The 144,179-nt window shown below is 41.7% G+C and overlaps 1 protein-coding gene and 1 pseudogene across 1 annotated transcript; one reads left to right on the plus strand and one right to left on the minus strand.

Moving 5' to 3' along the window:
• Nucleotides 1-29,043: 29,043 nt before the first annotated feature.
• LOC136155012 (U4 spliceosomal RNA) lies at nucleotides 29,044-29,223 on the minus strand (annotated as a pseudogene).
• Nucleotides 29,224-33,482: 4,259 nt separating this feature from the next.
• PTCHD1 (patched domain containing 1) lies at nucleotides 33,483-84,399 on the plus strand. Its single transcript, XM_065916560.1, has 3 exons — nucleotides 33,483-33,833; nucleotides 70,637-71,297; nucleotides 82,745-84,399. Exons 1-3 carry the CDS (start codon nucleotides 33,483-33,485, stop codon nucleotides 84,397-84,399), a joined length of 2,667 nt encoding a protein of 888 aa, XP_065772632.1.
• Nucleotides 84,400-144,179: the final 59,780 nt, after the last annotated feature.

A 144,179-nucleotide genomic window follows, 5' to 3' on the forward strand; every position in this document is an offset into this window, starting at 1 on the left:
ATACACTCATCACAATCCTACAGATCCATTTCTTTAAATCTTTTGTTTCTCTTATCATTTTCATTATGCCCCATTCTCTCATGCAATAGTCTTAAGTTTCCAGGTTTCCAGCTTCTGGTTTGAAATCCACAGCCTGTAAATGTTTTAACTAAAGCAGAACTATAGAAAAATATACTAAATGGATATAGATGAGAAGACTGTCTTTGGGTAGTGTGATGGCTTTCTGATATGTGTTCATCTGGGCTTTCTAAGTTTTTGACATGGAGCATATAATTCATTTTGCAATTAGAGAAAAAGTAAAAAATTAACAAACATAAAGTTTTAGCCACTTAGCTTTTGATACCTAATTATATATAAATATGGGTTTTGGTTCATAGTGCTTTTAGGAGTCTGTTGTCCTCAACTTTATATTGAAACGGTGATACAGCAAAATGCACTATATCAAGTGGAATTCTTCCCCTCTAAAGAAGACTGTTTAGAAATGAACATCTTTTTGAGGCACCTGTTCCCTTTCAACGGGGATGACAGATAAAGTTTGATTGAGAGAAATGCCAATTGTGTTATGAGGCAGATGGATTAACTTTCTAATGTTTCTTTCGTGACAGTAAATCTCCAGTTTTACTCCTATGCTTAGCAAAATATTTTTAGAAATATCGTTTGTTCAATACAGATGATGTATTTTACTACTTCTTAGAGCAAATCATTGATCCCTATCACCATGGCATTAGGTAGGCCTCACAAATCACCCAAGCATCTGCCCTCAGCCTCAAATAAATCACTGACAGAGCAGTAAAGAAAAAGGAAATGTCAGTCAGAACTAGGTCCGAGTCAAGAGGAAAAGATTTTACACTATCTCTATTTATGACATTTCCTTTCTCTTAAAGACTTTGCTTATTCTAATTTTTTTTTTTTTTGCAATTTCCTATTGAAGACCTCCATCATGAAGTGTATTTTAGCCTAGGACAAATTTTCCTAGCAGGTATTTCTTGAAAAATTCTATGTTGAATATCATCCAAGGTGACTTTGAAATTAAGAGGTCAAGCAATGATAAAATGTATAAAATTTACCCACACACACATATATATACCTACACACCTCTCAGCATGTAATGATTCAATTTTAAAGTTCCTATTTTGAAAAACTATCAATTCTCCAACCTAAAAATTCTCATCTACTTTGTTTTACATTCATTTTATTATCAAGGAGAAGAGATCCAGCTGAAGTTGCAATCTTTCTCACCCCACACCAGTACCTTGCTGTTGAGACTTCCTCACTGAGCTGGCGGCCCCCTTGGAGGATACCAACAAGAAAGTTTATGTTCTAGCCATCTTCCGTGGTACCCACTCAGGCACAGGGAAAGGCCCACACTCTTGTCATGCCAGAGGGTGGGAATGCTGGCTGCACTTGACACTCTGCCTCTCAGTTCTGACTTTTCACCCTTGCCATTACCCTGTGCCAGAAACAGCAGCCCAGCACATCATGCACCCTGCCAGCGGGGTGGCTCGGCAATCTCGGTACAGCAGATAATCTTATAGTCAGATTCGATGGAAGCTCTGCGACCTTCAGTCTTGTAGAAGGAATAGATAAATTAAATCCCCCACAGGAAGAGGAGGGGAGGGGATGGCTGTCACTCCGTGAATCTCTAATCCTCCCCCACAAGATGGCTTCACATTCTATAGTCGCACTGTACTTGATGGAGGGGGAGGCAAGCACATGGGGAGGAATGGTGGTACCCGTTATGCTGAAATGGTACCTCTCAGCAGGCAGACTCAGGAGGGATGTGCCTGAGCCTACAGATTGGCAATTCTCTGAACTTGAAACGCAGGGGACTTGGTGACTTTTGTTCTCAGATGTGAGTTCTAGTCAAAATTTCATGGAAAGCCTACTTTGCACTTCACACCATGACTCTAAAAGGATTTCTTTGTCAACTGAAGCTTTGACATTTTGGAGCATTTTAACTTGATTTCTGGCTGCCTAATCGGTGGGGTATCTCTGAAGAAAAGATAACATTCCCTTATCAAAAACATTAACTATTCTGGACATATCATTTCTACCATCCCATCCAGGAAAATCACAGCAAAAAGCAAAATTTAGAGCATCTTTATTCTTGAAGTCTTATCTGGAATAAATGTAGAAATGGCTATGTATATTCCATGTGCTTAGCATGTGCTTATAAAATGATATGAAAGAATAGTATTGAAACATGTATATTACCATATGTAAAATAGATGACCAGTGGAAGTTTGAGGCATGAAGCAGGGCACTCAAAGCTGGTACTCTGGGACAACCCAGAGGGATGGAGTGGGGAGGGAGGTGAGAGGGGTGTTCAGGATGGGGGGACACCTGTACACTCATAGCTGATTCATGTTGATGGTGAAAACCACCACAATACTGTAAAGTAATTAGCCCACAATTAAAACTTCTGGGCATACACACCGAGGAAACCAGATCTGAAAGAGACACGTGCACCCCCAATGTTCATCACAGCACTCTTTATAGTAGCCAGGACATGAAAGTAAATAAATTTTTAAAAAACAAATGAGTCTCATTTTATAGGTAAAGAAAATGCTTAAGGAAATTTATTTGTTTAAGTTTACACAGCAAGTAAATGTAGTAATCTGTTTTAAAACTTAAAAAGAAAGAAAAATGTCATTGAATTGAGCTAAATTATTTTGAAGAAATGAGGCTTTTAATTGCTCTATATAATTTTACTATCACCTCTCCCCCACCCTCCACCGCCAGTCCTTTGGGAAGATACTTGCTTTAAAAATGTGTTAATACTTTGCTCCAAAACAGGGTCTAGGAAACCCCAAGTGGGGTCCAAAATCTGAGGTTCTAGTCAGAATTTCTTTGGGAAATGCCCATTTTATAGAATAACATGGAATGGGACAGATAAATACACCCCTCCCACATACACACACAATATATTGGGTTGTCCAAAAAGTTCATATGTATTTTTCCATATAATGTTACAGAAAAATCTGAATGAATTTTTTGGTCAACCTAATACATGCATTTATATATTAACAATAGTTCTCTGAGTAGTAGAATTCTGTTATTTTAAGTTTTCTTTATAGCATTTCAAATCTTATGGATTTATACAATTAATATATATTAATAATGAGATTAATGTTGGTAACATTTATTAAATTATTTTATCTGTCCATCACTGTAATGTACTTCTTTACATATATCTTGTTTAAACCTCAAAACAGAACAAAAAGTAGAAAAAAAGATTCATCTTACTTTACTGATGGGAAAGCTACAACTTGGAGGTTTTTCACTGCATGCCTGAAAAGATGGAACAACTAAGAGGGGGCAAAGTCTGTGTATGAATCCATGACTATCTGAATCTACACATGCGTTCCTGCCACTACACCATGTGATTTAACTGATGTGGGAGAACCTTCACTGGACCACACATCAGAAGTGCCTCACTGTGATCAACATGTCCATGCTGATTTTCACGAGTTGGGTTGTAAAATGTTGCCCTCCATCTGAAGACAGAGCAGCAGATAGGCAGAAGGGGTGTTTCCCCTAGCAAGCATATAAAGCAATGTGGAGTGAAGGGAGAGATGAATTCAGTACACACTCAAGACTATACAAACACATTATGAATGGGAGGCCAACAATTCAAGAAAACCTCACCAACCCAGAGGTCCAGCTTGCAGCAGCTTCAACCAGTTGTAACCAAGGGGACCCCAAAATTAAAGGACATTTGTGTTTCACCGATACCTCAAAGAGCTATGAAGGCAATAATTTTAGAAATATGTACAGATACTACCGGTCTCCTCCAGATAAGCATATGTGTGAAAACAATGGACTGGATACAGAACACACAGAGAGCTAAAGAAAGTCTACCAGTGGCAAGGAATAAGAGATTAGCAGAGGCAGAACAAGCAGGAGTATCCAAGCAGAGCAGATGGATGAAGGTGGACATTTGGTAGAGGGACCATCTGAGTCCTCCAAGCTTCAGTAGCCCCTAAAGATACTGTAATATTAGGTAAGAAAGGACACTGGAGGTTATTGGCAGTCACCTTAGGACACTGCCCCACCCCCACTTATTTGACAATGGAGTTGATAAAGTGACAAAACTACTGCTGCTAAAAATTATAATCTAAGATCATTAGAAAGAAGTAAGGATCATGTCAAAATACTATGTATAAAAAGGCTATGTGAGACTTCCCTGGTGGTCCAGTGGCTAAGACTCCCCACTCCCAATGCAGGGGGCCCAGGTTTGATCCCTGGTCAGGAAACTGGATCCTGAGTGCTGCAACAAAGACTCAATAAAGCCAAACAAAAAAGTTTTTTAAAAAAATTTTGTAAAGAAGGCTACAAAAAGCAAAAATAGATGTAATGCCATTTACCCATTCAGTTCAGTTCAGTTCAGTCACTCAGTTATGTCCGACTCTTTGCGACCCCATGAACCACAGCACGCCAGGCCTCCCTGTCTATCACCAACTCCCAGAGCCTATCCAAATTCATGTCCATTGAGTCAGTGATGCCATCCAACCATCTCATCCTCTGTCGTCCCCTTCTCCTTCTGCCTTCAATCTTTCCGAGCATCAGGGTCTTTTCAAGTGAGTCAGCTCTTCGCATCAGGTGGTCAAAGTATTGGAGTTTCAGCTTCAGCATCAGTCCTTTTAATGAACACCCAGGACTGAGCTCCTTTAGGATGGACTGGTTGGATCTCCTTGCAGTCCAAGGGACTCTCAAGAGTCTTCTCCAACACCACAGTTCAAAAGTGTCAATTCTTCTGCGCTCAGCTCTCTTTATAGTCCAACTCTCACATCCATACATGACCACTGGAAAAACCATAGCCTTGACTAGACGGACCTTTGCTGGCAAAGTGATGTCTCTGCTTTTTAATATGCTGTCTAGGTTGGTCATAACTTTCCTTCCAAGGAGTAAGCGTCTTTTAATTTCATGGCTGCAATCACCATCTGCAGTGATTTTGGAACCCCAAAAAAATAAAGTCAGCCACTGTTTCCCCATCTATTTGCCATGAGGTGATGGGACCAGATGCCATGATCTTAGTTTTCTGAATGTTGAGCTTTAAGCCAAATTTTTCACTCTCCTCTTTCACCTTCATCAAGAGGCTCTTTAGTTCTTTTTCTATTTTCAAAAAATGTTCTTTTGTGAAATATCTTATTATCTGATGAGGTCAGATATATTTGTCATTATGATAAAACCTAGTAATAATATTAGTGGAGGACATTCAGTTTTTCTTGGTTTACCATCTCTTCTCATCTTCATACCCTCCCTATGAAATTGTAAAGATAAGTATTTGGTACAATTATCCTAACTTTACAGATTTGTCTCAGTGAAGCCATTTAAGGTTGGCAAAGCCACTATTAAAACCTGGAACTTCCTGATTCACAGTCCTGGGTACTTTCTTCCATGTTTCATTGCCTGCAAGCTTCTGAGGAGATGTGCTAGAAAAAATAAGTACCTAAGAACAGGTGGCTATGTAATATCATTTATATACTTATTTTTTCAACAAATCAATTAGCCATTGCTACAAAAATACTAGAAAAAAACACCCCAAACTAAGTGGCTTTAAACCACAGTCATTATACTGCCACAAATTTATGTGCTGGTTTAGGGACTGATAATTTAGGATGGGTTCTGCTGGGCAGTTCTGCTGGTCTCGGGTATGGACTAACTGACCTAGCCAGGGCTCGGCTGTGGTAGTGGTTGATACAGTTCTCCTCCATAAGTCTCTCATCCTCCTTTTGGGGCTGGAGAGCAACCCCAGACACGCATCTCTCGTGGCAACAGTAGAGGTACAGGAAGATAAGCCTCATTTCCAAGTTCTTCCCAAGTTTTTGGTCTGCCCTCCAAGCCTTCGACCCACAAATATTCCATTGACCAAAGCAAGTCATATAACCAAAGTCAAAGCCAAGAGGCAGGAAAAAAGTATTCTTTCTCTTTAATGGGATACACTGTAAAGTCAGATGGAAAAGGATATGGCTATGGGAGGGAAGAACTGAGCCCATGAATGTCATAGGAAAGTTTACCGTCAACCTGCTATAGTCCAGGCACTGAGCTAGGCACCGAGGAAACAGTGCTGATCATGATGGGAAGCTGGCCTCCTGAAGCTTGCAGTCAAAAATTCACGATTAAACATCCACCCACAGACTTCACTGCAGTCGGCTACAACTATAATCAAAATTTAACAGGGCAGATAAATCTGTTACCCTTGTCATATCTTACACTTCTAGGAGGATTAAGTGCTTTGAGAGATTATCCATTATCCTGAAATCTTTTCACCATTGCTCCCCTTCTACTGTCATGCATATATTACATGATATATTCGTTCAAGAAAATCATTGAATTGATTTAGAGAACCAATGGAATAGCCTTTCTATGCTCTTCTAGCTATGGGTCTGTATGAGAATCTGTAGGTAGGATGAAAAACTCTCAGTTTAAGAAGCTGAAAGGAGACTTCCCTGGTGGTCCAGTGGCCAAGACTCTGCATTCCCAATGGGTCTGGGTTCAGTCCCTGGTCAGGGAACTAGACCCCACATGCTGCAACTAAGAAAGATCCTGCATGCCACAATGAAGATAAAAGATCCTGCATGCTGCAATTAAGACTTTGTGTAGCCAAATAAATAAATACTTAAAAAAAAAAGAAGTTGAAGACCTGCATTCCTGGGCTTCATCCCTTACAAGCATCGTATTCATCACCAAGTTGTGACTTAATTCCAAAACATTTACTGACAGCCATCTATGTATCAGGCTCAGTGATCAGGGTTGTTCCACTTAATGATTCATCTAATCCTCAAGATAATGCTGTGAGTAAAACTAGTAGAAAATGCTCCCTATATTCAACGAATGGTTATTAAAGCACCAATTATATGCCAGGCACCAGCCTGCCACATGAGAAACACATATTTCTGGCCTTCAGAGAGACAGACCTGTAAACAATACAATTAAAATATAACAAGGTAAGAGCCTTTACAGGAGACAATACACTTTAAAACATTATGCAAATATACTGTATTATAATTAAGCATAGCTGTAGGTCTCAAAGACCGAATCCCGTCTTCAGAAGTGCCTGATTTATAAACAGGGAAATCTGTGGTACTGAGATGATTTAAAGTGAATGGAGGAATATCCTGACCCCATGTGCCACCACTGTTTCCATCTTCCTGAGAAAATCCAATTAAAGGGGGGAAAAAAGCATGATATTTGCCAGCCCAGCAGAAAAGTAACTCTTTGCAGATTCAAAAGAATACTGAATATGTGCCCAGGACAGGAGTAAACACTTCAAAAATCATATAGATAGAGGGAACTCAGGGCATAAACGTAAATACTGAGAGTGTGGGGTGATCTTATTTAGGCATTGGTTCCAACTGCCTTGATATGAAATCAATGTCCATGAGTTCCAGACACAAAAAGAGTTTATCAGCTCCAGTACTTCACAAAAACTTGTTTAAATAGATAATTAACCTAAATATGTATCCGTCTCCCTATAAACTTTTTCTCTACTTCCTTCCTTCCTTCCCCAAATATTTCCTAAAGTGGAAGTGCAAGTAGCTCAGTTGTGTCTGACTCTTTGCAGTCCATGGAATTCTCCAGGCCATAATACTGGAGAGGGTAGCCTTTCCCTTCTCCAAGGGATCTTCCCAACCCAGGGATCGAAACCCAGGTCTCCTGCATTGCAGCTGGATTCTTTACCAGCTTAGCTACCAGGGAAGTCCATTTCCTAAAGTAAAGCATGCTAATTTCTGGAAGGTACATGATGACATCAGCCACTGAGTTGGCTTATCTTACCAAAAACTTTCACTGACAAATAGAAAATATTTTTAATAAAACACGTACCCTCAGACATAAAAGGAGTTATTTATCACAAATTTAAAAGCCCCATAAAGCCCAATCACTGATGACTAGAGATGTTATTGTACTTAGAATATCAGGACTTCAATCTTAGTACTGCTTTCATTAAATGCTTTTGCCAAAGTTATGAAACCTTTGTAATTCCATGAAAAATGGGTGTCTCTAACAATATCATATATAATTAAGTATATATTGCTGTGCAGTTGGAAAATTCCATTGTCACCTGCATCAGCCTCAAAGACCAATTTGCATACACAGATCAAAGGGAACCTTGCAGCTTGTGGTTCATTTAAAAGTGAACCAGGACAATTTTAAGACCTTATTAAATCCCTCAAATTAATCAGAATAAGAATGTCTTGACTTGTAAACAGCAAAGTGCTTTATGAGGGATTATAAAGGAGATGCACTCATGCATTGTTTGAGTTGAACTTTTCTGATGTGTTCATTTTCATTCCTGGTCTCTCTCAAGCCTCAGTATTCTTGAATCTTGTTTCACATTCATGATATATTTAAAGTCAAATCAAATTTGTATTATTCTATTCAATTAAACATCCAAAGCTTGGGCTGGTCCTCCAGCAGTGCAGGAGTGGAAAAAATATTGTTGACATAAAGTAGAAACCGAAGCGCCTCACATCTTCATGTTGTACAACATCCTTCCACGGGGACCAAGCAAGGGACAGGCCAGGCTGGGGAGTTCTTCACGGCCAGGATAGAGGGAGGGAATGGAAAGCAGAGACCAGGGCCAAGGACAAGGGCCCATTTCTACGGATGATAGAGGGACACTGGGACTGTCCCCTACCTATTGTCTCAGCTCTAAGATCACCTTTCTGTGAACCTGGAGCTCTGAAAACCACAGTTTCCCAGCTCCCTTGCTAGCTGGCTTCCTGTCCAGTTCTGCCAGTGGGAGACTGACAGGGCAAGAGCTTCTGGAGAAATATACAATGTGGGAGGAGGAGAAAGGGGACTTCCTGCTTCTTCCCCAGTGTCTATCAGCATCACTCCAACGGCAGCCTCACTCTGCACCTTCAGAGGTGGCAGGAACAGCTGGAGGATCAGTCGTCTGTGCTTCGTCACCCCCTGGACCATGATACTCTAGGCTATCAGAGCACCCAGCGGACCATCCCCTGCTTGGCCAAGTACCAGAAGCAGCAGGGTACCTGCTCCACAGAGGTCCAGGCACCAGTCCCGACCTGCTCCTTTTCCATGCCCCTGGCTCTAAGCCACCCCTTCCCCCTCTTAACCTCCCACCCGGGAACTGCTCCTGAAGCTGCTCATCTTAAGCCTTCCTAGGCTTCTTCTTTTGCTCAGTAGCCTTCCAACCCCCACGTAACCAATTCCTGTATTAAATCCCTTCCAGTTAAATTCCTAGTGAAGTTTCTCTTTTCTTGCTGCTGCTGCTGCTGCTGCTAAGTCACTTCAGTCGTGTCTGACTCTGTGCGACCCCATAGATGGCAGCCCACCAGGCTCCGCCGTCCCTGGGATTCTCCAGGCAAGAACACTGGAGTGGGTTGCCATTTCCTTCTCCAATGCATGCATGCATGCTAAGTCACTTCAGTCGTGTCCAACTCTGTACGACCCCATGGACAGCAGCCCACCAGGCTCCCCTGTCCACAGGATTCTCTAGGCAAGAACACTGGAGTGGGTTGCCATTTCCTTCTCTATCTCTTTTCTTGACTAGATCCTAATTGATATTCTCACCAAGGCAGCAACTGTCAATGAAGAAAGAAAGTGGATTTTTCCATCGCTGGCGAGGGATTGGGGAAAGGATCGATACGTTATTTTTAGAAGTTGTAGAGGTGATTCTGATAATATCACCATTCCCCACCATTATTCTTGCTGCCTTTCTTCCTCTTTTAACTGTAATGTGATTTCTGAGCCATCTTACAAGGGCATACTGTGTACATCTAAAGGTAGTTGCAGTGGAAGAGATCTGTGGGAGTCTTCATGGAGTTTCTTTATCTATTAACCCCATCAGTAAATCCACCTACCACACAGGTGCCAACAGTGGTGATTTGTAATGATGCTAGACCATGTACCACCATACCTCTATCACGATTCCTTTCAAAGGCTGCCCTTCCTAGCCAGTCATGGGAGGGGCACACAAGTCACCAACCTTCACAAGAATTAGAGGTCACATGTGTAATTGTGCCTATGCTCCAGCCCGAGGGCACAGTCAACCCTACAGAAGAGTCAAGTAAACAGAACCTCAGCCCAGGGCCTAGAAAAAGGTTCCCAGTCCTTGACATTGAACAACTTCACCAGTGACGGCACTTTCAAAACCAGACTAAACATCTTCCAGAAATAAAGTCAAGCTAAAAGAAATAATTTTGAAAACTGGAAACTCTTTAGCATTGGCTTTTACACATGAATGCTATAATTATGTTCTTATATCTGTAGGGTATCTTTATTTCTCTAGTGTTTTGGTTGCATTGTATTTTGATTAAATATTAACCAACAAATACTTCAAGAAATGGAGGAGGAGGATTCCCTAAATAAATAACTTTGGTCTCAAAAAGATCACTTCTAGAAATTAACACAATGAATCAAGGTGCTTGCTTTAAAACTGAGTTCAGGCAGATGTTGACTGCAGCATTCAGCTTCCCTTTCTGAGCATCACTGAGCCCCCCATGCCCAAAGCTAATATGACCTCAAGAAAATGAAACCAGTCTTTGGCTGAGTGATTTAGAAGCAGTGGGGGGAGTTGGGAATAACTGCTAATGGTTTTCAGTCAAACCCAAAGCAAAATACAAGCCAGCCAAAGTAAATATTTTTTTCTTATGCTGTCAGCTGCCATTTGTGTGGCAGGATAAGGCCTTACCCTGATAAATAATTTTTTGAGTTAACAGCCCCTGCTTCAGTTTACCTCTCATTGGGGGAAAAACACAGGAAATCATTGGAAGGAAACAGGATAATATGGGTGTTTCACAACAGTTCTACTATATTTAGCAAACTCTTAGACTAGCTGCTAGCTTAGCTTAAATTTTGGTCTTTACCCCCACCTAACCTCCACCACACAGGACACACAGCTCCTTCACACATCAATATTTTCTCCATTATTTACTAGTATTCTTCTCAACACTTCATTATATGCCTCTTAAGTAGGGCCGATATCATAAACCCTTGTGTACATTCAGTGTAACAGCTCTTAAACTTGTGTCAAACAGCATAAAAAATATTTTTGATAAGTCTATCAGTTTAAATCCACTCATCTTTTCCCTATTCATTGCAGGCAAGTTGTAGGTAAAATATGTCAAGATAAGGATGCACATTTTTCTGGCAACTGTTTCATAATGTCTTTGGTATTTCTTAAATTTGCTCCCTGCCCCCAAATCCTGCAAGTTTATCTAAATGGCAAAATATACCAGTTTGCAGTCAGAGTACACTGCTTCTTAAGGTATCTACTTGTTTGTAGTTGCTGAAGATGTGCCTATGCCCTGAACATTTACTGCATATGATATATCCCTTATATCTGCCTTCCCTTATAGCTCAGTTGGTAAAGAATCCGCCTGCAATGCAGGAGACCCCAGTTTGATTCCTAGGTCGGAAAGATCTGCTGGAAAAGGGATAGGCTACCCACTCCAGTATTCTTGGGCTTCCCTGGTGGCTCAGCTGGTAAAGAATCCACTTGCAATGCAGGAGACCCCGTTTTGATCCCTGGGTTGGGAAGATCCCCTGGAGAAGGGAAAGGCTACCCACTCCAGTATTCTAGCCTGCACAATTGCATAGACTGTATAGTACATGGGGTCACAAAGAGTTGGACACGACTGAGCGACTTGCCCTTTTACTTCATATCTGCCTGAATTATCATCAACTGGAACCTATGAGCCTCCAACAAAACATTACGTTCTTTTTGCCACTCCTAGCAATGTGGCATAGCAGATATGGCAGAAGCTGGTTGGCACCCTGCCCACATCCTCTTGCCATCCATTATTCTTTGCTTTCAAGGCAAACCCCTGCTGCCCGCTGCCTGAAAGGCCCCTCAAACCAGGAAGCAGGCTCTGTCCATGCGTGAGGAAGGCCTGAAGGTCCAGGAGTTAACACCGCCCTCAGGGGCTGTCGACCAATGAAGGATGAGAGTGGACAGATTCACACCCCAGCTTCCTTGTCTCTCTAGTGGAATGACTCTGAGGCATGTTGCACACAATCTTGCAGAACTGACAGTCAGTCACCTACAACAGTAAGGCTCTTATGAGCTCATCTCTTTATTGACTTCCTTCCCTTCCCTGTCTCATTTTGCCCCTTTTCTATCAGTGCTTTCTGGGATGGCTCCCAAATAAGCTACTTGTATCCATATCTTGTCTTGAGGTCTGCTTATGAGGGACCCCATGTTAAAACCACTCAGCAGATGTTTTCAGTGATATGTATGGGTCTTTCTTCCCCCACAAACTTGAAAAATCAAAGGTCTCATATTTGGAAATGGAGGAATAAAAATGACTTTAGAGCTTTTTTTCTAAATACAATCAATACTCATTCCCCCATAGGAGGTATGGACAGACACCAAAATCATACTGTATAATACCCTCAGTATCATAGTGAAGCCTTTGATAATGAAACACCTTGACTAAATCAGGGCCTGGGCCAGTAGAATTGAGCCAAGACACTGGTAATACTGGTGGACAAATGGTTCCGCCTCCTCGGCCCATGGATCAATTTACAGCCAGGAATTAACACATAAGCAGAGGAGTCTCTTGGAAAGAACAATGTAAGATTCCAACCCATTAGGTGTGGGTTTCAGCGTTATTAAAGCCACTTTAGGACCCTGACCATGACCAGATAACAGAAAAGTGTAATGAGGCCATGAGGATGGCTGAGAGTGACAACTTGACTGGATTTAGCAGCAAGGACTCACGATTGAAGTTGATGGTCCTTTAGAGTCCTCTCAGAGGCTGGCACTGAAATTTAACTCCACCCATAGTCTGCTTGAGTCTAACCCTGGGAAAGACACATTCACCATCGCATCTACTCTTGTGCTTGGCAAGGCATTGCAGATTCAAACGCAAGCAAAAGAGACATGTCCCCACCTTTGTAGAGTTTATAGTAAAGAGCAGAAGACAGATATTCAGTGAGCAGGAAAACAGGCAGACACCTATAGAAAGTGTATTTTAACAATATCAGAAATTAGAATTTCAGGGTGAAGGGAGCAGGCTGGAGGAAATAGCATATGTCAAGGTCCTGAGGCAGCAGAGAAGGTGAGACTTTCAAGGAACAGAAAGAATGTCAATGCAGCTAAGGTGAGGGAGAGACAGGGTGGAGGGAGAGAGAGAGGGAGGGAGAGAGAGGAACAGAAAGGGAATTTGGTGAAGGACAGGGAAGCCTGGCATGCTGCAGTTCATGGGATCACAAAGAGTCAGACACGACTTAATGACTGAACAACCAATTTAACTAGGGATCTCAAACCTAGCTGCTCATTATAAATAATGATTCTTTCACATCCTCCAATCAATCAAATCAAAATGCTTAGGAGGTAGAATGTGAGTCTGAGTGTGTTTTAAAGCTCCCCAGTTGCTTTTATGTGTGGACAGCTTGAAGAACCAGGCCAACATTTCAATGTGACTTAGTTTATTACTGAACAGTCAGCCAGTCTGTTCCCAGCCCAAATGGGTTACAAGAGAGTTAGACTGAACTTGAAGTCAGGATGGATTTGCAGAAAGCCTGCTTTGAGATGGGCATTTTTCATACACTGTGCTATTCAGTATCAAAAACTTTCACACACAAAAAAATTTAAGGGAATTCCCTGACAGTGCAGTGGTTAGAACTGCACTCTTTCACCACCAGGACCTGAGTTAAATCCCAGGTCAGGGAACTAAAATCCTGTAAGCTGTACAGTGTGGTCAAAAAAAAAAAAAAAAAAAACTTTTTTCAAATTCAATGAGATAACTCTTTTCATCCCATTTCCTAGATGAAAAAGAACTGATACTCAGAGAAGCAAGTTGCACAGGTCACACAACATGTAAATGGGGGGGAGGGCTGTAGGATTCAAGCTCTAGCCCCTTCATGTTCCAAACCCTACCATCTGTCTACTACCCCTACCTGCTTTCCAAGGCAGAGGTGGATGGTTGCAACCCTTGAGAAGCCAAAAAGGAGTCTGAGGAAGGGGTGGCATTGAGAAGGGTCACAGAGGGAAGAAGCAGAGGACAAAAGACAGACTTTCCATAAGTCACTCTTTTTCCCAAAGGACTACAGACAGTGAAAAGTGGGAGAAGGTTTGAAGAAGACAGAAGGCTCCTACCCTGTTTTGGGGAATGTAAATTGGTAACAGCCAGGAGAAAGGACACTATGGACTTCATTAAAATACTTTTAAATTGGGCTACCCCGGGACCTGGCAGTCCTCTCTGCAGTCTCTGCTCTCTCAGAAACTTCTCCCTGGGCTACTGAGGAGTCATCCCTGAAGCCACACTTTCTCTCACACCCTCAACTAACTCATCAGTTCAGTCCTACTGGCTACACTTTAAAAAGAGCTCCAGGAATCCAGCCATTTCTCACTCTCCACACCGCTGCAACCCTGGACACAGTGGGCATGACTAGGAGCCCCTGTGAGCTATGGTCAGAAAGAGAAAGGAAAGCAGAGTGTGCTGATCAAGCAGGTGGCTTCCCTTCAAACCCTCCAGGGACTTCCTATTTCCACCAGACCACAATCCTGACTCCTCACCGGGATCTGGGGGCCCTCCAAGCTTTGGGCCTGCCTATGTCATTTCTGGATCCACCTCCTGCAGGGCCCCCTGGCCCTCGCCCCAGCCTCCCACCTGTCCCGCAAGGATTGCTGCCCCTTGCAGCAGCCCTACATGCCATTTCTTCCCTCTGAGAGGCTGTTACCCAGACCTCTGCAGGGCTGCCTGCTTCTCCCTGTCTAGCTCTTCAGAGAAGCCTTGTCTGGGCCACCGGAGCAAAGAAGGACTCCATCCCCACCTTGCTGCTCACGGGCCAGGAGTTCAACAACCACTGGCTCACTGGCGGCCATGCTTTCAAAAGTGTAACTAACTGCGTCCAGGGCCAGAAGGATTGCAACTCTTTCTGGTCAGAAATTCCATTCATCACACTCTGTTTGACAAGCTCATCAGCCTTGAACTCATCGCCTGGTCTCCTTCTCTATTTGCAAAATGAGAATAATGGTGAACGTGAGTCTTGAGGCGACCTTCCAACTGAGGATTCAACATGTGTCAGCAATTAGATTCCCGGTGCTGTGTTCCAGAAAGAGGGACAACCCACAGCCAATCTTTATCTCCTACTTCCCTTTGTGGCTGATGTTGGCTTTTTGTTTGCATTTAGCACATTCAGGGAGGAGGCGAATAAACTTTCCATTGGCTCACACTGTGTGAACACACAGCACATTCAGTCGTGGCCGGAAGGCTGGGTGCAAACCGTCCCCAGAAACCCTCACGGGCTTGGACCAGACTCTAAATCCATTAATCTCCTGCAAGATAACCAAGTCCACTGCCAATAAAGAATTAACAACACCATTTCCTGGACTTGGCGTTATCTAAGAGTCCACACAGACCCAGAAAATGGAGTGCGGCTTCTACTCCAGGCCGTTCACGAAAGGATGGATAGTGTCTGAAGCAGTAACAAAGCTGGCCCCATTTTGAGTGTCTGGGCTCCTGCTTACTCTCCCTTATGGCAACATCAACCTGCTTTTCTCCTCTTTGTGGTCAGAAGTTCTAAACCTGTGGGCCCCAGTGAGGTGTGTGGGTAGATTTCAGGGGGTCCATGATTTGAATGGGAACATTTTGATCTTTTTGCTTTCAGCCTCTTAACTGTCATGTTACATTTCGGTTGTAGAAGAGCTCGAAATACTGTGAACGTTCATCACTACTTCAAAATTTACAGCAGTTATTAGACCTAACACTAGATCTTGTTATTTCCTACATTAATAAAGAAGCACATGTATTACTCTAGCAAAAATCTGGGGTTATTTTTAGTATTTTGATAGCAGTATTTCAATATAATTGATTTCCTTTGTTATCCTATATATTTCATGTATTCAAAAATATTTTCTGAGAGGAAGGTTACAAGCTTCACCAGTCTTCCAAAGCCTAGCTCCCACCTTAGATCTTATATTAAAGTAGCCAAATCCTTGCACTGATCCTTAGAGAAGTTTTTACCTGAGGCAACTCTGCAATGTAGATAAGTTTGTCTTCCTTGTCTCCACAATACGCCCTACTCTGTCCTGTGTCACTGTCGCTAGCAGTGTTTCTTAGCTTCTGTAGGCTGTGCCACCTTTTCATAAACATTCATGCCCACCTTTAATGCCCTCTGAAGTGCAGGACAAATTAAACACTGTGCTTAGAAACCACTCAGTGGGGCAAAGTGCTGCTTTGTTTTAAATCATCACATGTCTACTTCACCAGAGATCCAGGTTTCCCAATCGCAACAACTGTCTAAGCGGATACTCTTGTGAGCGGACACACACTAAGTAGTCACCCTCATCCTTGGCTACCCTCTCCAAGGTATCTACCTCACTAAGCTCCCTTCCCCTACCAGAATCGTAGGCTCAGACAGGTTGACTTCTCCCACTCGGGGCCCAGGACATTATGGACAGGATCTCATTGGTGTGATGTGGGCAACTCCTCTTTTCCTTTTGTTTTGAGATGATAAGGGTAGGGTTTCTGGAAATGTTTACTAAGACACTAAAGGGAAGAGCAGGACCCATGTAGAAAATGCAGAAGTTCAGAAACTTGTCTTCAAAGAACAGATTTCTTATCCCAGGGTGACTGCAGTCTGGCTTCACACTGACTGGCCTGGCATCGACCATTGGGCACTCAAGCCCCTGTTATTTTCCTCCCTTCTATCTGGCTGGGATGTGAGACTTGGCAACTCTGAACCCTACTCAGAGGGAGCTCATGGTTGGCACAGCTACCAGGACTGGCAGGAGTCAGGCCCTGCCAATGTCAGCTTCCTGACTTGTCGCCAGGTGTGGGCAGAGTGAGAAAAGAAGGGGGCCAATGACACAATAGAAAAGAAAGCCAGCATTTGAGGGGCAGGGCGGGGATCTGGATTCAGGGGAGCAGTATAGAAGCAACAATGGTGGAGAGGAGCCACCCACAACGAGTCAAGAAATGAGCAGTGTGGGGCCCAGCAAAGTGTCCTTCTCTTTGGTTCCCCCTTGAGGCTACTACTGGTACTACACCTAGTCCTGCACCCCAGCCAGGGCACAGAAAACCCTGCACAGGCCTGCAGGCATGTGCTTGCACATACACACACACAAACCCTAGTTCCTGCTTGGTCTTCCCAACACATATTTCCTATATCCTCCATTTCCTGACAGACTTAAAACCCTAACTGCTTTCCCAACCTCTCTTGATTTTAGGAATAGTCATGTGCTACAGGTCTGACCATTCAGACATAAGAGGAAATTTGCTGGGGTGCTTCTGGAGAAAACATTACTTTCTTTATTAAAGGAACAGACATAACTTTGCCCCTTTTTTCTGTCCAAAATGCATATCTCATATCCAGAACTGGGATAGTCGTGTTTCAACCATAAGGCAACAAATATGAAGGGAAGGCCAGGAGAAGGGCAGAGATGCCATCGCTAATGTTCTTAAACCACTGAACCAACGCCCAGCAGCTGCCTCCAGATTTTGGATTATGCAGACAAAATCAGTCCTTTTGTGTGAAAGCCACTTTTAGTTGGGTTTTGTAACTTGTAAACAAAAGCATTCCTAACTCATAAGGCAGAATAGCCTCCTACTTCCAATATCTACCCATCAACTCAAAGTAACAGCCCTGTATTCAATTCTGCAACTCATCTGCTATAAGGCCTACTCCTCCCTGGCAAGCCCTGAGACTACCCAAATACTTATGCCACAGATGAGAACCCTTGGATAACACTAACTGGGTTCAGATTCAAGGTCAAATCCTTCTCTTCTGGTTAACCATATCTAGCTCCTACTTAAGCTAGATCTCGGGCTTGTCTTATCACCCAATGCCCTATGCATAGCTGCAGACAGGTGAGGCATATGTGGTTCTTGACATCAACTTTCATTTAAACCCCACTCCTTCATGAAGTCCTTCCTCATCACCCCAGCATGAGTAGCCTCCCCATCTTTGAATACCACTTACACTCGCACCACTCATTTTGTGCTGAATAGTTATAACACTGTTACACATTGTTCTTCACTATCTTCCACATCCAGGAAGCCTCCCTAACCCTCTCAGTCTGAGTCACCTCTAATACCAACTCTTGCAATGCCCTATGCATTCCTTTACTAAAGTCCTCACCAGGCTTTTGTCACCTTCTGTCACCTTCTCTACATCCTCCAGTACACTATGATCTTCTTTAGATAGGGATGGTATCTTACTCACAACATTTATTAGTTCTCCAGTTGGACATAGGACATATTAGGTGCTTAATAAATTGATGCTGAATAAATGAAGAATCTCATCTCCCCACCAAGATAGCAAGTTCACTGAATCTGGATTTTTGCCTCCTTCCATCCCCCTAGTAATACACATGGTAGACTTATAACAGATATTTGGTCACAAATTTGTATAGAGAGATAACCATGTTTTACTTCAATAACTTCTACTTGACAACCAAGGAACATGATTTCATTTGTGTAAGCACATATATAAACAAGTAATTATGAACATGTATCTACACAAATATACACAAGAGGTGTATAGCTAAGAGGTGTTTAATGAAAGCTTGGCCTGACAACTTTTTTCTACCAAATTGGTTTGACTCAACCCTCCATATGGTCCTCTATCATGTATACATTGCCTCTATTATTTTCTTACTAAAAACTTTGCAACAAAAAAAATCACCAATTAAAAGGAGCTGTTTTGTCTGTAAATGTGGTTGGTTATTGTTCTATTACCATATTGACTGGATTGACAGGTGGGTTTTGGCATCATAAGGCATAGCCCAGACTCTTTTATGAGTACCAGGAGACCAAGCCAGAGGATCTCAGATGAAGAGGTTCTCAAAAGAAGCAGAGCAAGAAAAAAGAGTTTATCATAGGCAAGAGCAAACTCTGGGAAATGGTGAGGGACAGGGAAGCCTGGTGTGCTGTAGTCCAGGGGTCATAAAGAGTCAGACACAACTGGACTACTGAACGACAACAAGAGCAAGTTGCCCTCTAAGGCCAGTTTTACATTGAAACAAATATCCTGTGACGTTACTTAAAAAAAGTCTACCAGAGCGCTGCTAATGATGTTCTCAGGAAAGAAATAACCTTACAAAGCATAATCCAACACTCACATCAAGGGCTTTCCACTTGATGGTTCTAACCTAGACATTTAAGATATTTAAAAGGATGACCTCCAACTCCTTTCTTCCAGATGGGAAATGGTAGCCAAGTGATTCTCCCAAATCCAAACAGAAAGCCACCCAAGGGTGAGGATGGGGTAGACGATGGCCATGGTGCTACATGAGGAATGGGGACATTAGCAGGTAAACAGGCAACTAAGGCACATGTTGTCAAATAAAGTAGAAGGGAAGACTCAGAAAGCATATTTGTTAAAGATATGAAAAATTCACAGGGGGAATACCTCTTGTGGGAGAGATAATTTTATAAAAATGAAAAAAGAAAATATCCATGAGTCATCTGACACAAAGCTTCAAGTTGGACTGGAAAATATATAAAATACACAAAGTAGGAATTTTCTCGTGTTATAATTTTCAAGTCAAGGGGAGACCTAAAGTTCTTCCAAAAAACATGGGAGAGTCACCAAAGATTTTCTTGGACTCCAAATATTACAGTAACTTTTAGTCCCAGTTCTCTCATATGTGGAGAGGAGGCATCAAGAGGGCATGAAATGCAAAATGAGTATTTTATGTCCTTAGTGTCTAGTTGACAGCAGATTTCTACTTTGCCCTGATCTTCACCCCGAACCATCCTATCAAAGAGCTCATAGAGACATCTGGGCTTCTGTGGAGATGGTATTAATCTCTATACCCTAACAGTAATCTATACCACATGTGATAGGCCCACCAGTCCACCTCCCTCCATATATTAAAGGCCTAACCCTCAGTACCTTATTTGGGAGTAGGGTCATGGCAGATGTCATTAGTTAAGATAAAGGCATACAGAGTAGAACAGGCCTCAGATTCAACATAACTGCTGTCCTTATAAAAAGGGTGGAATCTAGAGACACACACAGCCAGCGGGTGCCAAAGATCGCCCTCAGGGGCGCCAAAGGTCACCCTCACACAGCCAGAAGGAAAAGAGCAGGGAACAGATTCTGCTGCACAGCTCTCAAAAGGAACCAAACCCTGCCCGAGATGCCTTGACCTCAGACTGGCAGCCTCCAGAACTCTGAGATAGTAAATCTCTGTTGTCACCAGGGGTCCCCACCTCTGGGATCTAATGCCTGATGAGCTGAGATGGAGCTGATGTAATAATAATAGAAATAATGTGCACAATCAATGTAATGCGCTTGAATCATCCTGAAACCATGGTCCCTCTCCCTGGTCTGTGGAAAAATCGTCTTTCATGAAACTGCTCCCTGCTGCCAAAATAGTTGGGGACCATGGGTTTAAGCCATGCAGTTTTGGGTGTTTTGTTACAGCGACCCCAGGAATTTAACACAACAGATTCATCACTGCGGGCTCCAATGGGTGAGTTCCCAAGGGTCAGCTCCTCCACATACTATCTTAACCACCACTAAAGAACTAACACCACCACAGTTTTCAGTTATCTTTAAATTGCCTTCTGCCTCTGGTTCCTTCTTATATATTTACTTCCTTGCCATGGTTAGAAAAATCTGTGTTTACTAATTTTTAAGATGGGACTGATGCAAAGCCATCTGTTAAACGAGAAAAATTTCTGTATATATGAGATAATCAACAAATATGGTTCCAATTAATGATTTTTAAATTACCATTTAAATATTGACTTGGACTGTGCCCATAGGATATCAAAATAACTGATTTGCATGTGAATATTTCACTCAAACAACTAGCTGTTTTGTCTGTATAAAGCGGTTATAATGTGGTTGGTTGTTATTCTATTACCATATTGACTGGATTGACTGGTGGGTTTTGGCATCATAAAGCATAGCCCAGATTCTTTTATGAGTACCTGGAGACCAAGCCAGAGATATAAAAAGGTATTTCTTTCCTTTAAACTCCCAAGGACTATTAATAATGAAATATTACAGTGGAGGGAATTTTCACCAAGAAAGCATCACTTAATAACATGAGTTAATAGTCCTTCCTGTGGGATTCTGTCATCACCTTATTTCACCTTTATTGTTCTATAGGGGAGTTCATTACCATGACTTAAGTAATACAACTGCTTTATGGAAACCAAAGTGTTATCACTTCAGGTGAGGCAAATTAAACAGAATGCCCACCGGGATGATAATAAACAGGGAGGTGCAGAAGTAGAGGAAGGGTCATGAACACATATGTTCTTATTATTCTCTTTTTCCCACTCCTTAATTTTCCTCACCACCCACGGGCAAGATTGATGGGGACTGGATGGATAAATGTAGGGTAGAACTGGAAGGAGTAAAGTGGGGTAAGCAGTTTCAACTGGAGAAAGGGTAAGAAGTGAACTTGACAAGTCTCCAAGTAGGTTCAAACCAGACCCACTATGGTACCTCAGGCACTAACGCCTCTGGCTACCTTCAGAGCTATAAAGGATAGTTGGCACATTAGGTCTTTATAATCTTCCCACAGCTGTCTCTGAGTTTTTCATGTTCTTTTGTTCTCCCCCTCCTTTCTTTTCCCTTCTGATTGTAAAATGAGAGAGCAAAGATAGTGGCCCCAAAGGCCCAAACTGCCATCTTTGCTGTTCCATGACTTAAAGGGATGCCCTCAGATTGGAGATTTTGTGGAGGTTTGGGCATCCCTGGCAAGACGTGGCCCTCACAATCTGAAATTCAAAATCCCCAAACAATGAGCTTCCACATGTATCTAAGTAATACAGTAGTCCAATCTAGTGTATTTTCTAGACAATCTCATTATTTGAATTTTTCTTATATCATGGGGATTTTCACGTAACATTTTGAGATGTAAAAAAAAAACCTCTTTCACCAAAAAGGGAGAATTTAAAAGACAGACAAATCCAGAAGGAAACTGCAAAGGTTTTATGAAACTATCTAATAATGGTCTTCCGTCGTGGCTCAAACGGTAAAGCGTCTGCCTACAGCGCGGGAAACCTTGTTTCGATCCCTGGGTCAGGAAGATTCCCTGGAGAAGAAAATGGCAACCCATTCCAGTACTCTTGCCTGGAAAATACCATGGACAGAGGATCCTGGTAGGCTATAGTCCATAGGGGCACAAAGAGTCGGACATGACTGAGCGACTTCACTCACACTCACTCACCATCTAATAATAAGTAGGGAAAAAACTAGCATAAATAATGATTAAAACAAACAAGCAAAGAAACAAAAAAATCACTGCTGGTGCTAATGTAAAATGGTTCAAGCCCTTTGGAAAACAGTTCAGTAGTCCCTCAAAGTGTTAAGCATGGAGTTACTACATGACCCAGCTATTACATTTCTATATGTAACCAAAAGAAGAAGGAACACACATCCATACAAAAACTTGTACACAAATGTTGACAGCAGCATAACTCATAATAGAATTAAAAATATTTCATTAAAATGATCTAATATTTACATTGCCCCCATAAAGACATCAGTGAAAGAATGAAGGTCTAATACTATAAAATGTTGGTGTCTATTCTCTTCAATGTGATTGCTAATTGTATAAATTAAAGTACCCACCTGTTGCCTGCATGTGCGTTTCCTAACAAAAATATAAGTTTCCATCAAGGAATGGGGCCTTATATTTAGGTTACGGTCTTTGGTCATCTTCAGGGATGGGTTCTAAAAGGTTATCAGAGGGGAAATCCTCAGGGGTGCACTACAAAGAAGAAGAGAACTGAGATGAACCAAAGAGGGAGTTTTCTGGGAAATTTCACTCATGAAAGCCATACATTTCACTTTCCTCTCCATCCCCAGCGCCTCCTCCTTATTTTATCTCCTTTTCTTTCTCCCCATGATGAAGTTGTCTCATTTAAGCAAACTGACCTTAGGATATAATTCAATCCACATGAATCACCATATTATGGATTTGACCTAATTGACTTTAGCCTCCACACTGTTGTCTCCTCCAGGTTACTGACCTCCCTTGTCCAACACTTACGTCCAAACCATTAACATTCAATCCCTACTTGGTATAGCTTAGAGTTTAGCACAGTCCATTTTTCCCTTCTTCCTTTACCCTGGCAAGAAGCTCTGTTCTCCAATAGAATTTGGCAAAATAAACTAAAAGTTCTAAGGTTGGATATAGTTTAGACTAGCCCTTTGGAATGAAACTGTCTTCAAAACTCATGATGCAGTGACTTAGCTCCATTCTGCAATCACATCAGTCCTATCAATTCTATCTCCCTAAAAAGGTATCAGTCCTTCTCTTGCTCTCCATCCCACTGACCTCCACCTTGCTTCGGGCATTAATCTCTTCTTGCCCTAATTATTATCATGACCTCCAATCTTGCTGTCCCTTTTTCCACCTTCCACGTGGCCACTGGTATAACTTCATAAAGCATAAACCTGGCCATAAACTCTCCTGTTTAAAGCCCTGAAATGACTCCCCAAGACCTTCAGAATCAACACAAAGCTCTTCATCTAGGCTTATAAGTCCTTTTTTAACCCAGCTCCTCTCTACTGTTGCAAACTACTGCCCATCCATCTTGAACTATCTGTAGTTCCCACAACAGGCTATGCTTCAAGGTGAAGGAGATATAAAAACTTTCTTAGACCAAAAAATGACAATTCACTGCCTGCAGAAGCTAAACTCTCTATGGCCATCCTTATCATTTCAAATGTTATTCTCTCTTCAGGAAATATTCTCTCCCTCCATGGTAGGTTGGCCAATTCCTCTTTTTTTCCAAACAGATTTACTAAAGTATAATTTACATACCACAAAATTCACTAGGCTTGACTAACTGCTAACCTTTGAGATTCCATTTGGATGTCATCTCCTGTTTTCAGATGGGTTCCCTCAAAGATAGATCCTAAACCAAGTTGTGGGGGTGGGTGGTTTATTTTGGATGGAATTTTCAGAAAACAGAGTGAGGGAGTGGAAAAGGGAGATAGAGAAGAGAGAAAAGTCAGTAAAGGGTGTGTTCACAATTGTGAAAAGGGTGTGTTCTTACTGTGGGCAACTAAGGGAGGGGGTCAATTCACTGCAGTGTCTTTGAGAGCCTGTGTGAAACACCTCTCTGAGTTGTCCTACAGAGCCAGACACTGGGGTATTTTTTTTCCTGTCCCTGATTAATTGAGGTTCACTCCTAGAGGTGTTGGCTCTCTGGCACTTCCAGTGTGCCTGCCGTGGTCAGAGAATATCTCAGCCAGAGAGAGGAAGCCATCAGCATATATAGGAACTACCTAGAGTGAACTTCTAGAGCATGCCAAGAGGGTAAGGATGGAGCAGCAGGTAGCAGCTCCACACACACTCCTAGCAGCCTTTCCGAATCCTATCTCTACTTTTCAGATTGGGTTAGAGGAACCTCCTCACTGCTCCCATAGCACCAATATCCTTGCCACACTACACAATTTTCTTGTTTCACTAGTTGGCCTCTGGCCACTGTAATGTAGACACCTCAAAACCAAGGTCTTTACACGTCTTCATTCTCCACATTTAGCAAGATACCTTGGACTTATCAAGCTCAATAATGGGTATGATTGTTTCAAAGCACTTCATATTCATTATCAGGTTTTATACCCCAAAATCTCCCTGCCCTAGAGACATCATCATCATCTTTATTATTCTGATTTTTATGGACAGAAATCTGAAATCCAGTGATGAGACAGAGCTAGATGGAAGACCATATTTGCCGATGGTTAGGCCAGTAGCCAAACAACTTCAGTTTCTGCTGAAGGTGGACCACAGGAGGTAATGGCATTCACCGGAGGCTAAATCTTTCAACTCATGGTAGAAGAGGCTTTTCACATCTAGAATAATCCCCTTTACAATATTCAGAAGATGCCTGAAGGTGGAAGCAAAGCAGCCCTAGAAATGCCAAGTCGTGTGCTTTGTCTGAAAAAGGATTCTTTGATTTTTTTTTTTCTTCTCTCATTTACACTCTCCTAGGAGCTGCCTCCTGATGTAACTTTTCTACAATTCTAATATTTGTGAATATGTAAATCAGATTTTACTATTAATTAATTCACCAGCATCATGTCATTCACTAGAAGGAAGTGATCAGCCATGGGGAACAGAATGCCTTGTAGCTCTGTATTTTTAAAAGTCAAAGCAAGAAGTACACAGCTCTAATAACAGAAGGGATGAAGTGCTTTGTTCTTAGGTTATGCTCTGGAGTCCAATTTTTAAAGGGATTAAGTATATAAACATCAAAGAAAGACTCCCCTGAAGCTAAGAACTGTATCAGGAAATCCCCTGCTTTCTTATGTCCCCTATGCCGATACATAAGACAATGCATCTGGTGATTATAATGGTCTCTGTTCACTTTATACAGCAAAGCAAAGGAAGAGAATTAAAGACTCTTTCCCTTTGCAGTCTAATGACTAGTGGTGAACCACTAAAAAATGAAAGAATTTCAACAGGCATAAGATCAAAGTCTATTTGGTTGCTTTTCTGCTATGTATTTTGGAAACCACTTGACAGTTTTCCATTTTAATATTTTGAGGGATTTTTCTTGGTAGAATCCAGACAAGGACTGCAGAAGTTTTGCCATCTGCAAAAAGAGTGGGTTGGATTAGATCAGCAAACACTTTGGGTTCCATAACAATATTTTTGCTGGTTCACAGAACTCCTCTAAGGAGTACCAACATCAGAAATGAATACAAACACTGAAAAACTGATTAATGGATCGGCTGCTGATATTGCCACTTTACAACACTATTAAATGAATGGCAAATACAGAAATAGCATCAAATTATTTATAATATTCAAGGCACATTATACTATCTGGTTACAATGTTTCTGACTGACAGTATAATATCAAGTCAAGGTATTTTAGAAAAGGAATTAAGTGATTTTCTGCTTAAAAGAATGATTCAACAGAAAAACATGGATTTTTACATCAGGTAGGCCTGGGTTCTATTTATACTTCCATTACAGTACAATACTGCACAAGACAGTTAATTCTCCTTAATCCTCAATTTCCTCCCTTAAAAATGGGTTTGACAATACTTAATAGCTCACAGAGCGATTTTTGCAAATTACTTAGGCTAAGATAGGGGAAAGTGCCTAGGGTTAAACTTTGCACATAAAACACATGAAAATGTTCTTTTCCCCATTTTCTATCATTCCTGTGAGTTTTCAGAATAATCACTCCTAAACTTCAAAAGATTGTATTTTAGAATTAGTTCTAATGTTTTCCTTTGAATGTTACCCCTGATACAAACATATCACAAATGAATAAAATTATTAGGCACAATTTTAAATATGGTCATATTGAATTTAGCAGTCTGTTTAAATTTATTTCCATTTTAATTAACCTGGTTTAGAAAAAAGTTATCAACCCCCTGATTATGTTAGTTCAAAGAAACTCTTCAGCTCTATAATTTCCTTAAAACCAATATAGAAGTGATGGAGGCTGGAAAAGGGAAGAATAACTCGGTTTGAATGGATCTGTCCATGGTGCTGGAAGAGAATAAAGTACATAAACTCTCCTCATTTAGATACAGTGGAAGGAAAGCTAGTTTAACTTAAAGAAAAACCTGAGTTGCACTTAGATTTCAACAAAGTGGCATTACTCAGGAATTCCCAGAATGAGAAGTGGCCATCTTCTTTGACCAAGCTCAAAACTTTAGGACCATTCCAAGGGAAGAGAGAAGGGGACATCTATCAGCCTAGCCCAGCAATCAAAAGCCTATCAAAAACTGACATAATATTTACATCTCATTAACATGTAGATATCTATAACACTAGACAACAAAGAAGCTCAAAACAGCAAGATGTTAACTCTGGGCTAAAAGTATTCTAAGACTGGAGACCAACCAGATATCATCTATGTCTTTTTGGTTGTGACCTCTCCTCTAAACATTTCCCTTACTCTGGTTCCTATTTTAACACTCAGTATATTTATTCAACCCATTTGACTAAAAATTTCATGACAGCAGGGAATCCCTTGCTCAGTTTCTCCTAGTTGTTGACCACAGTAGAAACTTTCTCACTGAAATAATTCAAATAAAATTGTTCATTGAGTTAAATTAATCAATGTTGTTTTGGCAGTCAGAAAAAGCTTATTGGACATACAAGCTAGGATTTTAAGAGAACCCTGAAGGACAGAAGAATTTTGAAAGATAGAGAAAAATGTTAAGGCCATGCTTTCAGCTTTTTAGGAGGAAAAAAAGCAAAGCAAAGATCTGGAAGCTACCGATGACATAGTGAGCCCAGACACCCAAATAGTGTCTTCTTTCTTCCTGAATCAGTGCATGAAATATCATTTATTCCCTTAGCCATGACTCCTATGTTTATTCAAGAAAATAATTTTGCATGACTTTTTTTTTTACATCATGATTGATCATTTTTCTAAAAGATTCATGATGATACTGAGAGCCTACTGAGTTGGCAGGATATCCTGAAAGACTCAGATATCCAATCAGTACACTTTTGAGAGGGGATCATTTACACACAGCAGTGTACCTCTTTATCTTAAGCAGCCTATTAGGACATGCCACACACATGTTCTCTCTTCAACTGCAAGTTTAAACTCTCTTTAGAAGTTCCCCTTTGTGTAAACTTTCTGTGAATACAGTGTTGCTTTACATAAAATTGTTTTTTGGTCAAAACAGGGCTGAGTGCCAGTAGATATTTTATACAGGCATACACACACACACACACACACACACACACACACACACACACACAAGCTGATGTTTGCCAGGGGACCTTCCCCATTCTGAAAAAAAAAAAAGTTACACTTTTTCCTTCCCTGCATGTGTTCCCATTCTCCAGAAATCTTACCTGGATGGCATCTTTTAGGATGGCAGAAGCACCCACCACTTAGAAATCTATCAGGGTTATTGAGATTAGGATAGCATAAAGTGATGATAAACACACTATGCTAAGAACCACCCTAAACTGCAGCCACCCAAATATCCTTTGCATGACCCTGCTATGCACAATGACTTCATGGTTGACAGAGATCAGTTTAGGTTTAAGGTATATATTAAAACATGAAAATATTTTGTTGTTTCTCGGGCAGAAAATGGTGGTGTGATTATTGAAAGCTAGTGCTTGACATACTTGTTTCTAACCTTTTCAAACCAAAAAAGCTTTTGTTTTGGGTCCACATTCCCTCCACACCATGATCGATCCCTCTAGCATCTCTGAGCAATAGTGAGCCAAGAGACTGATTCCAAATGTAACAGATGACAGAACTTCCCCCACCTTGCCCTCCAAGCGGGAATTCTTCACTTATTTCACCAAGGAATTTAGCTTCCCAGGTTCATGGTAAAGAATCCACCTGCAAAGCAGGAGACTCGGGTTCAATCTCTGGGTCAAGAAGATTCCCTGAAGAAGGAAATGGCAACCCACTCCAGTATTCTTGCCTGGGAAATCCCATGGACAGAGAAGCCTGGCAGGCTACAGTCCATGGGGTCACAAAGAGTCAGACACAACATGGTGTTTCCAGTAGTCATGTATGGATGTGAGAGTTGGACGACAAAGAAAGCTGAGCACCAAAAAATTGATGCTTTCAAACTGTGATGTTGAAGAACACTCTTGAAAGTCACTTGGACTGCAAGGAGATCAAACCAGTCAATCCTAAAGGAAATAAATCCTGAATATTCATTGGAAAGACTGATGCTGAAGTTGAAGCTCCGATACTCTGGCTACCTGATGTGAAGAGCCAACTTATTAGAAAAGACTCTGATGCTGGGAAAGATTGAAGACAGGAGGAGAAGGGGACAACAGCGGACGAGATGGTTGGACGGCATCACCGACTCAATGGATATGAGTTTGAGCAAGCTCCAGGAGATGATGAAGGACAGGGAAGCCTGGCGTGCTGCAGTCCATGGGGTTGCAAAGAATCAAACACGACTGAGTGACCAAACAACAAACATTGCATATGCCTTGCCGAAGCCCTCTTGCCAAAGACCACCAGGACCATGCCAGTAATTGCACAAGTTGGTTTTATTTTTCTTTGCAGCCATGGAGAACTTGCACCATGGAGAACTGAAGGGCATCTCAAGAAGTAGTTGTTAGAAAGGACTTATTCGAGGATTTGAGCTCATGTTAAAGATTTGAGATAAAGTTTAAGGCTGTGGGGCTTGTTCTGGTTTCAGTGCTCTTGGAAAATTGCATAGTTTTATCACTGGGTATCTTACCGAATCTTTATCTGGAGGGACAGAAGACTAGAGCAAGGCTAAAGCTATAATGTGTTTTTTTTTTTTTCCAATTAGCAATAATCGCGCCTCGGATAAACCTCATTGGCTACGATACTGCCACTGCGCAAAGCTTATAATGTGTTTTTCAACATGCCACAGTAGTCTCTCATATTAGCCAGGGTAGAAATATGTTTGATCATTTTTGTGGCCTGGATAAAGTTCCTGTTTTGTCCATGTTCAGTCATGATTATGGAGTGTTTCTAATTTTGCCTAGATCCATCACAGTTACAAAATGACCTTATCTTCCATTAGTGTTTGGGGGAATGGATATTGTTCCACAGAACACCAAAGCTTAGCTGTGAGTACCAGGACAGGTCCTAGTAACCCCAAGTCCCAGCAGGTTATACCACGCCAACTTGTGGATGGCAGGGACTGATTTTTTTTCCCCACACACATATATTCAGTCAGAAAAGACTAGAATGTAACAAATATCATTTACTGTTTGTGATACTCCAGCACAGGGTTAAGTGCCCTACATCTTTAACCTATTTAATCTTCACAGCGACTCTATGGAGTAAGTACAACCAATATTCCCATTTTCCAGAAGTGAAAAGTGTGGCATAAAGAGGTTAAGTTACTACCCAACATAAGCAATAGAGTAAGAATTCAACTTAGTGGCTATAGACCAACAGCCTTAACCTCTACCTAGGGGCTAATTGTCTATGTGTACAATAAATTATGAGAAGAGATTACTTTTCAAAGACGATGGGAGTACAGGGATACAGGTGCCTTTTTCTCTTCTCTTTCTTGTCCTTATTTTCTAAATTATCTACAATTAACATGTATTCATTTTCAATCAGAAAAAGGAATAATTTACGAATGTACTTATGGAAGTTCTGTACCCAAGCCAAAGTTGCCGCCCTAATGCAAACCCAAGTCTTGGGTACTGTCAAAGCTCCCCCGAATGTCTGAATCAAAAGAGAAGACATCAAATGGGGAGGAGGCAACGCCCTCTCTGCACACGCGCTTTCTCTCTCTCTTACTCCAACTCAATTACTCCAACTCAATTTAGATCATATTAACTGGATTTCCCGCATTAAAAAGTGCCAGAAGACCCATTCTGGGGCCATTCCGTGTCTCTGAATTAAAGCCGGGAGGGTGGAAGTCCCCCACCATGCCCCATATACAGAAGAACAATTAGGAATTGAATTGGGAGGAGTAGAACCAAAAACCTTGGTCTCCAAGGAAAGACCCTTTCCTGGTGGGAGAACAACACTCCCACTCGCCAGAGCTCTGCTGAGTTTGTCCCGCTCTAGGAGGCAGCCCAGGCACTGCGGCCCGCGCGAGGGCTTACGTGAAAGGGCCGAAAATTCTAGGGAGGGCAGTGAACCGAGGTTAGGCGGGAACCATTGGGAGGGACAAAGACTTCAGAATGAAAAGAGCTTTGCGGAAATGTTAAAGGCTCCCGATCAGACCTGTCGGCTGCTTTCCCTTCTCTCACTGCGCTGGCGGCAGAGCACACGAAACATCTTTGTTTGCTCCCCGGGCAGAGACCGACTTTAAGCCTCCTGAGAGGTGCCCACCCACCAGCTGCCGCTGGCTCGGCCGCAGAGAACTGGGCTCGCAGTCCTTCCCGCTGCCATCGCACCCCCAGCCCCCCACTCCCCCGGCCCTTTCCTTCTTTCCGTCTGCCCCGGCCGAGAGCCACGAGAGGCAGCCTCCCTGCCATTTAGCACCTCGACTGCGCAGTGGTGGGTGGTTTCCCAAAACGTGTGCCCTCGCAGCCGCTCGCGCTCGAGTCGCCGCTTGCAGGGGCACAAGTCAACGAGGCTTTTCCCTCCGCGATCATCGTGAATCAGCAAAGCGCTGCAGAGCCGCGGCGTCTCCGCGAGCAGAAATTAAGGCGATGGGGGAAGGGCGCAAGTGGAGTGTTGCAGGGGAATTTCTAGCCCCTCCCGGGAATGGCAGTTCGGGGTTGGGTGGGGGGCGATGTCAGCTGGAAGCTGCCAGAGGGAACCTTTGGAAATTGAGAGCGGCGAACCGGAGGGAGCCTTTGGAAACAGAGAGCGGTGTGGGGAAGAGTGAGGCTAAGCTGAGAAAGTGGACGGGAGTCTGGCTAGGCAGGCGGACCCCGGGAGCGCAGGCTGAGCTGAGCCGGTGCGCCCCCGGGGTAGGGAGCCCGGCCGCTGCAGGTGTTGCTGAGGGAATATAGGATAGAGGGTCTGGAGTGGGGGAAGGGAGGAGAGGAACCAAAAAAAAAGAGGATTTCCCGGCCCACGACTTCCTGTTTCAAACGTGCAAGTTCCCAAGTTCAGTTGGAGAAGTGGAGGGCCGCTAGGCATTGGGGAATCTGCGATGGGAACGTTAGGGAAATACCTCCCTCAGTCGCGTTCTCCCATCCGTTCCCCTGTCCCTCTCTTCTTTCTCCTCTCTCTCTCTCTCTCTCTCTCTCTCTCTCTCTCTCTCTCTCTACGGCTTCTTCCTCTTCCTCGTCCTCCTCTCCCTATCCCGTCTTCCTTCAGCTTTGATTAATATGCATGTCCATGCTCAGGAGTGCGGGCCACACTCCAGGGACCGCGCCTCCTGTCACCGCCGCCTCTCGCTAGACCCTTGGCACCAAGAGGCCAAGCGGGAAAGACTGGAGGCGTGGGATGCGAAGACCGAGCGCTCGGAGCGCGAAGCCCGGGGACCCCTCTCTGCGCCCCGGTCCCCACCCCCCTAGCTGGACAGAGCGCCTCAGTGGCCCCGACTCCGAGATTCCGCTCGGTCTGCGTGGCAATGGATGGATCCCGCGGCTTGGAGCGCGCAACAAACCGCGCTAAATTGTACCTGTGCGTGGCCGTTCCCGCCGCCGCCGCAGGTCTATCCCGGGCCCGAAGCCGGCGCCCGCCTTCTCGGGGAATTCTCTGGAGGGGGTGTGCGAGGGGAACCACCGTGGCCGCCTGCTAGCTCACGCCTGGCGCGCACAAGCACACGCCCAACTTTGCCGAGCTGTCGGCGCCCCCCCCCCGCCGGGTTCCCCCGCGCCCCCTGCGGCTCGGCACTCTCGGAGACCACAGCTCTCCAGGTCTGAGCTAAGGTGTCCCCCACTCCCACACTCCCGCGTTGGAGGAGGAGAGGGCAGGGTGGAGGAGAGAAGGGGAGTAACGCTACCGGCTCCCTGACCAGCTGTTCACAAACACTCTACGCCCGCAGGGGCGCCCGCTCCAGCCCCGCCAGGTCCCCCAGACCCGCCAGTGACGACAGAGAGAGGAGGAGGAGGCAGTGCGGAGAGGCGGGAGTCCGGCAGCACCGGAGCCCTGGCGACCGGCGGCTCCACAGACTGAGCCCTGTTGTCAGCCACTTTTATTACTGGGGTCGGGGTGGGGAGGTTGAGGGGCGCACCGCAGAACTGTCTAACCCACTCTGGAGAGACCCTCATGGAGAACGAGGAGACTCTCTACAGGCGCCTTCGGAGTGGACGTGTCCCAGACGCACCAGCGGACTCTGGTCCCGCGGAAGCTGCAGTGTTGGGGATATTTTAAATGGCTCTTACTTGAGAGGAGGCGTGATTTCCACGTTCGAGCGTCTTCGCTCCCCACCCCCCTCTCCGCACCAGCCAGTGCGCGCCACCACCTGAGCCTGGCGAGAGCCAGGGCGCACGCAGTCTTCGGCCTCCTCCTTTCCATCTCGGGGGGGGATTCGGCTCTGAGCCCGTCCGCCCGACGCCCCCCGGGACAACTCTTTACTTTTTGTTTGGAAAATCGGGGCCATTTCTTTATTCGTCTCCGGGTCTCCCCGGAGGAGGACAGGGGAGGGGAGGGCGCGCGCGGCGGGCCGGGCCAGGGGAGGGGAGTGCTGGGAGGGGAGGGGACTGGGTGTAGCCTGGAATTCTCCGTCCTCGTGTTCCTAGGCTGGCGCGCAGAGTCTCCCCGCGATAGCGCCACCGCCGCTCCCCGCGCCACCCCGTCGTTGGCCTCGGGGGTCGGGTGAGTGGGGTCATGACGCGCCGCGGGGGCCGCCCCGGGCCCCTCCCGCGCTGAGCCGGGACGCTGCCCCGCCGCGCGGAGCCCCTCGGGCGGGGAGGCGGCGGGGGGTGGGGAGGGCGCACGGGGTAGGGCGGGGTGGGGGCGGCGCGGAGGCCGCCAAGCTGGGGGGCTCTCCGGGCGGGCGCGGCCGCGGGCAGGAGGGCGTGTCTCCGGCCCGAGGGGACCCTCCCGAGGCGCGGCGCGGGACTCCCCGATGGTGGTGCCGCGGCTCCGGGAGAGCACCGGGTCTCGCCTCCGTCGCCGCCGCCGCCGCCGCCGCCGCCGCCGCCGCGGGCGCCACCACCGCCGCCGCCGCCGCCGCCGCCGCCCGAGCCCGCGCCGAGCGTGCGCCTCGCCCTCCTCCCGCGCCCGCTCTGCTCTAGGATGCTGCGGCAGGTCCTACACAGGGGCTTGAGGACGTCTTTCTCCCGGCTCGGCCACTTCATAGCCAGTCACCCTGTCTTCTTCGCCTCGGCGCCGGTGCTCATCTCCATCCTGCTCGGCGCCAGCTTCAGCCGCTACCAGGTCGAGGAGAGCGTGGAGCACCTGCTGGCGCCCCAGCACAGCCTCGCCAAGATCGAGCGCAACCTCGTCAACAGCCTCTTCCCGGTCAACCGCTCCAAGCACCGGCTGTACTCGGACCTGCAGACCCCTGGGCGCTACGGCCGGGTCATCGTCACCTCCTTCCAGAAAGCCAACATGCTGGACCAGCATCACACCGACCTGATCTTAAAGGTGAGAGGGGGGCGGGCGCGGGCAGCCTCTGCCGGCGCCGCTGCCGCGGTGGGGCTGGCTGTGCGCAGGGGTCCGGGCTGAGAGCGCCGCCTCTCCCATCCCAGGCGACTGCCGCAGGGGCTCTGCTGCACCGCGCGCCCCTCGAAGGCCGCCCGGAGCCTCCCAGCCTCCCGGACGGGTAGTGTCCGGGCCCGGCCCGGCCCTGGCCGCCGTCGCCGCCACCCCGGCAGTCGCTGCAACAGTTGGGGCGGCGGCGGCCACCGTGCTGTGATCGGTGCGCTTGTTTTGGATGCAGTGGTCTTGGGGGCGGGGAGGCTGTGGGTAACTGGGCCAGAAGGAGCCCAACTAGAGAAGACATTCTAGAAAGTCCTGCTACTTGCAAACAAAATACTCTCTGGGAGGGGGGCGGGGGGGCGGATTTAGAGAGCCTGCTCCCCTGTCCTCGTTTCTTCTTCCTTGCTCCAGTCAGGGAGTGGAGTGTTTTGGAAAAGGCTGCTCCGAGGGGCTGTGAGTGGGCCGAGGAATGTGAAGCGGGATGGTAAAGAAGAAGTGTGCTCCCTGAAAGCAGGGGCTGCCCTCTTCCCCTCTTCCCCGGCGAGGTGGCCATCTCTGTCTTCCCAAGTGGGAAATGATGTTTGTAATTCGTAGTCGGTTCATATTTCACAGTAGCTCTCCTCCTTCAAGATGCAAAAAGTTCTCTGGGAAAGGGGAGGAGGGGGTTCACTGATCCATTTGTAAGTGGGTGCGTTTGGGGATGAGGGTGAGGGTCAGAGCAAGAGAGTGAGGACAGAAGCCAGGCTGCGTGGCCATGACAAGAGCACAGTAAACCCAGCAGCTGCTTAAAGGGTGACGCTGGGAGAAACAGGTTGTGCCTCAGTCCTAGGTGAGAATTTGGTGTAAAAAGTGAGGTCAATGGTGATAACTTTCAGGAAGTTCCCAAGAAAAGCCGAAGAGTGAGGACTAGAGATGGAAAAGTGAAGACCTTAGGAAAGAAAAGTCAAGATTGGTTAGAATGTTCCATCCCAGTCTTGGTGGGGATTCTGGGTCTTGTTTACTGAAGGTCCTCCTCTGGGGAGGGCACACAGGAACCAGTCCCGGCTGGAGCCCTGGCTTGGAAGGGTGGAAGGTGCTGGTCTTGTGTGGGTCCAGATCTAGGATTGGAGGCTGGGTAGATTTCTAATCTACCTCTCCCACCGGGAGTCAGCCAGTGAGCCCAGGGAACTCTTTCCTTCTCTTTCCCTCTGCAGGTAACCCCCTAGAGACAAGCTCTTTTTCCTCTATAATTTTCCACCATCTATTTGTTGACATCAATCAGTAATTAGTAATGAGGGGAATCTGAGTAGAAACTCAATGGAATTAGGACCTTCCCACATTGGGTGGCTCGTGATATTTTTAACGACACACATCATCACAGAACCTTAGTAACATCAATCCTGAGTTGTTTGCTTTTCTGATGATTACACTCCCAACATCAAAGTGTTCCCCCCCCCCCCCCCCCGCCTCATGCTTCAGTTAATGTATTTTGACACACACATAAATACTGCTACAAATGCTTTTCCCAGAAAATATGTAATAATTTCACCATAGGCTTAAGGAAACTATACTTTAGCCAGTCCTGACAGTTAGAAAACTGCTCCATTTTTTGATAGATGATCTATTTAAATGATATTTCTCTTTGTTTTTATTTTTAGAGGTGATGGTTCCACTGGCTTTTTACTTCCCCTAACAATCCGTCATGCAACTGTGACGGGCAGTCACCAGTTACGTTCACTCTCAAGGTTAATGAGACATCAACAGGCACGTCAGATCTCTTTTCAACTGGATTGTTTCTCTCGGATTTGATTTTGATCTGTTCAGGACAGAAAACCATATTAGAAGGGAAAGTTGGGAGTGGAGAGACAGGGAGGCTGGCTTTGCTTCATACTTAAAGGGCAACTTTAAAGGACTGCGGTCTTGTTAGTGAATTGTTTTAAGAAATGGGGTGTTTTTTCATGCTCTAGGTTTCTGGGGAAGATCAATCCAAGTAGAATAGTGGTGAGAACTCATTTCTAGCTGATGGCTCTCTGGTGAAAATGAATTCACAGAGCTTATGAAAACCCAGACTCGGGGAACTGAGGGAATTGCCTTCAATTTTATATATCCATTGTTTTCTTCTTATATCCAACCTCTCTATGTGGTAGGTGTGGAGCCGGGGGCCAGAAAAATGGACCCTTGGTAGTCATGGTAATGTAAAGTGTAGGAACAAGCACTGACTTTCTCGCTTTCTTTTTCTATAAGAGACATGAAAGATTAGTCCTTTACAAAAGGTGTTAGGAGTGAGAGGCACTGTTTTCTACCCTTCCTGGTGTTACTCTGATGCTTTGTTGCTGGCATCAAGGAGACCTGACACTTAACATTGTACACAACACCAGCTGGCCCCTGCCTGTTTTATCTCATCACAGTGGAAGTAAAGTGGACAATGCAGAACCAGGCTTTGAGGCTTTCTCAGGCCCCATGACAAAACTGAAGAAGTAGCTCCCAGGGTTGTGTCATTTACTCCTCCAAAAATTTTTTTCACATCCAAAAATTTTATAGAAGTTTGACTGGGGACAAATAGTACAACCTCTGAGGACATGCTCGTATGGGTGGTGAGGCAAAGACCAGATTTGCCAGCGTAACATTCCCCAAGAGACAGCTATCTTGCTCTGGGGGTGTACCTATGCAATGAAAGGTGAGCCTGCTTGGAATGTTAGTCCAGCTACTTTCTGATCTAAAACAGACTGAGGAAGGGATGATGACAAAAAGTAAACACCCAGTTTGATGTTTTTTACAATATTGAGTTGGCCCAAAAGTTAATTTGGGTTTTCAGTATGCTGCTACAGGAAAATCCAAGTGAGCTTTTTGGCCAACCCAATATAATTGGGAGCATCACAGAAAAAGAAAATAATCCACATTTGCAAACTCAGCTTATCTGCCTTGGAGGAGCTTTCTTAAATTCGTGCAAGTGACATGACTGCCATACACTGACCTCTGCAGTGTATAATCTGACCACAAACTACAAGAAGAGGGATTCTCCCTAGCAGTGGTTTCATCTGAAGGCTACAAAGCAGAGATATAATTTGGGGTAAAAGTAGGTGGGGCCTGATGATGCTGCTAAGAGGCCAGCCATTAATTTCTGAACCCTTTTAAATATATGTTGATCTTCAAAAGTCTTCATTTTTGCTAGAAGATTAAATTTAGCTCATTATGATATCTTAACAGAAAATCCAGAATGTTCATCTCACAGCAAATTTCAGAGTAGTGCCTCACGGGCTTATATGGACATGCTTCTTTCTGATCACCTGAAGTGAAGTGTGAGCAAGTCCTAGTTGATAACTGATCTGGCTGTGACTACGACAGTACTTGATTTCTTCCAGGATCATCTGTGTAAAGAACCAGTTCAGCTTACTCCTTCTAATAATGATATCACCTTTATAACAGCTTAGTTATAAGCCTGTAATACATTTAAATACAGCAAACACCGAAGGGTAGGCAGACAGGAAAAATGGTGTGCTTCCATTTTACAGTTGAGAAAACTGCTCCTTAGAAATTAACCAACTTACCTATAGGAAAAAAAAAAAAAAAACAAACAAGAACAGAACCAGGACTGTGACCCAGGGTTTTGACTCCCAGCCCACTGCTCTTCTCACTATCATATAATAAATTCCTTGAGTGATTTGAAATGTACGTTTCTGGTATCCAAATATATTCGATCAAAATCTCATCCCCATCTAACAGCGACAGTAGAATCATAAGGACATTCTCTTGACTGACGCTGCCCCGTGTCAATGGAAATCCACTAATAGAAAGTCCACATGCCCAAAGTAATACATTTATCATTAGCAATATACAAAGGGAGAATATTTTAGGGGAAAAATCTCTGGACGATTGAACATAGCAATTTCCTGTTTGAGTGCTGTTCACGGGCCAGGTCGGGGTGCCAGGGCTCACTAACAGTCCCCAGCACATGGCGGACCTTCAGTAACTGTCTAAGGGATCTGCCCCCATCTGCTCAGATGCTTACGTGATGGGCAAAGAAAATGCCACCAGAACTACTCTGAAAGGTATTTTCAAAGTGACATTTTTATGTTTACAACTTGACAGGCAGCTTCTAAGGCTTCTCTTCTTCCAAGATACCATCCTTCCTTTCTCTTTTTCCAAGATCACCTCTGTAGTCATATCAAAACCCATCTCAGTTTTGAGATTGAGTAGGGGCATCTCCCTCACATCTTGTCCTCTTCTTCAGAAGAACCTCACAGGCTGTTTGACTCCAAACCAAGGGGAGGTCACGTACTCACTCTGCAGACATTCTTTCTTTTACTGGGGAATCTCATTTTGTTCAACTATCGAGTGTCTATTTTATGTAAACTTTTTATGTTTAAATATACTAAGGAGGAAAAAAAGTTGCAAAATGAGATTAATAGAATTTAACTTGGAACTATTTAACTCAAGCTTTCCACGAAGGGCAGCACAACTGCTAGCTCAGTGTCACAGAGACCTGGTAGCTGAATCAAGATCCCAGTTTTTCTAAATACTGTCTCAGCACTTTCAATCATTACAGGAAGTGCCATCATTTCTTTCTCTCCAGTCTAAGGATCGGCAAATGCCAGCCTTTTTTTGAGCTAAAGCATTTTTACATTTTTAAAAAATTGTAACAAAACAAAAACAAAGAATAATATGAGACGGAGATGGCCCATGCCTCTCAAAGCCTGAAATATTGACTCATGATATTTACATAAAGAAGTTCCTCTACTGTATTCCAAACCTTCTATACTGTATTCCAAACCTCCCTGACTGGAACAATTTCAGAAGTTAATGCTGTTAAATCATCTCTAAGGCTGTAGTTCTGAACCGGGGGGACTGTGCCCTGCAGGGGACATTTAGCAATGGTTGGAGACATTTTAGCTCACATCTGGGGGTGACTTGCTCCCAGCGTTTAGTGGGTGGAGGTCATGGATGCTGTTAAACATCCTCTGAGTGTAGAATAGCCCCCTGCCACTTCCCACAGCAAAGAATCATTTAGTCCCAAGTCCTGCCTGAAAGGGTTCATTTGTATATTTCTTTTGTTCTGTCAGGATTTTTTCATCTGCATTGATTATGTAAAATGAAAAAATGCCAAAGAGAAGTTCACATCCAAAAATTTTATAGAAGTTTGACTGGGGACAAATAGTACAACCTCTGAGGACATGCTCGTATGGGTGGTGAGGCAAAGACCAGATTTGCCAGCGTAACATTCCCCAAGAGACAGCTATCTTGCTCTCATACAGCTCTGTCCTTTATGGTCCAAATCCCACTCCAGAGGAACCCAGGAAACTGAGTACAGTGTAACTGCCTGAATGGTAAAGCTGGCCTTGAGACTGGTCAGAGTGTCTATTACTGGCAGGCCTGGCCCCCAGTCCTGGCCGTCACCCACTAGGCCCGGCTTCTCCTGATGGTACGTAAGCTCCCACTGTGAGCAGTGACCTGCCGAGGAGGCAGAAGGCAGCACTTTATTGCCTGGCCTAGCTGCTTTGCTTTGCCAAATATGAAGTGACAAAGGAAGGGCTTGTATCAAGAGGACAGAGATGGAAGACCCTTGGGTTTGGAAGGCACCTTAAAGGTCACCTCCACTGACGCTGGAATGTGCTCTTGGAATCTCAGGGTGCTTTGTCTGGTGACAGATACTTCGATGCTTTGGGTAGCCCAAGTCCCTTCAATGAGTGACCCAAGTGGCAGGTACTCTTAGAGGAGACTGAGGCCAGGCCTGAAAGAGTGGCGTATGTATGTGTCTGCTGCACCAGGATCAAAGTAAGGGGAAGGTGAGATCTCGTTTCATTCTCCTTGCATTTCATAGAAGGTGCATCCGAAAAGTCCAAGTTCAGTATTGTTCTAGGGTTGTCTGACTTCTAAGCACATGTCATGTGTGTGAATCGCATCCTCCAGTGCCCATGCTATTTGTCTCATTTAGATTTGAGGTTACCATCTTTTACTCTCCTGTTGTAGATAAGCACTGGGGACAAACTTTGGGTAAATTGCTAATTTAAACTGGAATTTAAATATAAAGCTGTCATGTGAGAGGAAGCCCACCTTTTTAATGGCTCAGAGTATCTTGACAGATGCCACATTAGAGTAAGAGAAAGAAGCTTTTTTCTTTTTTTTTTTTTTTTAACGAACACAAAGACTGAAACTCTCAGGATTCACCAGACTTACAACCCTACTACAGCAGCTGAGCATTTAGCTGGTAACTTCCTGTGATAATAACTAAGAGAAGGAAAAGAAAGCTAACAGAAGTTACTTGCTTCCTGCCTGAGAGGTTGCAGCTTCCCTGGCACACGAGCTCGGGGATCTAATCAGCTGTGACTCTGTGGTATACGCCATCTGGTACCTGACTTTGGGGCTCAGTGTGAGCCCCAAGTGATACCTGAGATAGACTTGAAGCGGACCTTTGAAGTCACCTGCTTGCTAGCACATCACAGCAAGCAGGCCTGTCTGCAGCCCTGCCTGTGCTGCCGCCACATGCCCGGAAGGCCACAGAACTTCCGAGGAATCCTGCCAGACTGATTTAATGACCAGCAGGGGAGGTGAGTAATCTCTAACCTTTAAAAGACAAAAAAAAAAAAAAAAGGAAATCAACACCAGTTGTTATTTCATATGGGAAGCCCTGAATAATATGTCACACCTTCGACTCCAGAAGTCACATTTTGAACAAAAGAAAGGCAGTGAGGGAGCAGGGAAGCTATTTTTATCTTCGTGCTCTCTAAGAAGTCCTCCTGAGAATATTGTTTTGGGTGTTTTGAAAGATCCTCTTTGTTAGGTCTTTACTTTAGGTTTACCTTGTGGGCTTCAGATACGGTCAAGGTGAGGCCTGGAGTGCCACCTTGGGATGTGATATCCCAAAACACTGGCAAAGAAGCGAGGACATGAAGTAGAGAGTAGCAGGAAGCCAGTCAAGGGAGTGTTCTCAAACAAGCATCCACTGTGAGCACCCGGCGCCCAGCCTCACTGGGGAACTCTGGGAGATGCTGGATAACTTCTGTCTAACTTATCTCAGCTGTGGGTAAAGGACCTGGCTGTTCACCTGCCCCCCATCCCCTGCCACGTCTCCAGCTGCCATTAGTTGATCTGGGACATGAAATAGTCTCTAGCAATCCCAGATGCCACATGTGTCCCTGTAATCAGAATTGTTTTTGTGGTTGCTCTTTTATGAAAGGCACAGGCAGAGAGCTGCAGGCGTTCCCGGTGAGTGGCCTTGACCTGTAGAGGTGAGTGAGAGGAGAGAATGTGGGTGGGACTCTGAGAGCATCTCCACCCATCTAGAGACAGACAGCTAGGGGTGTAGGGCCTGCACGGCTAAGGGGTGGTGTTCCTCACTTCTAGGCAAGAATCATCCAGCATAGCTGTTCAGTTATTCCTGAATTTTGATAGGTAACTGCCATTTTCAGTTTTGCCACTGGATGGTGATAAAGAGGATTCCAGGCTGGACCTGGACACCACCTGGATGTGTGGTTTTATAAGGCAGGCCCCCACGCTTGAGTGGCCGGTGTCCAGCCCCTCTTCCCCTCCCACAGCCCCCTTCTTCACACACATACCTGCCTTGTTTTCTCCCCTAGAAATGCATTCACTCCTTATCATGAGGTCAGACTTACATGCCTTCTATTTTATGAGGCCTTCCCAAATTCAGGGCTCCCTCCCTCCCCCCCTTAAATTCATCTGTCTTTCAGTTGTATCCACATTCTTTAATGCTTAATTAGACAGTATTTTATAATTTGCTTCCCTGATAACTCAGTTAGTGAAGAATCTGTCTGCAATGCAGGAGACCCTGGTTCAATTCCTGGGTGGGGAAGATCCCCTGGAGAAGGAACAGGCTACCCACTCAAGTATTCTTGGGCTTCCTTTGTGGCTCAGCTGGTAAAGAATCTGCCTGCAATGTGGGAGACCTGGGTTTGATCCCTGGGTTGGGAAGATCCCCTGGAGAAGGGAAAGGCTACCCACTCCAGTATTCTGGCCTGGAGAATTCCATGGACTGTATAGTCCATAGGGTTGCAAAGAGCCAGACATGACTGAGTGACTTTCAGTTTGTTTAATATAATTTGCTGTAATGTCATGTGGTACTTTCTCTTAAGCAACATCATAAAGCTCTTTAAGGGTAGCACCATGTCTTATACACCCAAATCTCTCCTAGAAACCAGTATAACATGGAGTGTGCAGCAGGTGCTTAATAAATTGTTGCTGCTTGACGGCTCATAGGGTATAGAATGTGCTATGCCTGCCCTATTCATTTATTTTGCTCAAATATAATTTTGCCAGATAGCATGACCATGTGATTTTTTCAGATCTGTCTTTATTTCTCATCCTTGATAAATTTTGGTTTCAAACTTGATGATAAGCAATAAGCATCCATTCTGCCTCAGGATCTGCTGACACTTACTTTATATGAGGAGAAACTCATATAAAGAAAAACCAAGTTCAAACCTTGAACACCTCTTTTGGTTCAAGTAGCTTGGCAAGGTGTAAACTTGACCTTGGTCTCCAGGGGTCCATTCCCATTTGGGAGGGCAGAGCACTCTGCAGTTCCCAGCAAACCCTCTCAAAGTCAGCTCTCCACTACACACATCCTTACTTGCATAAAGTGAAGTCTCAAAAACTACTGGCCAAACCCATACTCAAATGTAAACATGAAACACATTTTTTAAAAAAAAATCAAGGACAAGTAGTTTTCATAGCTGTTAGCATCAGAGTTCAAGAGATCACTGTTGTGATATCATTCAGCCTTTCATTTTTCAAGAGGGAGCCCAGGGTAACAGAAAGACTTGTTCTTAGAGATAAACTTAAAAAATGATGCTGGTACAAAATCAGTGTATCTCTGGTGAATTTAACAGACACACTTGTTGTTCAGTTGCTAAGGCATGTCTGACTCTTTGCAACACCACGGACTGTAGCACACCAGACTTCCCTGTCCTTCACTATCTCCCAGAGTTTGCTCAAATCAGATCCACTGAGTCAGTGATACTATCCAACCATCTCACTAGAACTGTTCATTTCTCAGCATTCAAGGTGAGATTCCTTTGCCCATTCTTCCATGGGCTCCACAAATTTGTCAAATATCATGGCTTTGTCAGTTTCTTATAACTGTCTCAATAAAAATGCATCTCTACTAAACAACAAGCATAAATGCTCAAAAAATTTTTCTTCAGATGCTCAGTACCTCAACTTTTCGAGTTCTGCATTGTTGTCTCCTGTTTTTATTCTAGTTTTGATACAGCATGTAGGCAAATGGTCATATTGAGTAAAGACTGGCTGCTCTTAGATGCTTTATGCCCACACATCACCTGGGCATCTCGTGAAAATACAGATTCTGATTCAGCCTGGGGTAGGAGCTGCAGTCCGGCATTTCTGACAAGTTCTCTGATGATGCTGCGGGTCAGTGGAGCACAACATTGAGGAGCAGGGCTCAGATCTGGCTGTTGTGAACACAGCACTGGAGCTGGAAAGCCAAGCTCAAATCCCATTTCTCCTAAGGACTGTGACTTTGCGGAAGTAGTCTAACCTCCCCGAGAAGCAGGTTCACAGCATCCTGCACACCCACTCAAGGTGAAGGGTGCAGCGCGATAACGCATGTGAAGCCACTGCATAACCATTTCCTTCTGTAAGTGTGTTACCATCGTTCGTATTTGCTTTGAAAATGGCTGTTATTTCTGCATGTATGCCAGCTCTTTCAGAGCCATTATTATTGCCTGTTGAGTAAATACACATAGGCATTTTTTTTCTTTTGATCCAAGAGGCAATAATGGGTGCTCAATCTACATTCTCAATACTCAGATTGGCAATTTGTTGGTCTTTAATGACTCCATCTGAGTCATCACATATGATTGGATCCATCGTATGCTGAGTATACAGCTCCTAAGTTCATCGGTGGGCAGAGCCTGTCAGTGGAGATGGGCAGATTGCATCTCAGCTCATCGAGGTGATTTCTCAGGGCTCAGAACCTCTTCTTCATACTTGCCAGGGCTTTGCACAAAAAGGCAGCATTCACTTCCTGTCTGGAAATATCTTTGGAATGAAAAGCTCTAGGAGGCTGAGGGGTCCTGTGTCAAGGTTCTCTTCACTATTTTTCACAGGCCGCATGCTAGAAAGGGATTCTCCTGAAACATAGATGAGTCAGTAACTCTCCCCTCTCACTTAATTTACATGACTACAGTGCTTCCCTGGAAAATCTTGCTCACATAAGTAGATCTGCAAGCACTTCAAAGGGAGGAGTGTGTTATAGAGTGGCCAGAGACCAGGAGAGCCAGGCAAAGTGATAATTGTGAAGACCTGTGAAATGGAAAATTTTGCTGACTACGGGTTTTGGCCATTTAGGTCAGTGCATTTCCCCATCTTCCCTTTTCCACAATTTCTTTTCAAAGGGTTAGGAAAGAAATCTACAATTATTTAGGATCAAAATCAAATCCACCAAAGAGAATGTCTCAGCCTTCCTGATTCTCTACACCTAAACTCTTCAAATGAAACTAACCTCAGGTTAAGGGAAAATGAGCAGTTCTTCTCAAATTTGAATATGCTTTCAGATTCCCTGGGAATTTTATTAATGTTCATATTCTGATTCAATAGGTCTGAGACAATAGGCCTGAGCTTCTGCATTTTGAACATGTTCCCAGCACTGCTGCTGCTGCTGGTCTGAGAGCCATGCTGACTAGATAGATCAGTGAATTGGTGGACTTGAAGAGTCTTTGTGTATCCTGACTAACTAGTACCATTTAACTGCCTCCATACTCTGAAGCAGTGGTTCCCCACCTTGAGTGGATATCCCACGGAGGGCTTGTCCAAACAGAGATTTCAGAGCTCACCCCAGAGTTTCCAATTCTTTGGGTCTGGGTTGGGGCCTGAGAGTATGCATTTCAAACAGGTTCCCAAGGTGATGCTATACCTGCTGGTCCAAGGACCACAATTTGAGAACCACTGCTATAAAGCATCCTAGTAATTAGCCGCCAGGACTAAACCTAAAAATGCCATTTCTCTCTCAGTTGAAACCTGGACAACAGATACAGCAGGGTGAAAGAGTTATTTGTTCAGCTGTTAATTCTGGGTGATGTTGTCATAGCTATTATGCAAAGGATACTATTTAAGCCTGAATCTTGAAGTTGGCAGTTTAACGCATGCGTAATGAACAGAGGGATCTGCCCCTGCTGTCTGTCTCCAGGAGCTGGAGTTTAGGAGAAAAGGACTGAGTAGAAGAAAAGATGCTCAGAGATGAGGGGGAGAGAGAGCCCCCACTCCACACATATACAGTGTGGATGGTGTTGCTACCATCACTGTATGATTCCCAAAGCTTCCTTCCTTCCAGAAGCTTCCCACACAGGGCCACCTGCCATTTGCTGTTGCAGAAACATAATTTACATCAGACCAAAAGGCATAGCAGGTACAAATAGGAGCTACATGTTGTGTTTCTTTTTTTTCTCACAATAGAGATTTTTTTTCATTTATTTTTATTAGTTGGAGGCTAATTACTTTACAATATGGACCCAGCTCTCTGGTTGCCAGAGGTGAAGGGTCCATGGGGAGGGCTCTGGAAGCTACTGTTCAGTTTCGACTACTGACTGATGTCAGGTGCAGTTAAAGAGAGGTGAAGTCGAGCTGGAGCAGAGGTTAGTGAGTACTGATTTTGGAACAGTGGAATTAGCATTGTTTCAGAGCCCTGAAGTTCTATGTTTGACACTACGAACCATCAAAGTGTCCGTGATAAAGTCATTTATCCTCCCTGGGGTCTTAATTTCCTCACCCATAAAACTAGATCGGCAATATCATCATCAAGGTGTTGGAAGAGAGAAGGAGAGACAATGTGTGTAAACAAACTCTGTAAAGTGCAGCATGCCTAAAGCCACACAAATCTCCCAGTAACTGCACTGAATGCACATGTGTTTGTCTGGGGCAAGAATACAAGCTCCTGGGGATTCCCAGGGGAGACGACTAACCACCTTAGTCACTCAGCTGACACATTTCACATCACCATCTCCTTTTATAAAAAGTGCCTGTACCATCAGTGACTGCCTTTTACTAACCAGAAGCTTTGTTGACATGGCCTCATGCGCCCAGATGATGTAATATTACATTAGTCTGTGTTTTTACTTTGAATTACCCAAGGAGAATTTTAAAATAGCATATCTGGTCATCTATCATCTACACTTCTAAAGCCTTAGACCTACACTGTCCGATTCAGAAGCCACTAGCCACATGGAGCTGATTTAAATTTAAATTAGCTAAAATGAGAAATTCATTTCCTCACTTGCACTAGCCACTTTTCAAATGCTCAATAGCCCCATGTTTCTGTAATAGAACAGGTAATATTTTCATCATCAGAAAAGTTCTACTCGACAGTGCTGCTTTTCACCAATGAAAAACTGATACATCACATAGTCTAACAAACAAGCAGAGGAATCCAGCAGACTTCTAAAGCATCATTAAAAAATAACTACCCCACATTGCCCCCACGAAATAGAGAAACAGACAAGTAAAGCACGGCTGCTTGTGTTGGATGACCTTGAAATAGTATTTCAGTTAGTAGCAGAGTAAGCTGAAGCTTTCAGTTTCAACATGTAAAGAGCTTGGAAGTTGCCATCCCCATCCTTACAAAAGGAAAACTCTAGACAAACTGAAAATAAATGATTTTTCTTGAGCACATCAGAGAACTGAGGTCACAGGGCAAACTGACATCCCAAAATTCGCAGATGCAGTCACTTCCATAGAGATAAAGAAACAATCTGCCTACCTGGAACAGATGTCACAAACACTTAAATGGTAATTTTGACAAAGTGCATGAACCTTAGGGTGGAGTAACAGGAGAGTGGGTTGCAGTCTCTGAGGGATAAGTGAGCTTACACTTTCTTAAACTTCCCCTCCAGAAACCCCACCAGATACCAAAATAAAAGATCTGGCAAGAAGTGGAAGAGAAGTCATCCTCCTGAAATTCACCCAGTCTTCTCCATAACAAAGGGCTACACTCTAGGGAAGAGGACTTTGCCAGAGCACAATTCTAAAACCTTATCCTAAGTTTCTCCTTCCCACAGAAGCCCCCCGTAGCTTTTCTGTCTCAGATAAGTTGGAGATGGGGAGTTCACAGGTGTCAGGAATTTAAGGAAATAGATTAGGATGCTGCAGCCAGGAAAAGGAGTAGAAGGCAGGGGAAGAAAGCTATACCACTGGAGAAATATCTGTGAAGGCCATAGCTCCAGGGCAAGGCCCACTTAAAGACCAAGATTTCTTCAAAAGATTACAAAGCATTTCCCTTCCCAACACCTATCACCACAGCAAAAGGGCTCCAGTATCATAACAGTGAGTTACAGGTGAAGAGCTGCAAGCCACAGATTCTCTCTGAGGAGGAGTCCTTAGGGAAGCCAGAGTTAAGAGGAGAGACAAAAAGAATAACAATAGAGAAATTTGAAGCTCCTGGCACCCGGAGCCACAAGAAACATTAAATACATCCAACCTCCTCGATTAACATAAGTCTTTACTATAAAATTCTATTTACCTCAGTTCCCACTAACAGATACAACATGTCCAGCTTTGGGAAAAAAATTACAAGGCATGCAAAAAAGAAAAAATATAGTCTGAAGAGACAAAGGAGGCAACAGAACTATACTCAGATATAATACAGATGTTAGCATTATCAGACAAGAAATTTAACTATGATTAATATATCATGAACTTTAACGGAAAAAGGAGACAGCATCAAGAACAGATAGATGCTGTAAGCAGAGAGATGGAAACTCTCCAGATGAATCAAAAGGAAATGCTAGAAATCAAAACTGTAACAAAAATGAAGAACGGCTTTGATTGGCTATCATCAGTACACTCAATAAGCCCCAAAAAGAATCATTCTATTTTAATCATATATTAAAACCAAACAAGGCAAAAAAGTAAAGGGGAAAAAATAATGAACAAATGCAACAAATAGAGAATAGTTACAACTATGGTAGATATTAATCCAAACATATCAATAATTATTTTAAACATGAATGGTATAAATATACCAATTAAAAGGCAGTGATTATCAGAGTGGATCAAGAGAAAACAAGACCCAATTCAGTGCCGTCTACAAGGAACCTACTTTAAAGATTCAGGTAAAAAATGAAGGGATAGAGAAAATTGTATGTATCTTGCTAACACTAATCAAAAGAAAGCTAGAGTAGCTGTATTAATTTCAGGTACAGCTGACTTCAGAACAAGGAAAATGGTCAGGAATAAAGAGGGGCATTACATAATGATAAAGAGATTAATTCTCCAAGAAGACATAACAATCCTAAACATATATACACTTAACAAACAGTATTAAAATACATGAGGCAAGAACTAAAAGGAGAAATAGACAAACTCACTGTTATAACTAGAGACTTCAACATTCCTTTGTTAGTAACTGAGAGAGCAAGCAGGCAGAAAATCAGTAAGGAAATGGATGACTGTGACAGAAGGACGGACCAGGATATCTAATACTCTGGGGAGAGTCATGACCCAAATTTTATAAGGATAGTTCTTACAGAAGTATAGAGGTTAAGTTGGAGAGGCAAGATGTTAGAGAGCGGGCAATCTGCTCCTCCACCCATGAGACTTAATGTAAGTTTGTAAGTAAAAGGCTTTGAGTAGAATAGCTACGGAAGGAGAAAAATGGGGCTAGATTAGGCCACCATTTTCCAAAATGTGTTTAGTAAAAATTTTCTGTGATACTGCAAAAAAAAAAAACAAAACATTGGGTTCTGTGACCAAATAACTTTGGGAGACAATGCATGTAGTAGCCTATATCAGATGGCCATATTGAATGCGCATTAGCATATCAAAAGCTTTTAAAAGTTCCTTTGTAAAGAAATCTATTTAACTCTACCCAGTTCAGCATTTCTGAAATTTGTTTTGATCGTGGATACTTTTTGCTTTTTGGGTGACCCTTATTAATGTCCCAAGGAACTAATGTGCTTCTGAATATAGACTGAAAATACCATCCCCAAAATAGGGAGATGGAATCAATAGGATTTGACATTCACTGGATCTGTGTATTGTTGTTGTTGTTCAGTCACTAAGTCGTGTCCAACTCTTTGCAACCCCATAGACTGTAGCATGCCAGGCTTCCCTGTCCTGCACTATCTCCTAGAGTCTGCTCAAATTCATGTCCATTGAGTTAATGATGCCATCCAACCATCTCATCCTCTGTCACCCCCTTCTCCTGCCCTCCATCTTTCCCAGCATCAGGGTATATAAACAAAGGGGAAAGGATAATGTCGGCTTAGAAGTTTCACACCTGGCTAAGGAAAAAGAGGAGAAGGATGTTAACCATAACAGGAAACAGAAGAAAAAATTTGCAGGAAAAGATTCAGCTGTTGGATATATGTCAGTTGAAATATTGCCATAATATGTATTTGCAAATCTTTAGAAGGCAGCTGGAAGTTCAGATTTGGAGTTTGGAAGAGAGGGGAAGTATTGATGTGAACTGGGGATTGGTCAGCATAAAAGATAACAAGTCAAACTGAGATGGAACTCACTGCCCAAGAAGAGTTTATGAAGGTGACAAGATCAGAAGTGCTAGAGATAGAATCTTGAGTAATGTTAAATTTACAAGGTATATTTTCAGTTAGGTAGATACTGGAAAGCCAGGTTGAGAGGTAGAAGGAGAGGATAAAGTTGTACCATGGAATTCATCATAGGAGAGAGGGAGGGTTTTGGTCAAACCACACATATTGAGCACCCTTTGTCTGCCAGGTACATAGTCAAGGATATAGCAGTGAGAAAACCAAGCCCATCACTTAATGGGGCCTACTGGATTCACATGAAAACTTCAAAATGCTTAACCACTTTAAGTATGTTGAAAATACTATTTAGACTCTGCATGATTGACTTAACTGTGTATATATGCTGAGAGTTTAGGAAAATGAGGACTGAAAAATTGTCATTGGATTTACCTGCTTTGAAGTCATCGTGGACTTTGGTTGAGTGCTGGGACAGAGTCCAGAATCGAGTGGTTTGAGAAGCGAGTGGGAGGTGAGGAAATGAAGTTAGCGAGCATGAATCACTCTTTCAAGAGCAGTAAGAGACAGCAAGTGTAAAGAGCTTCTTAAAGGAGAGCTATGGCAAGAGTTGGAAGGGGAGTGGGGTCAATGAGGCTTTTTTAATATGGGAAAAGATAAGCACATTTCAAAGCTCATGGGAAAGAACTAGTAGGAAAAGCTTGAGGACACAAAAGAAGAAGGGATGAACAATACTAGGAAGAAGGAAAGGAAAGCCAGAACCCAATGGAAGCAATTGCTCTTAGAGGGAGGGTCATGGCCTTGATTTTCACATGACGGGAGGAGAGAAACGGATGGGTTTGGGTATTTTTAGAGATACAGTGGCAGCCAGTTGTGGATAATTTCCGTTTGATGGCTTGGGATTTTTCTCTACAAGATACTCAAGGTCAGCAGCTGAAAGTCTTGTCAACTGCTGAAGAAAGTGAGCCTCTGCCATAATAACTATGGGCTTGGAGGCCAGTTGACAAGGGAATGAAGAGACCAAGTGGTAAACTGGAGGCAGTCTCTCTGGAATTTGGGTATGAAAGTAAAGGGACGATCTCTTCCTCCCTTTTTCTTGAGATGGGCAAAAGTATTGGATTGGCAAAAAAATTTGTTCAGGTTTCTCTGTAACATCTCATGGAAAAACTCACACGAAATTTTTGGGCAGGCCAATATAAAGAAGAAATTAAAAGTGCAAGTTGTAGGCAAGTTGAGAGAGCTCGCACTGATGGTGGTGTTAGTTGCTTAGTCGTGTCAGACTCTGTGACCCCATGGACTGTATCCTTCCAGGCTCCTCTGTCCATGGGATTTCCCAGGCAACAATACTGGAGTGGGTAGCCATTCCCTTCTCCAGGGGATCTTCCTGACCCAGGGATCAAACCTGCCTCTCCTGCATTGCAGGCAGCTTCTTTACTGATTGAGCCATCAGGTAGGTTAGAATTCACACTGAGTACATTTAAATTTCAGAAGAATATGAATCGTATAAAAGCAAGGATTTCTTAACTCCAAGAGTTGTCTTGCATTTGAATGGCTCATCAGAGGAGACTGAAATGACCTTGAATGGTTCAAACAGAGATTGGGATGGTGTGATCTCCAAGGGTGATACAGTCTTAGAATTCCATCACGTATCTCAGTGGTTTTCAGCACTGACTACATAGTAGAATCCTGGAGGAATTCAGACATACCATGCCTAGGTCTCACACCCAGGGATTCTCATTCCACTGGTCTGAAAACAGGGTGGCCTGCACACTAATGGCAACAGCAGCAGCATCTGGGACTTTGTTAGGTCTGCCGATGCCACTAAGGCTCCACCCAACCTACAAGACCTGAATCTGTGTTGTCACAAGACCCCAGCTGAGTTGTGTACATACTAAACTCTGAGAAACGCTGGATTGAAGCATGGTATAGAGTAGGGCTAGTCATGGGTCCTTTTTAAATTCCCCTAGGAATTTCTAACGTGCAACCAGACTTGAGCACCACTGCTACATACAAAATGAGATTCTTTTGCCACTGTCTTAATTAAGCTCACATGATAAAATGGCATAGTATTATACACACACACACACACACACACACACACACAGAGTGTATGTAAAAACTGGTGAAATCCAAACATCTGTAGTTGAGTTAACAGGCTTGTACCAAATCTGTTTCATGCTTTTTATCGTGTACTCTGGTTATGTAAAATGTTTTCATTAGGAGGAAGCTGAGTGATGGATACATAGGAACTCTGAACTGTAGCTACAACTTCTTGTGAGTCTTAAATGACTTTAAAATAAAAAGTTAAAAAGAAAGCATTTTAAGCTAAGAGAAAGCCTGCCTAGGATAAGAAGCAGCTGTTCTCCATCATCATCTAAGAAATAAACAGGCTCCATCATTCACTCGGAGCGGAGCCATTGGAGGATTTAAAGCGGAGGGATGACAGGTTGGGATTTGTGTTCTAGAAAAATAAATCTGGTGGCAGTTTGGAGGATTGACTAAAAGCAAAAAAGATGAGTTAGGAACCTGTTTCTGTCATTCAGATAGATGATAAGGGCTAGAACCAAATCAGGAGCAATGGAAATAGAGCACGAGAGGATGGACTGGAGAGACCGGGAGGGAAGATCAACAGGATTTGATGAATGGTTCCAGGACTGTCAACCTTGGCTGCGTGTACCCGCCCCTGGGAAGCTTTTTCAGATAGAGATACCCGAGCCTTTGCCAAGGGGTGCTGATGGAAAGGTGTGAGGGGAGCCCAGGCATGTGAGTTTGTGGACTCCACAGGTGGTTCAGATGGGCAGGGCTGAGAGCAGCTGGCTCTGACTGAGGAGGCGGGAAGTGCAGGGTAAACCTCACAGGTTTTCAATCCAGTCGTGCTGGAACCAACAGAGGATGAGGAGGAGGCAGCAGAGAGACAGCCAGGATAAATTAGGGAGGTAGTCCGTCCTCTCCCGTTTGTTTTGAGTAAAATTTGTAAAACTCTTGAGTTAAAATGTGTAAAGCCATTATCTTTGCAACCTAGCTGTCTTCCCATGGCTTATCTAAGCATATGCTTTTAAATGAAAATAAAACCTTAGTTCAGTCGTTTCTGCCATCCAAACATAACTTCGGCTTATTTAAAAACGACAACAGCAGAAATTAACATAGTGTTGTACATCAATTATACTTCAGTTAAAAAGAAAAACCAACGACAACAGCAACATTCTGTTAACCCCCAATTCTGAAGGATTTATACAAACAAATCTTCAGGAAGGTAGGCTCAATGCTTTGAGAACAAGGTGAGAGGCCTTGTCTTGACTGCCTGTGGCCTGTCTACATATTCTGGAATGCCCCTCCCCACCTTTCTCCCAGATCTTTGCAGGCACTGCTCCCATTTTCTTTTGAACGAGTCTCTCCTTTGGGGTTGGTGCGGCTGTTTTTTGGAATTCACCCAAACACTCACTCCTCCTCCACCCCAATCTCCTGGGCCAACAGGGCAGCAGGTGCATTGAAGCCTCTGTAGTCAGCACTCACTGCTAATAAACCCCGGATTCCAGGGACGGGCTTCGAGGGGCACTCACTATGCCCTCAGAGCTTTGAGTTAGAAGCAGCCAATGGCTAATGGTTTGTCTTTTTCAGGGTGACCCCCCAAAGCCACCAGTCCCCACCTCACATAAACAATCTGGGGTTTCCCCACTGAGAGTCCCTTGCTCCCTGCTGGGAGCTCTCTGTCTTCATAAACTTGTGTGCAAAACACCATGAATATGTTTCCATCTCAAAACAGTCTGGGTTTTTTTTTTTTTTTTTTTTTTGGATTTCTACTTTCCCCATTAAGATATTTCTGCCCCTTTTTTTAACTTAAAAAGTTACAAAACTCACTACTATCCAAAGTTCAATATTATTCGATAATAATCCAGAAGCACCTCGTAACATATAAGACACACTGTGGAGTATAATAGTTATTTAAATGGTTACTGTAAGATAGAAAACACTAAGGTGGCATTTACAGGGCTACTACTGTGTTTATGTCTCAGCTTTCTACTAGCTATGTTATTTACAAGGTAACAGAGTAATGCCTAAGTTTATGCATTTTTTAAATGAACCCAAACTTAGTTTGAGATCTGAAGTCTATTTTATATTGATTCTGATGCAGCCACTTCAGCTTGAAAAAAGAGAGAAGAAATGATAGACTGAGAATTTAAAATCTCTTTATTCCTAATTCCAACATCCTATTCTTTCTAGAACTGCCTTTATTAATAACTGCCTGGGTATTCCCTTGAGAGCCGGGCTGGAAAGGCATTACAGTGTTGTTTTGTTTTGTGTTTAAACTGTCACAGCATCTTTACTTTTAGACATAAAAGTACCTATACTCATTCTAACAGTCATCATCTCTCCCCACATGTTCTGGTTCCTCTTGCTGTGTGTATGCCTTTCTGTTTGTTTTCTTTTTTCCCCCCGACTATTTGAGAACTAGGTAGTTCTGCTTGATCACTTCTCAATATTTAACTAGGTTTCAGGCCATGCAAATGGAAGCTGTTTAATGCATGCTAGTGATGCCAAGGCGATTGGACACAGTGTGTTGATTTGTCTGAAACATTTCTCTCTTGAGTACTGTGAGCCTGCACTGTGTGGGTCATGGGGCTGCAACAAAGAATAAAACTCAAAGAGCAGAAACAAGACAGATGTGACCACATACAGGGGGACCAGAGAGGACCTCCTCTGCATTTCCAGGGCAGGCTTCCTGGAGGAGATGATGCAGGAGCTGAGTCCATCACTCCTCTGAGAAGGGAGGACTGGGGACCACGACCAGGCTGCTTGCTCACTCTGCAGCCCTTTCCGAATCAGCCTCACTTGCTTATTTATTATTCCTGCTCTGCAGCAACTTCTCTCCCTAAAGAGAGTATTGCTCTAAAAAGTGCCCTGCAGATGCTTCCCACCTCACATCAACTAAAGCACTGTAGAATATTGTGTTTAGTAAACCTTCCCATCGTGCCTCCCACAAAAGGAGAAATGCTACTTCTCACGAAGAAGCAAACCCTACATCAGGAGACAGTGGTAGCTCTATGACAGGAGCACTGCTAGACAGCCCGGAAGAACATGGGATTTCTAGGCATTAAAACCATCACATGCCTCATGAAAAGAAGCTCACATGTTAAGATGCCAGATTCACATTCTGATTGAGATGTGTTGGACTCTTAGAGGTTCCAACACTAAGAACCTGTGATATGTCTCTCTGCCAGGCACTCTGTCTTCATTGTCCCATTCAGAAATCAACAGCTCTCTAGATAGGAATCCCATTTTGATGATGTGGAAACTGAGGCTCAAGAAGGAGATATGCTCAACAGTGTCAGGTGGTCACCAATTTGGCTGGGTATGAACACATGTCTGTGTGACCCCAGTGTCAGGCTCTTTTTAGCATGCCAGGCTGTCCCTGGAGCATTTCTTTGTGGCTTTCTTTACAGCCAGCCCCACCTGTCTTGAACTTAGATATTCTCTTACAAATCAATAAACATGCAACAACCCAATAACCAAAGGGACAAACAGCTTGAAGGGACACTTTGGGAAAGAGTATAGCCACATGGCTAGTGAGCATATGCAGAGGTGCTCAGCTTCAGACATCATGGAAATGCACCTTAAACCAAAGTGAGATACCACTACACATACCCACCAGAATGATACAACTTTTAAAGACTGGGAATCCAAGTGTTGCTGAGGATATAGGGCAACTGGAACCTGTATACATTGATGGTGGGAATGTAAAATTGTACAGTCACTTTGGAAGACTTCAACTAAATATATGCCTACTTTCCCATTCTGAACTTCCACTCCTGGGTCTCTATACCCAGTGGTATGCTGAGGCTGGCTCCTAAAAGCTAACTGGGCACTTCTCTTCCTACATCCTACATCCCCCTGACATTGGCCATGGTGGGGGTTGTTTACTAGCAGTACAAGTCAGAGCTATTTTTGTTAGAGAACTTACTTTTGCACATTTACTAACACGCCATTGTGTGTACCTGAGAGAAATGAGTGCAGATGTCCACAAAAGGACTTTACAAGAATGGCCATTACAGTTGTATTGATAACAACCCTAAAGGTCCACTAACGAGAGAATGAAACAAATGCATTGTTTCATGCAATAAAATACTCTGCAGTAAAAATTAAACTGTAAGCTATAGATAAACACAATATGGATGAATCTTAGGCCACCGTCTGAATCAGAGAAGGCAGACACAAAAGAGTACAGTTGACCTTTGAACAACACGGGGATTAGGGACACCAACCCTCGGCATGATTGAAAATCCATATATAACTTTACAGTTTGACCTCCCAAAGTCGTGGTTCTGCATCCACAGATTCGACCAACCACAGGTCATGCAGTACTATAGAATGTATTGATATTTCCTGAGAAAAACCTGAATGTATGTGGATCCATGAAGTTCAAACCTATGTTATTCAGGGGTCAGCTGTACATAATGCCTGATTCCATTTATTGGAAACTCAAGAATAAACAAAGGTAATCAATGTTGATAGAAGTCAGAATAACTTTCCTCCAGGGGTTTGTGCAGGTACTGACCAGAAGGGGCACAAGGGGGCCTTCTGGGTTCTATGGATGTTCAGTGTCTTGATCCAAGCAATGTTTATATAGGTAGGCACATATAAAACCATTGAGCTGTACACTTATGATTTGTGCCCATCCCTGTATACAGGTTACGCCTCAATAATGAACAGTGAACACACATACACATTTTATTCAGTGACCCTGTTAATTAAGGCAGACGTGACCACCATCCCAGCAGTACAGAGTGTTCCCCAGTGGTGAGGAGCAACATGAAGGAAAGCTGTCTGAATCTTGGCAGACCAATCAGCTCAGTTTTACTGACATCCAACATGCCGCCATCATGGAGGCTTTCAACACCTGTCCTGGCAGCGTTGCCGATGCATGAAGAATTTGCCTCCACCAGCACATCCTCCCCAGGCACATCACTGCCTGGGAAGGAATCCAGTGAACACATCAGCTGTCTCTCCCACACACCTACCTCTGTGAGAGCAGAAATCCAGAAATGTAAAGATAGGGACTCTCATCCAAATTGGGCAATATTCCAGCACTTGCTGTCAACAGAGAACACTGAAGTCCAAGACCTTACCTGCTAAGATGTTCTAGAAGGATGCAAAGAGGCTGTTAACTGTGTCTCTGAGTGGTCTTTTTTTTTCAAATAAAGAAATGCCTGCTTCCTTTATCATCAGCAAGAAGAAAGATGGGAGAGCATGTCATCTCATAGCTCTCCATTCCTGGCAGGATGCAGGCCTCGTCCTTTCTTGAGGAGTTATGGTGCATTCTTGTCATCAATATACCCTGGACTCAACCTTTATGAAAAGAGTGAACTATGCCCCAGACAAGGGAGAAGTGCTGTTGGCAGCATCTAGACATTTACATTTATGAACACAGCAGAGCCCCTTGAGAAATGTTTGCTGCATACCTACTACACACAAGTTGGCAACATCAAAGAAATGTTTCCACCATCAAAAGACAATATGAAGAGAAGTTCGAAAGATCATACATTTACTCCCTAAGGGTTGAGTTTTGACATAACCAATTCTTGAATACACAAGAAACTGGGGGGGATGGGTGGTTTTAGAATGGTGCGGTGTTTTGAGGATATTAGAAAACATTAATTCCAGAGGCTTTGAGCATTATTAGGATTGCTCTGTCTTCTTGAAGGATTTTGTTTTGTTTTTGGCAGTGCAGTGTGGCATCTGGGACTCCCTCCCCCCAACCAGGGATCAAACCCATGCCCCCTACATTGGAAGTGTAGAATTTTAACCACTCGACCACCAGGGAAGTCACTTTGAGCATTATTAGACATCTTGGTTTGGGGTCCCCCAGAAGCAGACCTTAAAATAAATCAAGTTGTTTTTGTTGTTGTTCTTGTTCAGTCACTCAGTCGTGTCCAGCTCTTTGCGACCCCATGGGACTGTAGCACACCAGGCTTCCCTGTCCTTCACTATCTCCCGGAGTTTGCTCAATCTCATGTCCATTGAGTTGGTGATGCTATCTAACCATCTCATCCTCTGTCATCCCCTTCTCCTCCTGCCTTCAATCTTTCCCAGAATCAGAGTCTTTTCCAGTGAGTCAGCTCTTCACATTAGGTGTTCAAAGTACTGGAAATCAAGTAATCAAGTAAATGTAGTTTATTTGGGAGTTACAGCACAACCAGAAGGGATGCAGGGTAGTGAGACAAAGGGGAAGGAGATTCAAAGGGCATGTGATCCAGCAGATCATGGCAGGTTCTTTACCACTGAGCCACCTGGGAGAGGTGCCCTTCCCTTAATATCCAGTATTTCCCACATCCTAGAACTCCATGCAGATTTTGTTATTGCCTCACTGCTTGTCTTTATCTCCCATAGGGTGGATGTTCTATGAGGGGAAAGCCAAATCTATCTGGTGTCAGCAAGGTTCATACAGGTGGTTGTTGTTATTTAGTTATTCAGTCATGTCTGACTCTTTTCAACCCCATGGACTGTAGCTCACCAGGCTCCTCTGTCCATGGGGATTCTCCAGGCAAGAATACTGGAGTAGGTTGCCATATCTTTCTCCAAGGGATCTTCACAAACCAGGGATTGAACCCATGTCTCTTGTGTCTCCTGCATTGGCAGGCATGGATGAAGCCATAGCTATCTTTTTCGCATAACTTGATGTAAGATTTACTAACAGTGACTAAAACATATGCATTAAATGGTTGAATGGGAAGATCCTTCATCATCTGGCCCATCTCCTCTCCATATTTGTATTTCACTGCATCCCCCACCATGGCTACACACAAACACACACACACACCGTAACATGTTAGACTCCCTGTACCCCTGTTACATCCTTTGGCTACTCCTATCACAGAATTGTAACACTTCATTCTGCTAACCAATTCTGAGAATCTGTCTAAAGTCCCTCCACTAGACTCTAAGTTTATTGAGGGTAAAACTACATCATAGTATTCTTTACTTCCCCAGGGCTTATATTAATGTCCAGCATAGTGTAGAGACTTAGTACCTGTTGAGTAGATGGCCCGTTGCTCTAATTGGTGATCAAATGTCTAAGACTTTCTCTCTATGACCTCTAACTCCCAACAAAGCAAAAATTCTCTGGCCTCCCACCTGCCACCTACCTGAGACTCATCACAGACTTCACATCTGGGAGCCTTTTAGAAACTTTATCAGCCACGTCTGTGAGCCACTGTTGGCATATTACATCAAGATAGAATAACCCAGAGTGACACCTTTGGACATAAAAGCAACCTCTGCTCCTGGCTGGATGAAGCCACATGTCACTGAGACAACCAAGGGGACGTACTCTGAATTCCAGCAAGGCCAGTGTGCTCAGGGCAGGTGGATGGAATGTTCTAAGGGTGCTACGGATGCACTCTGCCTCTGCAATAGTGAAAAGAACTGGGCTACATGAGAGCTGAATCTTGTAAAACATCAGAGCCTTGACGTGGATGGAAGGAAGTCGCAATGCTGGGAATGGAGGTGTGGTAGGAAGTAGTTAAGAGACAGAAGGAGCTTCTCCAGATTCCCAAAGGCCTGTCTGATGAAAAGATAGCATCGCATGCAATAGTCTAGGTTCCATCAGCAGTGATGGGTCTGCAAACCAAAGGACTGCCATCTCAGTACTTCCCATGTGGTTCAGTGGTTAAGAATCTGCCTTCCAATGCAGGGAAAATGAGTTCAATCCCTCGTCAGGGAACTAAAATCCCACATGCCACAGGGCAACTCTACCTGCATGCTACACCTACTGAACCCATGCACTCTAGAGCCTGTGCTCTGCAACAAGAAAAGCCACTGCAATGAGAAGCCAGATGCTTCAACAAAAAGCTCATGCACCACAATGAAGACCCAACACAGCCAAAACAAAAAAACAAAGGACTGCCGTTTTACAGCCACTGTGAGGCATAAATGGATCAAGTAACATCAATGCTCACATCCTCTGAGACTGCACAGGTAGGGAATACATTCTGCTTTGCTTATGATGATCCCACTCTGTGCCTGGTGTTCCTGTGAAATTACTGCCCCTCTCTTGCACTCTCAAAAGTGTTCCAGTTTGCATGATAAATTATATGGTCACCCTACCCATGGACAGTATTAACAGCAGGGCCAGAATCTTCAAACAGACATGACACTGGATATAGGTACATGGGAGTTTTTTATATTAGTCTCTAAACTTTTCTGTGTTTTAAAAAAACTTTTCCCTCTCCAAAAAAAGAAACCCAACAAACAAAAACACTAGAAAAACTTCAAACTACTCTATAATTAAGCATAACACATAATTATTTCAGAACCCAATCTCCTACCTAAATTGTTTCTCTGCGTTTATATTTTGTAGATTATAGTCTAACCATATCCATTTGTCTAATGAGGTCAGCCATTTGTCTGCAGTGTGTAAGTGACAGGATTAAATTCAATGTCATCTGTTTACTTAAGATGGAAATGATATGCATGTAGCACAGTAGCCTTTGGGTACAAATGAAATATCATTCAATGTCACCAGAGAAAATATAAATCAGCAAGAAGGAACAAACATTGAAGGCTCAGGTGGCATGGCTTTGCTGGGCTTCCTCTATGTGCCAGGGAGATGGGATGGAGCGAAACAAAAGTCCCTGCCCTCACAGAGCATTTATATTCTGATGTTAAACTGCCTTTGGGGAGGGATGATACCCAAATCCTGTAGGAACCCCCAGCTGCAACCTGATGTTTTGCAGTAAAGTCCCAAATTGCCAGCTCTTTCCACAAATATGTTCTGTAATATATTTTTTTCTTTTTCCCTGTGTGTGGGGGGGGGGGGGAGTAGGGGTGGGGTGACACAGAAAACATACAGGATGCAAAGGATGCTATCTGGACTGATGAGATGCTTGTTTCATCATACATCTGTGGTGCTCATCTCCAGCTCGGAGCAATGTGCCTGTAACTGGTACCGAGAATGCGGCTTCCCTCTGAGGTCTCTGTCACAGATACCTGGCATTCGCTGGGCCTCACTGGTCAGTACGTGTTGGGGTCCTGCTGCTCAGTCACGTTTGACCCCTTGACTTTGTTACATCATCACCACTTTTAATTCAGAGCTGCTGCTAACCATGTCCTCCTGTGGCTTGACTGTGCTTAGGCCTAATACCACCAAACAGGTTTATCAATATTCAGATGGTCAAAGCAGAGAGAAGAGGGGTAAAGTCTTGACACTGTCAAAAGAACTCCCAGGAGGGGACAATCTTCTGAGCCCAGGATTTCAGTCTGGGCTAATCCTCTTACTAAATGTGTACATGTGTGCTCAATCATGTCCAACTCTTTGCGACTCCATGGATTGTAGCCCGCCAATCCATGGGTCCTCTGTCCATGGCATTTTCCAGGCAACAATATTGGAGTGGGTTGCCATTCCCTTCACCAGAGGATCTTCCTGATCCTGTGTCTCCTGCACTGGCAGACAGATTCTTTACCACTGAGCCACCTAGGAAGCCTTACTAAACATGTGACTGTGGGCAAGTTACAGAAGTTCCTTGAGGCTCAGTTTCCTCCCCTGTAAATGCAGTATAACCATGACCTCTCACAAAGCCCAACCCTTTGCAGGCAATTAACACCTTTTAGTTTCCTTCTTTTGCCCACCCGCCATAGTTCCCAGCCTAGTAGGTTGCTCATGGTAATCTAATTGGGAGCTAACATGGAAAAGGTGGAGTGGTTTTAGGCTGGGAGCTTATCTGGAATTAGGGAGTGCTAACTTATAAACATGTACCATCCAGCTCTTCTGTTCAGACATTTGTACTGATGCATGCTATTAACCCTGTTTACTCTTTAGTCTCTCAGGACAGATGTGAGCAAAATATCTGTCACCTGTACATTTCATTGAATATATTGGGTTGGCCAAAAAGTTCCTTTGGTTTTAAGTAAAAATGAAAGACTTTTTTCGTGCTCACCACGAACTTCATTGAACAGTATATTCAGTAACTGAATGAACGTTTTGGCCAACTTTTCAAGAACTGAGGAAGTTCTATGGGTTAAAGAAAAATATTAATGGGGACAAGTCAAACCAGAGGATAGAAAAGGGGTTTTTCGCTGGTTCATTTTCATTTTTGCTAACAAACCTCTACTAGGTACCACTTGTGGGTCAGAGACCATATTGAGTAGTTTATATTCAGTTTCTCACTTATCTTCTAGCAACCATAAGGAGATGGGTCCTATGACTGACCCCATTTTACTGATGAGGAAGCTGAGGCACAGAAAGAGCTACTAACAGCTTAGTGTTCAGGATCCCGCATCTACTAAGACACGGCTGGCAGCTGCACCCACACTAGGCCACCAGCATTCACATCTCCCAGAAAGGTCAACGCCCTGGCAAGCTGAATCACAGAAACTGTCATGGCATCAACCATTTGCTCTGTAGGACCTCTTTGCAGATCCCAAAAAGGAAGGCAGCAGCTGAAACACCTCTGTGACTTTTAAGGTCAGTAGCTTTGTAAGGTCAGCAGATTGGGAGACAGAGAAAAAAACATTTCAGGGAGAAAAACTGCTATCAAGTAGCACACTCTTTTATGAACTAAATCAAGTACTCACTCTGGTCCACCATTCAGGAGTGCCATCACCATATCATAAGGTAGAACTTCTTCCTTGCTCAGCGCCCCTTAGAAACAGTGAATCCTTTGAAGGAGAAAAACAATTGTCAAAGATCTCATCTGATGGAGACACTTGTTCATCATTTTGTAGATTTAATGTTATTAATTATCTGCAGTTTCAAATATTTCAAGGGTGTGGGTTATATGGCATTTTTTTTCTTAAGATAAATAAAAGCATGCATTGCAGTTGCATGTAGGGACTCATGGCCACAGTATCTGCAAACCTTACTTCTCCTCATGGAAAAGGGAATGAGTTGATATTCTAGCCCTGCCCCACAGGGAGCTCTTGTTCTGACAGGACTTTTGGAAAGGAGGATGGGCTAGAACGGGGAAAAAACAGACCCTCACTGAAGGTTACTTAGGTGAGCCACATAAAATTGCCAACACTGACCCACTCTTTTACCTATAGAAGTGGCAACTTCATATGGTTTAACCCAATATTGAATGCTAGATCAGACACCTTTTATATGTTATCACATTTGACCTTCACAATGATCCTATGAGATCAGGTTTATCCCCCCTTTACAGATAATGAAACTGAATTAAATGCCTGAAGTAGCTGTCTTAGTTTGGGTTACCCCTAAAGTTGTCACAGAGTCAAGAAATTGATGCAAGTAGTATCTTGGAAGACAACTTTGTGAAGCTCTGGTCAGAGAATGATCACGTAAGACAGGGAAGGGAAGAGGTGAGTTATGGGGACACTGTCCAGCTGGTGGCTCTGTGGGCAACTGGAGCCCAATCCCACTGGGAAACTCCAGGAGCCAATGAGGAACATATGCCACAGAGTCAACCCACCTTGGGGACAAGGAAGCTGGGCTATTTATACACAACCTGTTTTTAGTCATCAATCCAGGCCTCTTGGGATTGGGACAGTATATTAATACCTCGTTATTTCCACATCAGGCTGGAAAGAGGGCTGGTGTGTACTGAAGTGGTAAGGAGACAGGGCAGCTATCTGTGTTTGCTATGGTCTCATAGCTAGAACAAGAGAGGGTTTGAACTGGTGGTTTTCCGACCTCATGTCCTTCCCACTAAAGCACAAGATGTCAAATCACAGGAAATATCACAAGCTCCAGGAAAACTGGGAATCGATTTTAGGGTTGTATCTGGACAGCTAGAAGGCACTCACCACTCCATGCTTCCCTGCTGAAGAATAACTATATGTGTGTGGCCCTCCAGAGTTTACAAATGCATGCAGATCTATCACCTCATGGACCCTCCTCATGCCCGTGAGACAGACTAAAATCTACTCACTCACAAGATTATTATAGTCACGTGAGTCACATGTATAGTATATAAATATTAGGTATACATTCCAGGAACTATCTTAGGTAATAGAGAGGTAGAAGTGGACCAAAGAGATAAACACTCCAGCATGGTAAAACACGGATTCTAGTGGGGCCAGCAGAAAAAAGAAACAAAGAGGTGCATCATGGAATGCCATATCATAACAGGTATCATGAAAAACTTAAGCCAAGATGGTGATGGCCAGGGACACTGTTTTTTTAAATTCAGGCTGAGGTCAGAGAAGATGATTAAATTTGAGGAGGGAAGTGAAAGAAAGATGTTCCAGGCAGAGTCATGACAAAGACCATACATATAACTAGGGCAGCATGAGATACGAATCCAGAGAAATCACCCAGGGCAATGTCTCATCTTGCTGGCTACAGTCGGGACTTGGATTTTTGCTCTCAGCATGATGAGGAATCACTGGAGAATTGAGGGCAGTGAAGTGGCATGGTATATATTTTCAAAACTTCATTTTTTATTTATCTCTAACTCATGTGGCCAACAAGACCCAGAACCGGGACCCAAATGGAATTCTTCTGACACCCAATCCAGTGGTTTTACCACTTAGGTTCACAGTTGTTGTCCATACCTAGACATTCTTGGTGTTCTTTTTGTTTTCCTGTCCCTTGCATAGTTATTTGTGATCTCCTGACCAAATCCTAAAACTTTTGTTGCCGGTTCCCCAGGCATTTGGCTCCTGGGGACTTCTCTTTGCCTCTTAGCCAATCAGCTTTAACATTCTCCCATTTCTGAGAGCGTCCTGTTCTCTTAGAGTTACCTAGCAAAACTCATGACCCACAAACTTGCTCAAGCAGAGTTTAAGCTTGACCATGAAAGTCAAGTGAGAACAGCAGGATTCAAAAATAACCACTCTAATCAGAAAGTTTAACTTTACAGATTTCTAGGAGTCTTCCTATCAAGGAATTTTTTTTAATAGTCAAGAACAAATCAAATTTCCTCCCAGACTATGGGGAAAAAAGAGAGTATTGAACCTGTGGTTCATCGCATTCTTTCTCATCCAGAGCAACGTGGAGTCAGGCAAAAGTTGCAATGAGATATTGCAGTTGTCTTTTCCTTCGTCATGACTATATTTTGTTTTGAAAATCTCAAATTTATTTGCTTCAGATCCAGAGCTACAGTGTCTTTCCAGTCAGAGCTGCAAAGACAAAACAACCTGTTCAGGGAATTATAATGTGGGGCTTTTAAAAGTGCCAGCACCCACAGTACAGTGTTTAGCCCCTGGTAAAACAAGGAGAAAAACAGAAACATTCCACTCTCTCAGACCTGCACTGGCTCTGCAGTACTGACAAAGGTGACCATTTGTCTCCTGTCACTGGAGCAGGTCAGCATGTAACAGCGGGCACGCATGGGTAGAGGAAGCGTGTGGATAGACAGTCATTTGTTTAGCTATATCCACAGCTTAAATTCGGCATCCTCTGAACATGTTATGTTTCAAAGGCAGAATGATATTTCTGTTCACTTATTAAGGGATGACTAACTTGCTTTTGGCTGCACTACAAATGAATCACAGTAACAATCCCCAACTTGCGACTGATGTTCTGATGTAATGCATTTCTATTAAAAGAAGAGGAAAGAGAGTGGGTGAGAGTGAGATCATGCAGCTACAGAACAGAACACCGAGGGAACTAGCGTAATTGATGAACTGCAGCGACCAGACCCATCCACTTCAAGGTGTTTTCTTGTGTCCTGGGGGAGAACACCTTGCCAGTCTGTTCCTACCCCCTTAACAAGGGCAGAATATCAACCCTGATCAAGGCATGGAATCTGGAGGGGTTCAGTGAATAAAACGCTTCACTTGAGGGTGAAATCCTGATATTCCTTGAAAGCATTCTGAAGCAATTTTGATCTCTTGTCACTTCGAGAGAAATATTTGGGGGCAAATAATGTAGGTTAGGTTAGACAAGCAAACCAACAATTTCCCCTTTTCAACTGTTTTCCCGTGAGCAGCTTATTTGGGAGTAGCAAAAGGAGGGAGCGGCAAGGTGAGATAGGGAAAGGAAGGCAGCCCATAAAGATGGTGTCATCAGACTGATACCCCTGGGGACCTGCACCCTCCTCACCACCTCAGTGCAGCTGAGCTTTCTGGGGGACAGCTGAGGATGTTAATTGCCCTGCCTGGCAGGATGGCCTTCCACCTTTATCTGTCCCCCCTTTTCTTTTCTTTTTTCTTTTTTTAAGAATATTACCTTTATTTTTCTTTTTTTTTAATGTTTTTTTTTAATTTTTTTCATTAGTTGGAGGCTAATTACTTCACAACATTCCAGTGGGTTTTGTCATACATTGATATGAATCAGCCATAGAGTTACACGTATTCCCCATCCCAATCCCCCCCCACCTCCCTCTCCACCCGATTCCTCTGTGTCCCCCCTTTTCAACATGAAAGAAATACAAAAAAAAAGCTGGAAGAAGAGCTCTTCTGAACCCACAGGTATTTTTCCTATGTTAATTACCACTCAGGAGCAGACACTTCCTCCCGGATCCCTCTGTACTCTCCTCGACAAGGTGCCCCTGCTGTCTTCTGAGGAAGATCTGCCTGTGCCAAGGAGAGGCAGAGAGGAAATGAGACTCTGGCCTGTCGTGCCCAGCAGCCCACACTGGCTTTGTCCCAGGCTCTGGCAGAAGGGGATTATAAGAGTCAGTGCCTCCCCAGCACGGGAAATCACTCAAAGGAGGGAATCTTTTTTTTTTTCTCCAGTAAACCTATTTTTCCCTACCATGTGGTTTTCTTTCTGGGTTTCATCTACTATCAGATCTGTCATTGACCTAAAAAGTACTTCAGTGTGTTGAAAAAGCATACTTCAAGCAGCTGTAATAAATCTCAAATTGATATTTATGGAGTTAACTTTCTCTTGCTGAGGATCTGATTGTATACTTTGTGGATGTCACTCATCTTAGAATTATGTCATGTTAGAACCAAACGGTCTGTCTGCAGAGATTAGTGGGACCAACCTCCTTTTTTTACTGAAAAATCTGAGATATGAAGTAGAGTGACATTCCTAGGGTCTCTGACATTCCTATCTCAGCAGCAAAAGCCAGATTTCAACTCAAAACTTTTTACTGAATTCCATTATGCCCCGCGGTCTCTCTGCTTGGTAAGTCTGTTTTAAAAGCTTTCTTTGGCAACTGAAGAGACTGGATGGAGAATAAGCAAAGTCAGTAAGTTCAAACCCATCCTTCATTACTTGTTCACATCACCACGTTCCGTTGCTGCCTAAACATAAAGTTGGCTCTTTGGATTATTTCTGGTCTCTCTCAATGGACCCCATAAACCCAGGTGCAGCTGCCCTGCAGCTCAGTCACATCAAGGCTGGTCATGTGAACCAAGTGGGCAGACAATTCTTCATTCTTCCCCACGTCCTCTTCATCCTCACTAAAGTTTTAAAGCTGTCCTGGTCTAGATTCTCTAGGCCTCAATTGCTCCAGTTATAAGATGGAAATAATGATTTAACCATTTCCATAGAGTCCTGTATTGAATAAAATTTGAAAACTGTATAGAGAGTACTAAGCAGACTAGTTACTATTACTATCATCATTCTTAACCTGAAGGGTAATGAGAGCAAAGAATATAACAATTTAAACAGAGCCTTAGAATGAATCTCAATTTAACATTCAGTCTGGCCTCTTTGAGGGGCTTCCCAGGTGGCTCAGTGCTAAAGAATCCGCCTGCCAATGCAGTATATATGGGTTGATCCCTGGGTCGGGAAGATCCCCTGAAGAAGAAAATGGCAAACCACTCCACTATTCTTCCCTGGGAAATCCCATGGACAGAGGAGCCCAGTGGGTTACATACAGTTCATAGGATCACAAGAGTCAGATGCAGCTGAGCACACACATGTACAAACACTGGCCTCTTTGGCAGCAAATACAATAAACATATTGTGATCAAGACTGACACTGGATTATGCTTTGCTAGAGTGCTCGGCATTGTCTATTGTTAGGATCATTCCTTTGTTTTGGACATCAGATCTTTTATGTGATTTTCCATATGTAAGTGTGAGCACCCTAAATTCAGGGAATTTATCCTATTATTGACAACACAGTAGATTTGATGAGTACTTACTGAACATGTGTTGAGTGAATAATCTAAAAATCTATACAGAGTTATAGAAACATTGATTCTATGTTGAGCCACATGACAGATCTAGACTATATTAAGGGTCAGGACTATTACTTCATGTTGTTTCCCTCTCCTTTTCTTTTCCAAGGGTCTGTAACTAATAATAAGCTTGCAGCAATTGAGACTGTCCATTCTGTAGACTGAGGTGTGTTGGTAACCATTTCACTATTATGCTTTGATGTTTTCCTATCTTTCTTTCCCCCTCCTGCCCGTAAGAGCAAAAATTTATTTAAAGGCTAAGATGAAGTCACTGAAAACTAACTTGTCATCATTTTCATCTTGCTTTTCTTTTCCAGTACAGAAATTTAAAGTAAGTATAGACCAACGATGACAACACATAGCTGTGATCTCTGGTTTTCATTTTCCCCTATGAATGGACTAAGATCATCTACTAATATGTCTGCTGTCCTGAGTGGGGCTCCTTTAGGAAAGTAAATCTGGGCATTCTAAAACACTATACAGGAAGAAGTCCAAGTAGCATGTGCAGTGTGTCTGCCCATGGCTCCCGGAAGAGCCACACACACTCCAGAAGTCCCAGGAGAGAATCTCCACTCTCCTTTCCCAAGCCTCTCACTATCCACTCCCCTCTTACCCCCAGAAGAATCACGCAGACTCCCCCTGCCAGGTGGGTGGCTTCAGCCAACACCCCCTCTCTGGCTGCTTTGTCACCCAGCATCTCCCTGCCACTGAGAAGCGAGAATGACACATGTTCTACCCACCCGCCCTTCAGAAATTCAAAGCAGGTGAATCCCACAGCAGCTCTGGTACTTAGACTTAAGACACCTCCCCTCTCTGACTTCACTGAGGTTCTCGCTTTTCAAGCCTCCCTCCGATGTGCTGGTGGTACAGGGGTTAACAGTGTGTCTGCTTTCTTTGGTCTGTGGTCCCAGGGGTCCCAGCAGTAGATCTGCAGAGCTGCCAGATCACTAAATGCTTTACAACTCCCCACCCAGCGTGGCATGGTCGCCTCAGAGAACGGATGGAAAATATCCCCTTGCTATAATTGGGTTCAGCCCTGTGGCTTAACACCATCTTATTTGGCAATCTTTTTCTCTTGACATATTTAGTAATCACTCCAAGGGAGATTTATTAGACCGTTCATGGGAACAAACAATGCACTAAATATTACACATATGCATGCTTTCAATACCACTCCTTTTCTAGCCTATTCTGAATCTTTCCCCCAAAGTCTTTCTTTTAACTCTCTCTTGTCACTGAATTCCTCTTGGTTCTTCCCTCCTCCACAGTAATCTTTCATATTTGGGAATTTTCTTTTTTAGTTAGGAGTTCTTTTAATCAAAACTCACTGGACCAAGCTTACAACACACTCTTGGTGTGTCTAAACACACTCTCAGTGTTTAAAACCATTCAAGTTATTCTGCTCCTCATTAGTCCCAAAGCATCAAAACAAAAATTTAGCATATGGTTAGAGTTTTGTGAAAACAGTCTCCTAGGTATCTCTGGGACATCAACTCTGCATGTGTGTGTGAGTGTGTGTGTATAGGAAAGGACTCAGAATATTTCAGCCAAATGTAATACAGTGAAGTGTTTCCTGAACCTTAGGGTTGTGGCCTATGTGTGAGGGAGGTGTGAGGTGTGAGGTGTGAGGCCTATGTGAGATGTGAGGGAGGAGGCACTGAGAATTAGGATAAACAACTCATGCTCTGCACCAACTAAAGGACTTTGACAGCTGGTGCCCCTCAGACATTTTCTAAAAACATAATCAATATCCCATTCACCCTGGCACAGGCATACACAGCAAAATGTCTAAGCAAATAAACCAGCTACAGCAGATTTCAGAGCAAATTTATCGGGGTCATGGAGACACTCAGAAGGTTATGAATCACAATGGTGCAGCAACAATATGGCAACTCTGGGTGTGAGGCTTTCATTCCCTTTCTGTGGGGAGTGTTCTCCACTCACCAGGTGTGGGACAATGGCCAGCTCTGCTCAGGAGAGTGCTCCGAGCTGGGCACGGTCCTAGGTGTGCTCACGTAGTTCACATGGCCACCACTGGCCTCATTTTGGAAACTGGCCTCATTTCACAGGGAGAAGGCCTTACTTTCTCACCTTAGACCACAGAATACACATATTCCTATATATCTGAACTTGATGGAGCACTTGTAATTTCTTAGGGGGTGGGATGGTGAAAGCCCAAAATCAGGATTTATCCAGCTGCTGGCATTGCCAACCTGGAGGTGTCTGGCGAGGAGCTAAGAGGACAAGTTCTGGAGCCAGACTGCCTGGGACAGCCCAGCTCTGTGTGACTTTGGGCAGGTGACTTGGCTTCTCTGTGCCTCAGTTTCCTCATTTGTAACACGAGACGGGTACTTGTACCTACTTCAGTGTTTCTTGTAAGGATTAAATGACATAATCTGTATGAAGGGCATGGAACTGTGCCTGGTATGTAGTAGGTGATATTACATGAGTGTCGGTATTCCCACGGGCACTTGGATCACAGGCATACAGAATCAGGGCATGGCAAATATGACTTAGGACAAGCTTCACAGAATAAATCCTGCTGCACTTCCTTAGCACGACTGCCCTGTACCCCAGCCAAGATCTGCAGCTACAGTCCCCTTCCTGTAGAAGCAGGACTATGAGGATCCTCAAGGTGAACTGCTTGTCTTGTATGCCTCAGAGTGATTGCACTGAATGGGGAAATCACTTCACTGCCCTCCAAATCAGTCACAAAGGATGGGCCTACATAGGACCTCTGTGCTTGGACTTGTGCTTTAGTTCACTTTTGCCATTACATTTTCAAGGAGGAGACTGAATGGTGGACCTGTTAAGATTCTCAGATAGTTACAGACCCACTGAATCACACATAAAGAACACAACATGGAGAAATAATGCTGGTGCTTCTCCAACTTTAGCTGTATCAGCCTCCCTTGGAGGGCTTGTGAAAACCCACATTCCTAGGCCCCACCCCCAGAGAGTGTGACTTACCAGGTCTGAGATGGGACCTGAGAATTTGAATTTCTGACAAGTCCCCAGGTGGTGCTGTTGCTGCTGGTCCAGGGACCACGCTAGGAGGCCCTCGAGTCAGATGGATGTCTTACATCCTTACTGTTCACTTCTGATGTAAGGTCCTCACATTCCATTTGAACTCTTTAGCTTGGAGATGGCATGAGTGACTCCCTTTCCCTTCCCCTACAAAAAAATAGAGACCTTTGGGTCCACAGAGCTGTCAGTTGGGAATGTCTTACTTTTGGTCATCAAAACTGACTTTCATTTTTTTCCCCATAGTTGCATGCTGCTGTGACCAGGATCCAGGTTCCAAGGCCTGGATTTAATTACACATTTGCTCACATCTGTATCCTGAATAACGATAAGACTTGCATTGTGGACGACATTGTGCATGTCCTAGAGGAGCTAAAGAATGCTCGGGCGACCAACCGGACCAATTTTGCCATCACGTACCCGATCACTCACTTAAAAGATGGGAGGGCAGTTTATAACGGGCACCAGCTGGGAGGCGTCACTGTGCACAGCAAGGATCGCGTGAAATCTGCAGAGGCCGTCCAGCTCACCTACTACCTGCAGTCCATCAACAGTCTCAACGACATGGTGGCGGAGAGGTGGGAGTCCAGCTTCTGTGACACCGTCCGACTGTTCCAGAAATCTAACAGCAAAGTCAAAATGTACCCTTACACATCCTCCTCGCTGAGGGAAGACTTCCAGAAGACCAGCCGTGTATCAGAACGTTACCTGGTCACCAGCCTGATCCTGGTGGTCACCATGGCCATCCTCTGCTGCTCCATGCAGGACTGCGTCCGCAGCAAACCCTGGTTGGGCCTGCTTGGGCTGGTGACCATAAGCCTCGCCACCCTCACCGCGGCTGGGATCATCAATCTGACTGGTGGGAAATACAATTCCACCTTCCTGGGAGTCCCTTTCATCATGCTAGGTAATTACTGTCCTTTTTTTTCCTTCTATTTCCTCCTTCTTATGGTGGTGACAGGGTTCCTGAAAGGCCAGGAGCAGTTGTCTAACAACTTTGTTTCATTTATAGCATCTTCCTTTAGTCCAGAAGCCCTGGGACCAATTCTGTAAGGTGGTGCTGGGTCTCAAGAAGCAACCTTTTATTGTTGATGTGCCGGAAACCCAAAGCCCTGGCTTCCAGCCCTGGCCCTCCATGAAGTAGCTGTAGATATTAATTTAAATTCAGCAGATGTTAATCTCTGTGCACCAGTGTTTTAGGTCGGGCTTCCCCAGGAGCAGACCCTGAGACAAGGATCTGGATACAAATAGTTTATTGGGGAGGTTAGCCCGGGAGACCCCAACCTGGAAGCAGGGACATGAGACGGGGAAGGAAGATGATCTGGGGTATGTTAATCAGCAGGTTACCACTGTGGACATCTGTGGTTCAGTCCCACCGGGGACCTTGGAGAGACCTCAGAGGTGTCCTTGAGGAGTGAGGAGTCTGAAAGCTGCAGTATGGACCCAGAAACCCTATATATGATTCATTGAGGGTTCTTCCCTGGGTCATTAATTCCCCAGCACTTCCCGGGGAAGACTGATCACATTCCTGAAGCTGGAGAAATCTCTCAGGTTACCAATATTTGGAGTAAGAAGGCTTCTTTGAGCTCAAGAATGAGGACTGGGAGGGCCACGAGTGGGGCACCAACAGTGTCCACCAGCCCTTGGTTTCCCTACCCGATGCGCAGGGTGGATGCGAACATCACACAGAAGGATATGGTCAGTGGACAAGAACTCTGAAGGCAACAAGCGAGACATAAATAGGAAGGTAACTTTTTCTTGTCTTTGCTATGAACTCAGGAGAATATTTTTAAATGAATCCCATTATGTAGTCTCTTGGGGGCTGCAGAAATTTCCTCATGGAGATTCTGGTATACGTAAAGCCATAGTGCTCATAATATGTCAGTTGCTCTGTTCATCTGATATTGATGATGGCAGAGGTCCAGCAAGCCTGATATCGAGTTTCTCATGGGCCAAGGATCCAAACACTTAGCTTCTCCCTCTTCTTTGGCAACTTCTCATCAGTTCCTTTAGCAAAATTAAAATGTCATTTGGAATCAGATACTGACATGAAAAATGAAGTGGCATTTCTCACTGGCTGAGAAATAACCCTGATTGAGTTCATTAGTATGCCTGATACCCTGTTTAGGGGTAGTAGGGAAAAAAGGAATTTACTCAGGCCATCTTAGCTGCATGATGGTTAAATGATAATACGCAGGGGCTGGTGGGGCCACAGAATTATGTGCTGCCCTCCATGCTCTGCTCTGGTAGCTTAGCTGGTAAAAAATTCGCCTGCAATGCAGGAGACCTTGGTTCAATCCCTGGGTCGGGAAGATCTGCTGGAGAAGGGATAGGCTACCCACTGCAGTATTCTTGGGCTTCCCTGGTGGCTCAGCCAGTAAAGAATCAACCTGCAATGCGGGAAACCTGGGTTTGATCCCTGGGTTGGGAAGATTCCCTCGATGAAGGGAATGGCTACCCATTCCAATATTCTGACCTGGAGAATTCCATGGATGGAAAAGCCTGGCAGGCTACAGTTCATGGGGTCACAAAGAGTTGGACATAACTGAGCGACTTTCACTTTCACTTTTACTCCATGCTCTGCAGGAACTGAGACCCAAGCAATAAACACATACTAGTAGCTTTTGTGGAAAAGTGGGGCACTGTGCGGAGACTGAGAGAGCTGTGAATTTACCAGATCAGTTTACTCATCTTTGCCAAACACAGCAGAGGAGGAGGCTGCTATACTTCCTCCTGAATTCAGTCTGCTAAGATGGCAGCATAACTTGCCTCTCTAAAATAACCTCAAGATGATGTGGGTCGATGGTGGAATACAGGGCGGTTCCTTGCAGCCTGAGTAAGGAGTGGCTGTGAGGAGCTTCCACAGAGGGTTGAGTCAAGATTTAAATTAAGATGTTTTGCTCATGATTAGTCACATGCTTGGGGTGTTTTTTTTTTAGCTTTTCATTTTAAAAATACAGTGTTTTTTGCTGTGATTGTTTCTGTGGAAGGAAGATAAACAGGGATAAGGGTTCACAGGAAACTGAAGGGAGATAGGTTCTTAAGTGAGGAAAAAAGATGTTACGGCTAGGAAAAGAAGTATCATCCCTGGTTTTTGACACTCTTAAGTAGTTATCGTGAGCTCAAAGAAGGGTACAATATTTAAAACTTCCTAAAAACTAATTGCATTCAGTAAAACCACAAAATTTAGAGCTTCTTAAAATTAATTTTTAAGCAAAACACACAACAGTAACATTCAAAACTTCTTCCCATTAATTTCACTAAAAATCAATTTCATTGTAAGTAAAAATGAAACTAAATATTCAAAACGTCTTGAATTTTATTAAGTAAAAGAAATCACAGTATTTCAAATCTCTTAAAATTGATTTTTGTACTTTTTAAAGAAGTTTTAAATATTGTAAGCAAAACTCAATGCGAAAAGGAATACACCAGACAGTACTGGTATGGAGAGGGATGGAAGAGATGGAAAGACGCTGTTAGCCAGGGAGCATCTTTAAAAGACAAATTCAGGAAGAGTAGTACCACAACTCCACCAAGACATAGTATCAGTGAATTTTACATGAATTCAACTCAGAAAAACCTATCATCTGTAGCAAAAGAAACCAAGCGCTGCAGTGCCCAAAAAACCCTGTTTGTAATTTGTGAGGAATGTCACATGCATTGATTTGATGGCAGTTTTCCCTGCTGACAGTCAGTAGACAACCTTTCTGTACATTTTCAGTTCAAAGAGATCTCAAATTACTTAGTCACAACATGAAAGGAAGCGACGTGTTTTAGTAGTTGAGGCCTATTTGCAATAAATACTTTGCACCATGTAATGGGTGCTTAATACACTCGTAAAGCCAGCAGCACCTGGCTTTAGGATGGCTACCCTTCTGTATTTCTCAGATAAACTCATCGTTCTCAGATTTGATTGTAAAATGAAATCTAAGCAAGAGCACGTTCATAAATGTTGTGTTCAAGACCAATGTTTAATTCTGTTTTTTTGATGGCCAGTCCTAAAATGCCAATAAATGTTTCAAATGACCAAGAAGAAATGCGGTGCTAAGGGTTTTGCAGTGTGACTCAGTAAACTTGTCCAGTTTCTAAATTTGCCCGTCTATAGCATCAAATGGTTATGCTTAAGCTAAGCAGATTTAAGCAAAACTTCTTGATTTCTGTGATATTAATATACAGTCAAATAAAACTTTAAAAAATATATGGCTTCTTTCAGAAGGAAAGGTATCTTAGAAAAAATCACTTTGTCCTTTCCAGACGAAATTTCCTTGGCTGACAATAGGTCTATAATGTGATACACAATTATAGATTTAAAATTCAACAAACTAAACATTCTCAGTGTGATGCTGGTCACTTAAGGCCAGACCCAGCCAAATGCCAAAATGGCAGCAGATTTAGAATGGAAAATTTTAAGACCACGTGTGTCAAACCGTATTAACCTGACAAAATTCCAGAATAGGAAAGGATTTGGATAAACTCTGAGAGTTCACCATAATGGGATGTGACTGTGTGTTTGTAGCCAAGACGATACGTGACATCTCTGGCAATAAGAATATATCCTACACAGATGAATCATTTTGGCAATGATGTAAGCATAGATACATCAGGATTTAGAATGTTTTTAATCAGTGTCAGGCATATTAGACAGTCCTACTTCTGCCAAAACCCCTGTCCATGAGTCAGATCAGTTTATTTAGAGCTGAAGTTCTTAAAGGTCTACAGTATCATAAATGCTCATTGACATTTTTTAGTTATTATACTTTGGAGAGGAGCTTATTTCATCCACACCCTTTGTGTGTAAAGTAATATCCTCTCTTTCCAAACTATATTAACACCAGGCGTCGAGGTACTTGAACTGCCATTTGTAAACATTTGACACTCATCATGTTAATCCATTATGGAATTTCCTTTAAAGGATGAAGATTTACAACATTGCCCGGCAGTTGGGTATGATTTAAGAAATTGGCACAGGTTTTGTACATGCCAGCTCTCCTTACAGGCTTAATATTTCCACAGCTTTGCTGATCAGACACAAATCAGGAAAGGAATGGAATGTTGGGGAATATAGAAAGGAACAGAAGGAAGGTTTTCTTCCTTCTTCATCTGGTAGATTTGGTGTTTCATGTACATTCTGTACAGCTAAAAGGGGAAAACTGAAGTCGTGGTGAAAGGTATTTTGAATATTAGTTTATATGTGGTAATTAATTTATAAGGGTGGCTTTGCATTTATTAAGATACAAGAGCCTCAGAGATCAGATGAGATAAAAAATATTCTTCAAGAAAAATGTTCTTCAAGCCCTTTAAAATGTTTGGAATTTTGAGAAGGTCTAATGTCAGATCCAAGGTTCCCTCTTCCTTCTAAATTATCCAGCCAGGCCATTCAAATTCAAGGATAGGAAAGAAGCAAGGATGTGATTAAATGCTAGGAAGAGACTAATAGCAAGGATGTTTGGCTTCCTCCAAGTATACATCCTAAGATTATCTGTATTTAGCAGAAACTAGAAGGTAAGGTTCAGTTCTCTGAGAAATTGTTTTTATTTGCTGCCAACTGGAATGTGATGCACTATACGGAACTCAGGCTTACAAAGAGGTAAAAGGTCCAGTGCAAGAAATTTAGTTCTAAGAAACGGAACTCTTAATTATCTTGGCTCTAAATTTAAGCAAACCTGAAAAGTTGTGCTTGCCTGATGACTATTCTGGTATATTTCTAAAGTCATGAGAAATGTAGGGGAATAAATCAGCCAGATAATAATAAAGTTCAAAGCAAATACAAAATTGTCAATATTCAACCATTCTTCACCTATGAAATTAGTGCCAATATCTGGCTATTTTTGATCTCCAAAAGCAGTAATTTCTTATGATTCAACCTCCTACATTATGGTATAAGTTCATTACTTGCAACAATATGACAGTCTACATGATGGAGTAAAAGTATGTTAAGAATGCTGTGGAAATACTCTGCTTAGGTATAAATTACTAACAGGTTCCATGGTACCTAGAAAAAAAAAACTGATTTATAGGTGTTTTGTTGTTCCCATTGTTGCTTACATCTGATTTGAAATAACAGAGTAATTCCATATACTATTTTCAAAGTGTTTTTTTTCCCTGAATATCCTTTTTGTAATGCTCTATGATCACTGTGGGACTAATTTAAAAGGATATTGTGTTATTGAGTTTTGTGTCTAGTTCTCATCTTTTTATTCTTATCTTCCACCAGTCATACTACAGTACAGGGTAGATGGGGAGAAATAGGTCTGAGTGGATGGATCAGACATGTTTTATTTTTCTATCCTTAACCATAAAGGATGGCAAGAATGGGACTAGGGGCAGAGAACAATTAGGCAGAGGAATGCAAAGGTATCCATCTCTGACCCAGGTCTCCTGGGCATCCTCTGGATGGTCTAGCCAGCTAGTCTAGGGAATAGGGGGTGGCTGATTCCATGAAGGTATGGCAGCTGAAATCAAGGACACTGAGCTGGTAAAAAACAAAAAAAAAAGGGAAAAAAAACAGAAGGAGGGACACCTAGTTGGTTGTTGCATTTGGATTAACATTTCCGAAAGTCATTGCTGGGGCCAGGTAGTGTTGACCAAATGGGTTTGCAGTAGCTCACGATGCAAGCAGATTCACAGTCATTGTCAAGGAAACCCTGCATTTCACCTAGACTGCTTCACCAGCCATGAACCAAAATGTAGATGGAACCTAAGGGAGGGATTCTAGCCCCTTCTCTGCACTGACTGGTGTAGCAACACTAACATTTCTCTTCCTCACCAGTAAAATAAATTGCACATCAACCTACTAGTCATTTTGTGTATATATCTGTGTGTATGTGTGTGTATAATCTGGGTGTATAATATATATTATATATCACATTACCTATATTATATGTAATGTGATATATTATGTAATAAGTTCATGTTGTATATATATATTTTATATATTTATAACATATTATGTATACATATTGTTTGAATGTTTGAAGAGAAATACAGTACATTTCTCTCTATATTATACAGTATATACTCACATATTTTATATGTAAATATATAAAATGTATTTGAACAAGATATGCCACGTATATAAATATTACATACGTCTTCTGTATGAAGAAATATCACACAATGACCACAGCATATATTATGAGCTGCAGTTGTGCACACTGATTTTATATAGTTTGTGCATGTGAACGCACACACACACAAAGTATGTAAATACTTTATCTTTAAACACAAAACAGCTATTCATTTCCTGGACTCTTATTTGCAGCTCTTGAGTGAAGGAAAATCATTTCTCAGATTAAAACTCAATGCTGTGATTAGAATTACCAAAATGTGACAAGCCTCTAGTAGAAAGAGTTTAGATGTATGTATTCACCCTGATGTGAGCATCTGTCTTAGCTTAAGCAAAGTACACCTTTACTCTCACTCTTAACTGTGAGACAAAACAGGCTGTGATAAACCAAACAACTCAGCACAGAAAGTAAATGTTTATAACAGGAAAAGTGTAAATGTAACCCAATTAATGAACTTCTCTCTAAAAACAAATGTTACTCAAGCCAGACACATACACACTTTAAATTTCTTCTCAAAAAAAAAAATAAAAAAACAAAACCATGAATTTATGTGGATGTCATGGAAGGAAAAGCTTTTTATAAACATGAGCTACTTAGTGGAGCTTGTCTAAGAATAAAATATGTTTTAAGCAGATTTTGCTCATGCATTCATTATACTCTATGGATTTTCTAGAAGAATGTAGTAATTTTATTTTCATATAGGAAATCTGGCACTTCCCAGGCATGCTATAAATGACTTTATTATCTCCTGATATTAAATGTTTTCACATTGAAACTCAAAGCCATCTCATTTCCCCTCCCCATCTTCTCAGTTATTCCTTACTTGTAGGAACTCAGGATGAGGAAATCCTGCTAGGATTAAAGGATTAAAATGCGAGGAGAGCCCAAAGGCATTAGCCTCTGTGCTGTGGCTCTGCGTGCTGGAGAAGGCAGGAGGTTCTGGGCCTCAAGAAAAATCTGCCTTACAAAATCCCAGTGTACCAAGTAGATTGATTTGCCTATGATATTCATTGACAAAAAATAAAAATACAAATCACCCAGATTGCCTCTAATAGCAAAACCATTAAATACATTAAAAATATCATTAACTTTATGAATAACTTTCCAGAAGTGTATCTACTGGGTAAAGTTAGATTAACTCTACACTATTCTTTGTCAATTCCTGGGTCAGTGGATTGTAAACAATCCTGAAGGCTTCAGTCAGGTCCCAGAAAAGAGTCTGGGTAAGAGTGAGATTTGATTTAATTTGTGAGTATTCCTGAGACTCACTCTAAATGATTGGAGGATTTTCCACCATTAGTATTATTTATCATCTGTGCTGTCTTTTCATTGCCTCCAAAATCTGAAAGGTAACTGCACAAAAAGATAGAAAATTCTTTGGAAAGGAAGAAAATTGATTAGCCTAAACCCTTTAGTATTTGATTTTACTAGATGAAAATCCCAAAGTCTACTGCTAATAAAATTTAAATTGCATTCCTAGTACAAACTGTGTCTGAACACCGGTGAAGAGCTCTACTGTCCTTATCCCAGGGCCTGGCTAAAAGCCTGTGCTGCCACAAAGCAGTCACTCATGAATAATTAGAACTTGGACTGGTGTGTGTGTGTCTTGATGCACACTGATAGGCATGTGTTCATATGCATTTAACTATACCGACATGCCCTGAACCAAAACAGAAACATCTTAAATGTGCTTTACAAAGACTACCTGAATGCTTTAAAATCTTCTTTACCTTCAGAATTTGATAGCGTCAGTATGTGTGGTTTAACAGTTCCCTCTGGCAACTCTTCAGCTTTAAGTACTGTGACCAAAAGAGAGGAGGGTCCCTGGGTGCTGGGAGGCAGCTGCTGAGAGAAGAAAGTGGAGAGGAACCGAATCTCCTTAAATCTTTCCTCCCTGCCTTTCCTTGGTTTTCACTGGCCCAGTTTCTGACATGGATATAAAAATGAAGCCCAGGGCTGGCTGCAGGAAACACTGTGAAGGAGTTAAGTCTCTGTGAGATCCTCTTACCTGTGATGTTCTCTGCCCTCCCTCCCCATCTCCCTTCTTTGTCCCACTCCCCGGAGTGAAAGGTAGTGGCTTCAGTAGACAACTATTGCACAGGGGGTTGCATTTAAAAGAATCCCATGAAGGTCAAACCAAAGGGAATTCAGCTGTGGTGACGGATGGAGCAGACCTTCTTGGGGAACAGGGCATTCTTCAGGTCCTACAGCTTATGGAACATGTCTCCCTGGAGTCCAGGCCAGAGAACAGGAGCCCCAGAGTTGAGCTTTCCATTACGGTAACAGGCCAACCTCTTCCACATAAGTGCCCAGCTGTGAATCAGGTCTGGTGCTAGCTAGGCACTCCAGACTATTCTTCCCTGGGAGGCAGCGGTGATGGCCACGCCATGTTGGTATGCCTTCCCCCCTTGACTGACTGAGCTTCAGTGAGGAGGACCAGATAAAGTGTTAGCGGTTGTCCCTGAAATTCAAAGAGTTCTCTAAAGACAATGCACAAGTGGAATTTGGAGTTGAGGGTGTAGGCATGTGCTGGTGGGAAGGTGGGCTTGAGAAACCAGAGTCTGGCCTATCAGAAATAATGGTGGGGGCCTTGGCACTGGGCCAACAACAACTAGCAACACAGGCTGAATGATCAGGTAAAACAGATTCTTTCTCAGGGCCTCCTCTTCTGGCCTCTGTAAGTCATGCAGGCACACCCCTGAGAGGAATCAAGGAGAAGCAGAGTTTCCAAAAGCCCCTGTGAGTAAAATCTGAATCTTCCGGAACTGCCCCCAGAACCAAGAATGTGTCATGTGCAATGAAAGTGATCAAACTCAGAAGGACAAGGCATTTAAAATGCAGCAGCCATGTGACTGAGTCCCTTTGCCGTTCACCTGAAACTATCACAACACTGTTAATCAGTTATACTCCAATATGAAACAAAAAGTTAAATAAAGTCAGCTGATTAGATTTCCTGATATATACATCTTTGATATGGTGTGATATTCTTTTAATATTGTATTGAATTTTTTGCTATAATATTAAAATTTTGTAGCAGTATTCAAAAAAAATGCAGCAACAGAACTCAAGACATGCTAACAGCCTACTTTCACATCCCTTGAGTTTTATTATTTTCATTCAGGACCCTCAAAGGTCTTACTCTTTTTACCTAATAACTCTATTAATTTTAAATCCTTTTTCAATTAGCTTCTAAGATTATTCAATACCAAGGTAAGAAAGGAATTCTTATTGTACTTTCCAACAAGAGTCAGGGTCAGATAATGTCATTATAAAACATCACACCCACTGTAAAAAGGGCTGCAAAACAGATTTAATTTAAATCCTACTATACCAGTAATTCTAGTCCTGCTTTATGCATCTTCATTTTCTTACCACATTTAATGACTCAGCACCAAAGCCTTGTTTTAAAAATTCTTTTTCTTTCTAGAAAGAAAACACTTATACAATTCCATTTGCCTTTTCAGTGAAACTCGAAAGTGTGTCTTGCCTATCAGAACTTATTCTCCCTGGCCCCAGATGAAATGATCAGTACTGTTTCTCCAGGGGGCAGGTGCCTCGGAGGAAATTTTTTTACCCTCATATCAAGGGATCAGTTGATAATCAAAGGTTGGCTGATCCTTCCAGAGAACCCAGTAGAAACAAACTTAATAAATAGTTTTCCCTCTTAAGACTAGATGTTAACTATCTAAAACATAATTAACAACAGGATGCCAGTCAACAAGTGTACTTTTTACTTCTGGTCTAGGGAGTTTAGGTGTCTTCAATTTAATAGGGGTCATGGTGCTAGTTATCAAATTGACAGTCTTAACCTGACCTCTAAAAGTGGCTGTAAAATGATGCCCAGTAAATTAAGATAAATGCCAAATTCCTCTGAGGAAACAGGTCTGTATCATGACTGTGGAATGGGTGTGCGGGTTTGAGGCCAAGACTTCACAATAAGTATATAAATACCAGCCTGGGCAGGAGGGCAGACGAGCGCTCAGTTATTGTACACACAAGAGCACAGTGACTCACTTCACTCAGCATTACGCTTGGCTGGAGATTTTAAATTCCTTTTTAAAAACAAGACGATTGTACCACAGGGTAAAGATTTTATTATCCTCAATAATGGGATTGAATATGCCAAGGCAGAGAAGCAGAAAATGAGATCTGCAGATCCTAGTGCCAAGACAGGAGTGAGAGAAAGCCACAACAGGTCACTTTGGGGGGGGGGGGGGCTTTTCAATGTTACAGTGGCCTAGAAACCCAGGGAAGCCCCTCTGGGAAATGTCTGGCTCCCACCAAGAGAGGTGAGAGAAGTTAAACTAGATCTAGTTGCAGGCAGCAAAGTCAAACAGGAGCACTTACTGTAAGTCTGCTGTTGCAGGGTTACTGGAATACTAACCAAGGAGGAAGGGCATTAAGTAGTTCGAGAGAGAGGTTACTGACCCGGCCCTGGCCCTCAGAGGCCGTTGCCAAGTAGTGTAAAGAAGCCAGCAGTCACCACTAGCTTGAGACTTCATCCAACCCAAATGGGGCCAACAGGTCCCTGAAGACCAGAGACAAGCCATAAACCTTCAACCTGAATTCATTTTTATCCACTGCAGGAAGAGTTCTGTGAATCTCGTTCCTTCTTCCATCCTTCCTGTTCACACAAACTTGTCCCTACTTATTTTGTTCCCCTCTGTTTCTCAGATTTATTGCATCCTGCATTGATTCTTGGAGAAGAAGGGAAAAAAGAGGCTGTGATTTAGTTCTTGTCAAGGCTCAGATTAAATATAGCGCTTCTTTCTCCCTAAAGCCTTCCACTTGGCCAAACTTAAATGAGGTGATGAGACACTAACTCAGACCCCTCTGCCCACTGCCTTCCGCTGTGCTAACCTCCAGCCTTGTGGGGATGACAAGCCAAATGCTGAGTGGAGTGGCCAGGCATCCTCTCTGGAGTGTTCCACCAACCAAATACTCTGCAAACTGCAACCACAGTCCTAAACCATCAGTGTGCATAAGCCCCAAGAGACACAGGTGCAAGTCTACTCAGATCTCTTAGGCAAAAGTCCACCCAGCTTTCTTCAGCCAGAAGGAAGCATGAAGATCTTAGCTCCTCTATCTGCCCTCCTTCCCTTAACATGTCAGACTCACCAAAACACAAGTCTCTCTCTCCACAGGAGAAATCACTGACATTGACCTGTCACCGCTAGGATGGGTTACGTTTCCTTTGACCCAGTTGTTCCCCAGGACCAAGTCGGTTCCCCTCTTTAGAAACCTCAGTCTTTTAAACTTTTGATCTGGTCTTTTTCTGCCCCCTCAGGTCATGGATTATATGGGACTTTTGAAATGTTATCCTCCTGGAGGAAAACTAGAGAAGACCAACATGTTAAAGAGAGAACTGCAGCAGTCTATGCAGACTCCATGCTCTCCTTTTCTCTCACCACTGCCATGTACCTGGTCACCTTCGGCATAGGGGCCAGCCCTTTCACGAACATTGAGGCAGCCAGGATTTTCTGCTGCAATTCCTGTATCGCAATTTTCTTCAACTACCTCTATGTACTCTCGTTTTATGGTTCCAGCCTGGTATTCACTGGCTACATAGAAAACAATTACCAGCATAGTATTTTCTGTAGGAAAGTCCCAAAGCCTGAGGCATTGCAGGAGAAGCCGGCATGGTACAGGTTTCTCCTGACGGCCAGGTTCAGCGAGGACACTGCGGACGGTGAGGAAGCGAACACTTACGAGAGTCACCTATTGGTATGTTTCCTCAAACGCTATTACTGTGACTGGATAACCAACACCTATGTCAAGCCTTTTGTAGTTCTCTTTTACCTTATTTATATTTCCTTTGCCTTAATGGGCTATCTGCAGGTCAGTGAAGGGTCAGACCTTAGTAACATCGTAGCGACGGCGACGCAAACCATTGAGTACACTACTGCCCAGCAAAAGTACTTTAGCAACTACAGTCCGGTGATTGGGTTTTACATATACGAGTCTATAGAATACTGGAACACTAGTGTCCAAGAAGACGTGCTAGAATACACCAAGGGGTTTGTGCGAATATCCTGGTTTGAGAGCTACTTAAATTACCTTCGGAAACTCAATGTGTCCACTGGCTTGCCTAAGAAAAACTTCACAGACATGTTGAGAAATTCCTTCCTGAAAGCCCCCCAATTTTCCCATTTTCAAGAGGACATAATCTTCTCTAAAAAGTATAATGATGAGGTTGACGTAGTGGCCTCCAGAATGTTCTTGGTGGCCAAGACCATGGAAACGAACAGAGAAGAACTCTATGATCTCCTGGAGACCCTGAGGAGACTTTCTGTCACCTCCAAGGTGAAGTTCATTGTCTTCAACCCGTCCTTCGTGTACATGGATCGATACGCCTCCTCCCTGGGAGCCCCCCTGCACAACTCCTGCATCAGTGCTTTGTTCCTGCTCTTCTTCTCGGCATTCCTGGTGGCAGACTCTCTGATTAACGTCTGGCTCACTCTAACGGTTGTGTCCGTGGAGTTTGGAGTGATAGGTTTCATGACATTATGGAAAGTGCAACTGGACTGCATTTCCGTGCTATGCTTAATATATGGAATTAACTATACAATTGACAACTGTGCTCCACTCTTATCCACCTTTGTTCTGGGCAAGGATTTCACAAGAACGAAGTGGGTAAAAAATGCCCTGGAAGTGCATGGGGTAGCAATTTTACAGAGTTACCTCTGCTATCTTGTTGGTCTGATTCCTCTTGCAGCTGTGCCTTCAAATCTGACCTGTACACTGTTCAGGTGCTTGTTTTTAATAGCGTTGGTCACCTTCTTTCACTGCTTTGCCATTTTACCTGTGATACTGACTTTCCTGCCACCCTCTAAGAAAAAAAGGAAAGAGAAGAAAAATCCTGAAAATCGGGAGGAAATTGAGTGTGTCGAAATGGTGGATATCGATAGCACCCGAGTGGTTGACCAAATTACAACAGTGTGAGGGCATCTGCTTGTTACAGTTTCACCCTAGGTCTTATCAAGAGCAAAGGGATGATGTTCATGGCAACACATTTAAAGTTGTTTTTTGGTTTTTAAGGATAAGAAATAGGCATTGCCAAAAACAGTAAAGGACTAGGGGAAATGGGGAAATTGTCAACCTTTAAAATAAAAGGTTGTCATCAGAGAAAATTTACACACACACACACATCCTAGGAGACTCACAGTCTCTTAAACTAAGTTCAAATAAGAGAAAGCTTATTAGCAAGCAGAATCCTATTTTATTCACACTGCAGATGCTGCTGGTATGGTGACAAAAACCTTATGATTGAAAGGTCAGCTGCCAAGGCAGAAATAGCTTTGAGCACTGTTCAAACAAGGCTTCCAGAACTTTTGCAAAGCAGTAGCTCCAAGCAGGGTCTATGGTTTAAGGTCTTCACCATATCATCTAGCTCCCCAACACCCCAAGGAGATGCTTGTGAAAGTTCTGGCCAGCTAAAGCAGCCAGAACCTCAGAAACGCATGCAGTGGAATGGCCATCACCCATGGGCTGAAACTGAGTCACCTCTAAAGTCACCCGGGTGAGGCAGTTTTCTTGTCAAGAGTTAATTTATCATACCCCCCCCACGCACCCACCATCAATACACTTTTAATGTTTGTATGATTTGGTTAATATACCTTTAAACCAGTGACAGCTTCAGTAATGCAAAGTTAAGGTGAGTCTATTTTGGAATATTTTGTCGCTTGTCACCAAATGGATCTGCAATAGTAATTGCAGCTTTTGGCAGGAGGCTCTGGGTACCCAGAACCACAGAGCCAAACCCAAATACCTGGCATGATGGAGAAAAAGCAGGTGTCTAACTGAACCCAGAGATAGTGTTTCCATTTTAACAACAAAAAAATGGCCAGCTGGTACAGCTGTTTGTGGTTTGGCCCTACATGCATTTTTTGCATGGATGCCCAGAAACAACATCTGCCCACGCATAGCTGAGGAAGGAAAAGTTATCGGCCACAGCTTGCCACTTGTAGTGCCAGTCCGCCTTTGCTCAGGAGACCTGCCTGCTCAGAGACACAGAGAAGAAAAGTCCTGAAACTTTGTAAGTCCTGAAACTGAGAACTTCAGGCAAAGACACAAAGGGCTGAAAATGACATAAATGGAACTGATGGGAAGATGTAATCACCAATATAAGTCTATCAATGATGACAAGTCAAGCTCTCCTGCTCACCCGGCTGCACTTTAATCCTCCTGGTCCCCCTACACCTTCGTTGGTGCCCCCTCTCCTTCCGTCCACGGCCTTTCTGTACATTATCAAGCCTAGATGTTTATACTGTGGGCTTGCAGTATCTACAGGATCTAAACAGAAATGGTTTGATCTGAAGAGGCTGTGTATGTCACCCCAGATCCCTGCATTTCTTTCAGTCTATAAAAATGAAGCTAAAACCTGGTCACACTTGAGGCAAATGTCTACAGTATTTTTCCCTTTTAGAGATGTAGCTTATTTAGACATCTGTAGTGATAAGCATTTCCCCAAAGCACCTTGCCTTTCTGGACCTTAGCGGACGTACTGTGCAACTTCCCCATCCCTGCAGAGGAGGAAACTGAGACCTAGGAGAATAAAGCGACTCACCCAGGGTCACACCACTGGAGGGTTTCCATCATTTCAGCATGCCTAAGACAGGGCAGGCCAGTTTTAGATCTTCTCATAAGAGGGCTATTACTCCCTTCAAAGTACATTTCCAAGGAAGAAACATAGGACTTATTGGCCACAAGGCAGACTTTTTTTTTTTTTTTTTTAATGTCTGGGTAATGTTTGGGATTTAGGTTTACCATTGTCTTTCCAGACAGCAAAAATGCCCAAATGATTCAGATGTAACTACACCAAGTGCAAACCTGTGCTTTCTATTTCATGTACTGTTGTTCACACAGTTCTAAATATATGTGCAGGGGATCATAGCTAGTGCATTACACACTTGTTCAATCTCTCCTGCAAACACACTAAGTGATCATACCAACGTGTTATGCACTCAACTAGAAGATAATGAGCTTTAATCTAAGGACAAATGCAATCCTCGAAAAAGGGCAAGTTCTCATAATAGATCTGCGATCAATTCTCTCTCCAAGGGGCCTGCAACTAGGCAGTTACTGATAAAACACAGCTGAAGAGGGGATTGGTTTTATTCCTAAATCATATGTTGCTAAATCATTTTCTGAAAAACATGTTCTAAATCAGCCATTGGTTTAGTGTTGGCCACGTGGAGTACCTTGGGTTACAATGACTCCATAAAATTGATACAACACACACACCAATTAAGTGGATTTTGTTGAGAATTTAAGCATTAATTGAGTCAACCAGAATGACTTACTGTGGAACTTTATTTTATGACAGATAGTAGTTTTCCAACTTGACTGGGTCTCTGTATACCGTGGGATATTGTATTTTTAAATGAAGGGCATTTTAAAATTTGTCAACTTCTCTTTTCAGCACTTGAAATCAAAGCTTATGGAATTCGACTGTGGAAAGAATGAATTATTTTTACTGGGGGACTCTGCATGCCAAGATTTACTACTTATTATTTATTGTGAGATCATCATTATTTATTTATTAATATTGATTATTAATAATTGCTCCAATAACATTGGTTTAGCCCCACCATGAATAACACATTTTAGAAATAGCTCAGAATCACATCTCCTGCAAATTTTAGTCCTTACTTCATGAAGTTTTACTTTTATAATTGCTATCAAGAGGGAGGGAATGATCCTAGCAAACACTTGCAAAAGTTTTCTTTTTCAATTAATTCCAATCAAGACATTAATGTTCACTTTACCAAAGAAACTGATTTGGTTGGTTTTGAGTTGCTATTTATTGTTTGTTTACCAAAGAAAATATTCCATCCATCAGAAATATTTCTACTGCTCAACTAAAAGAAAAAAACTGTGATACTGGGCTTTCTTGGCCATTCATAGGGAAAAAAAGAAAAATCAGGGTAAGGGTGATATTCTTTCGATGAGTGAAACAGCAGAAGATGTAAATTCACAAGAAACTTGGGGTTTGCAAGAAAGAAAATGATACTTGAAATAGGGCGTTATTGTTAGTCCTATAGCAATGGCCCAGCAAACAGCATGAGGGCTCCTCAGGCTAAAATGAGTTTATCTGTTCCACAGGGGAAAAAAAGATAAATGTCAATGAAATTCCTTCTCCACTGTTCCAGCTCATAAGTTTTGTTTTGGGTTTGGGAGTTTGGGGATTTTAAGATTTGGGGGGTTTGTTTTGCTTTGGTTGTGATGTTTGTGTTAGCTTGTTTTCTCCTGCCTGTCCTACCGTTTTTACTCCCTCAATTTTCAGGCAGAAGTGAGATAATCCCATCTGATGCCATCCTCCATGGCTACAGTTACTTATGCAATATGCTGCTCTGAGCAAGGCCCTTGATAACTCTTTTATTTTAACTAACCACCACCCAACTGTTCTAAGTGGCATTCTGGGACCATGACATCACTTTCCTCCAGCCCCAGCAATGAAGCGTGGCTGTGTCTATCTCAAGAACGGGTGGACTGGGCAGCCGCCCTGGGGGGTGTGGTGTGAGGCAGAGCCTCTTGGACACAAATGATATCCTCCTCCAAATGGCTTTTTATTCCTTCGGATCCTATTAAAGCAGCCCTGCAGCTTATAGTAGTGTTTGATTTCTGTGAATCTGTTTTCTCATTTGTAAAATGGTGATAATACAGTAACTATCTTTCAATGCATCAAATACTTACTGAGTGCCTAATATCACCCAGGTACTGTTCTGGAGACTGTGGACAGCAGTGAACTAATGAGACTGTTAAAAAATCTGCCCTCGAGAATGTACATTTGAGTGATGTTGCGGATTTACTGAAAGGATTAAATGAGAAGGTGTTCAGAAAGCACTTGTGGCAAGGCCTGGTGTAAAGAAGGAACTCAAGACATTATTATCTGTAATTTGTCCATCCCACACAGTAGCACTTGAGCTCAGGATGTAAAGCTACAGAGAAGTAGATTTCTGTAGACTTGAGTCCAGGATTAGGGCTATATAAAAATGCAATGAATTGTCCTGGTCATTTTAAGACATTCAAAATTTGGCTAGATCATCACTTAGTGGGGTGAGTGGGAAAGGGGCACAGGCTCTAGATGGTGGATTTGGATGTAATCCTTGAAAGAAAGAGGTACAGGCAGTCGGGGATGGAGGGAGGGGCACATATTTCATTACTGTGCCTGGCTTGTCTGAAGACACTCCTTTACGGTAATTTGCTTTTGAGTCTCAGCTACATAAAAAGCATCAGGTATTTGAAGACAAAGTTCCCATTTTTCACATGAAAGGAAAACAGTAAATTAGTACTACTGGATTCTCTGGCAAAGGACTGAGAATTGCTTCAGCCAACACATTGCAGAGTTCCTCCCTGTGGTGGTTACAACTGTTTATTTCTGTTTCATGCCAGTCCAGGAGAAAGCAAAGAGGAAAGTGAATGAGCTAAAATCCATTCACCTGAAGAGGCAGTGTCAGGATGTCCTCCCCAGCCTGTTTCTCACCTGCCCCACTGCCGCCCAGGTGATGTGCTTGAAGTCCTCTTTGATATCTGTGAGGGCGCCATGCAAGCAAGACGAAGTGAGGGAGCAGAGATCTCTGGCCTGTGTGTCGATCTTCAGGTTAGATTAAAATTAGCACGGCAAAGGTTTGGAGGAGCCGATCTGGAGAAAGAAGGCTTCTTTTCAAAGTACAAAGAAAGCAATGTGCACCAAGGAGGCAACTAATGAAGGGCCCTTGGTGGATGGAATGCTGTTGCCTCCAAAATGTTGACATGAGATGAACCTTTGGAGAGAATCAACCTTACTCTCCTGTTTTTCACTTAAGAAAATGGAAACCTGGAGAAGTGAAATGACATGCACAGAGTTAGTTAGAAGCAGATACAGGGCTGTGACTGCAGTCTCCTAGTTCCTAGCCTCACTCTTTTCTCCACTCTGCCACTTTACTGCCAAATTCTGTATGTCTATATCATGGGGTCTTCACCTGGGGCCATGGGTGAGTTGGTGGGAGGGTGGACTCTGCACTCCCTAAAATTAAATTATATGCAAAAATGTGTGTATATGTTCCCTATGTGCATTTTCCTAAAGAGAGTTCATAGTTGTCATCAGATTTCAAAAGAGGTCTATGACCCAAAAAGAGTGAAGAACCACTGTCCTAAATTAATAAAGACCTCATTGGGGGTGTCATCATGGTGTCCTCATTTTGGCTAATGGGCAATCAAGAATTTCTCAGCCATCTTTTCTCCAGGGAGCCAAAACTGCTTCTATGTATTGGTCTCTTCATGCCCAGCAAAGTGCCTATCACTACTCCTTTTTTCCTCACCCATTCATTCATTTAATCTGCATACATTTTCATTGTCCAATTCATGTTCCAGCACCAGTTAAACACACTCCAGGGCAAGACAGGTAAAGGACCCCTCTGCATCATGCTCTCATTGGCAGAAAGAATACATGTGGACGTAGTAGAAGAAAGAGCTGAGCAACCTATTTCCAAGCTTTCTAGGTCTACGCTTGTGGCAGCAGCATGCCACAGCCTTGAAGGGCTGCTCCCAAGTGATCCCTATTCAAGATAAGGAGAGAATGTGTCTCATTCATCTTGGGGATATTTGCAGTGAACAAACAGGAAATCATGGCCATGGACATATGGTTCCACTTAAGGACAGGTGCATGTGCAAATTGAAGCTCAGTTCTCTTGACTGTCAACCATAAATTAGATGTAGTGGCCGTTGATGGAGCAAGCTGAAGAATAAATGGCTCTACTTGTACTGTTTGTTGTGCTTCTTCTGAAACAATTTTAGGCACAGCAGAATGCAGCTGGGTTGTCCAAAGGGCCAGGCTGGAGGAACACTGCTTGGCCCTCCCTGAAGCAGAGAGGTGGCACCGGTGACATTTACACAGTCCTCTGTTCAGCCATGACAAGGGAAGTCTTCTCATGAGGGGGAAGAATATGAGCCCCACTCTGTAGCATGTGATTTAAAGCCTGAAGACTTTGCTCACTGAGCTCTATAAAATGCTTTGTTTAATTCCTACAAAATGGCAAAGATTCAGCCCATTTCCATTACCTATTCCAGGTTCATCTGGGGGAAAACCCATAGGATTCTCTTTGGCAAAACAATGTATTTAATTTCCAGGGTGAAACTTCAACATGTCTGGCTCAGACTTTCATATCTTTAGTCTCCAAATTAACATTCTGCCAAAATTGCCCTTGCCCCCTTCTAGAATCACCAAGGCAGATTCCTCCTGCCTCCCAGGACCACAGGTGACTGGTCAAAATTGGTAATGACCCATTAGCGCCACTAGACAAACACAGTGCATGTACACTCACAACTATAACACATGTACAAACATAAATGCATAGATACATACATGCATGCACTTTGCCTTTCACATGCACACTGCCTTTCACAACATACCTGACACATTTGAGGCACATTAAAATGCCTTAGCAGGCCCAGTCCTGTGGTTCTATGGGGTCTGGCAAGACAAAGACTCCAGCTATCTTGTGCTTATGTGCTTAGTCGCTCAGTCGTGTCTGACTCTTGCGACCCCATAGACTGTAACCTTCCAGGCTCCTGTGTCCATGGGATTTTCCAGGCAAGAATACTGGAGTGGGTTGCCATTTCCTTCTCCAGGGGATCTTCCCGACCAAGGAATTGAACCCAGGTCTCCTGCATTGCAGGCAAATGGTTTACCGACTGTGCTACTGTGCATGAGCATGTCTGAGACCAGCCAGATAATACAGCTTTAATAAAAAGAAACCCAAGGAAGTGAATTTTTCTTGGAATTTACAGAGTGCTAACTAACAACTTTCTAGCAGAAAACTGCATTTGATGGAAGTTTTCTAAGTTACAGGTGAGAATAGCAGTAACCCAGAACCATAGAGCTCTCTCCCAAAGCCTGGAATTGTGGAAATCTATCTAGAATTTCTCCTTTGCAATTCCGATAAAGACAAAAGGAGTGGAGAGAAAGGGAGAAGGACATATGGGGTGGTCAATCTGTTTTGGCAACTCCTAGTTTTAAGGAGGCGTGGACATTTTCCATTTATCTATAGTATTAGTTTAATGGGAATGTCAGTGCCTTTCATCCACCTCAAGGAAAGCAGGTGTCACCCAGGAAAACCTAGTGATAAGAAACCTCAGTTGGGAGAAAAGTCATACAAGTAACAAACTATCCAAGACCAGAAACGTTTAGACCCTCCCCCCCCAGTCCCCACAAACACAAACACAGGGAGTGGACATTAAGAGAAATTGGGGAGAGGAGCCCTAGCACAGTTCCTAAGATTTGGACAGAGTGTGGCAGGAAAAAAAGGTAATTATTAGGAAAGAGAAATGAATCAAATCTGTGTGCAGTGAATAAAATTATGAGCTGAGAATAATGGAGCTGTTCAGGAACTTCTATAACATAAAGATATGGAGCCTGAACCCATGCTTTTTAAATAAAGCAAAAGGGCCCCACATTTTCTTTTGAATTTTTGACTTATAATTTCTCCTTAGTAACTTGATGAGAACACACTCAGGTTCTATTTCTATTGTCTATGATTCCATAATTCAACCACCCACGGCTACATATTCACACTCCAGCTTAGCTGCTCTGAGCAGAGTTGTTGAATGCTAGGCCCAAACAAGGAAGATTTCAGCTTCGGTTTAATAATTCCTTGGCCAAATTTATCTCATTCCTCTAAACACACAAATGTTTCAAAGCTATAAAAAGTGTGTCTAGATACCCAATGCATTTTGCTTTTTTAACTTAAAAGATAACTCCTGCCAACAATTATTAACAATGAAATAGTCATAACAGCTAAATGTTCCTTTAGCAGTCCAATTTCAGTGTGTGACAAGAGGGAAGAATCTATATCAAACATTTAGTGATGCTGGAAAAGATCCTCACCCTAGACATACAATAGTTTAGAAAGCAGAAGACGGTCCCTCTCTTATTGTCATCACTAATGAAAGAAGTACCTGAAACTGCATATATTACTCTGTAAAGTTTTGGGCTAAATCACAATGACTTTTAAAGTTGGATCCATGGCAACTGATCAAAGGATGACATCTTGTCAGTCAGATTAATCATTCAGTGCAGCATTCAGAAGTCTTGTCTATTTCTCCAAGAGACCCCAGTGTTATATTGTTTCCCACTCTTTTAGCTGAGTTTCTTCACAATAGGAAAGTAGGTGATTCAGGAGGTAATAAGATTTTTTAAACTAAAAAGGAATGTTCCAATCCTCAAGCACATGATTAGTTTATATTGGTCAGATCTGAGACAGATAAGCATCAGACCCTACAGAGAAAAATACCACAGTTGCACCCTGCACTTGACAGGGTGTGAGTCACACCACTTTGACCTATGACGGGCAACACCTGCTCAGGTGGAATGAATTGAAAACTTGCCCAGAAAAATTTCCCACAAAGAGTTAAAACACTTGTCTACTGAGATTTAATCAACTACACTGTTTACCTAAAGTCAAGACATTTCAAAGATGTTTAAAGAAAATCGGGAATAAAAAATGACTAGTTCCTTCAAGAAAAAAAATGATGTCCTATATTCTGTACCACTTGAGTTTCTCTGACACCTAAAATATGTATTGACGTCATCCCACACCTACACAAAAACAAAATCAGCAGGGCAAACCATCCCACTGATGATTGGCAACCCCACAGTTCCTCTCCATCTGACCAGCTTTCACCAGAGGGCAATACTTCAGGCTTCCACATGGAATTTATAGGCTGAAGCAGCCCTGGGAACACTTAGCACACTAGCCCTGGGAAATGCCTCATGCCAAATACTTTTGAGTCCTGAGTTGACTGCCCTTTCATATTAAAACCCCATCTTTCCAAAAAGCATCCTGCTTTCAATCCTGTGATCAGATTCCCAGACTTCAAACTTCTTGCTTTCATCAGATTTCTAATCCTCTGACAGACACACCCCAAAGAGTGAAATGGCAATGGACCAGAGAAATGTCTTCAGTTTTACTTTTTTTTGCCTTTCTTTTCTTTTTTTAATTTGGATATTTCTGAGCTTTTTAACATCAGTCAGTATTCATTCTTTTTTGTTATTTTGTTTTTTCCAGATGAGCAATCAAAAAAGTTTCTGTGACTTAATGTCTCATAGATACAGGTTTGGGTTTTTTGTTTAGCAGCAGGTGTCTTTTTAGAAAACCTTGCATATGGTGCCTTCTTTGGCTTTAATGGTCACCATGTTACATTTCTGTCTCTGGAGAAAGAAAAGAAAAACCCATTTGCTGGCTTCAGTTTAATACACACACACACACACACACACACACACACACACACACACACACACGGGAATAAAATTGTAGCAGGAAGATTCCTATGCACCTACATGTCTGGGCATAAAAGAACTCAATAGAGGCCAAAGAAAACTACAATTTTGGCTTCTTTATTCCGTAGAATCTTGATCTTCCACAGGCATTTAGAGTGGAGGAGGAAATGCTCTGTGTGTTAGTTATAGGTCAATAACCTGTATGGAGAGGGAGTAGTAGAGCTTGAGAGGGGAGTGACAAAGCAGTATATATGCATGTGATGTCCAATCAATTGTTGGAGGAGGTGAGAGGGCTTTTAGTATATTTCACAGGGCTAACAATGGATGCATGATTTCACTGTCACAAAGAAAGTTTGAATGCAAAATTATATATCACAGGTACCAAATTACAATACTGACCTTGTAAAAAATGTAACGGATTTGGTTGATTTCAAATTTTCTCTCAGTAGTTCTGAGCTGGGAATAGCGAAGAAGTTGCACTCATACTCCTGTCTGTTAAAGTCCTTATTTAGCCCATTTCCATGGAAACTGAAATCAGTTCTCTCTCACTGCCCCTCACCCTTTCTTTCCCTTCTTTCCTCTCTCTCTCTCTCTCTCTCTCTCTCTCTCTCTCTCTCTCTCTCTCTCACACACACACACACACACACACACACACACGGGAAAAGCTACCTAGAGTTTGGTGGGTATTGTGTGTGTGTGTGTGTGTGTGTGTGTGTGTGTGTGTGTGTGTGTGTGTGTAAGTAACCATTCATAGGCTAATTTCTGTGTGGACACTCTCTTATCAGTCTCTCATCTGTGTTAACTTTCCAACCAATGGAAGAAAGGCCAGAATGGCTTCCTTCTTTAGAAACCAACCTGCACAGATAAAAATCTTGAGATCAGAAAACTAAGCATATCACATCAGGTCTTCACTAGCAAATCCTTGAAGAATTCCATTTCACAACTGCATGTTCAATTAATTTAGTTAAGTAACTTGGAAATATTTTGTGCTAGGAAGACATACATAAGAACTAAATTTAATCCCTTGGATTTCTGCCCACTTTGCTTTTACTCTCAAGTATCGACATTTCCCTAAAATAGCCCAGAAAGTAAGGACCAAGAGAAAAGAGAAAATGAATGAGCTTATTTTAATATTTCAACATATACTAAGTTAAGTTTCCATCCTAATGCAAATAATATGTGCACATTCCAGGCTTATGGAGATATTTAGTAAACGATTCTATCTTAGTCCAAATCTCCCTTGAAGACAGGCCAACACTCAAGCTGCTGCCTATAAAAGGGCACTGCTGAAACCTACAGAAAGGTTGGAAGAAGAATGAATACTGGCGCTCTCCACACTCCTGCAACGATGTCATCAGGCAAACCGGGTGCCTTCTATACATGGACAATTGTCTGATACGGGGAGATATTTTACTTTCCATCTCTGTCTTTTTCTCCATAGGAAAAGATAAAATGGGTTTTATTTTTAAAGAATTTCACTTAAACATGAGATTGTTGCTTTCAACCTCACTCACCACATTCTCCTTTGTGCTTTATGCTTGAATGAGTAGTCTGAAACAGGGCTGAGGGTGCTGACCATCTGTAATCAAAACCTGAGGAGAGTGGGCAATGATTTTAAAATGGAAAAGTCATTTTTGTAGGATAAAAAAAATACTCAGGAGTAAGGAGTGGAAAACTATAATTTCTTGTCACCAAGGCAAGACTCAAGATGCCAGCCCCTCCCACGGCTTGGGAACCACTGTTATCTTCCCCAGGCTATTATGTAGCGATGACATTTCATCATCTACATGAAAATCTTCATTTCTGCAGAGAGCATCACTGATTCACAAGAATATAAAAACAAAAATTCCCTTGAGTCATAGCACTTTAGTCACCAAAATTAAGAGCATCCAATGAGAGGGAGCCCTAAAAGAATGTGTAATAAATTATTTATCACAACAGCTTGAACAGGGTACAAGTGTGGAATCAGTAAGAATGTTGAGTCCCATGAACTGGAGGTCATCAAATGAAAGACCCCAGACTGTAATATTATCTGCATTTCTAAAAATTAAGAAATGTGAAGTTGTTGGCAAATGGGCCCACTTATTCTTTCACTTCAGTTGACCTTGTATTGTAGAAAAATGACCAGAAGAAGAAACCCTGGAAGTAGTGCTGAATGTTGTTAACAGGCCTTGCCAATTGACCTCCCATGGTTAAGATGCGAATTTTAGAGCGAATCAGTACTCTTGAATAATTTTTATAAATATACATACTGAATTCAATGCTTAAACTTGAAATAACTGTAGTGTTGTAGTCTGAGATTTGTACCCCTGCATGCCTCTCATGAATGCAAAATGAAAATTCTCCCCATTCCTAACTCTTTTACTGTTTTAGATGTTCCAGAAATAGCCCTAGACTTGAGCCAGTGTGGCTCGAATACTCCCCCAACAAACTTTTGCAAGTGTAAGCACTCAGGGGTTCCACTAAAGCTTCTGGATGAATCGTATCCTAAAAGTTATAGAATTATGCATCAACAGCTAAAGGACACAATTATAAGCTGAAATATTGTGACACACTGTGTAATGCCACACGATCAATGCAATGTTCAGTAAATGTATATCTTTTTGTCATTTTGTATTTATTTATACAGAATTAAAAATAAAGCACAGGACTAAAACCAAGGATGTGTGTGCGCCTTTTCCTTTATTTTGATGATAGCAAAGGAAAAACAACAAGCAACACTGCAAAAAGGGTTGGTCCTCACACAGTATTTAAAATAAGGGTATGTCAAGCTGAACCATTATTAATATGTGATGTGCCATCCAAGAATCTTCTTATTCAGGTATGATAACTCAATAACTTTTCAGAATATGGGGCAAAAGTTCCTTCCATTCTGTTGGCGGCATAAAAATGAGGGGGATGAGTGTCTTAGATTGGCTCCTCCCCAGAATCAGTCACAGAGACAAGGATGTGGGTTCAAGTCATTTCTTTAGGAGGTGATACCAGGAGCAACAGCGTAGGGGGGCAAGAGGGAAAATGATGCCGGGAAGGAAGGTGATAGGGGATATGCAGACGAACCACTCACCGCTATAGGCAACAGGGATCAATCCCCCTGGAGACTTTTGGGATATGGTTGTGGGAAATGTACCAGACTTGTTGCACTGGAGGAATGAGGAAGCTGAAGTATTTAACTGACAACTGCCATCAAACACCGGACTGCAGGTGTTCTGCAGATGCTATTGGCATATACTAAACTAGTGCATATCACAGGATATGAACAGAGCAACAGCAACATCTGCTATGAGGAGGAATATTCTTCAAGATATACACAGATAATGAACAGAATCTTGTCTAATTCTCTGAGACATCATGGGTATTAAGGCTTTACAGCCATAAGGCAGGATTCTAGGCAAAATGAGACCTAGTTAAGGTCTCCAGCATTTACACCATCAACAGCAAACTAAAAACTGGTGAAGGATATGGAAGAACAAAGGCCATAGTGATGGTCAATGCAGATAAAGATCATGGCCCAGCAGGTGCCATGGAAGCTGGGTCATCCTGAGGTAGGTATAAAGTTAAGAAACTGGATGACTTCAGAGAAACCAGGTCTTCAGTGTTAGGGCCAAGAAGAGCTCCAAATCTACCTTTATCTTTGTATACACAAGATGCCTCCTCATATCCAGTGGCATGCTGACAAACTTTAACAACTGGCTTTCTGGGGAAATGTATGTGGCTGACGGTGGAGCAGGCATAGTCAATTTCAAGCTAGTCACAGTTTAGTAACTAGCTCAAAAATTCTTAAAAAGTCAATAATTGTCTCACAAGCTGGCATGAGCCCACCCCAGGACACCACTGCTTATTGCTTTCCACCCAACATCCAGCCACTGATTAAGATTTGAAGGGCTAACCACTATAATGGATCCAGATCCTAATGTCAGAGGTTATGCCTGTAACTACGCCAGTACCATTGTGGGTAGATGACACTACTGATTTGGGCCGTGGGGTTACTCAGGGGAGACTCTTCTCTGAGGGGTACCCCAGAGAGGGGTACTGTCTGATTCCCGCTCATTGTTATCTTCCTTAGAGCCTTTGAAATCCTTTGTGGCTGGAATTAAGATGCTGGCAGAAGTGCCTCTGGGTCAGACTGTGGCAGTCCTTTACTCCAATTTGCACATGGGCATCTATTGATATACTGTATCTATTTCATTCCACATCTATTCCCATAGCTTCTTCCCTAACACTTACACCATATATTTATAAGAAAAGCAATCTATATTCATATCCAAAGGCAGAAGAACCTGGGACTGGCATGAGTACTTAAGTTAATGAACTCTTATTGCCACAGCCTTGTGCACAGCCCTCTTCTGGATATTGTAGTTGATGCAGATTTTGTCTGCCCCAAACCATGAACAAAATGTTGCATATGCAATTCAACAGAGAGGCATGCTCAGTTCACACAACGTCTAGCTTCTACCTCACAGAGAGGTCAAGGACTCCTGTCTCTCCCCATCACCAGTCACTGTTCAACTTAAATGCTTTTGCACAGCAAAGGAACCCATAAACAAAATGAAAAGACAACCTACAGACTGGGAGAAAATATTTGCAAATGATAGTGCCAACAAGGGATTAATTTCCAAAATATACAAACAGCTCATATAGCTTAATATAAAAAAACAAACAACCCAATCAACAAATGGGTAGAATACCTAAAAAGATACTTCTCCATAGAAGATATACAAATGGCCAGCAGGCACATGAAAAGATGCTCAATAGTGGTAATTATCAGAGAAATGCAAGGCAAAACCACAATGAGGGTATCACCTCATATCATTCAGAATGGCCCACATCAAAATAATAACAAATGCTGGAGAGGACATAGAGAAAAGGGAACCCTCCTACATTATTGGTAGGAATGTAAACTAGTGCAACCACTATGGAGAACAGTATGAGGTTCCTTAAAAAACTAAGAATAGAGTTACCATATGATCTAGCAATCCTACTTCCAGGCATACATGCACCCCAATGTTCATAGCAGCACTATTTACAATGGCCAAGACATGGAAGTAACCTAAATGCTCACTGACAGATAAATGGATGAAGAAGATATGGTAGGTGTATACACACACACACACACACACACACACAGAGCCATAAAAAATAATGAAATAATGCCACTTGCAGCAACATAGATGGACCTAGATATTACCAAATTAAGTGAAGTAAGCCAGACAAAGACAAGTATCATGTGATATCCCTTAGAAGTGAAATCTTAAAAAAAAAATGACATGAGTGAACTTATTTACAAAAGACTCACAGACTTACAAAAAAAACTTATGGCTAACAAAGGGAATAGCAGGGGGGTGGGGTAGACAAATTAGATGTTTGGGATTAATAGATACACAACACTATATATAAAACAGACAAACAACAAGGGCCTATTGTATAGCACAGGGAACAATATTCAGTATAATAACCTATAACAGAAAAGGATATATATATATATATATATGTGCATAACTGAATCACTTTGCTGTACACCTGAAGCTAATACAATATTGTAAATTAACTATAACTCAATTTTTTAAATGGTAAAAAGAAAAAAGACCTCTTTTCAAGCAATGGCTTGAACAGCCACATGCCACTAACTGGCATTAACCATAGCTTTCACACTTTAAAATAATTATTGCCTCTCAAGTAATTTATATCACCAAAAACCTATGTTTCTTTAACTATTAAGTTCTACATTTTTATAGACTCCCTGAGAGCCATGGCAGTTCTGCTCCGGACTCATGCTGAACTGTGTTCCACTGTCTTGGTTGTCTCTCCCTACAATGAAAGATCTATTTTAAAGTAAAACATTCCCCTTCCTCTGTCTGTCCCCGGTCTTACAGAAGTTTCAAGTTACTAAGACACCTCTCACAGACTCTTCAGATTTCTTTGCACCTCAGTAAATTCTCCCTACACCTCTCCCATGCTAAGGTGGCAGACTGGAGTTGAATTCTTCTGTTCCCATGTTTTATGACAAATAACTTTTAAATTATGTCTATTGGAGTATTATATGATAAAAGAGTACAAAGTTCCAATTATTTGTACACTGCTGCTTTGCAATGTCTAGCATTCAGAAGGCATCTCAAGGAAGGCCTGGAAAGGAAGGAACCATCCAGTTCACAATTCTTTATTTGTTTAGGGCTTCTCTACATGGTAGCTGCCCCTTGATTTTGACCAAGGGTATGATTTTTAACTCCTCTGTATAATTTTCTACTCTCATCTGAAGCTGAGTAGCAGAAAATAGCAATGTCAATCACAAGGACTTTTCAATTCAGTTCCAACATTTCCTCAAGATGTATTCAAAGAGAAGTGTTTCTTTACTATTACCTGGCAGATTTGCCTTTGGAAAAACTGTGACCTATAAAACATTTCATTTTCTACTACATCTTTCCCGCCCTTCTGTCCCCAGCAGCCAGATAGTTCTTATTAGTCAAAGAAATAATCAGATAAGAACAACTAGCCTTTGAACAATGAGAAATATTGCCTGATATATTTTTCCCTAGTACTCATTCTTGGTTTCAGGTAGCAAGAATGTGTCAGCTTAACATTTCCCAGCATCTTAGGTAATGTTTCTAAACCCTTAGCTTCATCTCAAACTGAACTAAACTCAAATTACATGATAGGATTCAAGTCAGAAAGCTTTCACTTAGGAATCACCCCAGGACTAGAGTATCTGAATGGGCAAAAGGAGATAAGACAGGGGGGTTGGAAAGAGAAGAGTGCCTAATCTGTATTTAAATGAACTTTGTTATTTTCTTAACATAGTATTTTTACAGTATTTTTTCTCATCAGGTGTTTGACTGTTTGGAGCTCTCATTTCTAGCTACCCTAGAACTCATCAATTGGTAGAAGAATACCTTTGTGGAAAATACATATTATTATTAAAAGATACCTAATATTTTTTAGGTGAAGGGGATTGAGAGGCATAAACTACTAGGTATAAAATAAATAAGTTACAAAGATATAATACACAGCACAGGGAACATAGTTAATATTTTATAGTAACCTTATAAGGAATATAGTCTATAAAAACATTAAATACTATGTTGTTCATTGGAACTAATAAAATATTGTAAGTCAACTACACATTAATAGAAAAGTATCTAAATGGATTTTTTTCTACTGAAACCCTAACGATTAATTTATCATTCCAGAAGGTTTTTTCTTAATTTCAAATTAATTTTCAATTAAGATCCTCTTGGGTTTAAACTGTTCTACCCACCAGTCTTTTGACTAATGATTGCCAACTAAATTCCTTAATAAACTAGGGCTTCCCAGGTGGTGCTAGTGGTAAAGAATCCAGCTACAAAGGCAGGAGCCACAGGAGACACTGGTTCAATCCCTGGGGATGGGAAGATCCTCTGGAATAGAAAATGGCAACCCACTCCAGTATTTTTGCCTGGGATATCCAATGGACAGAGGGGCATGGTGGACTACAGTCCAAGGGGTCACAAAGAGTCGGACTCAACTGAGCACATATCATTGTTGTTTTAATGAACTAGGGAGCCTCCTATTTCATAGAACACCTTGGTTAAATGGAATCATAACATATATCACTATAAAAGTTAAGTTCTATGGAGTAAGGTTATTTCCCCTAACTGACAGGAAGATTTAAAAAAAAACACTTTGCTGATCTGACTACAAACTTTATATCTTAATTGATTCATGTGAAAAATATCATCTCTGGCAAAGTGGTCCTCTGTAAGGAATGAACTTGATTATTAGCTGCTGCACACAAATCATAATTTTCTGCTACTATTAATAATTCCTCTTAAACTCCTTGCATCCACTCACCCGTCAAATCTTCCAATCTCCTCCACAAGTCCCCTAAATTTTCCTCAAATTACCCATCCAAAAAAAAAAAGAAAAACCACAGAGGATACTCAGAATCTATGAGACTTGTGGGAAATTAAGTGCTATTTAAATATTTCTCATGCCCATAGTAGCTTCTAATTTACTACTAATATAATAAGTTGCTTCAGATGATGAAAAGTAAGAGATAATTCTCTGAAATCAAAAAAATGTTCATATCTCAAGGAAAAGAATATTTGTAAACTTTTGCCACTGCTGGAAAATTCCAAATTTAAGCTCATTTAATTGCAATAATGTTAGTTTTCATGCCTGCCATCATTTTTTAAACAATTGTGTGTATTTATGAATATAACATCAAAATAAATGTTATAACAACTGAATATTTTTAACAATTTTATCTAAATTTTGTGTAAAAGCTTTCTGTTATATTTTGTAAATTGTTTATCTTATATAGAAGTAAATTTATGAAAAATTCAAACCAAATGTGATTTTTTGGATACTTCATTTATTAGAAGTCTTAAAATTGTTGCTTGCCTCTAATATGGTGGTTCCATAAAATAGATTACATTCATTGCAGCATTAATTTGGAGGCCTATGATATCATTTGTTTCAAAAACAGATACTAAATAATGTTTAAAGGTCAGTCTACTCGGATCAGCTGCTGGCCCTATGTTGTGGTGGGGATGAGCTGTGATGGTACTCATGGTGAGGAAAAGAGGATGTGAAAGGTAACATGGAACCTCCCTCATCCAACAGAAACACATTTCAGTCATCTTACTGGCAGCACGTATGTACTGTCAGCATCTTACAGGAGTGAAGAGTGTTTTGTTTGTTCTTGACTGGTTTTACAAAAAATGGAAGTTCCCTGATACACACACATTCAGGAATAATGAGTATATAGTATAAGTGACACTGAAAGATGTAGAGGTCAATACAGCTCAGAAAAGAATTAAAGAGGGCAAAAGAGTGACAAAACATTTTGGAGGCAACTACAGCAAGAATGAAGGCTTAATTTGTGCTGCCTGCCCTTCCTCTGCTCTGTGGCACTATCTGTTTTCAGTATCCTATAAAGGGTCATCACCCTTAATCCCAAAGAACTATTCTTCACTAAAAAGCCCAAATGACTCAATCTGGTGGACTGTGGAAATATGACCTCTTTGTGACACTACTAAACTAAGAAGTGAATAGAGGAGGTGTACACGCTTTCTCAGTAGCACAGCATTGGTTTCATTTCATTGTAAATGATAGTCATTGAGTATTTGCTCAATAATAGGCAGCCATGGGAGAAATGCAGCCTACAGGGGAACCTACACCTAGACAGAAAAAGAGGATGTGCACATCAATAACAGCATCTAAGAGCCTCACTCATGTCTGCAATGCCCTCTACCATCCACTGCCCTCACCTTGAATTCTTCCACTCCCAAGACATCTCCTTTGCTTATTTGGAAGCATGGTGGAGATTTGTATTAATTTAACCATAACCCTCAAATCCCATTTCCACTCACTATATTATTAGGATGAATTAGGTTGTCAGTAACCCAAAAGTCAACTCAAAACAATAAAGGGCTTGTGTAATTTGAAAGTCCAGTGTCAGAGCATGCAGGTTTCAGGGCATGTCTGGTTCAACAGTTCAACAGTGAAATTGAAGTCCTAGGTTCTTTCCTCCATCTGTATCCTCAGGCTGTTTCCCCTTTCTGGTCTCAAGATAACTCTAGAGACTCCCAGGGCTACATCCCCTTCAACATAGGGAGAGAGTCAATCTAGCTCTAAAGGACCTGAAAGCTTCCTACCCAGGGATACTTAGTACTGTGTCACAATTCCACCTATGAACCAGTATCTATGACCAAGGAATGGGATTATTCTGAGACACACAGGTCTAAGGGACAGATCTCACCCCTAGTGCCAATGATAGGATCAGTTTCCCCCAAAGCAACTAGGAGAATGGAACCAAAACTCTCACAGGTGAGGAACGGCTATGCAGAAATACACTTGAGGTTACCAGGATGAAGAAGGAAGCCCACAGAGGAGCACTCTTTCCCTACAAGGAGAAGCCGCCACCCATGCTCCACCCTTCCTCATTGTTCTTCTCACACCGTAAGCATCAAGGGAGCCCAGATGAGGTGTTTTGTGTTTTGAAAGATAAGAAACAGGTGAGGGCATGGCATGTGCAGGCCTGAGTTCAGAAATATTCCTTTCCTGTTGAACAAAATGAGCCACTTTTTTAAGCTAGATGATTTGAGCCAACAGTGGGTCCCAGGCCAGGCAGTGTCAGTAGGGGCTCTGACTACTACAGGCCTATGACTGTCACATCTAGCACACCAGGCAAGTCTACACACCAGTGATTTGGGGACCATTAGCACATAGAAAGGAGGGGCCTGGTAGAATGGTTGTCAAAGAACTAGAGCATGTAGGAGAGTTCTAGGGCTTTCCTGGTGGTGGTGGTTAAGAGTTCACCTGGTAATGCAGGAGACACAGGTTTGATCCCCAGTCTGGGAAGATTCCACAAGTCGTGGGGCAACTGAGCCCATGCACCACAACTACTGAGCCCCTGCTCTAGAATCTGTGCTCAACAAGAGAAGCCACCAAAATGAGAGGCCTGCGCACCAATGAAGAGTAGTTCCTGCTCACTGCAACTAGAGAAAGCCCACATACAGCAACAAAGACCCAGTGCAATCAAAAATAAATAAATAAAATTGTTTTTAAAAAAAGAACATAGGAGAGTTCTATATCATAGCAAAGGATGGAGGCAGGCACCCTTGAAGAGTAATTCCCAAAGTGCACTGCTTGTCTGGGAACCCACTGCTTTCATCTATGGCCACCATCTGCTCTTCACACCCTGCTATCCACACACCTTCCAGAAGTGAGGAGAACAAGAACACCCACATCAATAGAGGGGGCACCACCCTTTTGCTCTTTCATCAGTCATGGCCACACTTTCAATATTTTAATCCTTGCACTTACTTTTTAAGCAGAAACTGGAGGACCTACAGGTGTACCATTTCATCAAGAGATGAAGTTACTGAGGAGCAAGAAGATAGAAAACCAGTCAGGAATATGTCACTGGCAAGAAGGGGCTTCTCTTCCCTTTGCCAGACAGTAAACAATCTGCCTGCAATGCAAGAGACCCAGGTTCAATCCCTGGGTCAAGGAAAATTCCCTGGAAAAGGAAATGGCAACCCACTCCAGTATTCTTGCTGGGAAATCCCATGGGCAGAGGAGCCTGGCAGGCTACAGTCCATGGGGTTGCAGAGTCAGACACGACTAAGGGAAGCCAGCCCCTCCAGTGGTTTCTGCTCCTGACTGACATTTCTCCAGTGCCCATCATGTGTACCATGTCATACTTTCAAAATACTTCCCTCTGAAAGGAGTTGAACCAGCTGTAGTAAATGTCCAAGTCACAATTTCTGCCTGTAAGTCTATGCCCTAGCACTGGAAAAACTACTCAAATGACCCATATCCTAGGGCAGTGACAAGGCTCACCAACAGTATCTCTCTATATGGAAGCTGACATGTTACAAGGCCATAAAAGATTCCTTCCTTTAGGGGGATTTTTCTCCATGTTCTCTTCTCTGTGTCACTCCAGATCCTTGTTTCTTTCAAACTTGATAAATGGAGGGGCTTATGGTCAGAACAGTTATTTTCTATCAGCAAAATTTAATAGCACTCAGTTAATTTATAGGAAACAACAGGCTTCATTAAATGCCAACGTTTGCTTGAATCACTCACCTCGGCAACAGAGGTGTGCTTGGCAGCTGATGGGTTGTTTTTGTTTTGGCTGCATGACAGCAGGCTGCCTGACTTTATGTACTGCACCAAAGGAGTGCAAGCTAATTCAAAAACATCTGCACCAGGGAGTCCAGCACGCTGTGTGTTTACGTGGTCCCACTCAGACATTTATCATGTCTGGTTTGTGAGGAAATGTTTTTACATTAATACTGTAATTCTGCAGATTACAACTGAGCATGGGTTTACAGTAACAACAACAGCGCAAGCCATGTTTACCTGTACAATTAGTGATATAGCCATAAAATATTCCTGGCTAATTTTGAGGATGATGGTTCTAAAACTTACAAAGTTATGCCATCCTTTTGTTTGTTTAGTTTCCAATGGCTCCATATTCTGCCCCAGGGTGGATTATTTAACTATAATAAAATTAATTTTGTTTTGAGGCTTACTTTTTTGAGAATTCCATAACAATCTTCAAGGTCACTGAAAGCTCCAGGACAGAAATAAAATCTAAAGTGAAGAATCAGTGATTCAGAGTTTCAAGAACTAAACAATACAAGTTTAAACTAGGCCAACATTCTTTAGGTTTTCATGGCTAAAAATAGAATTTGCCTCTTTTTTTTAAAGCATTTCTTACAGATCACCCAAATCTGGCAAGATTCTGGATTATTGGCCTTCTCAAACTTTGGCAAAAACATCACCTTGAGGGTTTGTCAAAACACAGATGAGCGTGCCTAATCCCCAGAGATTCTTCAGTAGGTTTGGGTGCAGACAAGAATTTGTGTATCTAGTAACTCCCAGTTGATGCTGTTGCTGCCAGCCCATGGATCATATATTCTAAAGGAGTCTTCACAAAACTGAAGTCTATATTATGTGTTAAGACCAAGCCCCAAAACCCTTACCTTTTCCATGAGGTATAATAAGGACCAAAAAAAGCAACTGCAATATTTGCTCTCACTGTCACTGTCACGAGAGCTATTAGGAATGCCTCTAGAGACAATGAACACAGGATGTGGAAACAATGGGAAAAACTAAAATCAGGTTCCAGAATCAGCCATTTAGGTCAATACCAGAGCCCCAAGGAACAGCTGACCATTTGGTCAGGTCAAGTTTGACTACCTACTTTACTGCCTCCAATTCACAAATTCATATTCTTTCATTTAGGGCAGGAAATTCTGTGGCCACAAGAATATTGCCTGGAAATGTGAATGTTCCCTAGGAAGAAGTAAACAAACCTAGACAATAATACACAGAATGTGAATCCAGCCGGGTGCAGAGTAAAAAATTCAAGCAGCTGTGTGTTCACTCTCTGAGATGCTGTATACACAGGTTGATTAATTTTTTCCTTTACCAAAGTTCCACTAAATTACCTGATTAGCAGGGGTAAGGAGGTGATGAGGAAATAAGATTTTAGCCTCATTAAAATAAGCAACAGTCATGTTTTTGCTTTTGTTGTTGTTAGCAAGGCAGTAAACAAACATTTTTTAGCATCTCTAAGTACCAGCCCTGCATTCATTCCATAAGCAGATCAGCCCAGAGGCTGGTATATTGATTATTTTCCCCATTTACTACAAGGAAATGAAGGTTCAGAATGCTTAAGTAACATGCCCAAGGTCATTATGCTACCAAATTGCAGGTCTGGGTTTCAACAAAATCACGCCCTTTCCTCTACACATACTAGTCTTTCTGATGCAGCTTCTCTTACTGTGAATCACTAATATTTAAGAGCTTTCTAAGTATTTGCTAATACTCACAACAACCCTATTAGATAGGCACTAATAGTATTTGCATTTTACACATGAGAAAGCTGAGATGTGGAGAAGTTAAGTAACTTGCCCAAAGTCATTCAAATAACCAGCGGTAGAAGTCAGACTTAGGATCTAGGCCCAGGGTCTCAACCACTACTATACTACTACACTGGACAACAGAAAAGGCACAACTTGGAAATGATTAAAAACAACCAGTTATCAATAATACACCATCAACTACAAAGGTGAGACTTTAGACTCTAAGCTTGACAGTGATGGAAGAGAGAGGGAGTTAATCTTAGAAGACCTTCTGAAAGGGTAAGTTTTCAGCCAGATTGAGAGAACTGAAGGACATGGTGGGTTAGGGCAAGAGTCAAAGGCAGAGGCAAGTGTGATTCACAATTGGGAAAGAGACCATTCAACTTGTCTTTCTAGAGACTCTTTCTTTCTTTCTTTTCCTAAGAGGCCACTTAGCTGAGTCTGCATATGTTAAGAATATGCTATGCTCTGTGCCATGATTCAAAAAAAGCAGAATCATGTTCAAAAGCTGTAAAGCAATTTGCCAGAAAGAGCACTAAGTGTCACTATCTATCTTTGGGCCCCGTGCTTTGACTGTTGATGTGCACTGATTTCTCATTTCTCTCAGTCATTTTACTCCATTGTCTGCCATCAGGTCCCAATACATACCTCAGGAATGCAGTCTCTAATCTCACTGGAGTCCCCATGGGGCAATGATCTTTTCCCTTCACCTGCAATATTTACAACCCCTCACCTAGAATGTCCAGCTTTTGGAAGTCAGAGACTTGAATACCATAGTTCCAAGTGGTTGGAAGAGAAAATCAATACTCAATATGGCAGAAGAAAGTATGCAGACATTATGTAATGCATACACATGGAATAAAGATGGGACAGGAATGGCAGGTCAACTACCAGGGGACAGAGCTTGTTCAATGACAAACCATTAACACCAGAATTAGGCCCTACCTCCAGCCTCACTCACACTCAAGTTCTTGCCCCATACTAATTAACTCACTTTGTTTTCTCCTGAGTACCTCATTTGGCTTGTTCTAAAACAAGCCTATGCCCTGAAGAAAAGCACTTACAGATTTTCGACTGGGGCAAAATTTACCTTTGTTCCAGGATCTCCTCACCATAGTCTACTGCTGTCTTCACACCTTGCCTTCATCTTGGCATCCTGTCCATTTCCCCTGCCCTGATTGCTATCTTAAGCCATTTAAAATTTTTCTTTACTTTTTTGTAAGAACCCTTTATACTTAAAGTACTGTGTTTCAATTACTTTGCCTTCTTAGTCAGAAGTTTTCTATTCTCTTTGCAAACACCTCTTATGTGATTATTGGTCTATTAATAATCATCTTCTCTTTAACTTTTTATGGCATTTTTCTAACTCAATTTTGATCATATTACATAAGTAGTTATGAATTTTACTTTTTTCACTCAGAATTACAACATAAGCATTTTGCCATCAAGATGGTTTTAAAATATATCCACAAATTCTTTCATACTTTTCCATTCAAAGAGTAGAGCCTAACTACCTCCTCTCTCTAGAGTGCAGGCTGTATTCAGTAACTTGCTTCCAAGGAAAAGATTATGGTAGCAAAAGGTATAGACTATGTCAATAAAAGGCACTGTGGCTTCCTCTTTGCTCATTCTTTCACATCCCTCTTTCTGGAAGAAGTCAGCTGTCATGTCATGAGGTTACTCAAACAGCCCAATAGAGAAGTCTCTTGACAGAACCAGTACTAACCCACCATGCATGCAAGTGAGCTGCCTTGGAAGTTCATCCTCTACTCTGCTCCTTTCAAGGCTTCAGATGACTGTAGCCTGGGATCAACATATTGACTTGAACCTCAAGAGGGACCCTAAATCAGAAGCACACAGTTAAGCTACTGCCAGATTTCTGACCCACAGAAACTGAGTCCCACAACGTGCACTATTTTAAGCCATTAAGTTTTAGGGCCATTTGTAGATGAGCCAACAGTAGATGACGAACACAGCTATGTATGCTATAAATTTTTCACAAATGCTATTTTAATAATTGTTCTTCATATATGTTTTATATATACATTTAAGTATACATATCTACTTTGACAGGAAAGGAAGTTATTTGTTTTGGCAGGAGTAATGTCAATATGAAAAAGCAAAAGAAAGTCTCAGTCTAGTACCTTTTGTTTCTTCTCCAACTCAAAATACTGGAAGGGTATTTCCTAGATATTATAAAATGCTGACCTAGATCTTCAAAAGTCTCTTTCTTCCCATGCTACACTTAGAAATGCATATAAAACTGTAGTCTTCATATCTGCAAGGAGGACAAAATTAAAACTAAATGAAAAATAATTTCTCTTTTAATATATTTCTTTTCTGTTATGATCAGAGAAATGATCTAGTCTTTCTATTCTCTTTCAAGAGCTGAGGAGATATACAGTTTTTTTAATATAATTACATTGTAATTTTGACTCATTCTACTTATCCTAAAGAAGGATAAGTATGAATCGTGTATATACATCAGTTCTAGAATTACTATAGAAACATATCTGCCACACTAACTACTGGGATAAAACATTACCTATTCACACAGTATTATCTTTGAACATTTATTTATATGATAAGAAAGGGGTACAGTTGTGAATGTGGCAGACACATTGCTGCCATCACAAAGCTTACAGCCAGGTGTGATATGCAAATAAATAGGTTACGAAAGTACAGTGTTGGGACTTCCCTGGTGGTCCAGTGGTTAAGAATCCACCTTGCAATGCAGGAGACGCAGGTTCAATCCCTGGTCCAGGAACTAAGATCCCACGTGCTGTGGAACAACTAAGTCTATGTGCCATAATTACTGAGCCTGCGCCACAACTATAGAGTCCATGCACTGCAATGAAAGATCTCGCATGATGCAACGAAGATCCTGAATGCTGCAACCAAGACAACACAGCCAAATAAATAAAAAAACAATTTTAAAATAAATAAAATACAGGGTGTTGAGTATTCTAACATAGATGGAGTAGGATGCCATGAGAGCACACAGATAATGTACCTAATCCAGGCACAGCAATAAGGTAAGGCTTTCTAGGTGAAACGTCCGTTAAACCAAGGTAAATGCAGTGATGTCTTGGTAAAATGGCTTTCCAGGGGAAAGCCCTGATTTGCAGTGTTTGTCAGTTACTATAGTATAAATACTCCCACCATGGTCAATTTTAAGCTATTAATGTGAAGTCACGGATCATGAAATTGAGAAGAGAGGTACAGAATCAGCTACCACAAACTAGTACAAGTCACTGGAAATGCCTGATGAATTATTTTATCTTCTCTTCCTTCAGCCCTCCACCCAGCCTGTGTTCAGGCCTGTATCATACCTCATCTAGATTACTGCAATAAACCCGAACTGACCCCAACCGTGGTTGACTCTTGGCTTTCCTCCCAACCTCCTCCCAGCTGTACTCTCACCATGCCTCTTCTGTGCATAAAACCTTGAATGACTTCCTGTCTTGGTCTGTTTAACCTGCTATAACAGAATATCAGACACTGAGTGGCTTATAAACAATAGAAATTCCTTTCTCACGGTCCTGGGATCTGGGAGTCTGAAAGCAGAGTGCCAGAACATTGGGTTTTGCTGAAGGCCCTGTTCAGGTTGCAGATTGCTGACTTCTCACTGTTTCCTCAAGTGATGAAAATGGGCAAGGCATTTCTATGAGGTCTCTTTTATAAAGAAACTAATCTTTCTTCCCTCCTACTTGCCTCCCATAGGCTTCACCTCCTATTGCCACCACCTTGGGCATTACATTTTCAATGTATGAATTTTGCATGACAAACATTCAGATTATAATATGTACCACTGTATATAAATCAAAACTTCATAACAGAGCATGTAAGACTTTTCATGGTCTTGTCCTACTGCCTGTTCAAACTCTGCTCCTGTACCTCTTCCATGCCTGCTATGTACTAAACATGCTCAACAGTCATCACTGGCCTGTCAATCCTAAAACACACCATCTGTTCTCCCCTCTTCCTCAAGGATATTAACATAAGTTAACATTCATTAAGCACCCACTGAATGCCAGGGTAGGTGCTAAACACTAGTGGTTAGGGCTTCCCTGGTAGCTCAATCAGTAAACAATCCGCATGCAACGCAGGAGGCCAGGGTTCGATAGATAAAACACAATCTGAGAACTCAGTAATCATGGGATAGCCAGACAGACACATACATTCTTTATTACAATGCTTTGAAATGAGCACAGTACCTACAGGGATGGATACGACACATAATCAGGAACAGTAAATACAAAATAAGCCCTATAATAGAGCCTGGGAGTAGGCGTTAAATAAGTCTGTTAAATGCATGAATTATTGATGTAATGCTGGATTAGGGTACCATTTGAGTCATGGAGCACACACAAGAATTATTATAAGCATTCACAGAAGGGAGAGCTCACTGCTAATTGAAGAGAAGACCAAAGCACATTTATAAAGAAGTGAGTCCTGAAAGACATCTTTAAGGGCCTAATGAGCCTCCATGTCTTCAAAGCTTTGCAGATTTATGCCATAAGCTATGGTTTCCCATGTTTGCCAGTGCTGGCTGACCATAAGAATCAGCTAAGGAACATTTTTAAAATGAAATAGACTCCAGCAATCCAGTCAAATCTCTTAGAGGCATTTCCTAGGCATCTTTATTTCTAAAAAGCTTCCCAAAGTTCTGACATGCATCCCTGATTTAGAACCACTGCATAGACCTTACACCTCCAAGCAAAAAGCAGCATTTTGATTATTTACTGAGAGGAGAAGTGGAAAGGAGAGAGGAGAGATGGAAAGACCTGGCAAGGCCAAGCTTTTGGTGACCTCCTTTCTCTAGCAGAAGCTATTCACAGATATTCCCTGCAGTCAAGGCTAACCCGCTAAATGCCTCAGCTCACCAATATTTTAGGTGAGGCTTGCAGTCATTATAGCTGCCTTCAGCTGAAGTTGGAGTGGATTATTTATTCATTTTGATTCTCTGAATATGCAAAAGAAGATGTTGTCCAGAGGTCCTTAAGAGGAAGGTCTCAAGTATCTGTTCTTGTTAGAATGCTACTGTTTAACAGTATACGAAAAAAGAAGTGGAAAAATGGGGGAGTGGGAGGGAGTAGGGAAGAAAGAATTCAGCTACACCTCTTCTGAAAACGTGCCACTATCAAGGTGTGTGTACAATACTTCAATCCGATCTGGACAAAGCCGAGTGCCCTTCAAAAGGGCTAAACTCAGACAATTTTTGGTCCTTCTCCATTTTTATTTCAGTGAAGACTATTCAGGCCAAGGATTTCTGGTCTACCTAAGCTATTTACAGTGATTAAAACAAAGCCCAAGGGATCTAAGATGACTATATAAAATGTGGATACTTTATGGAAAAGTTACTCTTAATTTTCAGTTTTACTCAAAATGCAAAGCTTCAGTGTGTTTTCTGATATGAATTTATTGTAAAAAAACTATACAACACAAAAATGAAAAACAATGAAAGCAAAACACCATCTATTGCCTCTTCCTAACTTTTATCTGCATGTAAACTAAATATGCTTATTCCATACACACTATTCTGGAGCCTTTCTAAAAAGTACAAAGTAGACTGCAGTATTACTCCCATATCAATGCCTGTAAGTATAGCCTGGTTTATTTGCTTAAAATAAACACCTATTCTTCTATTGTAAGGATGGACTTTGGGGTTCATGCCAATTTTGCTATTCTATACAACACTGAAATTAAACACCTTTGGGATACTTACATGATCACCTCTTTAGACTAATTACCTAGAAGATAACTCTTGAGTCAAAAATGGAAAATATATTTTAATACAAGCTTGCCTTCCAGAAAGGCTAGTCAATTTAGATTGCCTACACAGTGCGGGAGACTGCTTGTTTCCTCAGACTTTCATCCAGTCTGACTATGGTCAAAATTTTCCCATTTTGACAGTATGGTAGCTGAACAAAATACCACCAAGTTGTCATTTTAATTATTGTTGTCTCTAATTATTGTGAAATTAAGCACATTCTCTTGTTTATCAGTCTTTATATGAATTTCTTCTTTTCAAAATTGAGTATTTAAATCTTCTATCCACTTTGCTATTTAAGGGTTTATCTGTTTCATTAATTTCTAAAATATCTTTATATAATATGTTCTTAACCCTGTGGCATCTTTGTTATGGGTTTTTAAAATTTGTTTTAGTGTTGTCATGTCAATGATTTTATTACTACTACTACTATTACTGTGATTACTACTATATGGTCAAAGTGATTCATTTTTTCTTTAATATGATAAAACCTTGGGGACAAACAAAGAAAATCCTTCACCCTCTCCAAAAATCTTAAATAATTTCTTAATTTTTCCTCTAATAATTATATGTTGCTATTTTTCATATTTAAATATGGGATCCTTTTGGACCTTACTATTGTTAATGGTATGAGGTAAAACTAACTTTTTCTCCCTAATGGACAGTCACATGTCCCAACACTATTTTATGAGCTAATCTCATTCTATTTTCAGAGAGGTTCATATGTCTAGCTACATTCATTGTGTAGGTAGAGATTCAACATTTGTAGATTTAATCTCAGATATTGCTTTTTTTCTAGTTTTAAGCTTATATCCTTTGGGTTATGGGAGCCAGGAGTAAATTTAGTAAACCTACATATCACACACTGAATTCTACAAAGTAAATGGTCTTATTACATAATCCATTTGCACCAGGTAATGCTCAGTAGAAAGAACACTTAGAAAGGCTACTCAATTGCTTTTCAAACTGCTCAAAATATACCAGACACATAATACCAAGTAATGTAAAAGAAATTACATTGATACTAGATGCAACTGCAACACTAAACTAGCTTAAAATCAGATACTCTAAGTGAAAAACCTAATATTTTCGTTAACTCACTTTCTAGATAGGCTTCCCATTCTCCAGTATGAGACATTTTAAAGCAGGATTTGATCAAAACAAGTGTCAAAGGTCAAGTGATGCTACATGGTCAACTAGAGTATTCAGAAAATAATTCCTGGAAATAATAAAGAAGAAAGCAATCACAGTACTCATTTTGTAGCTCAGTCAGTAAAGAACCTGCCTGCAATGCAGGAGACCCAGGTCTGACCCCTGGCAGGGGGTGGGGGGGGAGTCCCTGGAGAAGGAAATGGCAACTCGCTCCATATTCTTGTCTGGAGAATCCCATGAACAGAGGAGCCTGGCAGGCTATAGTCCATAGGGTTTTAAGAATCGACTAAACCACCACCACCACTCATTTCTGAACATCATGAAATATATGTGTGAGATATAAATATATATGTATATATGAGTTTTCCCTGGTAGCTCAGATGGTAAAGAGTTTGCTTGCAATGTGGGAGACCCAGGTTCGAGCCCTGGGTCAGGAAGATCCTCTGGAGAAGGAAATGGCAACCCACTCCAGTATTCTTGCCTGGACAATCCCATGGACAGAGAAGCCTGGCAGGCAACAGTCCATGGGGTCACAAAGAGTCAGACACAACTGAGTGACTTCACTTTCTTTCTGGTTTCTGGTGGTAAAGAATCTACCTGCAATGTGGGAGACCTGGGTTCAATCCCTGGGTTTGAAAGACCCCCTGGAGAAGGGAAAGGCTCCCCACTCCAGTATTCTGGCTTGGAGAATTCCATGGACTGTATAGTCCATAGGTCACAAGGAGTCGGACACAATTGAGCAGCTTTCAGTTGCACTTTTCATATATATATATATACATTTTTACCCATTGCCTAGATACCAGTCTTTTTGCAGTCAATATATGAACTCAGACCTACAGAGAAAAATTTTTCGAAAATAAATTATCAAAGGGCTTCAGAGGGCTGGCCCACCAGCTCCTAAATCATATCCAATTTTTTCACATCTATAAAGACACAAAGAATTAGTTTGGTCTCTAAGACTAACGGGCCAGAGAACTTTGGGGTTCTGAGGAATAGGTATGAAGCTTTACAAATCTAAACACGTTCACATGTCTCATGGATAAAGATATTTTTCAGACATATGTAGGTACTGTTTGGTTAATAAAACACATATTCATTTTAAAGCAAATGTGAAATTATAGTAACTTTGGAGATCAAGTATTTTTCTATTAACAGATTAAGATATTTTTAATGTTAAAAGAGTTAACAAATTTCACTTTAAAATGAGTTTCACCCTTTCTAAGTCTGGAACATGCTATTTCAATCCACTGTTTTGGCTATCTGTGACTGTATATCAAATTACCCCAAAATTTAGCAGTCTAAAACATAAGACCAAAAAATAAATAAATAAATAAATAAAACAAAACATAAGACCATAAAACTCCTAGAAACCATAAAGAAAAAAGCTTCCTGACACTGTTCTTGAAAATGATTTCTTGGATAAGACATCAAAAGCACAGGCAACAAAAACTAAAATAAACAAGTAGGAGTACATCAAACTAAAGAACTACACAGAAAAGGAAAAGATCTATAAACTGAAAAGCAACCTATCAAATGGAAGAACATATTTGTAAACCATATACCTAATAAAAGTCTAATACTCAAAATACATAAAGAAATCATACATACTCAATAGCAAAACAGCAAATAATCCAATTTTTAAGTGAGTGAAGGACCCAAATAGATATTTTTTCAAAGAAAACATACAAATAGGCTAATAGGTACATGAAAATGTATGCACATCACTAATCATCTGGGAAATGCAGGTCAAAACCACAATGAAATATTATTACCAAAAAGACAAAAGACAACCAATGTTGACAAAAATGTGGAGAAAGGAGAACCATTATACCCTGTTGTGGGGATGTAAACAGGCACAGTGATTATGGAAAACAGTATAGAGAGTCTTCAAAAAATTAAAAATAGAACTATTATATGACTCAGCAATCTCACTCCTGAGTATATATACAAAGAAAATGAAATCAGTACCTCAAAGAGATAGCTGCACTCCATGTTCATTGCAGCATTATTCACAATAGCCAAGATAGAGAAACATAAAATGTCCTTCAATAGATGAATGGAGAAAGAAAATGTGGCATATAATGATACAATGGAATATTATTCAGTCATACAAAACGAGAAAATTCTGGCATTGTCACAACATGGATTTGTCACAACATGGATGCACACGGAGGACATTATGCTAAGTGAAATAGGCCAGGCAGGAGAGAGTAAATACTGTTTGTTATCACTTATATGTAGAATCAATTTTGTAGTAAATTTCATAGGTTGTGCCCAAGATGGCAGAGTAGGAAAACCCTGGGCTTACCTCCTCCCACAGGCACACCAAAACTAAACTATCTGAAGAGCAACTATTGATGAGAAAGACCTGAAGTCTAGCAGAAAAGGTCTTCTACAGCAAAAGATACAAAGAAGGAACCACAAAGAAATGGGTAGGAGGGGCAGAAATGTGGTGTGGTCAAGACCCATAATCCCAGGTGGGCAATCCACAAAAGGGAGGATAATTACAATCACAGAGTTTCTCTCTAAGGAATGAGTGGTCCAACCCCAACATGAGGCTTCCCAGCATAGGGCACCTGTGCTGGAAAGACATGCTCCCAGGACACTTGGGAAATAAAGACTTCATTCTTCAAGGGCACACAAAAAAATCTCACATGTTCCATGTCCTAGAGCAGAAGCAGTGATTTGAAAGGACTCTGGGTCAGACCTACCTACTGATCTTGGATAGACAGGAGGCAACTGGAGCTCACCTTGGGGATACAGACACTGGCAACAGCCATTTTGGGGAGGACACTGGTGCTAGAATCCATCTTGGTATCCTGCCTCTAGCTTATTAACACCAGACACAGCCACACCCACCTGCCTGTTGGCAGCTATACCAGGATGCCTCATGCCAAGCACCTAGCCAAGCAGAGGCACTACCCTACCCACCAGAAGGCCAGCTGCCTTAGAACTCTCTGAGCCCCTAGTTTGCCCCCCAGGACCTGGCCTCATTGAAAAGCAGACCAACATCGACTCCAGGAGGCAGATGGCCCTATAACCAGAGACTTCAAGACCTGGTTCCACCCACCAGAACCTGGTACTAGACTGAGGACTCCCTAGGCCCAGGCTGTGACCACCATTGGAATGAGGGACACCTAGGATATCCAGAATACCTAGACCCTGCAGCCAGAGATCCCAGGACCTGATTCTTCCTATCATTAGGCCAATACTAGTGCCAGAATCCAGCCTCACCCACCAGTGGGTGGATACCAGCTCCAAGACTACTGCACCCCACAGCCTGCCATATTTGTACCCGGTCCACTCACTAGCCCTGGAACCCCCAGAGACCTGGCTCCACCCACTAGCATGTCTAAACCAGCTCTGGGACACCTTAGTACACTCAACCAATCATCCTGGGTTGTAACCCCACTCACTAGTGGACCAAAATTAGCTGTGGGATATCACAGACTCCACAGTGAGCAGTATTAGAAACAAACCTTGCCCACCAGTCACCCAAAGTTCTGGAACACCCAGGATCCTGCAGACAGAGGTACCAGGACAAGGAACCACCTGCCAATGGATGAGCACCAGCCCCAGGATTCACTGGGCCTAAGCCAAACCTAGCAGCAGGCCAACACCAGCTCCAAGATACCTTGGGAAGCTGAGCCACCCAAACCCAGGATAAGGTTCAATACACCAGCAGTCTGGCTCCAGCTCTGGAACACCACAGACCATGCAAGTTAGCCATGTGAAGAACTGGTCCCACACACCAGCAGGCCAAAACTAGATGAGGAACTAGTGGTCCTGAAACCACACATCCCCAAATCCAGCTCCATCCACCAGTGAGCCAACACTAGCCCTGGGACCCATGCTGGGGTCCAGCTGCCTTGTGACACAGACTCACACATCAGCAAATAACAGCCTCCACACAAGGCCTAGCAACTAACTGGACCAGGAGCCAGCCACATCTTCCAGAAAACCCAAAGAAGTCAGTCCAGTACACCAGAAGGGTACATGTAACTCACAGAGAGGGCACTCCTAGAGCATATAGCTCTGGTGACCAAAGGGGGAGAAGCTGCTAAAATGCAGAGACATCACCAAAAAGCCTACTTCTACAAGATCAGGAAACATAAGTCACCAACCAAATACCCAGAAAGAAAAAAGAGCAAATTAGGCAAAATGAAATGATAGAGAAATATGTTTCAAATGAACAAACAAGACCCCAGAAGACAAACTGACTCAACTGAAGATGAAAAAAAAAATCTGATAAAAAGTTCAAAGTAATGATCATAAACATACACAAAGAACTTAGAAAAAGAACACATGAACAGTGCCATAAGTTCTGAACAAAGAGATAGAAAATATATTTTTTTTTTAAAAAAGAGCTGAAGAATACAATAACTAAAACAGAAATACACTAGAAGGAATCAATACCAGATTGGATGATACAACAAACTGGAAGACAGAATGAAAAAAATCTCTCAAGTCAAAAAAACAGAATTTTTACAAAATGAGGATAGTTTAATAAGAGACCTCAAGGACAACATGAAGTGTACCAACATTTGAATTATAAAATTATCAGGAGATAACATAGAAACAAAAAAAACCCAAAGTGATTATATACCAATAAATGATCAATTATACATCAATAAAATGTATAGCTTAGAAGAAATGGACAAATTCTTAGAAATGTACAATCTCCCAAGACTAAACCAAGATGAAACAGAAAACATGAACAGGCCAATTACCAGCAATAAAATTGAATCAATCATTTTTTTTAATTTTCAAAACTCAAAAGGCCAGGATCAGATGGCTTCACAGGTAAATTCTACCAAACATTTAGAGAACAGTTAATACCTATCCTTCTCATATCTTTCCAAAAAATTGCAGAGAAAGGAGTGTTTCTGAAATTCATTTTACAAAGCCAGCATCACCCTGATCCCACAATCAGACCAGACACCACAAAAAAAAAAAAAAAAAAAAAAGGAAATCACAGGTCAGTATCACTGATGAACACAGATACAAAAAATCCTTAACAAAAATTTAGCAAACTTAATTTAATACATTAAAAAGATCATACACCATGATCAAGTGCGATTTATCCCAGGGATACAACTATTGTTCAGTATCTGAAAATAAATCAATGTGATACACTACACTAACAAAATGAAAAAAAATCACATGATCATCTCAATAGATGTAGAAAAAGTTTCAGACAAAATTAAACATATATTTACTACAAAACTCTTCATAAAGTGGGTATAATGGGAACATACCTCAACATAATTAAGGTCAGATAGATATTTGCAAATGATTTACATTTATCTGATAAAGAGTTAATATCCAAAATATGCATACAACTCTATATCAAAAAAAATAACAAAATTAAAGACAATATTGTAAATCAACTATACTCAATTCCAAAAAAAAAAAAAAAACAGATCTGAATAGACGTTTTTCCAAAGAGTATACACAGATGGCCACAGGTACATGAAAAGATGAAGAATATCACTTATAATCAGAAAAATGCAAATCCAATGCAGGGAGCTTGGGTTTGATTCTTGGTTGCAGAACTAAGATCCCACATGCTATGCAATATGGGTAGCCAAAAAAAAAATTTTTAATAAAATAAAATTTATTTTAAAAACAACTACAGGGATTTCCCTGGTGGTCCTGTGTTTAAAAATCCGCCTACCAATGCAGGGGAAATAGATGCAATTCCTGGTCCAGGAATATCCCATATGCTGAAGGGCAACTAAACCCATGCACCACAACTACTGAAGATGGTGTCCTAGAGCCTGTGCCCTGCAACAAAAGAAACCACTGCACTGAGAAGCCCACTCACCACAACTAGAGAGTAGGCCCCACTCGTTGCAACTAGAGAAACCCACATGCAACAGTGAAGGCACAGCATAGTAAAAAAAAAAAAAATGATAAGATAATTGTTTTTTAAAAAGAATGATAATAGTTTTGGAGATCAACTATACATGAAAAACAAAGTCATGGAAAAAGAGATTACACTTGAAGTTATTAGAAGGAGGGGGTGGGAGTAAGGAGAAATTTGATGAAAGCAGTCAAAAGATACAGACTTCCAATTGTAAATAATTATCAGGCATATAATGTACAACATGACAAACACAGGGGCTTCCCAAATGGCTCAGTGGTAAAAGAATCTGCCTGAAATACAAGAGGTGTAGGAGGCACAGGTTTAATACCTGGGTTGGGAAGATCCCCTGGAGGAGGGTATGGTAACCCACTCCAGTATTCTTGCCTGGAGAATCCCATGGACAGAGGAGCCTGGTGGGCTACAGTCCACAGGGTCGCAAAGAGTCGGACATGACTGAAGCAACTTAACATGCACGCATGACAGATATAATTAACATTGCTCTATGTTACGTATGAAAGTTGTTAAGAGAGTAAATCCTAAGAGTTCTCATCACAATGAAAAAATATTTTTTCAATTTCTTTAATTTTATATCTATGTGAGATGATGGGTGTTCACTAAACTAACTGCAACAATCATTTCATGATGTATGTACATCAAATCATTATGCTGTACACCTTAAACCTATACAGTGCTGTATGTCAATTATATATAAATAAAACTGGGGAGGGAAAATTTTTTAAAAGTCAACTTCACAGAAACAGAGACTAGAACAGTGGTTTCCAGGGACTGGGCAGAGAAGAAGTGGGGAGATGCAAATCAAACGGTAAAAACTTTTAGTTATAACAAGAAGTTCTGAGGATCTAAAGTACACCATGGCGACTTTAGTAAATAATACACTATTGCATACTCGAAAATTGCTCAGAATAGATCTTAAGTGTTCTCACCACAAACAAGAAAAAAAATGGGTTCCAGACCCACAGATGAACGAGGCTCCAACCGGTTCAGAACCCATGTGGTCAGAAAACACAGTCAAGCTGTTGCGAGGACCCCAACTCACTGTCCTGAACTCAGGGAAGCCACTGAGTCAGCACACCTGGGCATCATTCAGTGCCCTCATATAACCAGGTAAAAGAGAACATCCTGCCTTATATCAACAGTGAGTTACCAGAAGGCAGCTATGCCCAGAACAGCATTGACAGGACACGTAACCCTCAGGAAGTAATAAGCCAAATCATGTGAACCTGTGAGCTGGTTCACCTCTTTCAGGTTGCAACCATTATTCTGGAGATTTCCATGAATAAATCTACTGTTTAAAAGTCTCTTTAGAGATTCATTAAGAGGTATCTCCACTTGGATGTTGTGTTGATCACGGTACAGTTAGAACATAGAAAATACACCAGTAATTTAAGTAACATATTTAATAGAAAAAACTGACTGGAAAAGACAACAAGATGGCAAAGGAGTAGGTGGACATGGAGTAAATCTCTCTCCACAGATACATCAGGAATACACCTTCAGACACAGAAGTGCATGCAGAACACCAGCTGAGAGTGGACAGGAATACCTGACCAGTGGAAAGGAATGTATAGAACCATGCAAAATTCGAGATCAAGCCCTGAGCCTATGGAGTGGGAGCACTGACAACAAGACCCTAGACTACCAGAGAACCCTAAGTAGTACCAAATAATGAGAACTCACACAAAGGAAATAGCTTGAATACAAGACCTGGCATCACCACCACCAGTAGCACCCTGTACAGGACAACTCATCTAAACAACAAATAAAAATACAAACACAATCATCAGCAGACAGGATTACCACCTCACTCAGCCTTGCCCATCAGAGGAAAAACAAATGAACAAACAAAACACTCAGCACAAATTTCACCCTACACAAATTTACATAAACCACTGGACTACCCTTAGGAGAGTAGAAACCAAAGGAAAAATGAATTAAACCTTGAATCCTGGAAAAAGGAGACATCAAACACAACAAGTTTAAAAAAATAATGAAAAGGCAGAGAAATGCTACACAAATTAAGGAACAAACTAAAAACACAGAAATTCAAATAAATAAAAGAGGAAATAGGCAAACTACATGAAAAAGAATTCAGAAAAATGATAGTAAAGATGATCAAAAACCTTGAAAACAGAATGGAGAAAATGCAAGAATCAATTAACAAAGATCTAGAAAAATTAAAGAATAAACATAAACAGACAAAAAACACAATTACTGAAATTAAAAATACTCTAGAAGTCTAGAACAATTAGCAGAATACCTGAAGCATAAAAACGAATTAGGGAGCTGGGAGATAAAATGGTGGAAATAACTTCTGAAGAGCAGAATAAAGTAAAAACAATGAAAGGAAATGAGGAGAGTCTCAGAGACATCTGGGACAATATCAAATGCACCAATGTTCGAATTATAGGGGTCCCAGAAGAAGAAGAGAAAAATAAAAGGTATGAGAAAATTTTTGAAGAGATGATAGTTGAAAATTGCCCCAACATGGAAAAGAAAATAGTCAATCAAGTCCAACAGGCACAAAGAGTCCCATACAGGATAAACTCAAGGAGAAACGACAAGACACATACTAATGAAACTAACAAAGACTAAACACAAAGAAAGAACATTACAAGCAGAAGGAAGAAGCAACAAGTAACATACAAGGGAAAACCCACATGCTTAACAGCTGATCTCTCAGCAGAAACTCTGCAGGCCAGAAGGGAATGGCAGGATATATTTAAAGTACTGAAAGGAAAAAAATCTACAACCAAGATTGCTGTGCCTGGCAAGGATCTCATTCAAAATTGATGGAAAAATAAAAAAAACATTTCAGAAGAGCAAAAGTTAAGAGAATTCAGTACCACCAAACCAGTTTTACAACAAATGTTAAAGGGACTTATATAGTCAAGAAATACAAGAGAACAAAAAAGATCTACAAAATAAACCCCAAACAATCAAAAAAATGGCAATACGAACATATATATCAATAATTACTATAAATATAAATGGACTAAATGCTCCAACTAAAAGACACAGACTGGCTGAATGGATACAAAAACAAGACCCATATATGCTGTCTACAAGAAATCCACTTCAGACCTAAAGACACATATAGACTGAAAGTGAGAGCATGGAAAAACATATTGCATGCAAATAGGAAGCAAAAGAAAGCTGTAGTGGCAATCCTCATATCAGACAAAATAGACAAAATAAAGAAGATTACAAGAGATAAGGAGGAATACTACATAATGATCAAGGGATCAATTCAAGAGGAAGACATAATAATTGGAAACATATATGCACCCAACATAGGAGCACCTCAATACATAAGACAAACAGTAACAGACATAAAAGGAGAAATTGACAGTAACAGAATAATAGTGGGAGACTTTAACACCCCACTCACACCAATGGACAGATCATCAAAACAGAAAATTAATAAGGAAACACAAGTCTTAAATGACACATTAGATGAGATGGATCTCATTGATATCTTCAGGACATTCCATCAAAATGCAGAAGAATACATCTTTTCTCAAGAGCACATGGAACATTCTCCAGGATAGACAACATCTTGGGTCACAAATCAAACCTCAGTAAATTTAACAAAACTGAAATTGCACCAAGCATCTTCTCCAATCACAATGCTATGAAGCTAGATATCAATTACAAGAAAGAAACTTTAAAAGACACAAACACATGGAGATTAAACAAAATGTTTCTAAATAACCTACAGGTTACTAAAGAAACCAAAGGGGAAATAAAAAAATTTCTAGAAATGAATGACAATGAAAATACAGCAACTCGAAACCTATGGGATGCAGCAAAAGCACTTCTAAGAGGGAAGTTTATAGCAACAGTTCTACCTCAAGAAACAAGAAAAACATCGAATACACAACTTAACTTTACACCTAACTGGAAAAAGAAAAACAAAAAAACCAAAAAATTAGTAGAAGGAAAGAAATCATAAAGATCCGAGCAGAAATAAATGAAAAAGAAATGAAAGAAACGATAGTAAAGATTAATAAAACTAAAAGCTTGTTCTTTGAGAAAATAAACAAAATTGACAAACCTTTGGGCAGACTCATCAAGAAAAAAAGAGAGAAGAATCAAATCAACAAAATTAGAAATGAGAAAGGAGAGGCTAGAACAGACAATGCAGGAATATGAATGAGTATAAGAGACTATTATGAACAACTACATGGCAAATAAAATGGATAGCCTGGAAGAAATGGACAGAATCTTAGAAATGTTCAATCTTCCAAGACTGAACCAGGAAGAAATAGAAGTTATGAGCAACCCAATTACAAGCACTGAAATTGAAGCTGCCATCAAAAATCTCCCAAAAAACAAAAGCCCAGGGCCAGATGGCTTCACAGGAAAATTCTATCAAACATTTAGAGAAGAGCTAATGCTTATCCTTCTAAAACTCTTTCAAAAATTACAGAGGAAGGAACACTTCCAAACTCATTCTACGAAGACACCGTCACCCTGATACTGAAACCAGACAAAGATAACATGCAAAAAGGAAAACTACAGGCAAATATCACTGATGAACATAGATGCAAACATCCTCAACAAGATTCTAGCTAACAAAATTCAGCAACACATGAAAAAGCTCATACACCATGATCAAGTTGGATTTATTCCAGGGATGCAAGGATTCTTCAATATGTACAGATCAATGTGATACAACATATTAACAAATTGAAAGATAAAAACCATATGATAAGCTCAAGAGATGCAGAAAAAGCCTTTGAAAAAATTCAGCACCCATTTATGATTAAAACTCTTCAAACAATGGGCATAGAAGGAACCCACCTCAACAATGCAAAGGCCATATGTGATAAGTATACAGCAAACATTACTCTCAATGGTGAAAAACTGAAAGCATTCCCCCTAAGGTCAGGAACAAGACAAGGGTGTCCACTTGCCCCACTATTATTCGACAAAGTTATGGAAGTCCTAGATACAGCAATCAGAGAAGAAAAGGAATCCAGATTGGAAAAGAAGAAGTAAAGTTCTCCCTGTTTACAGATGACATGATACTGTACATAGAAAACCCTAAAGATAGTATCAGAAAACTACTAGAGCTAGTAAGTGAATTTAGCAAAGTTCAGGATACAAAATCAATACACAGAAATCACTTGCATTTCTATACAAAACAATGAAAAATCAGAAAGAGAAATGAAGGAAACAATCCTATTCACCACTGCAGCAAAAAGAATAAAATACCTAAGAATAAACGTACCTAAGGAGACAAAAGAACCATACACAGAAAATTATAAAACACTAATGAAAGAAATCAAAGATGATATAAACAGATGGAGAGATATTCCATATTCCTGGGTAGGGAGAATCAATATTGTGAAAATGACTATACTACCAAACACAAGCTACAGATTCAGTGCAATCCCTATCAAATTACCAATGACATTTTTCATAGAAAGAACAAAGAATTTCACAATTCACATGGAAACACAAAAGACCCCAAACAACCAAAATAGTCTTGAGAAAGAAGAATGGAGCTGGAGGAATCAACCTTCCGGACTTCAGATTATACTACAAAGCTGCAGTCATTAGGACAGTATGGTACTGGCACAAAAACAGAAATATAGACCAACTGAACAATATAGAAAGCCCAGAAATAAACCCATGCACCTATGGGTACCTTATTTTTGACAAAGGAGGCAAGGATATACAATGGGGCAGAGACAGCCTCTTCAATAAATGGTGCTGGGAAAACTGGACAGCTACATGTAAAAGAATGAAATTAGAACACTTCCTAACACCATACACAAAGATAAACTCAAAATGAATTAAAGACCTAAATGTAAGACCAGAAACTATAAAACTCTTAGAGGAAAACAGGCAGAACACTCGATGACATAAATCAAAGCAACATCCTCTATGACCCACCTCCTAGAGTAATGGAAATAAAACCAAAAGTAAACAAGTGGGACTTGATTAAACTTAAAGGCTTTTGCACAGCAAAGGAAACTATAAGCAAGGTGAAAAGACAGTCCTCAGAATGGGAGAAAATAATAGCAAATGAAACATCTGATAAAGGATTGATTTCCAAAATATACAAGCAGCTCATACAGCTCCATACCAGAAAAACAAACAATCCAATCAAAAAGTGGGAGAAAGACCTAAACAAACATTCTCCAAAGAAGACATACAAATGGCTAACAAACACATGAAAAGATGCTCAACATCACTCATTATTAGAAAAATGCAAATCAACTACAATGAGATATCACCTCACACCAATAGAATGGCCATCATCAAAATGTCTACAAACAATAAATGCTGGAGAGGGTGTGGAGAAAAGGGAACGCTCTTGCACTGTTGGTGGGAATGGAAATTCATACAGCCACTATGGAAGACGGTATGGAGATTCCTTAAAAAACTAGGAATAAAACCACCATATGACCCAGAAGTCCCACTCCTTGCCATATACCCTGAGGAAACTAAAATTGAAAAAGACACATGTATCCCATTGTTCATTGCAGCACTATTTACAATAGCTAAAACATGGAAGCAACCTAAATGTCCATGAAGATGAATGGATAAAGAAGTTGTGGGACATATACCCAATGGAATATTACTCAGCCATAAAAAGGAATGCCTTTGAGTTAGTTCTAATGAGGTGGATGAACTTAGAGCCTATTATACAGAATGAAGTAAGCCAGAAAGGGAAAGATAAATATCGAATTCTAACACATATATACAGAATCTAGAAAAATGGTACTGAAGAATTTGTTTACAGGGCAGCAATGGAGAAGCAGACACAGAGAACAGACTTTATGGACATGGGGAAAGGGGAGGAGAGGGTGAGATGTATGGAAAGAGTAACATGGAAACTTACGTTACCATAAGTAAAATAGATAGCCAATGGAAATTTGCTGTATGGCTAAGGAAACTCAAACAGGTGCTCTGGCAGAGATGGAAGATGGCAGAGGAGTATGACAGGGAGATCGCCAGCCTACCCCCCCCCCACCAAATACATCAAAAACTCAGCAAGATATATAACAACTCCTACAAAGCAACCTCTAGGCAATAGCAGATGACCCCAGGCCTCCAGGGGGACAGGCTAAGCTCCCTGAAATGAGAACACAGGCACAAGTCACCCTCAACAAGAAATCAACACAAACCACCACACCAACATTTCCCTCTGAGGGCAAAAATCAAAACAAAGAAGTAATACAACCCTAAAGCCTGGGGAAAGGAGACTTCAAGTGGAGCAAGTTAGGGTGAAAAAAAAAGTGAAATACAGCACAAATGAAACTCACAAGACCAAATAAATGAAGAGGAAATAAGTAATCTCCCTGAAAGAGAATTCAGAATAATGATGGTAAAGATTCTCCAAAGACTTGAAAATAGAGTGGAGAAAATGCAAGAAGCATTTAACACAGTTAATACAATCACCAAGGACATTAAAAAAAAATAAGCAAAAAGAGATGAATAATACAATTGCTGAAGTTAAAAATACTCTATAAGGAACCGATAGCAGAATAACTGAGGCAGAGGAACAAATAAGTGAACTGAAGGACAGAATGGTGGAAATAATTGCTGAAGAGCAGAATAAAGGGAAAGGAATGAAAAGAATTGAGAAAAGCCTCAGAGACCTTTGGGACAATATTAAATACACCAACATTCGACTTATAGGGGTCCCAAAGGAAGAAGAAAAAAGAAAGGCAATGAGAAAATTTTTGAAGAAATTATAGTTGAAAACTTCTCCAATATGGGAAAGGAAATATTCCATCAAGTCCAAGAAGCGGAGAGTCCCCTACAGGTTAAACCCAAGGAGAAACACATTGAGACACATTAATCAAGCTAACAGAGACTAAGTACAAAGAAAGAATACTAAAAGCAGCAAGGGAAAAACAAGTAACATACAAGGGAAAACCCATAGGATTAACAACGGATCTTCAGCAGAAACTCTATAGGCCAAAAGGGAATGGCAGGATATATTTAAAGTTCTGAGGGAGAAAAACCTACAACCATGATTACTATACCCAGCAAAGATCTCATTCAGAATTAACAGAGAAATCAAAAGCTTTGCAGACAAGCAGAAGTTAAGAGAATTCAGCACCACCAAACCAGCCTTGCAACAAATATTAAAGGGACTTACACAGCCAAGTAAACACAAAAGAAAGGAAATACCTACAAAAACAAACCCAAAACAATCAAGAAAATGCCAACAGGAATATATGTATCAATAATTACCTTAAATGCAAATGGATTAAATGCACCAACCAAAAGATACAGACTGACTGAATGGATACAAAAACAAGACCCATATATATGCTGCCTACAGGAGACCGAGTTCAGACCTAGAGACACATACAGGATGAAAGTAAAAGGATGGAAAAAGATATTCCATGTGAATGGAAACCAAAAGAAAGCTGGCGTGGCAATCCTTATTTCAGACAAAATAGACTGTAAAATAAAGAATATCATAAGAGACAAAAAAGGACACTACATAATGATCAAGGGATCAATCCAAGAAGAAGACATAACAATTGTAAATGTCTATGTACCCAACATAGGAGCACCTCAATACATAAGGCAAACATTAACATGCATAAGAGGAGAAATGGACAGCAACACAATAATAGTAGGGGACTTCAACTCCCCACTTTCACCAATGGACAGATCATCAAAACAGAGAATCAATAAGGAAACACAAACCTTAAATGAAACATTAGACCAAATGGATCTAATTGATATTTTCAGGACTTTCCATCCAAACGCAGAAGAATACACATTCTACTCAAGTGCACATGGAATATTCTCCAGGATAGACCACATCTTGGGCCACAAATCAAGCCTCAGTAAATTTAACAAAAAGAAATTGAATCAAGTATCTTCTCTGACCACAATACTATAAGACTAGATATCAACTACAGGAAAAAAAAAAAAAGCAGCAAAAAAAACACAAACTCATGGAGTTTAAACAATACATTACTAAACAACAAAGAGGGTAGTGAAGAAATAAGAGAAATCAGAAGATTCCTAGAAACAAATGACAATGAAAACACAATGACCCAAAGCCTTTGGGACTCAGCAAAAGCAGTTCTAAGAGGGAGGTTTATAGCAATACAATCATACCTCAAGAAGCAAGAAAAGCATCAAATACACAGCCTAACTCTACATCTAAAGCAGCTGGAAAAAGAAAAACAAACCCCCCCCAAAGTCAGCAGAAGGAAAGAGATCATAAAAATCAAAGCAGAAATAAGTGAAAAAGAAATGAAGGAAACAATAGAACAGATTAATAAAACTGATTAATTTATTTTCAGGGCAGCAATGGAGAAACAGACATAGAGAACAGGCCTCTGGACAAGGTGGGAGAAGAGGGAGAAGGGGAGATGTATGGCGAGAGTAACATAGAAATTTACAATACCATGTGTAAAATAGATAGCCAATGGGAATTTGCTGCATGACTCAGGGAACTCAAACAGGGGCTCTGCGACAGGCTAAAGGCTAGGTGGGGGAAGGAAGGTGTGGGACGGAGGTGACATGGGTGTACTTATGGCTGATTCTTGTAGATGTATGACAGAAAATCACAAAATTCTGTAAAGCAATTATCCTTTAATTAAACAATTTAAAACAGTGGCTCTATATCAACCTAGAGGGGTGGGATAGGGAGGAAGATGGGAAGGAGGTCCTAAAGGGAGGGCATATACGTACACCTATGGCTGATTCCTGTTGAGGTTTGACAGAAAACAACAAAAGTCTGTAAAGCAATTATCCTTCAACTAAAAATAAAATTTTTTAAAAAGAGTATGTGAAGTGTTGGATGTGTTAATTATCTTGATCTTGGTAATCCTTCCACAATGTATGTCAAATAATCACATTATGAACTTCCAGATGTTCATGCTGGATTTAGAAAAGGCAGAGGAACCACAGATCAAATTGCCAACATCTATTGGATCATTGAAAAAGCAAGAGAGTTGCAGAAAAACATCTACTTCTCCTTTATTGACTACACCAAAGCCTTTCCACAACAAACTGTGGAAAATTCTTCAAGAGAGGAATACCAGGCCACCTAACCTGCCTCCTGGGAAATGTATGCAGGTCAAGAAGCAATGGTTAGAACTGGACATGGAACAACAGACTGGTTCCAAACCAGGAAAGGAGTACGTCAAGGCTGTATATTGTCACTCTGCTTATTTAACTTTTATGCAGAGTACATCGTGAGATGCTGGACTAGATGAAGCACAAGCTGAAATCAAGATTGCTGGGAGAAATATCAGTAACCTCAGATATGCAGATGACCCCACCTTTATGGCAGAAAGCAAAGAACTAAAGAGCCTCTTGATGAAAGTGAAAGAGGAGAGTGAAAAAGTTGGCTTAAAACTCAACATTCAGAAAACTAAGATCATGGCATCCAGTCCCATCACTTCATGGCAAATAGACGGGGAAACAATGGAAACAGTTAGAGACTTTATTTTGGGGAGCTCCAAAATCACTGCAGATGGTGACTGCAGCCATGAAATTAAAAGACACTCGAAACATGTATATTATCTATGGTGAAACAGATCACCAGCCCAGGTTGGATGCATGAGACAAGTGCTCAGGCCTGGTGCACTGGGAAGACCCAGAGGGATCTGGTAGAGAGGGAGGTGGGAGGGGGGATCAGGATGGGGAATACATGTAACTCCATGGCTGATTCATATCAATGTATGACAAAACCCACTACAATATTGTAAAGTAATTAGCCTCCAACTAATAAAAATAAATAAATAAAAGACACTTGCTCCTTGGATCCTCAGTGATCAGTGCAAAGAAATAGAAGAAAACAATAGAATTGGAAAGACTAGAGATCTCTTCAAGAAAATTAGAGATACCAAGAGAACATTTCATGCAAAGATGGGCTCAATAAAGGACAGAAATGGTACGGACCTAACAGAGGCAGAAGATATTAAGAAGAGGTGGCAAGAATACACAGAAGAACTGTACAAAAAAGATCTTCACAACCCAGATAATCACAATGGTGTGATCAGTCACCTAGAGCCGGACATCCTGGAATGTGAAGTCAAATGGGCCTTAGGAAGCATCACTACGAACAAAGCCAGTGGATGCGATGGAATTCCAGTTGAGCTATTTCATATCCTGAAAGAGGATACTGTGAAAGTGCTGCACTCAATATGCCAGCAAATTTGGAAAACTCAGCAGTGGCCACAGGACTGGAAAAGGTCACTTTTCATTCCAATCCCAAAGAAAGGCAGTGCCAAAGAAGGCTCAAACTATGCACAGTTGCACTCATCTCACATGCTAGTAAAGTAATGCTTGAAATTCTCCAAGCCAGGCTTCAGCAATACGTGAACCGTGAACTTCCAGATGTTCAAACTGGTTTTAGAAAAGGCAGAGGGACCACAGATCAAATTGCCAACATCTGATGGGTCATCGAAAAAGCAAGAGAGTTCCAGAAAAACATCAATTTCTGCTTTATTGACTATGCCATAGCCTTTGACTGTATGGATCACAAGAAACTGTGGAAAATTCTAAAAGAGATGGGATACCAGACCACCTGACCTGCGTCTTGGGAAACATGTATGCAGGTCAAGAAGCAACAGTTAGAACTGGACATGGAACAACAGACTGGTTCCAAATAGGAAAAAGAGTACATCAAGGCTGTATATTGTCACCCTGCTTATTTAGCTTATATGCAGAGTACATCATGAGAAATGCTGGGCTGGAAGAAGCACAAGCTGGAATCAAGATTGCCAGGAGAAATATCAATAACTTCAGATATGCAGATGACACCACCCTTATGGCAGAAAGTGAAGAAGAACTAAAGAGCCCCTTGATGAAGATGAAAGAGGAGAGTGAAAATGTTGGCTTAAAGCTCAACATTCAGAAAACTAAGACCATGGCATCTGGTCCCATCACTTCATGGCAGATAGATGGGGAAACAGTGGAAACAGTGGCTGACTTCATTTTTCTGGGCTCCAAAATCACTGCAGATGGTGATTGCAGCCATGAAATTAAAAAACACTTACTCCTTGGAAGGAAAGTTATGACCAACCTAGGCAGCATATTGAAAAGCAGAGACATTACTTTGCCAACAAAGGTCCGTCTAGTCAAGGCTATGGTTTTTCCAGTGGTCATGTATTGATGTGACAGTTGGACTATAAAGAAAGCTGAGCGCAGAAGAATTGATGCTTTTGAACTGTGGTGTTGGAGAAGACTCTTGAGAGTCCCTTGGACTGAAAGGAGATCCAACCAATCCATCCTAAAGGAGATCAGTCCTGGTTGTACATTAGAAGGACTGATGCTGAAGCTGAAACTCCAATACTTTGGCCACCTGATGCGAAGAGTTGACTAATTGGAAAAGACCCTGATGCTGGGAAAGATTGAAGGCAGGAGGAGAAGGGGATAACAGAGGATGAGATGGTTAGATGGCATCACTGACTCAATGGACAAGGGTTTGAGTAAACTCTGGCAGTGGTAATGGACAGGGAGGCCTGGCGTGCTGCGGTTCATGAGGTCACAAAGAGTTGGACATGACTGAGCGACTGAACTGAACTGACACTTTAAATATATATAATTATGTTTGTCAATTTTCCTTCAATAAGTAGGTAAAATTATGGTGGCAATATGTAGTTATTTTTACATAAATAATTAAAAAATAAGAACCATAAATAGCATAGTTTGAATCATCTCTTTTAAAAATTTATATAGACAGGTAGGTACATAGGTAGAAAAATAAAGCATAGACAACTGAGCAAACAGAGAGAAAGAGAGTAAGAGGGAGGAATTTCTCTTGATAGTGTATACTATATTATCTCCACTAACTTTTTACAAGCTCTTTCCACACCCATAAGCAACACTCAAATTGCCTCTTCTTTAAAAAAAATTCCTCATTCAAATAGAACTACCATCAGTCCTAGCAATTCCACTTGTGGGACTATCTGCTTAGGAAATGAAATCATTATGCAGAAGAAATACCTGCACCCTCATGTTCATCCCAGAGTTAACTACAATAACCAAGATACAGAAAAAAAGCATCTAAATGTCCATCAATGGACGAATGGATAAAATACATGCAAAGGAGCCTAGGCAGAAACTCAAATATAATAGGCATTTGAAAAACAAAAACAAATTCATGACCATCCCCAAACAAATGATCATTTTCTCTCTCCTTTTCTTCAAAAACCACTAAGATTCAAAGAAAGAGTAAATCGCTTTCAGCACATCAGCACCTTTCATTCACTTTTTGGTGATAGTTTCCACACCTACCACCCCAGAGAAACAGCTCTTGTTTCAGTCAACCTTTCTGAGCCTCTGACACTAGTGATTCTGCTTATCTGACTATGGTCCTCCCTGGTTTTCCTTCCTTCCTGTTTAGTTGCACCATTTTACTTGGCTTTCAAAGTCTGCTCTTTATATGCCTCTATCTTGAATATTTGCTTTTCTCAGGGCATTAACCTTGGCCACTGAGGGGGCAGTTATCATTCTTTCTGGCTTATCTTGCCCCTCAATCATCTGAATACAGCCTCACTTCAGGTATGCATTCTGAACATGTCAGTGGCTTGCTTCCCCAAGTTCCCTAGAAACCACATCACAGTTAAATAGTCATTTGAACTGGAAGTTGTGCTCAGTATTCACATTTACCTCTCTGGATCCATTTCCCACCCTGCTCTGTGTGCTCAAGAAGTGGACACTACATCCCCTGGGTCCTCCTTGCCAGCATCCATCCCATTATATTTGGCCAATGAAACATACTAGCAAGAGAAAAGAGGGCCAGAGGACAGTGAAACTGAGCTATCTATTCCCTCTGTTTCTTCCTCACTGAGATGTAATTTGGCAATGGCTTGTTTTCCTCTAGCTTAGGCCATGGGTTCTCTCCTATAGTACCAGATCTTGCTGGATTCTTGTAACTGCTCCCTTCCATTCCCCTACAGACCCAGAGGTGCCATTGCTAGCTCCTGAGTGCTTCACCATCCCTTCTTGTTCCTTTACAAATATCTAATCCCTTCTTCAAATTCTCTTTTGTGACCCTTTTGAGCATGCCATCTATTTCCTGTTAAAACCCTTCCTGGTATAAAAAGGAGTAACAGAATAAAGCAGGAAGTCTGCTAAATCTATCCTGGTAAAAAGTGGCTTAGAGTTGGTGAAATCTATGATACTAACAGCAATGGAATCTGCAACGAAAGAGTCATCTGGCATGATTTGCAGCACTCATCCTAGTTAGGAAACCTCCATGTTTGGTCCTCCTGCCTTCCTGGTGACTCTAGTTAAATCAACTAGGGCTCAATCTCAATTCCTATGACTTGAAACTAAAACCCTGACTAATAAAAGACTCTTGTTTTCTTGGATCATAGTTTTTATTTCTCTCTCTCTCCCTCCCTCCTTTACTCTCTCTCTCAATATTTCTCTCATTTTCTCTCCCTCTCTCCATTGAATTTAACTGAAATTGATGCAGCACTGGTAGCTGTCAACTCCCTTTCTCTACTACAAGTTTACTGAACTCTAAATCTGTTAACTCAGTTACCTACTAGACATCACCATATCACCATTTAAGTGTCATATAAGCTTCTTAAATCCACTATTTTAAAACCTATTATTTTATCTCTCACCCTAGCCTGTCTTATTCTTCAACCCCTTGACCTGGTATTCAGCTTCATCTGGGTAGAAGATACTACTATTTACCCATGAGAAAACTGCCAGCTTTTCTAGCCTCTTCTCTTTCCCTCCTTCCCTTTGGCCCCACCACCACATGAGAGCACTCAGATGCTAGTTCTACTTCCTCTTATCACAGTGATTTCTAACTGCCAATTGCTATGGTTATAGCTCTTACCATTTCTCACCACCAGAAATGCCCTCTCTTCACTTACACTCATTGCCTTACTCTTCCCTCTGAAATTAACTTTCTAAAACTCACTAAAAGCCCAGTGCTTTCAATGATGTCTTAAGACTCACCATGACCTGCCCCTACTCCCCTCTCCAGGATCATTTTCTAAAGTCATCATCCTAAACTTCCGCCAGCTCACAAAAGGCTCAAATGATCTTCCTCAGCTTCATGCTATGTACCATATGGAGATACCTACTATTTCCTCTGTCTCAAGTATCTACCACCAAGTTACACAACACTCATTCATTGTTCAAAAGTCATATGTCATCTACTGCTCACCTCCGCATTACAGATGGCCCATGTCTGTGCATTCCAAGAATGCCTCTACCATAACGCTTATCACACCACACTTTATTTCTTGGTTTAATGGTCCATCATCCACTCTAGACTATGAACTTAAGAGAAGGCACAGTGCCTAACACCCAGTATATAGTGCATATGTTTTTTGTTGCACAAATTACACTTCTCAACCCAAATGAAATTATTAAAATGTAAGGTGCCTGTGTTAGGGAATGGGGGAAAAAACAGCCAAGCTGTAACTCTATGGGGGAGGGGCACAGAGAAAGGAGCAGAAGCAAGGTGGAACTACTTAACACTGAATCAAGCATGGTAGTCGTTTTTATGAAGCCCTGAAATGCTATAGGAATGATCAATCAGAAGCAGTAAAAGCATCCTGGAGTCACTTGAAGCAACATCATTTACACAGTCACTTGTGAGAGGCCAGCCCCACTGTGTGGATCAATCTGATTCAATATTCAAAGGCTCATGTGTATAAGGGAGACGGAAATGGCAACCCACTTCAGTACTCTTGCCTGGTAAATTCCATGGATGGAGGAGCCTGGTAGGCTGAAGTCCATGGGGTCACTAAGAGTCACACACGACTGAGCAACTTCACTTTCCCTTTTCACTTTCATGCATTGGAGAAGGAAATGGCAACCCACTCCAGTGTTCTTGCCTGGAGAATCCCAGGGATGGGGGAGCCTGGTGGGCTGCCATCTCTGGGGTCAGGTAGACTTGGACACGACTGAAGTAATTTAGCAGCAGCAGCAGCATGTGTATGACTGCTCCTTATCCAAACAGGAGACAGGAAGTGCATCATGTGTGACATCTGAAAACAGAAAGGATAATGATGTATTCTCACCGCTGGGTGTTTCCCTAACTTAGAGCCCTCGTGGGAAATGTGGCATGCCTGTATTTTCACTGGTGTCAAATGGATGATTGCCAGTGACTAACGAGGATGCCAACTGGCTCCCAAAGATTTCATATTTTGTGAAAATAATTCAGAGGCAGAAGGTCCAAAAGACACCATAAGGATATTTCACCAAAAATATATTTTCCCAAGACACAGAGCAATTTTAAATAGAATAAGTTTTTTTTTTTTCAAATGTCCCAACAGGGTTTAAGCCAAAAATGATTTATTCATTTGTCTATCCAGTTAGTCAACAAACAATTATTAAGCAGTTCTTATGTAGCTTCATGGTACAGTGTAAACTATAGAAATAAATAAATAAGCGTATTCTCTGCTCTTAATGATTTCAGAGGTCAGAGGGACAAGATAAACAATAACACTACATAACAAATACAACTGTGACATAGTCAAAGTGTTGTAGGGAATTGTTGAGTTGGTTATATTAATATTCAAAATACAACCTTCTCATTTCAGGTCCAAGATGACAGCACGGGAAGATCTAGAACTGCCCTCCTCCCATGCACACACTGAATCTATAGCTACATAAGGGACAATTCACCCCCTAAAAGACCAGAAAGCTAAACAAACTGCTCCTTCACAGTGAATGATTAAGGGCCCACATCGAGATGGGTAGATATGGCGGAGATGCAGTCTTGCACAAAACCCCACCCACAGCACAGTGACCCAAAACAGGGAGCGTTCTTACAAGTCTGAAGCATCTCACTGAGGAGGGAGGTGTTTGTGCCCCTCATCAGGTTCCCCAACCCTCGGGCATGCACTGGAGAGACAAGGCCCCAAAGCTTTGAAAACCTATGGGGCTGACATCCAGGAGACCCAAAGGGCTGTAAGGAACTATAGCTGCCTCGCTATGAACAGTGGGTATGCCACAGCCCCGCACTCTTCCACAGCCTGGCTAAAACCAGCCAGTGGGCACCCAGCCTATGCATTCGCTCTGCCTTGCCAGAGATAGCAGGCATACATGGTGCACACAGGGACCACTCCTTGATTGCCTGGCTCTGTGGCCAGGGAGGCTTCCATTCCTGGGTCCCCTAGGGCTATGACCACTGAAGAGACAGCTCTAGGAAGGCTACCCTCCTGAGAGTTCTGCGCACAGAGAAAACTGAAACACATCCCCAGTCTCTGTGAAATATCTTGCCATTTGCAGAAACGTGGAGGGACCTACAGGGGATTATACTAAGTGATATAACTCAGACAGAGAAATATTTCTATGGGGTCTCTTTTATAAGAAAACTAATCTCATTCATGAGGGCAGAGAAAAACAAACACTGAATGATTTCACTTATATGTGGCATCTAAAAACAAAACAAGTAAACAAACATAATGTAACAAAGCTTACAGAGAATGGTGACTGCCAGGAGGGGAGTAGCATTGGAGATGGGCAAAATAGGTAAAAGGGGTCATGAGATACAACCTTCCAGTTACAAAATAAATCAGTAATGGGGAGATAATGCATAGCATCATGACGATTACCAATAATATTATTATGCATATCTAAAAGTTTCCAGGAGAGTAAATCTTAAAGGGTCTCATCATAAGAAAAAACAGTTTGTAACTCTGTGTGGTGATGGATGGTAACCAGACTTATTGTGGCGATCTTTTCACAGTGCATACAAATACTGAATCATATTGTGTACCTGAAACCAGCATAATTTTATATGTCAATTATTCCTCAATCTAAAAAATACATCATCTGCTCCTTTCTGGGTGTATATTATACCTCCTCATTCCAATGACAAATGACAGGACTTCTTGTGGCCAATGAAATATAAATCGAATTGACATTCTCCATTCTGAGCTACGAGCCATTGCTTTTCCCTATACCAACTGACAGCATTATCCCAGATGAAAACTGCTCTGCCAGCCTGGGCCCCAGTGGAGAGAAAAGGCTGACTTGAGACGGACATGTAACATAAATGAGAACTAAACTTAAATCACTAAGATTTGGAAGTCATTTGTTACTACAGGAAAACCTGGCCTATCTTGACTGAAACCACTGTTAAGAAAACTTAATTTGTGAGTGGGGTATAAGTTGAATGTGGGTGGCTTATACACCCACACTGGTGGCTTATACACTGGTGGCTCAGTGGTAAAGAACTCATCTGCTAATGCAGGAGACACAAGAGACATGGGTTCGATCCCTGGATTGGGAAGATCCCTTGGAGAAGGAAATGGCTACCCACTCCAGTATTCTTGCCTGGGAAATACCATGGATAGAGGAGTCTGGCAGGCTACAGTCCGCAGGGTCACAAAGAGTCGGACAGGACTTAGCAACTAAAACAGTAACAACAAAGTCAAATGTATAGAGGAAGTGACATATTTAGTTGGATCTTGAAGACTGTAGAAGTAGGTTAGGGAAAGGGTCTTCAGGAGAGAGTCTCTGGTGTGAGCAAAGACCTGGTAGTGTGGAAGTACATACCCTTCCACAAGGATATATACAAGGTATAGGCAAGGTACCCACCACACTGGATTGTAAAAAGTATACTGAAGTCACGTATTAAAGATCCATTGGCCATGCTAAGGAGTACAAATTTGACCCTGCTGCTGTTAAGAAGCCATATAAAAATTTTAAAGATTCTAAGTATAAAGCCTCAGTTATCATGGGATGCTTTCATCTGTAATGCTCTAGGCATGGACGAGATAACTGCTGGGGTCCCAGGACTCAAGGTGGGAAAGGAAAAGAGTAGGCCAACACTGATGATACTTGAATGATTTAGTTTGTGGCCAAAATCAAGCTCAAATCAACTAAAAGTTTACAAAGAAAGCATCTCAAGGATCTTTAGGGGTTTTTTGTTGTTGTTCCCTCAAGGTTAGAACACCCTAAACTGAAAAGAGGCTAAATGACATACCCATAGAGCAACAAAGGTGGAAATGGAGCCCAAACAGACTTGTAGAACACTTAGACTCAGCTCAAAAGAGAACAGTAATGGAAGGAAACAATCTTAAGTGGCCAATTCTATACTATTTTCAGAGAAAAGAGCTTCAGGGCACATGGTGAGCTTTCAAAACACTCCAGAGCTGGCTCTGAATGCAGAGCAGGGGAAGAAAATAAAAACAGGGCAAGTGGGGTAAAGAGCAAAGTGGCTGGCAGGCACAATTAAAAGGAGCTTGCACTGCATTCCAGGCCTTAGCCTTGGTAACAGTTCTTTCTTTCCTCAGTTCAGTCACTCAGTCATATCCAACTCTTTGGGACCCCATGGACTGCAGCATGCCAGGCTTCCTTGTCCATCGCCAACCCCCAGAGCTTACTTAAACTCATATCCATCAAGTCAGTGATGCCACCCAACCATCTCGTCCTCTGTTTTTCCCTTTCTCCTCCTTTCTTTGCTTGTACTAGTTTATTCTTCATAAAAACTCAATATAGGAGTCCTTAAAATTGTCTGTTGCTCACGAAGTTTTGCCCATGGAATTGAGATAGCATGTTCATTTTTCATGGCATTTCAGACAGTGATTATATATGAAAAGTTGAGTTTTTTAAAAATGTCTATCCATTTTATTTAGGACCCAAAATCTCAGTGAGACAAAGATACTACAAGCCACTTAGAAGGCACATTATCTTGGTTTCCCATGTAAGAGCAAGATAGGAATTCAACATCAGGGCCCAGGATCAACCTAGACTATCATGAAGTTCAGCTGCAGGCTACCATTTTGCCAAGAAAAGTGCCTTCTCTTTGCAACCAGTTTATTTAGATTCTTTTATATAAGTCACTGGCTGTATCTTGGCCTTGGTTGCTGTTGTTCAGTCATTAAGTCGTATCCAAATCTTTGAGACCCCATAGACTGTAGCATGCCAGGCTCCCTATCCTTCACTATCTCCCGAACTTTCCTCGGATTCATGTCCATTGAGTCAGTGATGCCATCCAACCATTTCACCCTCTGTCACCCCTTCTCCCCCCGCCCTCAATCTTTCCTAGCTTCAGTGTCCTTTCCAGTGAGTCGGCTCTTCCCATCAGATGGCCAAAATATTGGAGCTTCAACATCAGTCCTTCCAATGAATATTCAGGGTTTATTTCCTTTAGGATTGACTGGTTTGATCTCCTTGCTGTCCAAGGGACTCTGAAGAGTCTTCTCCAGCACCACAGTTCAAAAGCATCAATTCTTTCATGCTCAGCCTTCTTTATGGTCCAACTCTCACATTGGTACATGACTACTGGAAAAACCAAAGCTTTGAATAGTCAGACCTTTGTCAGCAAAGTGACGTCTTTGCTTTTTAATATGCTGCCTAGGTTTGTCATAGCTTCCCTTCCAAGGAGCAAGCATAACTTGGCCTACCCAAAACAATTATTACATGTTTTCCATGTTCCCAACACTACAAAGTGGCACTGAAGGGAGGGTTTCCAAGGATCTCAATAAAATTTTAGAGGTGTAACAGTGGGATGAGGAGATAGTATACATACTGTCCTCAGAGTCAGGACATTCTCTGAAAGAAAACAGGATCCTAAAGGACTGCAAAGCTATCCCGTCTTTCTTCCTATCTTATTCCTACTAATTTTTCAAGGCCCAGGACAACTCTAACCCACCCTGAGAAGCCTTTTCTGGCATAAACAATTTATTGTTATCATTTCCTTCCAATAGTACTTGTTTATGCCTTTTTTGTGGTACTTACATCATCTTTCCTTGATTCAAAGTAGAATCATAACTCTGTCATGGTAGCTAACTTCAATGTGAAAGTCTTGTTTCACAAATGTATTAACAACTATTTTGTGCTCTTTTATAACTCTTTCTTAAGAGAGGTGTGATATATATGTGTGACACACCTCTCTATCTCTACAGAGAGAGGTACAAGATACAAAAGTGAAGGCTACAGAACGTTTAAAGCATTCGAGAAACTTGATTAACTTGATAACCTGATAAATTGACTTTCAAATTCAACTTGATAGCTTTGTTATCTTGTTTAGTGACTTTAAAAGGACTGGTCTTTAGTTTGAAAATGAAGTATTCTTTTGTCTCATTACACTGATTTAGTTTAAATCACATTTTAATTTACTCATTAATTTGAAATAACATTAATGGAGAGAATGAGATTTTTATGCTTATTTAAAAAAGAAATGAGTTGGGGAAAAATGATTAAGAAACACGTCATTTACCCAAACTTTATTTCTGGTAATAAAACAAGAGGAACAATGTCCCTTGTATCCCTTCAGCTTGATTCAAGTGTCGGCCCCTGAGATGTCTGCCAATAGACTCAAAAGGTATTTATCCCAGTGAGAACATACCACCAACCACCTGCCACTTTTCAGTCAGCAGCACTTCCACAAGAATCATTCGAGTCCTCAAATCTCCCCAAAGAATTTTCCTTTTTTTTGACTCAACATGTAAGCAGGCAGACTGGTTCTGGTGTCCCATCCATTTTAGAAGTTTATAAGCACACCAATAGCAGGGGCATTTTGTACACAGTATAATTACTCACCCTCAGTATTATACAGTTGCTTGGAGCACATTTCCTTCTTCTACTCAAAAAGCAATTATCTGAACAATCATCTAACTTAGTGCTTATTTTGCCTTCTGTCTCCACTACCCTCTTAGAAGGCAGTTGTCTCCCTTCTAATGTGCTTCTCCATGCCTGCTTTGAGTAAATACAGTTGTAACTTTTCTTGAATAAGTTCACCTGAGATGCATCTATCATCTTTTCATGAAGATTCTTTCCACTACAATATTCCATTGCAAGAAAAAGAGGAATTTACAAGGTCCAAAGATAAATTCAAATTTCTACTACGCTTTGAATTTGGCCAAACAAAAAAAAAAGGGGAGCAACTGCTTATTTTTTAAGAATGAATGAATTCAGCCATATCTGGTGTGTTGAGTTGGCTTCATTGGAGACATTTGCTCTCATGTTTTCCTTTTCATTATTAATGTTGGTGGCCTTGTAAGAGAAATATAAGCCATGTTAGGGAGGTGACTCATACACATTTCATGAAAGTCTAAGTAGTTATGGAAGTCTTTGAGGATGGTGCCGGGTTGAGGTCTACAGGTTGTGAAAAACAGGAAAGCATACAAGAAACTTTGACTATTAGAGTTTGTTATAAGGATACACAGGCACTGGAAATGGAAAGACATGGGAACCAGGAGAAATCTGGAGATTAGCTGTAATCTCTCCTCTCACTGGCCACAGGATCTCTTATTTATGGTTTCTCTGTAGCTCTCAATATCTGTTTCCTAAATATCTGCTTCCTCAAATCTGCCAAGAGGCCCCCTGGCTGCTGTTTCTAAATCATAAGATCTCCTGATAAACATACTTTTTGCCTCAGTTCCTGATGCTATTTGCTTCATCTTCTTAGCTCACATTCCCCTCTTTAGGGGTAATAAATGGGGAGTTTCTCTTAAAAGGAATTTCATGATACAATTTAGAAAAAAAATGGCAGAGTAAGCAGCTCCAAGCTCTCATTCCTCCACAAAAACATCAAAAAAAAAAAAAAAAAAAAAGCAGGAACTATAAAAAAACAACTGTCTCAGAACTTTGGAAACCAAAGGTTTACAGCAATCAATTAGACAATGAATCAGAAAAAGACAACTTCAAAACAGCAGGAGAGTTCTGTGGAGTTGTTACTTGTCCTTACTGCAGATTTCTCTGTGGGACTCTGTCTGGTTCCTGGTCCAAGGGAAAACAAAGCAGATCTTTTTACAAGTTATTGTGTACTCTGTTGTAACCTGTCTGGGAGTTAACTGAACAACTGATACAATGTATTTATCATTCACCTAACTCAGACTCAGACTAAGGTCAGAAAAGCCCAGGGCATTGTTCAAAAACACTGGAAGCCCAACTAACAACCCATTGACACCTGGGGTAAAAGACTAATGCTGGACTATACAATAAACTGCCTAAGTCCAGAAGCAAAAGTTGGGGAGAATTTCTTTAGCAAATTAGGACATTCAACAGCACCTGTGTATATGGAAGAATTTATATAGAAAGCTGTGCACATGCCCAGGGCAAGATACATGCTCTGAAAAGAACTGAGAAGACTGTAATCTTTCACCTTGGGCCAACCCCTAGGCTCAGTGCAAGCCAGGTTAACTGTGCAAGGAGAATCCCAGAACAAACCCCAGGTACAAAGGCTTGGAGAGACATTTTCATTTATATCATTTGGTTGTGGTTTTTATTATCTGTTTATTATTTTTAGCTCCTGGTATTCAAGAAATATCTGTTAACACACTAGCTGAACTCAAGCTAAGAAACAGGGATTTCAGAGAACATACAAATCAAAGAAAACAGTCTTTGAAAGAATAATTTGGGAAAATCACTAAGCAAAAGACTATCACAGCCTTCAACAATAGAAAAAAAAAGGGAAAGAGAAAAATCTGGTTTGCAGAGTGGCAACATTCAAATGTCTGTTTTACACACTTACACACAAATCACAAGGAATACAAAAAACAGTAAAGAATGATCCATTCAAAGGAACAAAATAAATCTCTAGAAATCATCCCTGAAAAAACACAAGTATCAGACTTACTAGACAACTGTCTTAAATATGCTCACAGAGATCAAAGAAAATGTGAGAAAGAACTAAAGCAATCAGGAAAACTATATATGAACAAAGTGAGAAAATCAGTTTAAAAATAGGTTATAAAAAGAATCAAATTTTAGAGCTGGAAAGTACAATAAATGAAATGAAAAAGTCACTAAAGGGAATCAATAGAAAAAAAATATGATCTAAGCCTTTAAATTGTAGAATTTAATCCATTTATATTTGAAGTAATTAAATATAAAGAAGGAATTACTTCTGCCATTTTGTTAGTTTCCTGTATTTCTTATAACTTTACTAAGCAAAACAGAAACATACTCAGAGATATAGAAAATACACTAGTGGTAAACAGAGGGAAGAAGAAAGGGGAGGGGCAAGTTAGGGGTATGGGAATAAGAGATTCAAACTACCATGTATAAAATAGATAAGCAACAGGATATATTATACAGCTCAGAGAATTATAGCCATTACATTGAAATAATTTTTAATGGAGTATAAGCTGTAAAAGTACTGAATCACTGTTCTATATACATGAAACCAATACAATATTTAAAGTCAACAAAACTTCAGTAAAAATAAAATGCAAATTGGCAGAATAGATTTTTAAATATGATCAACTTATATGCTGTATTCAAGAGACGAACTTCAGATCTGAAGAGACAAACTTCAGATCCAAAACCCAAACATATTGGAAGTGAAAGAATGGGAAAAGATAGTTTATACAAGTAGTAATGAAAAGAAAGCTGACATTATTATACTAATCAGAAAAAATATTCTTAAGT

This window comes from Muntiacus reevesi, chromosome X (genome assembly GCF_963930625.1).
Source record: "Muntiacus reevesi chromosome X, mMunRee1.1, whole genome shotgun sequence".
NCBI lineage: Eukaryota > Metazoa > Chordata > Mammalia > Artiodactyla > Cervidae > Muntiacus > Muntiacus reevesi.

Bases quoted from the DNA above. Each gene is read 5' to 3' on its own strand.
- PTCHD1 (XM_065916560.1), top strand. From the start codon at position 33,483: ATGCTGCGGCAGGTCCTACACAGGGGCTTGAGGACGTCTTTCTCCCGG. The intron at 33,834-70,636 runs GTGAGAGGGGGG...TTTTCCCCATAG, and splicing joins ACACCGACCTGATCTTAAAG to TTGCATGCTGCTGTGACCAG. The intron at 71,298-82,744 runs GTAATTACTGTC...CTGCCCCCTCAG, and splicing joins AGTCCCTTTCATCATGCTAG to GTCATGGATTATATGGGACT.